Source organism: Passer montanus, unplaced genomic scaffold, assembly GCF_014805655.1.
Source record: "Passer montanus isolate IOZ18808 unplaced genomic scaffold, ASM1480565v1 scaffold81, whole genome shotgun sequence".
Classification (NCBI taxonomy): Eukaryota; Metazoa; Chordata; class Aves; order Passeriformes; family Passeridae; genus Passer; species Passer montanus.
In genome coordinates, this window is record NW_024373368.1 from 213,957 (window position 1) to 351,799 (window position 137,843).

Below are 137,843 nucleotides of genomic sequence, written 5' to 3' on the forward strand. Positions count from 1 at the left end.
GCTGCTCCAACACTCCTGGAAATCCCCCTGGCTGGCTAATGCCCAAATTACCTTTGCAAATCTTTATTTAGGAAAAATATCTGCTTGGGAGCAGTGCTTAAAAAGCTCAAGGCCACTTTCATATCCGTGTAATGCCGCATTTTCCTGATTATGTGAAAGTGAGAGGAAAAAGCAGATCAGGCTGAAGCAGGCACAGGGCCAGGCTGGTGGCTGTGCCCAGGGCTGTGCTGGCATGGAGTACCAGGGGTTATTTCAGCACCAAGCTCCCCCAGCTGCTCACCATGACTGGACCAGCATGGAAAGCAAGGAGGAGAGCAGTCCTTCCACATCACCTCAGGCAGGAGATCCAGAAGGGCTCCCAGGGCCCATGGACAGAGAGGTGTGGGTGAAGCTACTGCTAGCCTGGCAGGGAGCCGAGCTCCATTATCCCTCCTGCCTGTACAGGAAGCCACTTGGTTGAGTTGTCAATATAGAGATTTTCTTAAAAAAAAAAAAAAAAAAGCTGGGTTCATGGTGTTATTATTGATCATTTGGTATTTTTAGCTCCCTGTTCAATCCACCCTTGCTGGTGTTACAGCAATCACACAGCCCTCTGGAACACAGCTCAGTGGGGCTGCTACAAGGTAAGCAAGAGCTCAGAGAGCAGCAATACAATGCCAATGGAATTAAAAATGCAAGAGAGAAAGAGAGAGGTGGGATAAGCAACATCCTCCCCCCTTGCTGCTTCCAGCTCCTGTCAATGTTGCAAGGAGACAGGTAGATAGACCTCCCCATCCAAACCAGAGACAGATGAAACTCCTGTTTCCTACCTGGTGTGGAGGGCTGGGAACCCACAGAAAGGGTGAGACTGAGCTGAGTGGTGCCATCAATGGGCTGGAGGGAAGGGAGGGCATCCAGAGGGAGCTAGACAGGCTGGAGCAGTGGGTCCATGGAGCCTCATGAGGTTCAGTCAGGCCAACGCCAAGATCATAGACCTGGCCCAGAGCAATCCCTAGTGCCAGCACAGACTAAGGAGGTCTGCAGGGACCCCAGAGGTTCGTGATGATAAACACCCTCAGCATCTCTCTCCTCCCATGGGGCCATTTACTCCCATCAATGGGCCCTAGCATTGTCCTCTTGTCTCTACTTGTAGGCCTTCCATATTCTGGATCCACTGATTCCATAGTGATTCAGTGTATTCTGTCATCACTAATTTCATAAATGGATGGATGGATGGATGGATGGATGGATGGATGGATGGATGCGACCCTGTAGAGGACTGGGGGATTCTGGTGGGTGATAAATGGGACATGATCCAGATATGTGTGCTGACAGCCCAAAAAGCCAAGCATCTTCTGATGTCCCTCTGGAGCTGCCTGCACCTCTGGGGCCCCGGCACAAGACAATGATGTTAAACTGAACAAGGGTGGGGTAAGGTTAGAGATGGGGAAGAAATGTTCAACCATGAGGGAGGTAAAGGGCTGGCATAGGTGAATCGTGGCAGTGGGATGTAAACCTGCATGCTTAAGCTCTATGTGACAACTTGCTCATCATTGCAGATGTCTCCTGGGTCCCCTGCAGCCCCATCCTTACATGCAGGTTACCTGGGAACCCTCCCAGGAACCCCAGGCTGGCTCTTCCTTTGCACCGGCACATTGCTCTGCTGTGGTGTCACTTCCTTCTGGCCTCACACTGACACCACTGAGATGAGCCAACGCCCAGAAGAAGGAAACAGGGTCAGCAAAGAAGACAGCGGCAGTGGGAACTGGTTCGTCCTTCTGTGTCTGACCCTCGCGGCTCTCTGGGCTCACAGGGACTGGAGCTCCAATGTCACCCACCACCTTGCAAGCCCCAAAGTTTATAGGGGTCAATGCCCCCAGCAGCTCTCCCCATCCATGGGGATGTTTACCCCCAGCCATGAGTCCACTGATCCCCCCCCATCAACAACCACCAACTTTGTCCTCCTTTCTCTACTTGCAGCCCTTCCATACTTGGATCAGTGTCACCAGTGACTCAGAAGATGGTTGATAAACCATAGAATCCCAGAAGAATTTGCGTTGGAAGGGACCTTAAAGCCCATTTCATTCCACCCCTGCCATGGGCAGGGACACTTTCCACTATCCCCAGGCTGCTCCAAGCCGTGTCCAACCTGGTCTTGAACACTTCCAGGGATGGGGCAGCCACAGCTTCTCTGGGCAACCACCCTTGCAGGGAAGAATTCCTCTCTAATACCCAATCCAAACCTACTCTCTTTTAGTTTGAAGCCATAAAACACATCTCCCACTCATTTCCTTTTGAAGTTGCCAAGTTCTGCCCTGGAGGCTTCAAAAATGGGGAGCTGAGGCTTCACATGAAGCATAGGGCCAAAACACATTCAGCATCTGCCCTCGGGTGCCTTCCTCCCTCCCCCAAAGCATAGTGAGGCCCTTGTGAATCTCTGAACATTTGTCTTAGGTGATCCTTCCATTGCCTCATCAGAGGAATCACTTTTATTATTTACTTTTGCTTGCCCCTTGAATTGAGACAGCAGAGCCTGGTAATGCCAAGTGTGGCGCTCAGCTCAGTGCCCAGCCCATAACCACCTCCCAGGAGCTTCCCACACCTTCTCCTGAGCTTTATATCCCTGTGAACCTGGACAAGGGGAGCAGGAGGCTGTGTGGGTGCTCCAGTACAAGAACACACACCTCAGCACCTCCCGCAAGTCCTAAATGTGAGCAGTTTTGTTGCAGATGTGTAGCAAAGGGGGAACAAACTCGCCTGAAGTGAAACCCCTGGATGCAATAGGTTGGGAAATGCCACAGCACATGTTTTCCCTGCACCAGACCATGTCCTACAAGGCCAGCCCCTGGCCAGCTCCTGCCTGCAGCCCCCTCAGCAGTGCTGGGGCTGTGGGTGCTGTGCCTGCCTCTGGCTAATAGGCAGCAGTTGAGGTATTTATAGGAAGCATGCAACTTCCAGCCTGGGGACAGTTTCCAGCCCTGAGCTTGTTCCTATTTAAGTGCCATGTGGCTGCAGGGGGAGGTTGGAGCAGAGCAGGCAGTGCTGGCTCACAGCAATGCTGCCTCCACCTAGTGCTCCCACAGGTTTGGCTGCTTGCTTTGGTGCCAGAGGCCACTTCCCAGCTCTCTCCCCCCACCCCAGCTACCGAGACCCCATCCAACTCCCCATGTCCCGAACAGCTGCTTCCCAGAAAAGCCGTGGAGCCATGCCCTCTGGAGAGCTGCGGGTTTGCAGAGGGGCCAAGAGCTAGTCTCCCTCCCAGCAGACCCAGCAGGATCAGGGTGCCCAGTTCTGCCCAAGGGAAAAATGCTGGAGCAAATAGGTGTCCAAATGACAGCTAAAAATGACACGGTAAATTCTCTGCCTGGCATCCCCTCATATGCACCAGTGCCAAGACAAAACCTCGTGGGTGAACCTTGAGGGCTGGAGCCCCTCTGCTCTGGAGCCAGGCTGGAATACGTTGGGATGTTCACTTGGATAAGAAAAGGCTCTAGGCAGACCTTAGAGCCCCTTCCTCTGCCTAAAGGGGCTCCAAGAGGGCTGGAGAAGGACTTTGGACAAGGGCTTGGAGTGATAGGACAAGGGGGAACGGCTTCCCACTACCAGAAGGCAGGGATGGATAGGATATTGGAAAGAAATTCTTCCCTTTGAGGGTGGTGAGGCCCTGCCACTTGTTGCCCAGAGAAGCCATGTCTGCCCCATCCCTGGAAGTGTCTAAGGCCAGGCTGGGTAGAGCTTGGAGCAACCTGGTCTAGTGGAAGGTGTCCCTGCCCATGGCAAGGGGTGGAGTGAGATGGTCTTTAAGGTTCCCTTCAACCCAAACCATTCCAGGATTCTCTGCTATGCAAGTTCAAGTGTTCCTTGCGCTCTTTTAGCAGTCCCTGCTCCCACATCCAACACCTCTCCAGTGCCTGTGGCTGCTCCTGCAATAGCCCTATAACTTTGCCTGGCTGGGAGCACCTGGCAAGATGCCTGCCCCCTGGGTAGAAGGGTCAGAAGCCCGGGGAGCTGGCAGGGCTGGAGCAGGGATCTCTGCTGCAACCAGGGTGGAGCACTAGGTGGAAAAAACCCGGCACATAAAGGAAACTGTGTTTCATGTGTTATTGCTGCCTGTCTGAGATGATTGAGGACGGAATAGCAGGCACGGTTCCATGCAAAAGGCTGAAAAATCCCTTCCTGACATATAAATATTTTGTTTTCTTCATTTTCCTTGTGTGGAAATAAACACCACTGTCTGGAGCACTGCCAGCATACCCTTAGACTCACCCAGCCCAAAGAGAAGGGTTGCACTGTCCTGCTCCAGCCAGCCCCAGCACCGAGGCTGGAGAGGTACTAACAGCATGAAACCCAGCTCTGGGTGTGGAAAACTTGCCTGTGCCTACTGGAAGCATTGTGAAAAGAAAGCATTGGATGGGAGGCACTTGGAATAAGCAGAGATGATAAGAAGCAGCTCCATCGAGAGCTTTTCTGGCAGTAGGGGATGCCCTCTGCGCTGGGAGCCACTGGTTCCCCATGGCATAGGGGACAACTGCCATGTGTAATTCCACAGTGGAATGGGCTGGGCGTGCCTGCCACTCTGCTCCCTGCCTCCTCTGGCCCTATGACTAGGAACTTCCACACAACGATGAAGGTGGGAAGAGGGGTGCCTGAAGGGCTCTGCACCCCAAGGATGCTCCTGCTAGAGTTCATCAGGACAGAGGGAAGGGCAGCTCTAGGATTTCCATGTTGTTCCAGGAAAACAGGGGGTTTAATGTGGGAGGGAAATCTCTGCTCTCGAATGCAAATCACAGGAGCACACACAATACCATTAACACTTGCAGAGGGGCATATGGGACACCCAAACACGAGGAATTTGCTCTGAGAGACACTAAGCAGACCAAATTTCCTTCTTTTCCAGGAATTCAGCAGCTGTCAGCCACTGCAAAGTCAGTCCAGCCCAGCACAGAGCACCCTGGTCCTCATAACCCCATCCCACTCCCCTGCCCCGCCCCTGGCACATCCTCCTACTAGAGACATATTGCACTGGGAGGTGACAGGGTTGGGTGGAGTGACACAGAGACAATGCTCCTGGGACACAAAGCCACAGGAATCAGAGTGGCCTGGTTGAAGGTGATGGATGGCTAAGCCACACACCAGCCCGAGGACTGTGGGAACTGCACCCAGTAGTGCAGTAGTTTCTTCTGTGGAGAAAATCCTTCATGTTCCAATGATGTTCAGGAAGTCAGGACTTTTTTTTTTCACATTTCTGGATAAATAAAGAAAAACGTGCAAGGAATGTGCTGCATGATATTATCAGAAACAACCCAGAGAGCCCTGAGCACAGCTTAACCACCACGACCAGTTCCTCTGCTGTACCCTGGTGAGGCAGAGAAACAAATCCATGTGGGGACAATTGTTGGGAATTTCCAAATGTTGCTTCTTTCTGGAAGAGCATATTGAACCTAAACACTGGACCAGGAACATCTGCAGGGGAGAAGCAAACATCCAGGTCCTGAAACACCTAGGCTGAGGGACCAGCGGGGGACTGCTGTGGAATGAGCTGAGCACCATCCTTACGCTCCAGGGCTGGGAAAGATGGAAATACCCATGGGAAGAAGAAGCAGAAGACCTCAACCATGGCTACATACTCTGTTTATGAGATGCTTGCTATTTCCCCAAGCAGAAATCACAGCACTTCCTGCTGCAGCTGGAAAGAAAGAATCCCTTGGAGGTGCTGGGAATGAGTACCCAAAATTTGCTTATTATCCAATGAAAGGGCCTGACAGACTTCACTCCTCTGATAGGAATCCATAGTTCTTAGCATTCCCACCATGTGAAAAATTTCTTTTTCCTGATGATGGGAAGAGAAGTTGGATTGCAAATACTCCCAGAGTTAGTGAATGCTGCAGAAAAGGAGGGGAAAGGGTTAAAAAGATAAAAGATCTAACAGGGACACTGGCTAATTGTCATTTCTATGTGATGGCTGATTAGAAAAAAGATTGGTTCATGTTTGATCCCAGATCTATTTTTCCCCGGCATATCCCATTCCCAGCTCAGAGAGATGCTGGTGCACACACATGACACTGTGGAGGCTGATAGACAAAGGGCAGCAGGGACCCAAACTGGTTCTGTGCTAAAAAAATCTCAGAGGGGAGATTGCAGCTAGGGTGTACCCCACAGTGGTATCCAGGTATTAAGGGATTAATGGAAAAGACTAGACGTGACACAGTTAAATGTACCCTGCTCCTATGGGAGAGAGGAGCCGACCCCAGGATGCTGTGGATGCTGTGGATGCTGTGGATGCTGCACCAGGACAGCTGTGTCCACATGCCCCTGCCCCAGCATAGCACCACAGTGAAAATCCCAGATAATAATGGGCTGGAAACCACAGGTTTTGTCCAACAATTTCTCCTCTTTCCTTTTCTCTGGTTTATTTGCATCTGTGCTCCTGCCAAAGCTTTGCTTCCCTCCCCATAGGCAGAAATTGCTGGATATTTAGTCTGAGCTGTTTGCTCTCCACTCAGAAGCTTTGACTGGTACCTGATTGGTCCTCCACCCCCCCAGACACTACTAATTCCTCAGGGAGCTCTCCTGCCAAACGAGCTGTGTTGAGGGGTGAAATCTGGGGGTTACAGAAAACACAGGCAGGGATGACAGACCCCATCTGCTCAGGAAAATCATCCCGAGGGGGCTCAGTGGCTGGTATGAGGGCACTGGAAATAAGGCAAAGGAGAAAGAGGATCCAATGTGAATGGAAAAAATGTGGATGGTTCCCAGTTCTGGGCTGTGGCAATGGGACTCTTCAAATTTCAGCTTAAAAAAAAAATCTGGAATGCAGGAGCAGAGAGCAGCCTTATTTCTAGCTGCAACTCCTCCCTGTGTGCTTGGCCTCCAAGACAACTCAGAAACTCAAGGCACTTCTTCTCGAGCTATAAAAAGAGCTGGAGTGGGACTGCAAGAGCCAGGAAGACAAACAAGGGAGCAGTCTGACCTCCTGTTGAGGACATGGGTAAAGCCAGGAGAGGGTCTTGCTCAACCCACCTTCTGAGGTGCCCCCAGGGAAGGAAAGTTGTGGGGCACGGCAGAAATTCCAGGCTGGATCCCACCCACCAAAATATTGTCTGTGCCATGTCCCAAGGCACCCCACTACCTCTCACCCCTCCTGTGCGAGGAGAAGGTCTAGCACTGGCCCCATCCACCACTCCAACACAATTCTAGGCTCCTTGTGCTTGGGGAGGATCAAAGGTGCCATGGTGATCAGGGACAGAGCATGGAGTTCCTCTGGAACCACAAGGTAGAAGGAGCTCCACCAAAATGCAGGTCCCCTTTCCCCAGGCTGCTGAAAGGGTTAACAGCCTCACCTGACACCTGCTCCATGAATCCCAGCAGGACAGGATGGACTGTGTGAGTTCCAGGTGACCATAAAATTCAGCAGACTCAGGAATACCCACCTTTGCCCTCTCCAGACAAGTATTTGCCTCTGCAGAAGCAGCCAAACCTTGCAGACTGTTGGAACATTTTATTCCCATCAGTGAAGTACACAAAACATTCCTGGCTGGAAAAACACCATCAGGTCACTGACCGGGAACAACACCACCAGAAGAAATTAGTTCTTCAATGGCTTCACTGACTTAGTGCAGAAGAAGCATCTCTTCTGGCAAGCCATTCCCAGCCTACACTGACCTCTTCAACACTCAGAAAGTCCAAGTCTTCCTCTGCCCCTATTTCAGCATTCCCTTAAGACCTCAGAAGATCTCCTCACACCACTAATTGGTACTGTGGGACTTTCCTCCTGAGCAGTTCCATGGGCTGTACAGCTGGACTGGGTAGTCCATATGGAGCAACCTAAAGATGGCACACTTGGTAACCACGGTTCAGGAGGAGAGGGACAACAGGGCATCGCCTCAAGCGGAACCAGAGGAGGCTCAGGTTGGACATCAGAAGGAATTTCTTCACAAAAAGTGTTGTCCAGCATTGGAAAGGGCTTCCCAAAGAGGTGGTGGAGTACCCATCCCTGGAGGTGTCTAAGGAATCACTGGACATGGCACACAGAGCTCTGGGTGGGGTGACAAAGTGGGAATCAGTCACAGGCTGGACTCAATGACCTTGGAGGTGTTTCCCAATCCAAAGCATTCTGTGATGCACATGGATCAGCAAGGTGAGGGCCAGCACCAGTGTGACCTGCTGCCAAGCCTATGGAGATGCCAGATCCATGCTTTATTCAGTGGGATAAAGAGGTTGTATTTAGCTCATTTAGAGGTGGGATGCAGAGGTTGTGGATGAACTGTGGCTCCACCAGGATCAGGCTGGGGATCTGAGGGCCTTATCTGGCTTGTGCAGAAGATGCTGATTGCTCTTTTCAGCAGTTGAAAAGAGCCCTCCTGTGCCCAGGTGCCTGATCCTGGAGAAAGATGCCTCTTCCCACAGCAGGGCACTGGGACCAGCTATCTTTGAAGATCCTCCAGCCTAACCCCAATGCTTTAGAACAGTCTCTTAGCACATGGAGCTGCCTTTTCTAACTGCAGAATCTCAGTCTCTTCTTTGGAGGGACACTTCTCCAGCTTGCTAAACCTCACACCAATGGGGAGCATGTCCTAAGAGTTGGTTGTAGTTGTGGTTGGTGTTGTGCAATGACAATAGGATCAGCTCTGTATCTGCTGCAGAACTGGACCCTGGCCATAGCTTCCAACATCTTCAGGCCGACACAGGGTGACAGTCACCACCAGGGGCTGGGCTGGGAATGTCCATCAGCTTTGTCCTGGAGCCTGTGCCCTCCACAGTGCTCGGCACCCACTCACCGATCCCTCCTGCCCCTTGGTTGTGACAGTTTGGGGCTCCAACAAAAAGGTGCCTTTGTTCCCACCAATGCAGAAAGGACCAGTCCAGTGGCTGGAAACATTGTGGACTGAGGAATCAGGCAGCTCCAGAGTTGCTCTAGCTGTACTCAGCTCAGAGAGGTTGCCAGGCTGGTTCGATAGTTTGGCCATGAAACTCAGGTTCAAGGGGACCTGGGGCTGCCCCAATGTGCCATACTCGAGTCTTGAGGTGAAGATCCTTTGTTGCCTGGCAGCGGAGCAAACTAATAAAACCCTGCTGAGCTGTGGCTACTTTATTCCAAGACTTCCATTATTTTAGATGCTATTTTTACCTAGTCTGACTCGTAGGCAGTTTTGTGTGGTGACACTAAATCCCAGTTTAACACTATCAGCCTGTGCCCTTCCCCGGTGGGTGTTTAGTCCTGTTGTGCCAAGTGTTTGCCATGCAGGAAAGAGGAAACTTCCATCAGAGAAAGGGATCCTTTGAGAGAAGTGGCTTCTTTTGCCAGCGCCAGGCTGGAGACTTGCTGCTTATTGTTACCATTTGTCTCTTTTATTGGAATAAAAGACAGATGTGAGCAGCTCAGCACTCTCGAGAGAGCCTGTGGCATCATGCTTTATTTGAATTAGTAGATGCTGGTTGGAAAACAGTTTTTTCCAGTCGCCATGTTCTCATGGAAGTGAACAAGAATACAGGGTTTTGTAAGTGCAAACTGTGTTGCAAGGTGCTTGTACCAGAACCTCAAGGAAACCCAGAAATTGTCTCCTCTCCTCTTAAGAGCCCAGAAAACAGGGGATGGCATCAGTGGGGAGACCTAAGCAGTCATGGCCCACTAGGCCTAAAGAGCACAAGGAAAGCTTGAACTCACATAGCACAGAATACTGGAGTGATTTGGGTTGGAAAGGACCTTAAAGATCACCTAGTTCTACCCCCTGCCATGGGCAGGGACACCTACCACTAGAAGGAAGACCAGGGTGCTCCAAGCCCCATCCAACCTGGCCTTAGATACTTCCAGGGATGGGGCAGCCACAGCTTCTCTGAGCAACCTGTGCAATGCCTCACCACCCTCAGCCAGGAATTCCTCCCAGCATACCGTATCTATCCGCTTCTGTCAATCTGAAGCCATTCCCCCTTGTCCTGTCACTCCAGCCCCTTCTCCGAAGTCTCTCTCCAGCTCTTCTGGAGCTTTTTAGGCACTGGAGGGGCTCTAATGTCTCCCCAGAGCCTTTTTTTCTCCAGGTGAACACCCTCATCTGTCTCAGCCTGTCTCCAGAGCACAGGGGCTCCAGGCCCCAGCACATCTTTGTGGCCTCCTCTGGACTCACTCCAACAGCTCGACTTTAATTCCTGGAATTGTCCAAAGCCAGGCTGGACAAGGCTTGGAGCAACCTGGTCTCTCCTCTTGGAGCACCTGGTCTAGGAAGATGTCCCTGCCCATAGCAAGAAGTGGAACAAGCTGAACTTTAAAGGGTTGGCCTTCCAAGCCAACCCTCTGGGTGAGTCCATAATAAACTATTCAGTGTCTGTGTATGCCTTTGAGAGAATAGTTCACCTTTCTACTGTGGACTGGGATCATTTACTCTGCCCTGCGATTAGCCCGGAACAGCACACAATGTATAATTAGTCCAGCCGTGGGCTGGACTTGCACATCCGGGCTAAAACACCGGCTGTGCTGCCTATTTCTGCTGTCACCCAGGGAACAGGCTGTCCCCAGGAAGTTTTGTTATTTGGTGACTGCAAAATAAATCAGCCAAGCTGGTGGCAATGACGAGGGCCAGGATCCAGCCCTTCCTCCAGCCCTCACGCTGCTGTATGACTCCCAGCTGCTGACTCTCTGTGCCAGGTTCAGAGGGTAAAGAGCCAGCAGAGGGTGATGGGATGAAGATGGGCACAGAATCCAGGTGCTGGGGCTTGTGTTGCAGTGCCATGTGCCAGACAGTGCTGGAGCAGGTGATGCTCATCCTGGCTGCATGTCATGTACATGGGTTGATGCAATAGGCTGCAATGGGCACCTTCTCCCCATCCTTGCATTCTCAGTCCAAGATTGTCCCTCCTGCAGCTCCAGCCCCTGTCCAGAGGTTTTTTCTTCTGGGAGAGCAAAACTGGGAGGAGTCACCCCCTTCTCATGACAGATGCTCACATCCCACACGCCCTTCCCAACTGTTTTCGCTGGACTTGGGTCACAGCCAGGGGCAGTAGAGGGGACCACACTCAGCCCAGAGTCCTGTGATTGGGAATTTAGTGAAAACTCTGCTTTCCTGGCTGTTTCTCCTCAGTTCTGCAAATGGATGGAGTTAAACTGGATAAATTTCAGAGGGCAAGAAGCCCCCTGCACCCCTAGAACAGGACAACCTTGGTGGGGAAGTACATGTTGAGTGAGAGGGAAAGGGATTTTTGGGGCAGCAACATTCCCCAGCATCCCTGTCTTCCCACTCAGCCTCTGGTGTAATTCAGGGCAAGGTTTCCCCTTGCCACTTGGTGGTCCAAAACCATCATCATGTTTTCCCAGCTACAGAAGCTCCTGGACTCAGTGACAGTACTTTCACCACCAAATCTATTCATTCTCCTGAGGCTTAGCTGCTTCTGGAGTCCATCACCACACTAAAAAACCCATATATTTCTGCATCTAAAATATTTTTTTCTATAGCTAAAAAAAAAATCCAAAACCCCTCCATCCCTGCATGCACTAATGAGAAAAGCAGCCCCATATCTGGTACAAGGCAAACTATTTTCTTTCCCTGGGGATGGAAATAAGTTTCTAAGAGGGACTCTCTGAAAAGAGATGAGATGACTCATTACCTCACTGCTGAAGCTGCATTCAATCCCCAGCACCTCTAGTTCCTAGTAAAAGCCAGGAGACCAGAAAGCATGGGGGTTCACACAGCACTAAACCCAGGAGCTTCTTTTCCTGGAGATGAAAGGACCATGAATGAATCCCCTGTGCCACCCACTCCCCCAGGATGGGCTCAGCTGCCATCAGCCCTCGCTCCCCACAGCCAGGAGCTATTTTTTCCTGTTCTTGCTAGTGTCAATATGTTTCTTTAAATATCTTTTCAGAGAGGCTGTATATATATATAGCCCCACTCTGGTGCTTTGAAAGGAGCCTCATTTCCTGTGTAAGAGCTGAATTTCTTGGCAAAGCTGCTGGTGGTTGCAGCATCTGAACCACAAAAATTGGGGTTTTTTCAGTAGTAAATGGTATTTCCTTTGCAACTGTGAGTTGGACCAAGCCTGGGTCTGATCTAAAATCAGCTGGGTTGCTGTGTCTGGAAAGCACAGGACCATATTCCCACTTATAAGAATGACGGGAGAAAAGGATTAATTGCATGAATTAATGCTGTGATAGTGGCCCAAAGGTGGCACAGCCCATGGGAGGGACAGGATGGGCACACTGTCCCTTTTAACCTGCATTTGGCTGTGAAAAAGTTGGGTTCACATATCAAAAGCATTTATTAACTGACACTGAGGGAGAAAAAAAATCCATTTCATTTACACCTGATACTTTTTCTTTTGCATCATCTCTCTGCACCTGGTTTTAGAGAAGGCTCCTCCAGCAGCAAGGTAGGAAGCAAAACACCTTTGCAGCCCCTGAGGGAAGGCTCATGGATACTAAGGACATTAAAACCTTCCTGAGGAGATGTGGCATCAGCTGCATTGGGTTCTCCATCTCCCTGACATGAAAATGCCACACCATCCTACTGGGAAATCCTTAGCAGAAGGGTCTGATATCCCCAGCACCACCCTGGGGGCTGTGATGGCAGGAGTGGAGATGTAGCCAGCAATCACCTTCTGCTGCAAATATGTCTTTGCAGGGTAATTTCTGAGTCATAAACTGCTTTTATTGCACACAGTCCTAAGGACCCAGTGTGTAAATGTGCCAGAGGTAGTGGCAGATGTGGGAAGTCCAAGTGGTCCCTGGTTCCCCTTTGCTACTCCCTGAATTTCCCAGAAAAAAACTGCAGCCAAAGAACCTAAAATGTAAGATGTTTAGATTTTCTGCAGGAATTTTAAAGAAGTGTCTCCTCCCAACCCTCACCCTTCTCAGGATGGACTACCCTTGGAATTGTCCCTATGGCAGGGACCATGCTGTGCATGCAGCCTCATTGGTTGGTATAAAGCCCCAGCAGCCATGAGCTCTGGGAAACAAACATGGAATTTCTGTAGCTCCTCCACAGCCCCACGCACTGTCTCCACCTCATGTCCTCATACCTGGGCGCAGCACGGACTCAGGACAGGGCAGCCTGCAGTAGTGTGGGACATGATGGCTCATGATGGAGCACAGCTGGGCACTGGAGCAGTGTTCAGGATGGGAGACACAAGACAATTATTTGGTGACTTTGCAGCCCAGAAGACAACAACACACCACCCCAATATGCTACCTCCCTTCCACCCAAAACCCACAGGGCAGGAACAAGGACTACAGACCAGGGCATGTCCTGCTGCAGCTTCAAAGGCACTTCCCTCAATTTTGATGTCTGAGCATTTTTGCCCCATCCAGTGATGGGTTTACAAAAAGAAGGAATAGGTTGGTGCAGAAACAGCTGAGCTGTGTAAGGATCTTTCCACACCTCCAGCCTTCCAGGGGTCAGCTGCTGCTTTGCTTGGGAATGTCATGTACCACCTCTAGGAGTCTGCAGTTGCACCTGCACTGATGCCCTGCTGGCCATATCCCTGCTGGGAATGAAGGGAAATATCCCATGGCAGTCCAAAACATGAGCGAAGGAGCAGGAGAACCTGGGACATCACCCCTGGAGCATCATCCCTGCCCTGCTGAAGTCCTGTGTCCTTCCAGCTCTGATTTCGCCCTCAACACTTTGACTCATCCAATTGTCGAACATCCAGTCTTTGCCAACTGGCCAAGCACAAAAGGAATTTCAGTCCTTGACTCCATCATGGCACAAGGATGTCTGCTGTGGACAATTACAGCACAAAAAGAGGAAGAAGGAGGGAAGGTCCCAAAAAGGGAAGATCCCAAGCACTACCCTAAACAAAGAAGACCTTCCCTGCAGAGCTCCAGCACCAGGACATACCCCTTAATCCAACCAGGAGAACTTGGAAGGTATGCAAACATCAGACACCATGTGAAATACAAACATTTATCTTAAAATATGGCGGAATTTTCACTTTTGGTGTTTTTTCTCTTCTGTTGGTGACATTTGCTGTGCCCAAAGATTTGTGCCGAGGTTGAGGTGATGAATGGTGAATCACCACGTGAAACACCAGCAAAGGGGGAACAGTCATTGCAGCACTCATACTCCCATGGCAGGGCTGCACACAGCTCATCCTGATGGCAGCAGAACTGCAGGATTTGGTGTCCCTGTTGCACAACTTCCTATGAAAACTATCAGCATTAACAGAAAAGGAAAAGTCCTTGGCTGTGCCTTGATCTCCCTGAGCTCTTGCTCAGCAGGCAGCAAGGACAGTTTGAAGGACATGTCTGGGCATGTCTTCAGGTTTCCCACATCTGCATTCCCAGGAAAATCAAGATACTTGAACAACTGTAGGAGCAGAAGAGAGGCCACCAGGAAATTAATTCCTGTTTGTCTGCAAGCCAAGAGATGGAGGTTGTCAGGGCAGAGTTGTTGTGCAATGTAATGTACCATGGAAGCGTCCCACCACCACGGAACCATTCCAGCACCAGTGGGCCACCACCAGGGAAATATCCTACTACCAGAGGAACATCCCACCACCAGACCTCCCCACTACTAGGGTGTCCTACCACCACCACCACAGCTTCATAGGGTGCTCTTGTTCTTCAAGACTGAGCTCAGACCACAGAAACTGGGTGCTGCCAACCCAAGCAGGTGTTCCTCAGGCTCCCCAAAGACCCATTTGGACACGCTTTCTGCCTGTTTGGGCTCTTTTAACCCAAAATAGACTTTGCGATGCATGTGCTGCTGCCCTGAGACAGCCAGGATTGGAGGGGAAGGAATGTACATGCTGAAAACACAGGGAATTTTTTAATTTTAAAGGCATTTAACAGATGAAAGTTTTCTTAAAGAAGTCACTTTCAAAAAGAAAAAACCTCAAACCCACAAAGTTTTTGTAAAAAAAAAAAAACCTCAGAAAGAAGAAGTTGGACAAAAACCACCCAAATACCTAAGGGGTGCCTGGCAAGTTCTCTAAACTGGAGAGAATTATGCAAAAAAAAAAAAAAAAAAAAGGGAGGGGGGGGAAATTAGTTAGAAAGGGAATTGCATGGAGCTGAAGCATGGAAGAAGGAAAAGCCAGACAAGGCCATGCTGTGTCATTAGTCTGGGAATCAGATGAGGAAGATGAAATTCAGCTTGTAGCGATGTGGGGAGTAGCGCTGCTCCACCGCCCTCTCCACTCAGCCCTTCCCAGGAAACCACGAGTTCAGGGGGAGCCTGAGAGAGCTCCAGGCCCAGGGGTTGTTGCTGACACAAGGAGCCAGAAGGTTCCAGGAGCAAACCAGTTCCATTCCTACCTTTAGCAGCAGGAGTAAATAATTGATGTGTGAGGTAACCTGAGCAGGAAGGTGAGCAGAGCCCTGCACATGATCCTGCATCCAACTTTACAGCCTGGTGGGTTTTCTTCCCGCAAAACCCCCTCAGACATGATCCTTGGTGTTTATTTGCATCCCTAAGTCATCTCCCACATGTTGTTCCCACTCTGGGCTCATCCAAGTCTGCTCCCACTGGTCTCACTTCTATCCTTGCTTCTGCCTCAGTTTCCCTTCCTCTCCTGCAGTAGGTCTGGACAGCTCTGTTTCACTGGTACTTTCCATCCCTGGACATGGAGCAGGGCCAAGCTGTCCCCAGCTCCCTCTGCTGCCATCCCTCTCTCTTCACTCCCCCCATGCCTTGTCCAGGCATATCCCCAGCTGCTCCAAGCACACCCTTTCCCCAAATCATCAGCTTTTTCCACCAAAGCTCCCCTGCTGCCCTTCCAGCTTCCAGCTTGGCTGCCACCTTTCCTCTGCGCAGGACATCAATCCGTCACCTAAAACCTGAGAGAAGGGCCCCATCCAGATACTCTGGACGCTGCTGAGGAGTATTCTGTCTGCTTTTCAGCATATCAGTGCCTCTTCCCAGGAGCCACCTGCAGGGACAGATCCTGTCCACACCTGGGGTCCCTGAGTGACACCAGAGCAGAGTCAGTGGGGTGACTGACTCCACTGGCCAAAGAGCCATGTCCCCTCCACCCAGTGAAGACACAGGCTATGTGTGCTCAGGATGGTTCCAAGGACAGGGTGGCACTGTCCTGGGCATGATGCCCGGCTGTGGCTGGGCTCGGACACCCGGCAGCTCAGGCCAGCGGGGGAATGTTCCCTAGCCCTACTGGTGGGGAGGCCAGGCTGAGCAGACACTGCTGGGCTGGGGCACCCCGGGTGCCACCGCACCCTGATGTCCCCGGGTGTTACTCCAAGGCGAGGGTTGAGCCCCAGCCCCGGGAGCCCCATCCCGGTCCCCCCATGGCCAGCCCCGCCCCGTCCATCTCCACCTGCCTGGCCAGCCCTGCCCACAACCCAGCTCGCCCGGGCCGGCCGCGCCCAGCCCTCCACCCGCGCCCCCTGTGCCACACCAACCTGCGGGGCCTCTCGGCTGGCCCGGCCCCGGCTCACCTGCCTGGCCGCGCCCACCCAAATACCCCTCGCCTGCTTTGGCTGACCCCGCCCGCTCGGCACAGCCGCGCCCCGCTGTACCCGCTCCAGCCAGCGGGCGGGCCGCTCCCACCGCGCCGCGCCCAGCCTGGCCGCGCCCCCTCAGCTGCCACCTTGCCTTCCTCGCCCTCCGCATGCCCCGCCCGCACCTGGGCGCGCTCGAAGCTCTCCCGCTCCGCCTCCAGGCCGCCGCCGCCCGCCCGCCGGCTCAGCACCTTGGGCAGCGGGTTGGACACCTGCTTCATAGTGCTGCTCACGCGGTCCATGGCCGCCCCGGGCCCGCCGCCGCCCCGGCCGCGCCGTCCCGCGCCGGCTGGGCACGCCCCGCGGGCACCATTCTTGCACCCGCAGCTCCGCCCACCGACCCGACTTCTCTCTCCCATTGGTTCCCGGCGTCGCCCCTGGGAAGGAGCTGCCCTTGCCTGTCAACCGCCAAGCTTATTGGTTCAGCTGGACGCCAATCAACGCTAGCTCCCGCCCCCCAACCTCCCCTGCCCACTGCTCGGCCTTCAGCGGCCGCGCCCTTGGCACCGCCCGCCCCGGCGCTGCGGCCGCGCCTTCGCGCGGTTCCCGGCTGTAATTGGCCCGCGGCCCTGCCGCTCGCGCTTCGGTGCCCCCTGGCGGCGGCGGCGGTGGCCGCGCTCGGGCCTCGCCGGGGAGGGCTCGGCCGCGCTCGGGCCCCGCCGCGCAAGGGCTGTGAGCCGCAGCTGGGCCAGCCGCGTCTGCCGGCCGCGCGGGTCCTTACAGGCCGTCCGTGCGGCCTGCGAGGCTGCGGCTCCTCAGCCGAGGGCAGAGTGCGGCCACGGGGGTGACACGGCACCACTGCCACCTGTCTCAGGCCAGCGCGGCCCCTCTCGGGGCTGAGCTCCCGTGGCGCACGGGGTGTTCACGGCTTCCCAGCCCTGCCTGGGCCGGGGGTGGGGAGGCGGCTTCATCGCCTGTCGGCGCGAGCAGAGCCCGGCAGCCTGCGGAAGGGTTGTGTGAGGCTTTTCCTTTGTGGGATCCCGGCTGTGGGTGGAAGTTCTGCAGGGGGGTGCTGCCTGCGCAGCTGGCAGAGCCCAGCAGGAAGGGTGTAGCATTGGCAGAGGGGCAAAATGTGGTTACAGGTGTCTGAAAAAGAAGAGAGGACAGGTGAGAGAAAGATTTTACTTCTCCTGAACAGCTGGACTGTGTTTTACTATAACCTGATCTGAGCCTGTGGCTCTGATCCTGTCACTCTGATCAGAGGTTTTTGTAGAATTAGATTGGATATCGGGATGGAATGCTGGTCTGTGAGGGTGGCTGAAGCCCTGGCACAGGTTGCCCAGAGAAGCTGTGGCTGCCCCATTCCTGGAAGTTATCCAGGCCACACTGCATGGGGCTTGGAGCAACCTGGTCTAGTAAAAGGTGTGCCCACGGCAGGGGTGGAACAGGGCTGTTGGAAATGATACAACTTTTGAATTTTTAAACTAACTTTAGGCAGGCGTTTTGTTCATCTTTGCCCAGGAAGGGAATGGAAGTTTCTTTTCAAGAGACTGTTCCCTGGGCAAGACCTGATGAGCTTAACATCTCAAGGGACTGGGAGCTGCCAGAGGATGCGCAAGGGATCAGCGACTATTAATGAACATCAACGCCTGAACATCATTCCTTGTGTGTTGGAGACACTCGGGAAAAGATCATAAGAGAAGAAAGAGGACCTGATTAGCATCTAAGGTGAAGGGATCGATAACCAATAGGAAACCAAATTCTAAGAATTGTCTAACTTGGGACCAATAAACATTGAACCAATTAATCTCTCTGAGTTTTGACTGTAAGTGTGTGAAAAATCTAGAACATGTGTGATGGAATTATTTTCTTTGCACAACCCAATGAGTGGATGAATTACTTCTATTGCACATCCTGGCCAGAGCATCATCCTGGCCAGAATAAAATAATGCTTGAGTTTTCTAACACTAAAGTTTGTTGGAAAAGTTTTGTTTTTCCTGCTGTTTCAGTGACAGGATGAACTTTAAAGTTTCTTCCAACCTAAACCATTCCAGGATTCTCTCAACCTGGTGAATTGCTGACTCCTGTAATTTTGACCAGGACTACCATCCTATTCCAGAGGCGAATTTCTCACTTGGAACATTTCTGCAATACTGGGAGAAATTACTTTTTTTTCTTTTTTCTTTTTTTTTTTTTTTTTTTTTGGTGAAGGGACTGAAACTGAAAACTGAATCTATGGCAAATGGGCCATGCTGGGTTTGTGCCAGCTGGGTTCCTGCATCCTTAAAAGCAGATCATAACAAATCAATGACTTTGCTCCAGACGGAGAGGATCTGTGCAAAACACTGCTGGGGTGATGGGGCAATCTGGAAACAGCCCTTTAGCATGTGGGCTGTCAGGAGCTCTTGTATAAGCAATTCTCCCAGCATATCTCTTTCCTGGCTTTTCAGCTGAAATCATTGCCACACCAGGACCGTCCTGGAGCTGCCCAGCAGGTTGTGTGACAGGCTGTGTGCATCACAGGCCTTCCCAGTCCCTGAGCATTGGATATCAATTCCCAGCTGATGGGAAATGGCCTGCACGGAGCAGCAAGGCCATTCCTCCCACTGTGGCTTGTCTCAACTGCCTGTCTGCATTGTCCTTAATGTACTTTCTGGAAACCTGCCTCTTTCCTTGGGGCTGCTCCCAGGGGAGGTTTAATGGGTTTGATTCATCCACTGTTGCAGCGAGATGATTAATAATTGAATAAATTGTGTCATTCCTGAATAGAGATGGAGGAAAGGAAGAGCAAAAGAGGGCACTGGACAAAGGACAGTGGTATCCTTGTGATCTGGACCTCTCCCACCCTCCACCTCGCTCGGAACATTCTGCTTCTGGAGCCCATGTCAAGGGACCACTAGGCTGAGGCCTGGTGTAGCTGCTCCCTCCTACTGAAGAGCAGAGCAACATCCTCTTCTTCCCTAGCCAGAGCTCACTCTGGGACCTGGGCAGGAGCAGAGGAAGGTGCTTGGATATGGGACAGAACAGGCTGTTTCTACTGGCTGCTCCTGCCTCCCCCAGGAAGGGGCTGTAACAGGATAGAACTGGGATCCAGCCCATGAGTGGCTGGTCAGACCACCCTGGGCTGGCCCATTCCACACAGCCTCTCTGCTGGAATGTGCTGTAGGGCTTTGCAGGGATTTGAGAGGCTCCTTTCCAGTGGGAGAGGGTGCCTTGTTTTCTGGTAGTTGAGAGGGGAAGGCACAGAGCTGTTCTTGTGGGGCATCTGTTCCTCTGTCTCAGGTTCCATGGGGAGATGATGAGGAAGGGCTGAAACTGAGCAGGGTGGAGGTAGAAGAGGTTGGGCATTGCTTTTCCTCCCCAGCAGGTCCTTTTTGGAAACCATGGCTGGGGTTCACCTGCTCTGAGTGCTCTGTCCTCACTCCCGTCCAAGAGACTGGACTGAAGGGTGATGGCAGAGCCCCTCATGAGGGTGTCAGGCCTGTGTGGGGACAGACATTGTCTGGACATGGAGAGGACAATGTGTGCCTTCTCTTTTTTCCTGCTCAACAGTATGTGGCACCCATCAAGTGCTGCTCAGGCCAGGCAGGTGGGACTGGAGCTCATTCCTCCCCTGTTGCAGGGCTCCACATGGCAGTTCCCTCTTCCTGCTCCATACGCAGAGGCTCCTGTCCACAGCACCCTAAAGGGGGTCTGCTCCCATTCTGTCAGGACACCCTTAACCCAAAGGGGAAGGACAAGTGGCAGGAGAGGGGCCACAAGGGGCTGCAGGGGCTATGGACCCTGTCCAGGGCTCAGGGATGCTGTTTTCGCGGGGGCTGGGAGCTAGAGTCTGTTTTTACAATTCCCTCCACAGCCAGAGCTGGAGAGTCTCAGGATGCTTCTGCAACACTCATCACCCTCCCATGGCCTGGCCTGGGCTCAGGGAGAGCACAGATCCCCCCTTGTTTCAACAGGAAAACAGAATCACAGAGCTCCACAGTCCTTCCTCTGTTATCCTGCTGGCTGTGAGAGATGTGATGCTTACGGCTACAGTTAGTGGTGGCCTTGGCAGTGCTGTACTCAATGATGTTAGAGGTCTTTTCTAACCTGAATGACTCCATGATTTCTATGTTTTTCATGATCCAACATCCACCAGTACTCTTGCCAAATGTTGTTTTCAGGATTCCTGCAACTCCATGGCCTAACCTGCAGATGTCCCCTGTACCTCTAGCTGATGACAACAGGCGGCAGAGTGAGCAAGGACAATGTAGTCATTACTCTGGTGCTCGGCAGCCTCAGGTCCTGCCCATCTCACACCCAGCACCAAATGGTTTTATTTTATTTTATTGTGGCTAAACCGGTCATGCTGTGCTGCAGCTGCTGGACAAGCCCTGCTCAGCCCCAGGCCAGTTGCTGCTCAGTACTGAGGACATTGTTGGGGAAACAAAGGAGTTGTGGCAGAAGCATAATTTGGCTGTCCTGGGAAGTACCACCACATTTCTGTGAGGGCCACATTCCAACATGGCATCCAGCCACATCCTGCTCTTTTAGACTCCTGGTCACAAAGTGAGGCTTTCATTGGTGCCCCAAATTTGTCTTGGAAAATTGCATGGACTGCAGCAATTTATTTCTGCCTTGCTGTGTGCTTAGAAACTGTTGGAGTCTTTCTGCTGATATTTGCCAAAAATATTTATCTGGAAGCACATCCTGGTGTGCCTGTAGATTTCAGTCCAGGGATTTCAATGCAATTTCACAAGCTGCTCCTGATGATCCTATTGGAGCAGTTGTCCTGGAGAATCAAAGATGAACAGTCACAGAGGATGTAGACTAAGGATCCATCTACATCAGCCTTGATACCTCTAGATGTGGCCACAGCAGACCCCCTGAAGAGACAGATCAATATTTGTACTGCACCCTGGAGTGTGCTCCCAGCCTCCAACCATTCTCATTTTCCAGATCTTCTCAAGCTTATCGCCTTGAAATCCAAGCTCAGACTCAAAGAAATTTCCTTGTGCTCACCATATCCCTTGGCAAGGAGCTCCTCATGTGAAGAGCTGCCTCCCTCTGTTCCTTTTGAACCTTTCTCTTGCCCACTCCATTGAATAATCCGTGGTTCCCTCTCTGGTGCAGACAGTGAGTATTCGCTTTGTCCCTCTTTCTAGGCCACTTATCATCTTGCAGACTTCAATTCTCATGTGGAAAGTTGCAATTCTTCTTGAAAATACTTCTTCTCATCTGAGATCTTGCTTGGAGCTTCACCCTGGGATCTGTGGCCCCAGTCATTTTCTTTCTGTTTCCAACTGGTTTGCTCACAGTTAAACCCAGTTTCCCACATTAGTGATCCAGCAGCTCCCAGGAGCACTGTGATAGAGTGATCCCCCAGACATGACTCCAGCCCAGGAGGAGGTGTGGTGGAGCAGGCTACCCTCAGGGCTGAGCAGACGTTTCCTCCCACATCCCCAACCTATCCTGGTGATGGATCCAAAGATACTGTGTTTGGTTTCTATCTATAGCTGAAGCACACCATAAGGCAAAGGTTTTACAGACTCCACAAATAGCCACTATTTAGGATGTATAATATGGAGGAGGTTTTAGAAATCAAAATATTTAGAGGTTTGCATTATTTGACTTGGTAGGAAGGAGCAAGAATACAGAAGGAACAAAGTTGAGGAAAACAGTGAATAAGGGAAATAACAGAGGTGTCGAAACCTCCAGGAATTCCTTTTGGTTGACTAGAAGCAGGAAATACAGCACGGTGAATCTGAAAGGAGAGAGAATTAATTGACAATATTGAGGCACATTTATATTCCTGCTATAAAATACTGATTTTTCAAAACAAATCTTGGCATTTTGATCAAACCTGTAGTTGAATGTTGTGGAGCATCCAGAACATTCAATTAAAGCTGCTCTGAGCTGGGCTGTGTTTATGTGAGCCATCAGCGAGGAGGTTCCAACTCATTCCTCAGTCTGTTCTCCTCCTCTCAGTTTTATTCTGATCCCTGTGTGGAGATGTGTCAGAACAGTGTAGGGTTGGTCTCAATGGGAATTTGTGCAAGTTTGTTTCTGAATGTGTTGGTAGAAATAGAAGGAGCAGGAGATGGAAGGAGTAGATGTTGGTGACACCTGATCTTGCAGGACTTTTCCAACATTAATTATTCTATGGTTCTGTGATTCTGTGACTCACACTGAGCAGTTTATTAGTACTGCTCAGAGAAGACTGTGACAGGTTTAGAGGTTGCCACTGGTGATAACTGGCCACAAAAATGTTGGAGTCTCCTGACCTCCCTCCCCACTTCAGCCATATTTATATTATTTTCTTGGGAAAAGATAAAGTTACAGTTGATGTCATTTACAGGTTAGGTGGAGTTTGATTGACTTTAGTTAGTAGTATAAATAGACGTGAGAAAAGTAATATGTATTTCTGAGTTAAGCAAAGTTCAGCTTTTGATTTCCATCTAGATCACTCCTGTGACTTAGTTTCCATTAGCTGCATTGTTTTCCATGGAGTCTATCCACAACACTGCTGTGTCACTCCATCTTTTGTTTTATATTTGCTTTGATTTCAACGGAGAATTACTGCACTGCCTCTGTGTTGCTCCATCCTTTGTTCCATGTCTCCCTTGGAGTGGCACACCAAGCTCCATCAGCATTCCTGCTCCTAAGCTGTGCAGGCAGTTTGTCCCTGTCCTTGCACTCCTTCTTGCTGAGCTTTGGGTTTCAGTCTCCTCACACCTTTCTTGTCCCACTCTGTGCAGTGTGGGGGGAGTGGATCCATGATGGTGGTAGGACTTCATACTCTTGGAGGTACCAGGTTTCATCCCAGTATCTGAATGAGCTCTGGAACAGAGAACAAGGCAAGTCATGCAGCAGGAAGGATCCCAGAGGAATCCTGAGCTTGTCAGCTGTTTGGAGCAGGATATTCTGAGTCTTCTTCACAAGTAAAACCTCAGCCTTGATTCTGACTGTCTCAACTGACCCTTACTTGGGGAGTTTAACCCCTTAGCAGGAGCTGGGATTAAAGTGAGCCAATCCATGGAGAAAGAGCTTCAGAGAAGGGGACGGATGTGCCAAGGCTAAGCTGGGGACTGGGCTGTAAAGGCAGCAGAGAATCCATGGGCTGTATGGAGCCTGCCTTCCTGCTGTGGGAAGGGGCAGGTATGTCTCTGCTAAGGAAATGTCTTTCCAGAAACCCAGCAACATGCTGTGTGCTCCCAGAGCTCTGTGGACAGGTCCTCCTCAACTGCCCACTCCTCAGGCTTGTAGCTGCACCTCCCTAGCACCAAGGCATCATGTGAGGTCTCACCCAGGCTGTTTTATTCATGCTTAGTAACAGAGTGTTGTAGTGAGAGAAGAAGCTTTGTGTAAAACAAACTCCACCATGGCAGCACCCTGCACCCTTCAATGAGTCTGCCTCACTTTTCCAAGGAGTTCAGTCTCCTGAGATGTGCTGATTACCTATCACACATGCACATATGCCCTGGAGCACTTCGGAGCCCCAGGCCTGCAATCCACCCTTCCAAGCAATATCTTAATTTCCCTTTGATTTCCTCTTCTGGCTTCCTACAAGGAACCCCACTTTGTGTGGGGGATTCTATTTTGTGATCATCCTCCTCCATAGAGGAGCCAGACCCCTTTTGTTACTGGACCATCAGGAAAGGCAGCCTGCTCCTGTGGCTTTCCCATTATGGCTGTGGTTGCCCAGCACCCAGACACATTTCCTAGCACCATGGAGACTTCGCTCTTCCTCCACTCTCCTGAGGCTTTGTCCACAAACCTTTGCCTGGAAAACAGCAGAGCCCTTCTGGAGGGATGTAACATTTCCAAAAGTTTTTCTGACAGTGCAGAGACACCTTTCCTATCCCAAGCAATATGTGCTAAATCAGCCAATCTTTTCTCTGTGTGTGTTTGGCAGCTGGGACAATGACAGAGCAGTGTCAGGAGGGTGCTAGTGCTACCCTGATAAAACCAAATAACCATCTTTGTCAGCTTTCCTCTGCTAACATAGTCATCAGCTCCTAAAGTTCTCTGTGGGCAACAGTGGCCGATTCCCATGTCCATGAAGAGTTGAATACTATTTTAACTGTCACTAGTATTTGAGAAGTTGTGATGTAGCAGAAGCGGTTCCCTAAAGACTTGTTGCAAGACATACTCAAGGACCTAAGAGAAGCCCAGGTCTGGAACTGCACCAAGCTCCACCCTCTGCTCTGCACATTTATGCACCGATGGCCTTCAGAGTCCCACGGAGGAAGCCCACATTGCAAGTGGGATCCAGCATGGCTGGGTGGGCACATGGGTGGTCAGCCTGACTCTCAGACATTCCCTGCTCTAGTTGCTGTGCAGAGGTGAGGTCTCCTGCTTGTCCATGCTGTAGATGTTCTGGGAAACACAAGTGCCTGACAACCATGGTTGGCCTTCATCCACTGCTGTGACTTCTAGGCAAGAGGTCCACCTACTGATCTTCCAAATTACTAATTCTGGGTTTTCTGCAGAGCCCTTAGGTTAGGGGAAATGAAATGACAGGTCATATCCTGTTCTCTGTCCTCTCATAGTATCTTATCACCCATAGTATCGTACCCTGTGCCATGTCAGGGCGCTGCTGTCATCAGGGCTCTGGCCAGTTTCCTCTGCAGGGCTGTGTGGTATCCTTGACACTGCACTTTTTCCATTGTGTCATGGCTTTCAGCAATGTTTCCATCCTTGGTTCCTGTCTCCCTATATAAAGAGGGCTGAACCCAGGAATCCCACACCAGGCACAGTGACGGACACTGCAACAGTCCAGCTTCACTCCTACAATTCACCTCCATCCAACAAAACCATGAAAACCTTCACAGCAGCCCTTTCTGTACTTTTTGTGGTTGTCTTCTGCTACCAGGCCACCTCTTCGCCAAGTGAGTCCAATCTCTCCTCTCCAAGGAGCTGTCTCCTCTTTCTGTCTGCTGTATAAGGTCTAGTAATGCTTGGCAGCTCTCTCTTACGAGCATCTGCTGTAGGAAAGGAGAGGCCTGTCTTACCTTGGCTCCCTGATGGGAAGATGGCTGTGGTGGGAGCCCACTGTGGGAGCAGCACTTCCTCCAGTGGGAATCTTCTCATCTTCTGACCCTACTTCTCCCCGTTGGCACTTTTCCTGGTCTGATGTAACAGAAAACTTCTCTTCCAGTTTCTCTCAGCTTTGGTCCCTGCTGTGTTGCGTACATCACCAGACCATTGCCCTTGAGCCGTGTGGTAAAGTATGAGCGTACGGGCGACCACTGCTCTCTACCAGCTGTGATGTAAGTAGATGTCAAGCCCTGCTTCTGGTGACCCTGCTTGTCCTGAGAGTGTGAGGGAACCCCACATCATACCTCATCCTGACATGGAAAAGCACTGGGCAGGGCTCTCCCATGTGAGGAGAGCAGCCTGGGAACATGTCAGAGGGCAATCCCACATTCCAGGCAGCCAGTTTGTGGACCTCCTTATTAGATTTGAGCCAAAAGAGCTTTTGCTGGTCACCCCCCTCACCCCAGGTAGTGGGACCCAGCCAAGATGGTGAGATGCTGGGACAAAGTGGTTTAAGTGCAGAGAGCAGGACACCTGTAAGGACATGGAGCCACCCTCACCTCATTTCCCTGTGGTTGTTTTGCAGCCTGTAGAGGTATCTGGTGGGTGTCACTGTTGGCATGGAGCAGGTGGTCCCACTCTCCTCTCTGTCTTCCTTTCCTTCTCCTCTCCTCACTGGATTTCCTTTTCCAGATTTACCACCATCCAGGACAAGCTGGTCTGTGCCAACCCTAATGACAAGTGGGTCAAGGACATAAGGAATCAATTAAAGGACAATAAGCACAGTGGATGAGCAATACCCTGCTCTCTCCAAGCACCTCTCTTCAGCAAGGACGTGCTCTCATGGACACCTCGAAGACATATTCTATTTTCTCATTGCCTGGGAATTTGGCAGAGTATTCAACTCAGTCTTTAGCTCTTTTATGGAAGGTTGTGCAAAGGCAGTCTTAATTTATTTGACATTTTCAGTGAAACTTTTCGTTCTCCTTTGTACTGAAGATGTTAAAGTTTTTTTTTTTTATAATAAAAAGGAGCAAAATTTGCAACTTCTCCCAGTGGTTCTTGGGATTCAGAGACTGGGGTGTGTAGCAATGGCTGGAAGGGGGTCAGGGCTGACACTCGAGGGTTTATGGGTGATGGGGTGACACCTGGCTGTCCCCCAACCCCTCTGTGCATGCAAGGGAGAGCACTGATCCTGCCTGTCCCGCCTGCCTCCTGCCGCGGCACGTTCCCAAAATCCCGACTCTTTGCAGTGGGTGCGTGTCACGGGCGATGTTCTGGCACAATTGTCGGGGTGGCGAGGGGTCCTTTACCTCAGCCAACATCTCTGGGCAGCGGGCAGGTGCCTCAGGGGCTCCACGGGCTGCTGAACTCTGCCACCACCAGTCCCGCCCGGGGCTCTCTGGCCGCGGGTTATTTCTGGCGCTTCCCAATCTGTGCCGCTCTCGCCGCGGGGTTTTTCTGTGGCTTTGCCCCGCCGGGCTGGAGGCAGTCCCAGCCTTTGGGGCCGGCTGCAGCTGTCCCGGCCGGTGCCAGCTCCTCCCCCCGCAGCACGGAGGCTCCGTGCCCGGTGCTACCCGGCGGCGAGGCCGGCTCGTCCTCCAGGCTTTCATGGCGCTGCTGGTTCTTGCTCACCGTGGGGCTGTGCCAGCCATGCCTGCCTGCGAGCTCGCCTTTGCTGGTTGACGAGGGGCGAGGGAAGTGCCCGTGGAGAGCAGCGGGCCACCATGGCGCTGGCAGGTGCCCTGGAGCGGCTGCAGGAGGAGGCCATTTGCCCCATCTGCCTGGAGTACATGAGCGAGCCGGTCAGCATCGACTGCGGCCACAACTTCTGCCGAGGCTGCATCGCCAAGCACTGCCAGGACAAGGGGCTGTGGGCCGACGGGCCATTCTCCTGCCCGCAGTGCCGGGCCTCCTGCCACCGCAGCGGCTTCCGACCCAACCGGCAGCTGGCCAACATCGTGGAGAGCATCCGCCAGCTGGGGCTGCGGGGCGGCCTGGGGCCCGAGCTGGAGCCGGGGACCCCCCTGTGCCCCCAGCACGAGGAGCGGCTGAAGCTGTTCTGCGAGGAGGACGAGGAGCCCATCTGCGTGGTGTGCCGGGAGTCGCTGCAGCACCGCCCGCACACCGTGTACCCCATCGAGGAGGCGGCGCACGTCTACAAGGTAGGGGGGGGTGAGGCACCGCGGTCCCTGTCCTGCCCCGAGGCACACTGGCACCGGTGTGCGGCCACCGGCACCCCAGCACACTCAGTGGCATCGCTGGGAAAGCAGAAGGAGGGACGGTGACCTCCCCCCCGCAGCCGTCCTCGCTGCAGCGATAAGGCTGGACCCGCCTTGTCTTCCACATTGTTGGTGGATCCAGGCTCACCCTGTCCGTCCAGCTCCGGGACGCAGCCTGGCTCCCTGCCCATTCACAACCCCTGGAGAAGCTGAGCCGGTGGGTTCCAGAGGACGTTTTGCTCCGATGGAGGGATGCTGGCACCCAAATCCCACATCCCAGCTATGATCCTGGCAGTGCCACCATCCACCCTTCACCCCAGTGTTGAAAGAGGGCTGTTGCTTTGGTCTCCAGTGAGGGAAAACATAGGGGGAAGCTGCGGAGCATGGAGAGGGTTAATGCTGTGAGCAGAGTGAAAAGCACAGCTGCTTTGTTCGGGTGCCAGTGCCTGGCACTGCCTGGCACTGGGTCAGTGTCTCCCCCCAGGCAGAGGGGACCCAGCCAACCTGCAGTGCTCAGCAGGTGCTGTTTGGGTGAGTTGAGCCCATTTTTCCTCTTTCCAGGTCAAACTCCAGAAATCGCTGGAGAGTCTTTTAAAGGAAGTGGAGGAGGTGAAGAAGCGTGAGTCAGCAGAAAGGATGAAAACCCAGGAGTGTAAGGCAGGTGCCTGTCCTTAATTCTTAAAGAATGAGCTTAAGAGATATCAGGATTTTTAAAAAAGCCACCCTGAAGGATCTTGTCTGGGACACAGATTTATCATTGTCTCCAGGCTGTGTCCCTGTGTTCTGCTGTCACATGTATGAGCAATGCTGGAAGCCAGGCTCTTTAACCATGTGCGGCTCTATAAAAAGATTTGCAAGGAGCAGCATGCCAGATTCCCTGGAATCATGAGGACTTTATGCTGGTTAAACAAGTAGACATGGGCTATTTTTTATTGCCTTTTGTTTTACAACATGTGCTTGAGTTCCAAGCCAGGCGTGAGCTGTGTGATGAGCTCTGCTCCACAGCAACAGGAACCAGAAGTGTTTTCATAAGAAAAAAAAAAAAGCTGAATTACTGCAACCCTGTCTCACTCCAGACAGTTCTGGGAAGAGCAGATGCCAGAAAACAGCTGCATTTCAAGTCTCTTGGGGTGAAAGCTGGGAAGTAAAAGTAACTGCAGAAAAGGAAATGAAACTGCTGGATGAGTTATCCAGCCATGAATTTGAGCAGATGGTTAGTCAGCTCTGGCAGGGAAGACAGGTTTCTCTGAACTCCCCTAGTTTTTCGCTCAACTCCCTTGCCTGTGGCAGTCCAGACAAGTGGGGGTGGGTTTTAAGGATGTTCCTATGAGCCCTCTCTCCCCATTGTGGGAGAGGGACAGAGATTGTGAGAGCTGTGTCACTGTCCTCTCATCTGCCTGCGTCAAGGCTCAGGGTCGTGGCTCAAGTGCCTCCAGTTTCCTCTGGTAGTGCTTTTATAGCAAAAAGAGCAAAAAGTCCCATGTGAATGGTGGGGGGAAGAGGCTGCCCTGGCTTATCAAGTCTTCATGACTCAGGTCCAAGTACTTGGATGGGGAAAAAAAAGGAGTTCAATTTCCTTTCCTTTATCTTTTTCATTCTGTGGTTTCCTGGCCCAAGCTCACTGCACAGTGTCTTTCTGCAGCTCCAGTTTTCCAGTCAGCTTTTAGGGATGAGGTGAAAAGCCCTAATGCACTGGCAGACCCTGCCAATTGCTGGCTCTTCACCTTGTAGTGAAACCTGGGGAGCCTCCTGGGCTTCTGCCTTTCCATCCCTCCACAGCCCCACGGCTTCCTTTACATGGCAGATAGAGACAGGACATGAGGGAACCGTCTTGAACTAAGAGAGGAGAGATTTAGATTAGATATAAGGAAGAAATTCCTCCATCTGAAGGTGCTGAGGCCATGGCATAGGTTGCCCAAAGCAGCTTTGGCTGCCCATCCCTGAAAGTGTCCAAGGCCGGGCTAGATTTGGTTTGAAGCAACCTGATCTAGTGGAAGGTGTCCCTGCCCATGGCAGGGGGTAGAAGCAGATGGTCTTTAAGATCCCTTCCAACTGAAACCATTCCATGATTTTATGACTTTCCTACCTCTTGCTCTTATCTGGGGATTTTCCCAGCATTGTCCACCTGCTCAATCCGGTTTATTAGCCTGGATTTGGCTGGAGGTATGAGTTGTAATAAAAACCTACACCTGAGAGCATTTCCCTCCAGCCCAACACACCCCAGACCTCTGGAGTCCAGCTGAGCAGAAATGCCCCAGGCAAAGTCCTGCTGCTGGTAAACTGAGGATGTGGAGTGGGAACTACAGTGAGCTGGAAGCACAAGTTTGCCTCTGGCTGGTTTTTAAATTCATGCACTTATGACAAAAATGCAGCGTTTTCCCAGGGCCTGATGCTGGGCATGGATGCCAGAGCATCCGGCTCTGTCTTGGCTGCCTGGATAAAGTTCACCCCATGAATCTTCTTATCCCAAGGAGACAGTAAAGAAAAAGCGGGAGAGGATTGTAAGTGAGTTTGGGAAGCTGCATCGGCTGCTGGCTGATGAGGAGAAGCTACTGCTCCAGAAGCTGGAGGAGGAAGAGAAGCAGATTCTGCTGCTGATCAATGAAAACCTGGCCCGGCTGGTGGAGGAGAAGTGCTTGCTGGAGGAGCTGATCGTGGAGATAAAGGGGAAGAGCCAGCAGCCAGCTGATGGGCTGCTCAAGGTTAGGCTTTGCCACCAGCACCACTGACTCAGTCCCAGTGCCTTTGTCACCTGGGTGGGTGGCTTGGCCCAGACAAACCCAGAGTCGTTTTTGTCTTCTTCTAGGACATGAAAAGCATCCTGAGTAGGTGGGTGATTTTTCCTGGTAGGTGCCATGATTATTCCGGGTAGGTACCCATGATTATTCCTGGCAGGTACCCATAGTTATTCCTGGCAGGCACCATGCTTGTTCCTCCTATTGTCCTGGATGCCTCCAGGCTTTGAGGCAGATGTTTGCATCTGTTCCACAACAGCCACCCCATCCTCCCAGCATCTGCTTTGGTCCTCATGGGATAGACACAGGAGGGACTGAGACAATCCCTCAGAGGGTCCAGCCTCTTTTTCCAGGGGCTCAGAGCCAAGGTCTTGCCTGGCTTGTGACTTGTGAGCTGCATCCCCTCCTAAGGGATGTGCTGCCCAGTGGCTTTGTTCCTTCCTTCCCCAGGCCTGCCACTGCTGCTCCCTGTATTGTTTGACTCTGATCTCATTTGGATTGCCAATGTGCAAGTAATTATCCCTAGTGCTCTTCCCAGCCAGAGCTCCAGGGAGGCGATGGGCAACAAAAGGGCATTGACCCCCCCCACCAGCTGGAGAGGGGCCATGGTGCAGGCTCTGGATACAGCTCAAGGGCATCCTTCCCTTCTCAGGTGTGAAGGGGTAAAGTTCCAATCCCCCAGAGCTGTGTCTGTGACCCTGAAGGAAAACTACAGCATTCCTGAGCGCTGCCTGGGCATGAGGGACATGCTGAAGAAGTTCAAAGGTGAGGGGGCAGCTCCTGGCACAGTTGGGCTCTGGTTTTCCTCAGTACCCTGGGGCACAGGGAGGTTTTTCCAATAAGCTTTGTCCAGCTGCTCTAAATTTGTGTACTGATGAGTTCAGGCTGGTTTCATGGTGGGAAGACCTTTGTTGTAGTCTTGGATGGATTGTGAGGGGACCCTGAAGCCCAGGATGTCCCTCGGGGGTTTCAGGTGCCATGTTGCCCGTGACCTCTTGCTTTCAGACCTCTTTCTGAAGCTGTGGAACTGCCCTCCTTGGCTTGGCTCTGCAGTCTGACACCAAATATTTTGATGTGGCTGATTTTCTATGTTACATTTCCCTGCTGCCAGGCAGTGCTGGGAGCTGTACAAAACCACGAGCGAATAATTGTGGGATGTGGGGTGGTTTGGGAGAGCCCAGCATTCAGGTCACAGGCACCTGTTTGTGTCTGTGCCTGCAGATGCCTGAAGCCTTGTCCATCCTTCCATCCTTCTCTCTGTCCAGTGGACGTGATTCTGGACCCAGAGACGGCACACCCAGACCTCACTGTGTCTGAGGACCGCAAGAGCGTCCGGCGTGGGAGCAAGAAGCTGCTTCTGTCCCTCTTCGACAACCCCAAGAGGTTCGGCACCACCCCAGTGGTGCTGGGCAGTCCGGGCTTCTTCTCGGGCCGCCACTACTGGGAGGTGCAGGTGGGAGACAAGCCCGAGTGGGGCCTGGGGCTGTGCCGAGAGGCTGCCGGTCGGAAAGGCTCTGTCCTCTTCTCCCCCAACAATGGTTACTGGGTGCTGCGGCTGCAAAATGGGGGCACCTACGAGGCCCTGACCGTACCCGTCTCCCCCGTGACCCTGAGTGTGAGACCCCGGCGCGTTGGGATCTTCCTGGACTATGAGGCGGGAGAGATCTCCTTCTACAACGTAAGCGACCGCTCCCACATTTACACCTTCACTGACAAGTTCTCAGGCAATCTCCGGCCTCTCTTTTTCTTGGGTGCCTTTTTGGGGGGCAGAAATGCAGAACCCTTGGTGATCTCCTGGGTCAGGGACCCACAGGGGACCGGATGCATCATCTTGTGAGAATGGCTGCCGTGGTTTGTCACTGGTGGGCAGAGACCTGCGAGCCCAACCAGCTTCTCCCAGTGAGTGGGGCAGTGCTAGGGGAAAACCTCAGTGCCCTGGTGAGTGTTCTGGCAGGATTCTCACATGGTTCTGGCTGCTGGGGTGACCTGCCATGTGTGACACCCACTGTGTGCCATGTGTTAGGAAGGCACTTTGCAGCAGGAATGTGCCATAACCCTCTGTGCCACTAGTGGGGACAGGGGGGTCCCCTGATCACTGATGCCCTGATACTCATCTCACAGGCTGCTGGAGCAGGGTATATGCCCAGCCTGCCATGTAGTGCCTTGATGTGAATTGTATTGGAATAAAGCAATAAAGGCTTGATTTGAGGAACCTTGTGTGGTTAATGGTTTGGGTTTGTAGTGCTGCTACTCTGAAATATCTCAGAAGGCAAAGGGTTCTGTGGACCTGATCCTGTCCAGCCCAGAGTGTCCTTGAGAGATTCCACTGTGGCATCTGTGGGACACAGCAGCACTCTCCAGACAGGGATTTGGGAGTGGCAGCTGCCTGTGTGGTGGCTTCACCCCAGCCTTGTGGTAGTGGGGCCTGGGGTGAAGAGAGAGGACATCTGTTTGGTTGTGGCTGGTCCCTGGGCTGCTGTCTCTGGTCCCCTGGTCAAGAGATCCCTTCCAGATCTGTCAGCTCCAGCCCTTCCACCCCCACTCAAAACCCCATGGGTGGGAAAGCTCCAAGTGTGGGGAGCTGCGCATCACAAGGCAGCTCCTCACACTTGGAGGTACTTCAGGGTACTTCAGGGCTGCAAGATCCAGGGAAAGAAAAATAGCCCAAACTCTGTCTCCAGTGTTCACCTTTGGTCTGTCCATCCCCTGGGACATCCCTCCTCCAGGCTGTCTTGCTGCCCAAAGGCTCTTGCCTTGAACAGACTGCCAGTGTGTCACTGGAGGAAAAGCTCATCTAAGCCTGAGTGGGGCTGTGGTCTCTTTGCACAGGCACAGGAGGCAGGAGACACTGCCCTGAGTGCACAAAATACTGCCCCATGGCACATGGGGTGCATGCACTGCCACCAGCCCTGGACCACCAGCTGGAGTGGATATGCAGTGTGTCCTTCAGACAGAAATCAAGAAGCTGCTCAATTTGAAGTGTGATTCAATGCAAACAAAACGAGATTTGGTAAAACATAGTCTGAAATGCTCAGCACAATTTATCATAGAGTCCTGGACTGGTTTGGGTTGGAAAGGACTTTAAAGCTCATGTTGTTCCACAGCCTGCCATGGGCAGTGACACCTTCCACTGTCCCAGGTTGCTCCAAGCCCTGCCCAATCTGGCCTTGGACACTTGCAGATCTGCGGCAGCCACATCTTCACTGGGCAACCTGTGCCAGGGCCTCCCTACCCTCAGAGGGAAGAATTCTTTCCCATATCCCATCCAGCCCTGCCCTCTGGCAGTGGGCAGCCATTCCCCCTTGTCCTGTCACTCCAGGCTCTTGTAAATTGTCTCTCTCCAATTCTCTGGGGATGTCATGGATGATGCTTTAGGAGTCTTCTAGTGAATAAATTAGCTGGACTGGGAGAGCAGTTCCTCTTGGCTGAGTTTTGCTCTGTTTTGGGGAGTCCCACACTCCTTCAGGATCTTTCTTTTGGAGGCTGCAGAACAGAGAGAACAGACTAGTGAGACAAGCTCAGTCACAGCTTTGCCACATGCCAGGAAGGAGAAGGATGATAGGTCTCAGTGGGTCCTGCAGTGCATTGACACCCTGGAGATATTACATGGAGATAGTGATCTTACTTACTGTATTACTGTGATTGTGATTCACTCACTGGAGAAGGAGTCTATGGAGCCTGAGGAGATAAGAAAGGACACAAACTTCAAGGCCTTAACAAAGAGCTGAAAGCAGAGGTAGTTGGTGGAGGGAGTGGTGAGGACAGCCACAGAAACCTGTTGTGCAGGGAAGGAACCAGGGTAAATGTCACTGAACCAGGAGTGGGAGGAGCTGGTGGAATAGAAACTGTCCAAAGCAACCTGATCCTGGCAGGTGACAGACAAGTGGCATTTGTTGCAGTGCTGGGGGAGTAAAGTGTTTCCAGAAGAAGCAGAAGGAAGTGCAACAATTCGGAGATCTTGCAAGCAGGGGAAGAAATGAATGAGTAGAAAGGATGTGAGCTCACCCCAATGCAGCATCCAAAGTGTTTATAGCAACCATGAATTTGCCTCCCCCAAGAAGGACAGTGGAGGTCAAAGGTATGAGATAGTTCTGAGTAGGCTCCCACATTTTCTGTCTGGTGGACTCTGCATCACGTGCTTCTGAGAAACTGCTTGGAGCAGATACCAGTCTGCCCTCTGATGCCCAGACTATTTGGCAATGGGCAGCTGGAGAGCAGCTGGGAGCACTGGGACCTGGCTTTGGGAGCTCCCTGCTGCCCTGAAACTAATCCTGGAGTGATTTGCAAGCAGGATTTCTCTTTAAGCCACGACAAGTGGAGTTTGTCCCTGTCCTTGGTGGCAGTGCATTGATGTCTGGCTATAGCCTCCACACAAACCCTGTCCTGCAAGGACCAGATTCCTGCTCAGCCTCATCCAGAGGGAATGGCTCACAGCACAGTAGAGAATCATAGAATCATGGAATTGTTCAGGTTGGAAAACACCTCTAAGGTCACAGAGTCCATCTATTACCCCAGCAAGGACTGTTCTGCTCAAGGGGTGTGGTTTGGCTGAAGGCAGGAGTCCCTTGAGATCCAAATCCGGCAGAGGGACCATGGATTGGGTGTTGCTGTTTTTGTGAGCAATCAGTAGATTAAAGTAACACTTTAGGCATTGGCTCCTTGGGCAGTTTGTTCACTCCCAGGCACTGGCGGTGTCCCCTGTTGTGATTCAGCATAGTTAGCAGACCTGCAGCTTTGTGCTTTCTTGAAAATGTTGCATCCTTCTCTTCTAGAATCAAATGCTTCGTCATCTCAGGGGGATGTGAGTCATCATCTGCGTCTTTCTAAGAATTCAGCAGAAATGTTCTTTTGGGTCCTCATGGCCACTTCTGCCTTTTGTTTGCCATCACAGGGAAGGCAACAGCCAGGCACAATTTCTTCTGTAATACGTATGTGTCTTCCTTAGCCCTGGAAATCTGGGATATTTCACCACTTTAGGAAAACACTACTTTTGTATGCAGCATACAAAACAATCTCCTTTTTATTATATTTTTGGATTCTGGTCCCTCAGAAGTGACACACCCCCTGCTCATGGTGTCTCTGGGAAGAGCTGCTCTGGATGCAGGACTGAACCTCCCCTTCCTGTGGCAAACCAGGGCCCTGGGATGGGGAGGAAGGCACGAAATTTACACTTCTGGGTGCACAAACATTTTGCCTTCAGTGTGTCTAATTCCTCTCTGAAAAGTGGAGATGTAAAAGCTCAGACCATGAACATTGACTGGCTTCAATCCACATCCCCATCAGCACAGCCCAGCTCCTCCTCCTGTGAGATGCTGGACTCCAGCCTCCAATTCCTCTGGTATTAGATGTGCCTCAAAATGCCTACAGACACACTAGAGTGATGTAAACAGCAAATACGGAGACATGTGCACATATATTATAATAATGACGTTCTTATAATAGTAGTGATTGAATTTTTGTTCACAGCTAGGCTTGCCCAGGACTTTTGTCAAAAAAAACCCCAAAACCAAAAAACTTAACCAAACAAACCAACCCCCACAAAACAAAACAAAACAAAACAAAACCAAAAAACCAAAAAAAAAACCCCAACCAAAACCAAAAATATAATTATTTTTATATACATTGTGCAAAACATTCAGTAAATTCCACACTCTGATTTCAGGATGAGTAGTTTACAAATTCCAAAACCCCTAACAGCATTGTTCTTGTTTTGATCTGAATCTAGAGAAAATTCCCCTGAAAACCACCCTCCTCTTGGTCCCAGCCTCACTTTTCTCATCTGTTGCCTCCAGCTTAAGGACCCCTTCTAGTTCAGCATGTTCTGTGATTCTGGTGTCCACCTGCTTGAGCACCCCTTGAGACCATTTATGGGAGAGATGAGCACCACAATTAGCCCTGAGCTCTGGGCATGAACTTCCTGGGGAGAAAAAACTCTTCACCATGAGGATGGTGAGGCCCTGGCACAGGTTGCCCAGAGCAGCTCTTGCTGCCCCAGCCCTGGCAGTGTCCAAGGCCAGGCTGGATAGTGGAAGGTTGTGGCAGCAGCTCTCTGGCTACAGAGAGCAACAGGCACAACTTTCCCAGGCATTGTGCTGGGAAAGGCTGTGAGACCAGAGAAAAGAATGAGAAACAATTCTTATCTTCACTTGCTGCCCCTGTTGCTGTGAACATGTGGAATGCGTTGTGGAGATTTGTTTACCAAAGGGTGGTTTCTTGATTGGCCAGTGGTGATGGTGTTTGGATTGACAGACCAATTGGGTCCACTTGTATCATAACTGTCTATAAAAGTAATGGGTTTCTTAATAAATACAGTTTAATAAAGTGATTGATCAGCCTTCTGTGAATCATTGAGTCAATGCTAATTATTACCCAGCTGGGGACCTGAGATGACAGAAGGTGGGGTGGAACAGGATGAGCTTTGAGGCCCCTTTGAACTGAAGCCATTCCATGATTTTATGATTCCATGATTCTGTGACCCAAGGATTGCACAGTATGAGGGTCTCCTCGCATGCTTCAGCTCTAGCAGCAGAATCAGCCTCAAACAGCTGCAGCAACCACAAACACATCCAGTGCGCATGGCAGGGTGATCCCTGGGTGAGGACCTGAGCTGATGGTACCATGGGCACTGCAGCCTCTGCCTGCTCTGAGCCACTCCTCATCCTCTGCAGAAGGTGCTCAGTTCTCACCTCTCTGCTGGGGGTGTGGAGTTCCAGCTCTTTGCTGGCTCTTCTGAATTGTTACAGAGAGGTGGGTGCAAGATCAAGAATGACATGAGTAATCCTGGGCTCCCGCAGGCTCCCGGGAGAGCCGTGAGGAGCTAGCTGAGGTACCCTGGAGTCGAGGGGGAGGGCGCGGTGGTGGGAGGCTGGAATGCACCCTGGGTGCTTTAGGACACTGCACAAGAGGTTGTCTGCTGCAGGCTCCAGCAGTGCCTGGGCTGGATGGTAGTCACTGGAGGACCCTGTGCCTTTCCACAAGAAACCTGAGGCTGTGAGGCTGCTCCCAGTGACACAGAGGCAGGCAGGGCTTGTATCCAAGAACGAGTGTGGAGGTTCAAGTGATTTTGGGATAATCCTCTCACAGGTCTTCCCCCTCCTGTCTCCTGCTCGTGCTGTTCCCTGAAGTGAGGGCAGCTCTGGGCACCAGGCTTTGTGCCAATCTCAGTCCTCAGGGTGAATATACAGCAGCGCCCAGGGTGGCTGGTACTCAGTGGCCAAGATGAGTTTGCCTTCTGGAGCTGGCCCTGGGGTGTGCAGGATCTGGTGAGTCCAGGCTTTCACCAAAGCCAGCCCCTTCACATGCCGGCAGTGATGTCCATCTGAACCTCCATGGGCTCCCTCCCCTCCCAGCAGCGTCTCAGGGAAGGGAGCTCTGGTCCTGCACTCTACCTCACTTCCCTCCTCTCAGCTATTTTAAGCTGGATGCAGTCAGCACTGGGGTGGGATGACTGATGGGATCCACAGGGCCCCGTGGGCTGAGGAGCCGGGGGCTGCAGCTCCCCGAGTAAGGAGCGATGTGTTCCTTTCTCCCTCAGACACACCCACGTCCCCCTGATCCTTCCCAGCCCCACCTGATCCTCCTCTCCCTGCTCACCATCCACCCTCTGTGTCTGCTCAAGGTCACGCCTCCCCAGGGCCACCTCCTGCCTGCTGGCCCGTGTCCCACTGGTGTTTATGTTTGAAATCCCAAATCCAGTATGGAAACGCAGTGTGGTAAGCTGGGCATTCTTCCGTGGAGTGCACCAGAGGTCCAGGCAGGAGGAACCCAGATATTCCTGGCTGATCCAACAGACCCCGTCCAGAGCTGATCAGAGCACCCCAAATACCATCAGAGGTGTGGGAAATGCCATCAGGGATGTGGGAAATACCTGCACTGAGGTGGGCTTCATTTCCTTCAGCTCCAGGGGGGCACCACGGGAGATGTTTCCTTGCAGGGGCAGGTCCTGCCCTGGGCTGGGGTCTGGCATGGTCATCTCTGGACACACATCTCCAGACATGAACAGGTTTTGGAGTCAAAGCATTACCGAGAGAGAATATCTGCCAAACTTCATGTCCCAGCTAAATGAGAGCTTAATGAAATAATTCTAAAATTCTTGCAGTGAAACATATTTTTTCCACCATCGGTTATGGAAATAGCTGATCCATTCTATCTGTGGCTCTCAGAAAGCTTTCCCTAAAACAACCAATATGTTAAATTTCAGCCCCTAAAGGTAATATTTTGATTGACTATAACAGAGCCAGGAATGGAATTTTATGAGCTTCCAGTTGTCATAATGAATGGAGATTAAATACCTTTTAAAAAGCTTGAGACAAGTTACCTGAATGTAATCCCTGCCCTTCTCACAACTCCTCCTTCATGGCCTTTCTTGTTATTATTTTGCAAAACAGCATGTTCAGACACCGTAAGCTTGTAGGAGTTTTGACAGTATGGAAAAGGAAATAAAGAACCTGCTATCACGATTATAATTTCAGCTATTGTCATCCCAAAGGATTGTAACAGAGGCAAACACTGAAGATGCTTACAAAAATATTTATTTATTGACATCTGAATTGAATTTTATGTCAAAAATATAGTTACTTAAATACAGAAAATGTAACCTGAGTGTACAGGTAAAAAAAAATAAAATATATATATATACACATATTAAATAAAAATATTTTTTATCTCAGAGTTATTGCACCTGATCCCTCCCCTATAAAAAATTAAATAGCACAACATTAAACTGGGTTTTGGAATGTTTTCAGTTTCTCAGCTAGCTCTAAATGACATTGAAGCACTTCCGATGAAGCCCAGCTGGTCACGCTCATCCATCCCGGCAGCTGGGGTCATGGAGTAGCTGGATCTGTCCAGGACCTCAGTCCAGCTCCAGCTCATTTACGTACTGCTGGACCCAGTCCTCCAAGGGGTTGGCACAGACCTCCCGGCCCTTCCTGGTGATGAACCTGTGGGTGCAAGGAGGTCAGTTTTTGGTGGGAGAGCATTGAATGGAGAATCACAGAATCACAGAATTATGGAATGGTTTGCATTAGAAAACACCTTAGAGCTTATTAAGTTCCACCCCTTGCCATGGGCAGGGACATCTTCCACTAGACCAGGTTGTTTCAAGCCCCATCCAACCCAGCCTTGGATACTTCCAGGGCAGCCCAAGCCCTGCCTCTCCCAAAAATGAGCAGCTCCATGCCTTGCCCATCCTGTCCAGCAGCCACCAGTTTCATCTGCAAAGGAGTAGAGCAGGAGCAGCACATGGCTTTTGTGCTCCAAGCATCACCTTGTACTTCTTGTCTATCCCAGCCTTCCTTCCCTGCCTTTGGAAAAGGGCCTTTCCCTCCTTGGCTCCTCAGCCCAAAACCACCCCCTGCCCCAGAGGAGGGACTTACACCACAGCAGGCTGGGAGCACTGGCTGTTGGTTTCATAGTAATCCTTCACAAAGCTGCGGGGCAGCTGCCGGGAGACGTAGGAGAAGCAGCAGGAGGTTGGTGGGTCGGAGCCAACTGTGAAGAGCAAAGACAGTCATGAGCAGTGGCAAGGGATAGGGACAGGGCAAGGAACTGGGATTACCCATCCCTGGGGCTAGGGAGCAGGGATTATGTGGAGGAGGAAGAGAAAAGATGGGGTCTTTTTTCTTCTTCTTCCTTCAGTTATTTCTCTGTTGGGTTGATACAGCCCATGCCACCAGGCAACATCTCCCAGCCCAAACCTGGCCAGCCCTAGCCTTCCTCATTTGGTGCCCACATTTGATCCCTGTAGCAGGGGTGGGGGGCATGGTTGTGCTTTTATCCTAAAAAGGGTAACAAACCTTAGCTTTTATGCTAATGGTCTTTGAGCTCTTCTTGTCCCACAACCCTGGAGCACCTGCCAGAAGATGGTGGGACAGAGGGAGGGACCCGGAGTGGAATTGCTGTCAGAAGGGGCTGTGCCAGCAGCGACATCTTTCCTGTCCCCAGTTAGGGAGGCTGGAGAGACCCTGGACTTACGTGGAGCAGCAGAGGTCTGGTAGCAGAAGGCAGCAATGAGGATGGTGAGGGCAACCACAAACACCTTCATGTTGCTGGAGAAGTGGCGTCTGGAGCTGGAGCAGTCAAGGGTAGCTTGGAAGCCTCTTTGCTGTCTGGTGCTGAGACCATCAGCAGCCCCTCAATTTATGGAGCAAGAGGTGTGCACAGAGGCTTGCGTAGGCATGGTGGAATTTCCACCAGAGTCCACTTGTGGTGCAGTCTCGTGATGGAACAGAGCAGCCCCAGCTCCGGAAGGAGTGAAGCTCCCTGCTCGATTCAGTGCCTCCCCACTGACACAGGATATGAAACAGTCACTGTGGCTATTTCTGCTTCTCTCATGCCTGTCCCTTAGTAAGAAGTTCCTCCGTGGAGGTTCCTGCATTTGTTAAGTTCCCTGTTACCCAACCTTCCTGGCAGCTTGGAGGGGAGAGTGTATCCATGAAAGAGCTGTGCTGGAGGGCCCAGAAGCATCAGTGGTGTGAGGCTGGTTAGGGAAAAAGAGACTGAAGTCTCCTCCTTTATCGAGGACTTCTTCCATATTTGCAAAGCCCTTGGTGCCCCAGGAGCAGGAGTTGGGAGCTGTCACCAGTGTCCTGCATGTGTTCCCCATGGCTGGAGGTGCCTCAGGACATATCCTGCAGCTGTGACAGAACTGCAGGCACTGGCATAGGTAGTGGTGGGCATGAAAGAGGAATCTGAGAAGCTGAAACACTCAAGTGTCCTCCTCAATTTAAAGGAAAGGAGTGCTGAAATGGGCTACTTGTTGTCTCCTGGAACTGCTTGATGCACCCCAGGTCCTATAAGGAGACATTAAATTACAATTTAATTATACAGTTGGTTTTTTTTAAAATAGAGATTATACAGTTACATTTCAAGAGCTACTGGTAATCTGTGCATGGGGATGCAGAGAGCTGAAAGAAGTGTAGATATTTGTAACCCTGAAGATGAGGCAGAAGGAGTTCCAGGAACAGGGTGAGGAAGGAAACAGTGATTCTGAAAATGAGGAGCAGATTAACTGTGCAGTGAGAGCATGGGCAGAAAATGGGATGTTGGGAAGAAAAGGGTATCCTGTTCCAGCTGATGAGGGAAAATGACCACAGACTGGGGAAGCAGTACAATGTGTAGGAGAGAGTAAGAGTTCTGTGAAGGCTGGGCAAGTGATGGGTCACTGGGAAGAAGCTACCACCCTTCACACAGAGAGCCATGGAGGTCTGACAGACTTCCCGAGGAGGAGAGGGAAGGCCAGGCAGGGAGGTGATGAGCGCTTTGGGAAGAGCTGAGGGCTGTCCAGCTGTAGTGAGATGTTCTTAGAAGGATATTTGTTCTCTACAGGAAAGAAGACATTCCTGGGGAATGTCTCCATTTTGTTATCTGGAGTGGTGATGTCTTGATAGACACTGCCTAAATACCAGTGGAAGGTTTATAACGTAAACCCTAACCTCACCCTGGCCCCTCTGCACTCCCCCTGGCAGCACTGGGCACTGACTCATCCTATTTCTATTAAAGGTTTCCAGTTATTGCCCCAAGAGCCTTCTGTAAATAACTTGGTGTTTTCCCAACATCCTTTAGTCCTCCACCAGCCCGTGCTGGGTTAGCTCCATGCTCCAGGTGTGCAGCAAGGGCTCCAGAGGACAAGGCACAGGAGATACCCTAGACTTGTCCCACCCTCAGGGAGGCTCCTGCCAGGAGCTGTGGTGGTGTCTGTCACTCAGGCTGGGAAGGGTAGATCTACCCCATGGAGCAAATATGGCTATTACCAAGCTGAGCATCCCCTTCCATAGCTGATTTGGCCCATCTCCACCTTTCCCTTTGCAGAGAGGCACCTTGCAGGGTCACTCATCAGTCTATATCCCATTGCCTCACTCTGTTTGTCATCTTGCTTGTCTCCAAATATCCTGGGAAGATGAGGAGAGAGCCTGCCTCCACGTGCAGGGCGCCCAGCCAGGCAGGAGGTGGGAACCTGGTGTTCCGACGGAGGCCAGCTGGGCTGTGAGGGAGTGAACATCAGCTCTCTTGGATCCTGTCTGCTTGCTCAGGGAATATAACTTGTATGTGGATGTAGGAGTGTGGTTTGTCTCTGAGCTGTCCCCTCTGACTGTGCCTTCAAGCATCTGTGGGTTATGCCGGAGATCCGGCACCTCCAGCCAAGTGCTCCTGTCCTGCTCCCGAGGCACACAGTGCCAAAACGTGGAGAATGTTCTGCTAAAAGATGAGTTCCATGAAAACAGAAGAATTAGTTTGGGATCTGCTTTGATTATTCAAATGCTTTCAATGAGAGATTTTCCCTTCCAGGCAGCTGGACACCTCTGTGCCTTAATCCCTTTGTCAGCAAGCACATACCAAATTATTTTAGACTCTCAGAGGCTATTTTGAAATTAATAAAAGCAAAAATTTCCTGAGTCAGTTTAGGATCAGTTTAGTTTAGATAATGTGTCTTACAGGGGACTGGTATGGGCTGAAACTTTTCTACTGCTGAGAGCCAAAAATAACCCCAAAGCCAAGTTGCTTGATTTCTAGGAATCTAATTCTTCCTTAGAAATCTGATAAAAGATCCTGCTCTGCCAGCTCATGGCCAGCTGGATAGAGGTGGGAGGGTACAGTCATGCCAGTGATGCCCTGAGATGCAACATGCTCCTCAAAAAAATGTTTTCTTACCCATTTCCCACATTCCAATGATGATGAAAAGAGAAAGTCATCTTTTCCAGCTCTTCCCCCTTTTAGGAAGGAAGGTTGAGTGTGTCTCAGATGAGGAACCATCTTCCCTGGGAGTTGCCTTGAGACAAGAAGATGGCCATGGAAGAGTGGGAAAAGTGGGTTGGAGCATCTCTGGGGGGATTAATTTAATTACACAGCAAAGTGGTGGTGTAAGAAGGAAGTTTTCCCATCAGGTGGTTTTAGAACTCCTGACCCAGCAGGCAGTGCTTAGAGTCAGTGGGATTTGCCATCTGAAGGAGTCTGGTTGATGTTGCCCTGTTTTACATAGAGGGATATGATTGAGGTTTTCTACAAGTCCCCCAAAAAATCCCAGGAGAAAGTGCTAAGTAAAGCAAGTGCCCAAAATAAGTTCTGTGAGAAATAGGGAAATTCTCTGTCTTGAATGAAAGGAGAACCTAGAAAAAACTGGTGAGACTGGCTGATGTAAGTTGCTATTTATATCAGGGTTTAATGCTGAGGAATTGGGATTCATTCAGAAAAAGAAGTAATTAAAGATGTCCTGAGTTCAGAAATTGCCCCTATACGAAGATCCACCAACCCCTGCAGCAGCTCCATCCTGCCCAGCTCCAGTGCCAGCACTGATGACATTCCACCAGTGTCCAGAAATTTCACCCCCACCATTCTTGACATTGCTGGAGAAATGTTGGAATTTTTTAGATGACGTCACATCCTGGAACTGACTCCAGTAAGAAGCTGTGCCTGTGGGAGTGACTGGGGACCATCTGTCTCCAGTGTGGTGGGGCTAGGGAAGAGCACAGCCACCTTGGCTGGTCACCTCTGGCTGGCTCACAGAAAACAATTTGTGTTTCCCCAAAGTGATGTCAGGACAGGAAGTTGGTCATAGCTGATAAGAAATGTGTATCTTGCTAAAGGTCCCATCCTTCTCCAGAAAAGGCATTTTACAAAATAAAATATTCTAGGGAATACTCTTCTTTCTAATGGCTGATGCCTCCGATTTTTCCTGGCCTTTCTTGTGAACCACAGCAAACCAAAGAGGATGACCTGTACATATTTTAAAGCAAATTAAGGTGAAATAAAAAAAACTCTTTGCTCCATGCCCCTCTCCATTCTTGGCATGAAAAGAAAAGAAAGAAACAGGGAAAACCTGAGTTTTGCAATTTTTGAGCCTTAGGGAGGTGGCTGTGGGGCTGTGTCCCTGGTTCTGACTGCTGGCTCCAGGGGCTGGGACATACCCAACACACCCCATTCAGCATCCTTCAAACCCCAAATGTCTGGAAGGACCAGAAGAAGTGTCTCTGCTGGGGCTGCATCCTCTGCCCACCTTGCTCAGATCAATGTTGAGTCCCCCAGAAAGAAGCAGGGAGGACCAGCCTAAAAATTCAGAGCTCTGCTGGGATGGAAACTAGATGAGGGTAGAGTTAGAATATGAGGAAGGAATTCTTCCTTGTGAGGGTGAGCAGGCCCTGGCACAGGGTGCCCAGAGCAGCTGTGGCTGCCCCTGGATCCCTGGCAGTGCCCAAGGCCAGGCTGGATGGGGCTGGGAGCAGCCTGGGACAGTGGAAGGGATCCCTGTCGATGGTGGGGGGAGTGGAACAAGGTGCTCTTTAAGGTCCTTTCCAACTCAAACCACTCTTTGATTCTACAATTCTGTGAATACCAAACCCACTTTTAATGAACTCAGTGGGCCTTGCCTGCTTGTTATAGTCAAGAAAAAACAAAAATAAACAAGACACAAATAGTTTTCATTTTCATTGGTGCTCCTGCTGTGCATGTTCTAGGCATTTTTTGGGTGGAGATGGCCTCAGGGAGCACAGGATTTCTGGCTGATCCCCACAGCTTAGAACCACAACCTCCCCGAGAGCAGGGATAACCTTCAAACTTGTGTCTGGGCTATTGCCACACCTGGAGGACATCCCTAATCATATAATCATGGAATCATTAAAGCTGAAAAAGCCCTCTGAGGTCATTGAGTCCAACCATCCTCCAAGCGTTACCAGAGCCACCACTAATGCAAGTCCCCAAGTGCCACATCCACACATCTGTTAAACCCCTCTAGGGATGGGGACTGATGGCCCCCTGGACTCCCTTGCCCAGTGCTGGCCCCCCTCTGCAAGGTCCTGGCAGGGCTGTATCACTGTGGGGAGGTCGGGGCCCCACGGGAGGTGTGAGCCCCAGTCCCACAGTGAGGTGTGAGCTCTGCAGCTGCCAGCGAACAGCCATGCTCATGCACTGCTGTTTACTGGCCTCATGATTTATTCAAAGCTGTAAAACCACTTCCCGTGTGTGGGGCTGTTTGGAGGTCGGGGTGCTCAGCAGTGTTTCTCTGAAGTGCAGCTCCTGTCCCCCATAACGTCGAGGGTTTTTCCACCCCAGATGGGTTGTGCCCTTCAAAGGGGATATTGTCTGGCTGCCCCAGCTAGCACGGGCTGTGCCTGGCACCCACATCCCCTGGGAGAGAGGGGAGGGCTCGGGGAGCTTTGGCACTGCTCACTGATTGTGCCGCAGCTCCACAGCCTCTCCTGCATCCCTTCATGGCCCTGCAGCCTCCCCCTGTGGGCCCCTGCGTCCTTCCACAACCCCCATGGCTCTTCCTGCATCCCTCCACAGCCACAGCATCCCCATCCCTCCATAGCCCCAGGCTTCCTGCATCCCATGGGGACCATGCAGGGGTGTGCAGCCACACGTTGGGACTTGGTGGGGTCAGTTTGTGAGTGAGAGTAGAGGGACCTGCGCTCAGTCAGGGATCACCTGAGGGACAGTCCTTTGACCCCCAAAGCACCTCACCTCTGCCCCAGGTGAAGTCACCAGCATCTCCCAAATGGATCATCCCACTCCCCAGAGCTTGCATCCACTTGTGGACCTACGGAAAGAGGAGAGAAGGCTACAGGAAGTAACAGGGATGGAATAATAATCCTTCCTGTGCTCCAAGGTCCTTCAGTGCCAAGGCTGGGATAGTGCAGCCCCCACAGGTGAGCTGTGCCCCAGGGGGACACTGACAAAGTCCCCCACCAGCCTGGGGAGAGCCCTCACCATCACCCATGAGCAAAGTACCCCCATTCCCCTGCCCTGGGTTCTTGGCTTTGTGACCTGCGTCTCCAGGCAAGGGGAGGATTTCAGGGGAGCTTGAAGGAGTTTGAAAGCTTCTGGGCTAATCCTTGTCACTGTTTATGTCCCAGGGGTGAAGACTCAGCAGCCCCATAACAACATTTCCTACATGCTTCTCCTTTGAGTAATTGTAGCTTTCTATTTCTACCCTGCCTGCACCAAAACAAACCTCATACCCCAGTCGAGTGAGGCCAAAGTGGTAAAGAATGGCTTTTTTCCAGGAACAATAAAGGAAGCTTGGGAGGGGTCAGCTAATAAACACTTGAACTGCAGGAACTGCAATAGCAGAGAGCTCTGGGATTTGCCAGAGAAGCGAAAACCAGTGGACAGAAGCAGAAAACCGAAACCAGAAACCGGGCCCAGAGGTCCGCAAGGGGCTCGGAGCTCAGGAGCGGCCGGCGGTGACTCAGAGCGGGAGCCCGCGGGTCTGTGACGGGAGGAGCTGTCCCCCTTGCCCGGGGGGCTTCCCGGCATTCTGGGGGAAGCAACGTTCCAGCCGACAAAGCAGCTCTGAGGGCACCCACTGGTGACATTTGAACCAAGGGGCTGCAGCTGCAGCAGCTTTTTTGCAGCACCTCCTCCTCCTCCTCCTCCTCCTCCTCCTCCTCCTCCTCCTCACATTCAGCTGTGCTTTCTTTCCTCACACTGACCATCTCAGAGCTTCCAGGTGAAAGACAGAGCTGCAGCTCCCATCACAGCCACCACACCTCCCCACATCCCCCTGTGCCCCATGCACATGATCAGCCTCGTGGTTTGTGCCTTGCAGGCAGCAGCTGGCGAGCAGAAGGTGCGAAGTTCCCATGAGCAAAGCTGTCACCTGCTGGTGCCAGCCACAGGGTGCCTTTCTGCAGCCAAAGCCGTTGTCACTGCTCCATTCAGCGCTGGCGTTTGTCACCCTCGAATGTGAGTTACAAGAACAGAGGAACATAAAACTCCCACTGTTGGTTTCTGAATGAATTATTTCCGTGACAAAAAGCCATCATTTGGGTTTTTTTCAGCAGCAATTCAGCCGCAAGCTGGAGCCACTTCTTGTTCTGCGCTGAGCTGATCAGACTTACCAAGGGAACAAAGAGCTGATCCTGCCAGACTTGCTTCTGGCAAAATCCACCACCTTCCCTGATATCCTTGTCAGGACTTACAGAGACTTTGGTCCCTCTAAAAGCACACCCTTGGACACTGGTGAGGTCTCTGCCCAGATGAGGATGTGCCACAGCTGGCAGCACCAGGGATGTAAGGCAGGACAAGACCATAAGGGAAAGGAGGAATGCAAAACAAACCCTCCCCATAGAATAAGTGTGGGAAGGGGCAGACCAATCTAAGGAGCCTCCAACCTTCTCATTTCAGTCCCTGCCGGGGCCAGCCAGCTGGTGAAGAACAGTGCCATTGCTGTCATTGACATTGCTCACATCTGCAGCTCCAGGGTAGCCAAACAGGGGGTTTAGAATTCTGGGAGAGAAAAATCCAGGCTCAGGAACACAACCAGGGGCCTGAGCAGCCTCTCTGCAGTGAAGGGGTCTTTGACTGCGTGTCCAGAATGTGACAGGACATCAGGAAGCCCAGGTCATCCCTCTTCCTGCTCCCCAAGGAGCTGCCCTGAGCTGTTGGCCTGCTGAGCCTTGGTGTCTCCCACGTCAGGCAGGTTGTCCCTCACTTTCATCTCACCTCTTTAGCCAGAAAATCCATCTTCTACCCAAGGCATCTCTTGGAGGGAGTGGCTGAGGCTGGCAAAATGTCTCAGGTGTGGCAAACCCCTTCTACTAGTGAAAGGCCTGCTCCCAGGTGAAGTCCTGCCCTTTGGGATGCCTGTGACTGCTAAGGGCAAAGTGGTGAAGGGTGGATTAATGAAACAGCAGTGAGAGAGGCTGAGAATGGGCTCGACACCCTGCTTGGAGGGTTGTGATCTCTTGCACAAAGTCCTGCTAGAGGCCAGTTAGCAGCAGGGAAACCCAGGGATCGATAGTGGGTAGTCCTTAATATGTTGATGTCCTGGCTGATAGGACAAAGGTCACCCTCAGCGAGCTGGCAGGTGACACAAAGTTGGGAGGATGGCTTGTCACATTAAAGGGACATGCTGCCATCATAGAATCATGGAATGTATTGGGATCAAAGAGACCTTAACCCCCCCTCCCCAGGTCTGTCCCCCCTGCCATGGACAGGGACACCTTCCACTATCCCAGGCTGCTCCAAGCCCTGTTCAACCTGGACACTTCCAGGGAGGGGGCAGCCACAGCTTCCCCCTGGAAGGTGCTCCAGGACCTCACTACCCCACTACCCTCACAGAGAAGAATTTCTTGCTGATATTTAATTTTTTTTTTTTTATTATTTTTTTTTTTTTTTTTACTTTAAAGCTGTTCCCCCTTGTCTTATCACTTTTGGCCTGTGTGAAATCTGCGGAGACCTCATCAGGATGGAGAACCTCACGAAGCTCAAAAAGAAGTGCAAAGTCCTGACCCTGTGAAGGAACATCCCCAGCCACCAGTATATGGCAGTGCTGACCAGCTGGAAAGCAGTTTGGCAAAAAAGGACCTGGATGGAGCTCCTGGTGGACACCAGACTGGACATGAGCAGCAATGGGCCCTTGCCACCAAAATTCCATCAGGCTCTTGGGCTGCATGAGGAGGAATATTGACAGCAAGTTGAAGGAGGGGACCCTTCCCCTCTGCTCAGCACTGGGGAGGCTGTTCCTCAAGTGCTGGGTCCAGTTCTGAGCTCCCCAGGATTAGAGATGTATGGACATACTGAGACAGTCCAGCAAAGGGCCATAGAGATGATGAAGAGATAGGAACATTTCTCCAGGGAGGAGATGCTGGTACAGTTCAGGATGGAGAGGGCTCGGAGGATTCTTACCAATGTTTGTGGAGCAAAGTAGATGCAGCCCAACTCTCAGTGGTGACCACTAACAGGAGAAGAGGCAACAAGAAATTGTATTTAAACACCAGATAAAACGTTATTGCACTCTGAAACAGGCTGTCCAGACAGGCTGTGGAGTCTCACAGCCCACCTGGACATGGTCCTGGGCAGCATCTCCAGGGACTGGGCTGGATGAATTCCAGCCTCAGCTCCTTGCCAGCCCTGTGGGTGTGGGGAGGGCAGGCTGGGTGTTTTGGGTGGCACAGAGCCCGCAGTGCAGCTCTCCCTGAGCTCCGGGGCAGCAGCTGAGCAGTCTCTGGCAAACATCTAGCACACAATGGCACGAGAGCACTTCTGTGCTGCCTGTTGGGGTTTTTTCCAGAGCTGCATAATCCTACACAAACATTGCCTTTCCCTACACAGCCTCATAGGGAAATCCCCCTCTGGAGTCCAGCGGGACCATTGTCCTTTTTGTGGCCAGGCCACTTGGCACGTTTTAGTTTCCTTTTGATTTGAATAAAGCAAAAATGAATGCTGAGTCACTTGGCATTGTGAGGGACCATATTCCATTCTACCTATTTTTTTTCTGTTCCCTCTAATTCCCTTCAGCTATTTCACTTTCATGTCATCCTTTATCATCATCTTGGAATTTCCATTTCGGCTACTCCCAGCTGCCTCTAGGACTCCCTTTTAAAAGAGGGCTGAATCCAGCTGTTGCACACTGAGCTGCATCTTCCAGAGCTTCTGCTCCTGCTCTGACCGCCCTCACCTGACTGAAAGATGAAGGCCTCTGCAGCTGGATTGGCTCTCCTCCTCATTTCAGCCTCCTTTTCCCAAACTTTCTGTGGCCCAGGTGAGTCCTGCTTTTTCATTTGTGAAGGGAGAACAGATCTGAACCTTCCATACTATTTCTCCATTGAGCTCCCATGACAGATAACTGGGAATTTATCAGCATTTGTGCCATTCTCCACTCTGCCCGGAGATCAGCTACACGTAGGAGCCCTGGAATCAGAAAATCATCTATTTATCCATCCATTTATCCATCCATTTATCCATCCATTTATCCATCCATTTATCCATCCATTTTGTGCCATTCTCCACTCTGCCCAGAGGTCAGCTGCACATAGGAGCCCTGGAATCAGAAAATCATCCATTTATCCATCCATTTATCCATCCATCCATCCATCCATCCATCCATCCATCCATCCATCCATCCATCCTCCATGCATCCATCCACCCACCCATCCAGCCTGGGCTCGAAGTACTTATTCCTGGTTAGAGTTGAGAGACTTCCACCTCTGTTCTGGGGCTGGAGGAGTGGAGGAAGTGAAGCTCTGAGCAGTGGCAGAGTGAGAATCTCACAGTACCTTGATACTGCTTGGGGTATTGGACCAGATGATCCCCAATGTCCATTTCAACCTTAATTATTCTCTACTTTCTCACTGCCTTCCCTGCCAGCACCCCACTGCTCACATTGTTTTCCTTTTCCTCTTCTAGCTGGACCCAACATCCCAATCTGCTGTGTCACATATAGCCGGCACAAACTCCCATGGAAGCTCATCCAGCGTCATTACAGCACCAGCAGCAGCTGTCCTCAGCCAGCCATCGTGTGAGTGCCAGCGCGTGGGACAGGGCAGGGCCAGCCGTGGTGGGGGGTGGGCCAGTGACCAGCTCTGCACAGCAAGGGGGCTGTAGGAACAGAGCAGGGAGAGGGGAATACCAAGGAGAAAGGGCTTGCACAGGGATTGCTGGGGATGCTCGTGTGGGGATTCCAGGGATGCCCCTGCAGGAGTGGAGGAAGCAGTGTAGGGGAAGGGATGGGAGTGGGGAGCATCACAGCCAGCTGCTGCTTTCCGCATCTGCACACGGGAAAACTTCTTGCAATGCTAAGAGCTGGGATCCAGGCTCTCCTGGGAAGCAGGTGTGAGCAGAGATCTAACAGGTCCCATCCCCGTTCCACAGGTTTGTCACAAAGGAAGGCCGCCAGGTCTGTGCCAATCCTGAAAACACCTGGGTCCAAAGCTACCTGAAAATTTTGGAGCAGAACTGAGCCATGCAGTGTGACAAGAGTAGCTGCTGTCATGGACAAGTCACGTTATCCTGAGCTCCCTCCGTGGAGTGGGACCCTGGGACAACAGGAGCCACAGGAGCATCTGCAGGTGTCCCCAAAGGACTGCTGGAAGGGCAGCTTGTGTTCATGGCTGCTGCTCATCCTTGACTTGCACAGACTAGGCTTCTGCCTCATCCCTCTGCCCCATCCCTCTGTCCCATGGGTGTAGGCCCATGGGACTGCACCTTGGATTATTTGAAGTTATTTAAGAAATTATCATATGGGACAGTCAGTCTTTTTTTTTTTTTTTTTTTTGGTGGATGATGATATTATTTATAGGGGGGTGACAGGGAGGGTATTTCTAGAAGGGTGACTCAGTGTTGGATGACGGGGGACCCTGGTTTATACGTGTCAACTCTTCATTCTGGAGAATAAAGAATTTGGAGAAAACCTTTGCTTTTTTCCCATTTATGTGCCTCTGTGTGGTGCTCACCAGCACACACAGAACATCCCTCTGAGCCATCTGAGCCTCTATAGGAGACATGAAGATGGAAAATGCTTTGAGGCAAACCCATAAAGTTTCCATACTGCAGACTCAGAAACATCCTCCAAAACCTCATTCCCCCACAGCACACACCCGCCAGTCCCCACATCCTCTACAGAATTAGAAGTGTTTGTACACACATGGGGGACTTTTACATTCATGAGTCTGCTCTCAATACTCCCAGGCACATCCCACACATTTGCTGCTCCCAGTCCCACACACCCCACATCAAACTGATCCTTGGGTGTGCGATGTCATGTTGAGACCAGCAGTGCTGGAGAGGGACAGGGACCCCATCTTTCATTCTGACCACCCCAGTGGGGGTTGTTCCTCACTTTCCCACCCGTAGAACAAAGGGAAAGGTCCAGCTCTTGCTGGAAAAAAACCTGCTGCAGTTGTTCTCAGGATGCAGCTTTCCATGGGAATATTAATGGGAAGGAGCAGGTCCCAAAGGCGCAGTGCTGGGAACACCTTGTCCATGGAGGTCATGCTCAGGGTTCTTTGACATCTGCACTCTGTGAAGAAATCCAAAAAGGATTTGGGTTGTACAGGAATTTAAAGCTTATCTCATTCCACCCCTGCTGTGGGCAGGGGCACCTTCTACTGGACCCTGTCCTAGCCTTGGACACTTCCAGAGCTGGGGCAGCCACAGCATCTTTGGGCAACCTGTGCCAGGGCCTCACCCCCTTACAGGAAGAATTTCTTCCCAATGTCCATTCTAAACTGACCTCCTTCAGTGTAATACCATTCCCTTTTGATCTACACCGATAGGCCCTGCTAAAACTTTTGTTCCCATCTTTCTTGCTGTCCTCTATTGTCAAGCAAATTGTATTCTATTTGCCATCTATATGACAGTCGTCTTCTGTTCAGTGGGCAGATTTCCTTATCTCTTCCACACCCACTCTCCCCTCCAGGGAGACATCTGCTGGTAACAGGCTACTGAATGTCACTGCATGGCTGATAAGAACTACAGCATCCCACTGGGAGATACTCCAGAGGGAGGAGTCAAACATTCCTTCCTGGATATAATCTGAGATTCTGGAACACCAGAATGGCTTCTCCACTGGATTTCCCAGAGGAACAGCTGCCTCTTGCACTGGATCTTCAGAGGAAGACTACACCTTTCTAAAGGACCCCTGCTCCAACAGAACCACACCTGACACTCCAGGAGGAGTGCAGCCACCATTCCAATTGGATGCTACCAACACCCTGACCAACAGGGTGTCAGGTTGTGTTCTGACTCTGTCAGTGTTGTTTTAATTTACTGCATTGTTTATTTTATCTTTTTATTTTCTTCCCTAGTAAAAAAACTGTGATTCCTGCTTTCCTGCTCCCTTTTTTTTTTTTTTTTTTTTTTTTTTTTTTTTTTTTTTTTGCCTGAGAGACCCCTTAATTTCAAATTTCTAATAATTTGGAGGGAGGGGGGTTGCATTTTCCATTTTAGGGGAGGCTCCTGCCTTCCTTAGCAAACACCTGTCTTTCCAAACCAAGACACTTACAGACCCCCTTCAAGTGCCCCCACACCATAGTCCAGAGCTGGCCTAGCTTTGCCCATGTGCTGCTCTTCCTAAAGCAAAAAAAAGCTTTCTCTTGTGTTTTTTTGTTTTTTTTGTCCCTGGCAGCTATAGGTCAGATTTGGCAACTCTGAGGCTAGGAAAGCACTTCTGTATTGTCTTGTGATTTCTCTCTAGTCTTGTGTTTTCTGGGCAAGAAAACTGGCTGTAGTCAAAAAGGTCATAAACACCAAGGAGCAGCATCCCAGCCAAGGGCAGCCCAGCCCAGCACCATTCTGTGTCCCAGGAGATGGTGCTGGGGCCATACATGGAGAGATGAAAATCTGCAGGGGGTGTATCCTGAGTGTTGCCACCTCACTGTGCTGTGAAACCATGGAGCAGAGTGGTCGGTGGATGTACAGAAGCAGGTGAAGATCCCAAGAATTGGGTGCTGGATGTCTCCTCTGCCCCTGAGGACATCCTAACCCTAAGTTTGGCACTGCAGAGGAACTAGGGGAGCCCCAAATTGTCCCTGCTCTGGGACTCTGAGCTGAGAGGTGATGGAAGATGGATGCTTTGGAGAAAGGAAAGTCGAGGGGAGTACTGGGGTTTATCGCAAGCCCAGGATGCAGGGACAGGCTGGTGAAACTGGATCATCCAGTGCTGCAACTACCTCCCCTCAGGACAGTCCCTGGCTGTGTGCCCAGGCACTTGTGGGAATTTCCCTCTCAAGCCTTTCTGGTTTCCGTTTCCAGTTGCTGGACATAGGGAATATTTCCTTCCCTGCCTGCAGTGGCAGAAAGTGTCAGGAGATCAGAAGATCTTCATGGTTCCATGGGCAAAACACTGGATAGCCTGGTTTTCTCGGGTCTTTTTGAGAGCATGAACCCTGTGGCTGTTCCCTCTCTCCCAGCTTCACTTGAAGAAGCCCTGGGAGGAGAGAGGTGCCATGGAGACCCTCAGTCCCAGTGTCCACATTGTCTCCCTGCTGGTCACTGCTCCTAACCCCATAATGAACATCCTGACATGGCCTCTCACTGCCACTTCTGGAGAACTGAAGGTTTGATCTTGGCCTCACACCTCAGCCTCTTCAATTTCTGTCTTTTCAACCTACATTGGCCACTTCATCCAAGAATCCTTTCTCCTAAACCCACCCATTTATACATCCCATCACTGGTGCTACCCTGTGGCAAGTGGAAGCTGGATGGATCAGGCTAAGCACAAACATGGTCTGTATATCTGCCCAAGCCCTGATGGCAACTTGAAGATCACTCTGCTTGAGCCTTGTTTCTTTCCTTGTTTCTGCTTTTCTTTCCCAATCCTGCTCTCCTCCCCAGCCAGAACCATAGAATCACTAAGGTTGGAAGTGACCTCTAGGATGGTGGCTCCAGCCATTCCCCCAGCACTGCCAAGACCACCCCTAACCCATGTCCCCAAGTGCCACATCCACGCATCTGTTAAATGCCTCCAGGGAGGGAGACTCCACCCCTGCCCTGGGCAGAGGTGATGATGAGCAAGGGGAGGTCAGGAGACAACCTGAGCATCTGCAGACCACTGTGGCACCAATGGGGCTTGGGACAGTTTGTCTCACACTGGTTTTCTTGGCCCTAATAAGCAGGTCTGACAGACACAGCCTCAATTGTTCCCATCCCCTGTAGAGCTCCAGCAGGGAGGTGGGACCAGCAGTCTCGTTTTCTACCCGCAAAGTTATCAGCCAGTTTTAAATGTCAACCGCAGGGTGATAAAGTACTTTGTTGGTTTTACTTTGTGCTTTTTTAAACAGAAGTCTTGTTTCCTGCCGCAGGAAGCTGCGGAACAACAGTGAATTGGTGCTTGTCTTGCAATAAACACTAACAGAGCATCCCAAGAGCTAAGCCTGGCTCAGGCTGCATTCCAGAGGAGCCTGTGCCAGGGATGTAGTCCTGACCATCCCCCTTTTCTCTCACCATAGGGACACGCCTGAATTCCCACCCTGAGATTTCCAGGCATTCCTTTGCCAAATCTGCAGTGGCAAAGCCCCACTAGCTCCCAGCCTTGGCTATGATATGATGCGGGAAAGGGCTGGGGAGAAGTTCTGGCTCCACATCAGCGCAGGGACTGGGAGCTGCTGGGAGGTGCTGGGGCTGCTGCTGCTGTGGTGCTGAGATCAGGGAAGCCAAGCAGAAGGGAAGGCTTTTAGACCTAAGAAGGCTGGGGCACTTCCAGCTGAAAAGTTGGGTTTTTCCCCTACATCTCTGAAAATAGTTGTAGTGGGGTCCCCATTTTCCAAACAGGAGGGGAACAACCAGTGATGACACACAGAGAAAAAAGCTTTATTCATTGGCACCAGCAGAAAAGAGCAGTTTGAGAATAAGGCTGAACACTGTGGTTCCCCAACAAGCATCCTGTAAGTAACTAGGGTACCACTTAGCTAGGGACAGATCTTACTCACAGCATCTACTGCACCGTTACAAAATTCAGTGGGAAAACTCATCCTGGGCTTATAAAACAGCACTCAGACCTAATTCCAACTCACAAATAGCTCTGGGATGAAGTCCCCCTCCCATTCTATCAGTGGAGGCACAAGGCAGGGCTCAATTTGGCCACATCACACAGCAGGGCACCCCAAGATGGGTCTGCAAGGCCAGGAGGTCTTCAGCATCATGGCTGCCCTATGTGTAGCTGAATTATTGTGGATAAATGACACCTTTGCAAGGCAAAACAAACTTCCAGGGTCCCAAGGTGGCTCAGCAGGTCCTGGTGCTTGGCAATAGCATTTCTAGGTCTGTGCCAAGCTCTCACAGGTGGTCTGGCAGGACTTCTCAGCTTCCAGTGCTCACTGCAGCTCCAGGCTGTTCACATATTCCTTCACCCACCTGGCATCAGGGTTAGCACAGACCTCCCGCTTCTTCCTGGTCACGAACCTGGCAAGTCAAGAGTTCAGGGGTTACAGTCCCCAGGGGGAAAAGGGGGATGAGGGACTGGGGTCATGTTATCCCACAAACCCTCAAGCATCCTGGAGCTGCAGAGTGTGCTAAAACTCAGGGGGAGATCAGGGTCCCTTGGGAGAGCCTGCCATGCTCAGATATTCGTCTCCTTGTCCTACGGCAGAGGTGAGCCTGGGTGCAGTGTGGAATGTTGTGTGGATTGAGTTCGTCAAGCTCTGGAAGACCCTGCTGCCTCCTGACCTCCTTCCCATGCCTTATTTCCAGCATTAGGACAGTCCAAGGAGACCAAGGGACCACTTATTTCTCAGCTGAGGAGGGTGAGGGCTTACACACTGCACATGGAACCTGCGTGGCTGCTCCCTTCCCCCAGGTATGATGCCTCACAGCATCCTGCTCCTGGCCCTGTTAGATGTGAAGCCAGGAGCCCAAAGGCTGGCAGAGTGTTCCCTCAGGGCCCAAAGCTGGTACTTACACAACTGCTGGCTGGGAGCACTTGCTGCTGGTGTAGAAATACTCCTGCACATGACTCTGAGGCAGCTTTCGTGAGATGTAGCTGAAGCAGCATAAAGCCATGTCAGACCCCACTGGAAGAGATCGGGAAACTCAGCCTGAGACCAATACTCAATAAATTGTACATTCCTGGCTGAGAGCACAGGCAACCACCTCCTCAATCAGCTGAACCATCCCTTCTCCTGTTTTCCCTAAAAATTGGCAAGAAATTGCTGTGAACACAGAAGCTTGATTAAAAATATTGCTAGGATTGTTTGTTAAATGTTTTACATTAATGTCCAGAGTAAAAATCTCTATTGTTACCCTGTGTCCACTCCTAAGGGCCAGCAAGAAAATGAGGGGAGAGGAAACCTGAAAACTTTGATACCAGTAAAATTCATCCCTAAGATAAAAGGATATTAGAAAGAAAGACCAGTCCAAATAAATCAAGAGAAGTTATTCAAACAGGTTCCCAACATCTTCAGATGACTTTTATGAGTTCTGCTACAAATTACAGGCAGTCAGAGCAAAAGTCCACCCAGGAGAACAGAGGGATGCTGTACTCACATGGAGCAGGAAGGGCCTGAGAAAAGAGGTCAGCAACCAGGATGATGGAGAGGCAGAGTGTGGAGATGTTCATCCTGGACAGGGATAAGCAGAGGCAGGATCAGAGCAGGTTCCTCCTGTGCTTTTTGTGAGCTGCTGGCTCAGTCCTTTTTGTAGGGACAGTGGCCAGTCAGTCAGATTTGAAGGCAAATGTGGAATTTCCAAAACACAGTGGAGCTGATGTCGTGGCACATTTGCCTCAGAAATACTAAAAAATAAAAAAAAAGAAACAGCTGGTTGAGGAAGTAGCAGAATAGCCTTTGTGTGAAGGGAGGTAAGTGTGAGCAAATCAGCCTCCAGTGACCAAGACAGGATATGAAACCATCCTTGAGCAGCAGGTTCACAATTGCATCATCTGAAATGACTCTGCTTATCAAAGTCACCTCAGCATCCCCACCAAAGCACCAGGAGGACCCAGCTCAGTCTCGTCTTCATGGAACCAGGTCTGGGGCTCAGGGGTGCTCAGAACCTCAAATGGAAGGTGCAGGTCCTGCTAAGGGGTCCCTTCTCCAGTGGTGGGTCTGGGAAATGTCCAGGGTGGATACAGGGGGTCAGTGAGGGCAGCACGGGCAGCAGGAACACTCAGTCTGGAAACTGGCTGTAGATCCAGGCTGGCAGCCTTGGCACCATCAAGCACAAAATTCTCAGTGCTGTGCTTCCAGTGTGGAGCTGTGCCCTCCAAACTCCTCCCAACAATCCCAGCAGGGGCTGGGCTTGATTGGGAATCCTGCCTGGATGGGCTAACTCTACAAAGTGCATCTTCTCCAAGTGCCAGTGGGTTTCATTCAAGGTGGGATGCAAAGGGCAGAGCAGGAGCCTCCCCAGCCCAGGGAGCTGAGAGGGGCCAAGAGACTCCAATCCCTGGTGCCCCCCTATAGTCACAGACAGTCATGGTGCCAGGGAGCATTTCCCCTTTTTCCACCTCTCTACTTTGTGACCGGCCCCTATTTTGCCAGCTCACTCCCTGTGGTTCCTCTGGGTGTTTTCCAGCCCAGCTGCTGCTCACAAGGTGCCACGTGCTCGTGTTTCCCAGATTTCCTCACTGACCCTTGGCCCTAGTGCTGCGACAGGGCTGCTGCAGAGAAGAGCTGCTCTGCTGCCACTCTCCTTCTCCCCCACTGGCCTCATGGGTCTGTGGGAGCACTCAGAACCTTCCCAGTGTACCTTCCACTATGATGTCCCCATCGGTGGGGACCAGGGCTGCAGGAGGGTCTCCAGGACTGTGCCAGGGACATTGATGGGTGGGCAGGAGCCCATGGTTTTTCCAAATCATCCTCCCAGGAGGCATCCAGGTGGTGTCCTGAGGACCCTGAGGACTCTTCATGAGCAGGAGCTGGAGCTGAACCAAGTGGCTGATATGATGGGGTTGTCACAGACACATAGTGGTGGCATTTTGGAGCAGCACTGCAATGTGCTGCAGGTATTCAGGCTTTGCAAAGGACAAAACTTTGGAATTTGCCAAAGGACACTCCCTGTCAGAGACGGGGAGACGGATTATTTACTGCTATTGCCATATTGTACTCCAGAATTCTGATTAGTCTGTTGGATGTGAGCATTGCTTATGCCTCAGATCCATGTAGGGTGTAAAGTAAGGCAGTGGGACTCATCCTCATCTTCTCAGCACAACAGCAACAACTGCATTTGTGCTGAGCCTCATCCCCACTGCCCCAAGGGTGATCCTGGAGCTGGGATTTCTCTTTCCAAGGAGCAGTGCCTGTAGAAAAAGGTCTATTTTTATGTCCTCCATCTGCCTTGCCACATGGCCCTACAAAATGCTCCAAAAAGCAGCTGCCGTGCTGTGTCACCTCCCAGTCACCTGTGGTGAGTGGCAGAGATGGAGACTGTCCTGCCTTGGGACATACAAATGAACCTGTTTGGTGTTCCCAGATCTGCTGGCAGATGAAGGAACTGTTACTGCCTGTGACATAATGTGTGACAGGGCCAGATCAAGATCTTAGAAACCACAGAAAGATTCTGATGCTCCCCCAACCGCAAGACAGCCAGATCTCACACTCTGTCATGACTGGTAAAGGCAACCGAAACCATGACATCTGATTATTGCTCTCACAACACAGGGTGACTTCTCCTCAGCCCTGCACAGCCTCCCCTTTCCCTGTCCCAGACAGGCCCAAGGACTGGCACAATCCTGTAGGATCATCACACGGCCCAACCTTGCCCCTCGCTTGGGGGTTTTGCCCTTTGCAGGGTTTTTGAAGATGCATTCTGCAGCCCTGGCCCTCACAGCAGAAATGCCAGAGATTTGGAAAGATGCCAGGTCATCTGTCATAGCTCCATCCTTTCTCCAGGCCACATTCCCCAAGGCTGCCTTCCTTTGCCTTCTCCTTCTCCTTACAGGGCAGCTCTCCAAGGAAAGGTGTTGGCAAAGGCGGCAGCTGGGATCCACCAGGCACTGCAGAGGAACCAGGGAAGAGATCGTGGCACCACAGGGACCCAGGGGGTGGGGGATGCCCAAAGTCCCACTGGGACCCGACCAGGTCATGGAAGGGGGACCATGGTGGGGTTTGGCCTCAGATGGAGATGGGAGCTGCACTGCCCATTTTTTTGAGTTGCATGGGACAAGACAAAGCACAGGGAGGTTTCTGCAAACTGTGTGCCTCAATCCCTGAAAACCAGGGAGGTTTTCTCTCTGTCCATTTACTTCTCCTCCCACCCACATACAAGCATCCAAGGAGCACCGGGCCCTCTGCTGCCCTCCATGGGAAGTGTTCCTGGAGCCCTCCCACTCCCCTCACCTCAGCCACGGGTCATCCATCTGCTGAGGAGCCCTGGAGACACCCCCGTGCTCCCCTCTGTGTCAGTGCTCCTTCCCATTGAATCAGAAGCTCCCTATGCTGGGATCTGCAGGGACAGGTGACACTTGTACTGACCCCTTGAGACTGTGTGCTTTTTGTCCTGGGCAGGGGTCTGCAGCTCTGCAATGCCCTGTCTTGCTGCCCATGCTGGTAGCAAATCCTTGGGGAGTGGGGGGACCATTTCTATCCCCTCTCCATCTCCCTGTTCATCAGGAAGCCACTTTTTGTTCCCCTTCTGTGGGGCAAAGGAAGACAGAAATGTCTACTCCCCTAAGAACTCTCTGTAAAAAAGAATCACCTAGTGGTTACCTGCTCTTCACAGCTCCAGATTAGGTTCCAAAAGCTGGCCCCAGCCAGCTCTTTTCTCACAGACAAACAAGACGACCAGGTTACTGTAAAACTGGCAGGAATGGGGCTCCAGACACACTCCCTGCCCAGCACCAGGGCTCAGTTCAGTTCCTCTTGCCCAGGAAAGGCTCTGCTAACAGTCAGCCCGTACCTGCACTTCTGTTGTTCTCCCCAGGTGACTCTGGGGAACCTCAGGCTGTGCACTGGGGGTCAGTGTTGTGTCCATGACACTGTGCCCAGTGTGGTGTGTGTCACACGAGCCTGGCAGTGCACAGCAGCCCCAAAGGGAGCACGACCCAGCAGCAGCAGGAAAACTTCCCTAGTGAACCTCCAGAGGATACTACACCTTTTCCTGAACCATTTGCTTTCACTGCCTTCCCCAAACCTGCCTTCAGTGGTGGTCAGAGTCATAGCACTACCATCTCCTGCTTCCCTGGCCTACAGAGGTGGGGTGTCCTTGCATAGAGGGATTTCCCAATGCCACAGGCATCCCTGCCAATTCCCCCAGAAAGGCTGTGGCATCCATGCTCTCTGGTCCTCTCCCTGAACTGCGGGGAGCAAGCATCCCTGTCCCTTCAGGGCTTGGTTGATGCTAGCAGCAGCTCATTCTGGTGTTGGCCACTCTACACTGGTGCTCACCACTCATCCCTGGTGGTCACTACTCATCCCTGGTGGTCTAGTGGTCAGGTTTTGTCACTCTCACTGCTGTGGCCTGGGCTCAGTTCCCAGCCAGGGAAGGGGTTCCTGCAGCCACCACAGGTCCCAGTCTTTTCCTGTGTGGCTGTGCTGTCCTGAAGCAGCTCCTGGGGTTCAGTTCAGGGTTCAGAAGCTCCCAGAGTGTGGGGCTGGGTGAGGGTGGGATGAATTTTGGGCGGTGGCAGCAGCCTCCTGTCCTCCCACTGCCATCAGGCAGCAGCCAGAGGGGTAATACTCGTGTGGTGGGGTGTAGGGAGCAGGGTGTGACAGGGATGTAGGGGGCTCACGAGCCAATGCCCTGATACCTACCCCAGAGGGGTTTTACACTGATGCAATACTGGGGACTGTGATGGTTTATGTCCCCTTCTAATGCCATGGCCACAGTTTGGCCCCATTTCTCCCAAATGCTTTGTTGTGCCAGTCAGGAGTCGTTGGAAAGGAGGGAATTGGCATGATAAAAAACATTACCCTGCCTCCACAGGATCTGCTTCTTATCAGCCTTTGCCCTTCTCTCTTTAAAACATTCCAGGCATTAGTCTCTGGGTATCAGTGACACAATAAATCACAGGGCTCTACCAGTTTAAACAAAATTCAGTCTATCACTACAGAGTGAAGGCTGTAGGGAGCAGGGTGACACTGGTGCAGAGAGCTGGGTGAAGGGTTGCAGAAGGCAGGGTGACACATTTATAGAAAGCAAGGTGACACCTCTGTAAGGAGCAGGGTGACAGGAGGCAGAAGCAGGGTGACACATCCACAGGCAACAGTATCACACAGCTGTAGAGAACAGGGTGACAGGGCTGTATAGGGAGGGGACAGGCTAATGGCAAGATTTCTTCCTGTGGTAGGAAGTGCAGGGCTGCTCCTCTGAACCACCTCCTAAAGGTAAAGAGTCCCTGGCGACCAAGGCCAGAGCCAGGATGGGAACACAGGGTCCCCTCAAGGGAGTGTGACTGCCCCATGTCTGCCCCTCCTGGGGCAAGGGGGACAGGGACTGACAGTGAAACTCCTGCTGTGAGCAGGACTTGAACCTGCACAGGTAAACCCAATAGGATTGCAAGTCCAACACCTTCACCACTCAGCCACCACAGCAGCTTGCCCAGGCTTGGTCCACAGGAGTCCCTGGCTGTAACCCTGCCCAGGGACACAGCAGGACCTGGTCCTATCCCATCCTGGACATGGATGCTGCTATCCCTGCTTCACACCCAGCTCAGGGACTGCTGTCTGTGCTGCCACCTGCCCTGCACAGAGCATCCCAGCAGTGCTGGGAATGGGAGCTAGGCACTGGCCACAACATCAGTGGAGATGACATGGGGGATGGACATGGTGGGAGGTCTGTGTCTTGTCTTATCTCCTTTTATTCAACAGGAAACTTGTCCCAGGACAACTGTCCCCAATCTCTTTTTCTAGCCTGGAAATATCCCAGCCTACTCCATCCCCTCTTCCCACAATATCCCTATTTTTGCCTCTGTGACAGCATGACCAGATATGACTCTTGGAGGCAGCTTGAACCATGGATTTGGCAGGTTCTGTGCTGCATCTGGGAGGAGATGTTCCAGGCTTGTGTGGTTCTCACCAGGTTTCTGCCTGCATTTAGGCTTTTGGAACAGGGGATTTGGAGAAAGGAGGAAAAGATGGCTGTCAAGAGGAAATCCTTGCTGAGCAAGGTCTGGTAGTGACTTGGCCTCTCCTTTGGAGCATAAATCCAATTTGGAGGGCAGTGCTAGAAGCACTATCCTTGGTTCGGATGGGAGCTGGTTTTGGGGACTCATCCTGAGATGTCCAAAGTCCTCCCTGGGTTCCTGGAGTTGTGTCCAAGAGCTGTACAAGAGCTTTCCTGTCACTGGCACTCCATGCCCCTCCCATGGGGATTTATCAGCAGGGACTTGCACATCACCAGACCCCAGAATGGAGTCTGGAGTGGTCCACCATGATATCAAAAGGATGGGAGGGTCCAGACCACAGTGGAAGGACCTGAAGATAACCGGAGTGGGAGCAGAGGGACCGGGAGAGCAGTGACACCCTATCAGAGGAAACTGAAGGGGACTAGACCTGAAAAAAAGAGGTCTGAGTGGGTTAAGGAGGTTGAAAGGTGTATCTGGAGAGCTCTAGCAGAAACATCTGGAGGAGACTGGAGGGCACCATGTTGCCCAACTGTTTTTGCAACCTGGTTGGACTCACACTTTCACTGCACTGTTCGGAATTGCCTCAACATTCCTCTGAATCTTTCATCATATTGACTTTTTCCCTTATCTAATCTTGTGTTGTTGGCAGTGAACAGCTATTTTGATCTATAATTCTTGTCATATTTACAGACAAAACAATCTTGCCTGGTTAAAAGAACAGGATGTTTTTACAGAAAAGTCTGAGTACAACAGAGAGCTGACAGCTCTTCTCTTGTAACAAATGGCACTTTGCAGTACTATGCAATAGAGAAAACCACAAGGTGTGTCATGAGGCAGAGCTTCTAAATCAAGGAAATGTTCAGACTCTCGTTTTCACCCTTTATTCTTCCAAGTTTCAGAAAACAGTGACAGCCCTGCCTGAGCATCAATTTTGCTGGACCCAGCACATAGCTCTCACCATTCCTGAGGACAGAGAATGGCCTCAAGTTGTGCCAGGGGAGGTTTAGGTTGGATATTAAGAAAAGTTTCTTCACTGAAAGGGTGGTCATTCACTGGAGCTAGTTTCCCAGTGCAGTGGTGGAATCACCGTCCCTGGAACTGCTCAAAAAACATGTGTCACTTGTTAGTGGAGGTCTTGGCAGTGGTGGAGGAATGGTTGGATTCAATTCCCTCAAAGGGCTTTTCCAATCTAAATGATTTTGTGATTCCTTGATTCACTGTTCCATCCCATCACTTGATGCAATGTTAAAGACACTGCTCTCACCATAAACCAGAGTGCACTGGTTGCAATGTGAGGGCATAGGATAATCCAGAGGAGCCTTGGAATACCAGGGAACCCCTGCAAGCTCTGTCCATACAGACATTCCTCCACAGGGTTAAGCATTGAATCAAGCCACAAAATCTGTGATCCTTTTATTGCTTCTATTCACATATTCAGCCTCTTAAGAATTTAAGCTGCAGTCCAGGAAAAATCATCCATGACTGTGGATGACTCCCATATCTCCCAGATGTGGGGTAAAATGAAAACTGCAGTGGGATCTAAAGCTTCTTCTACTCTCTTTGCTTAAATAAATCTCTGGAGTGTTTGAACCCATGTGTTCTCCCATTGGCTTCCCAGGGGCCTGACAACTGCTTCTACTGCGTCCCGTATTTCCAGATAAGGTGAGAACTGATTCCAGAGCAGGAAGATACATGGAAAATGGAGAAACCATCCTCCTGCATTCTGTCTTTACTCCTGCCAGCACCATCTCCAGAGAAGCCATCTCCCACTTTCCTGCCTGAGCATGGCATCACAGTCTGGAAGAGAAGTGGAAGGGATGGAAGAAAGGTTTACTAAAGGATGGGGCAGGAAGAAGTTTGGTTTCTGAGTGGGAGCTGAAGGTTTTATTCAGGGAGTTTGGTCCATGGGAAGGGAAATAAAGCTTCAGCCCCTAGGGAAGGATTGTTGCTCTTATGGAAGAAATGTTCTAGCTGCTGCTCAGGACTGGAGTCCCATTTAGGCCTTGCAAGATGAGCATTTTTCTGTGGATGGATGTGCAGTAGCTTGTCCTGGTGTGCGTGGTGGGTCCTACCACTGTTCTGGAAAGTCACAGATGCCTCTCCATGGCTTTCCAGCCCTGGGCACTGCACCTCCTGCTTGAGGGAGGTCTGGAAGGAGCCCCCAAGCAGCCTGTCCTCACTAGTATCTCCCCAGACTCTTGGGCTCACCTGGAGCACCTCCCATGGCTATGAAGAATCTCCATGGCAGGTGGGGACATGCACCAAGGAGGCTTCATAGCCTTGGGTGTTGAGTCTTTAAAGGAGAGCTTCCAGAAGAGGTGATAATGTCACCCCTGGGCATTACACAGCTGAAGACACCCCTGAACACCTCTGTGATTCTGTGGTGCCACCTCTTGAACATCCCTGGCTGTTGCTGTCACTTATTCATAAAGAGTTAAAGCTTTCTTTTAGTGTTGCAGCCTTTCTATTTTTAAAGCTGGACAATCTGGTTTTATTAAAGGTCACCCCAGTACTGCTGGGAAGTTTTCCTCCTCTAGTTGCCCTACAATTTCTGTGTTGTAATCTATTGCTTCTCACTTTTATATGTTTCATCCTGCTCACTCCATCCCTTTATAAGCTCTGCCCTTCATCTATCAGATCACAAGATGCACTGGATACAGTTGTGTAAGCTTGTGCCCTGGACAAGGACAGATTGGCTTGTACAGGCTATTGGCTCTCAGTTTGTAAATAAACCCACGGTTTGAAATATAGGAAAAATACACCATTGGTGGGTGAGGAGGAAACTTTGTATGTTTGAAGTTGTACCCAAATTAAGTCCACAATCGTTATTAAACATGAGGCATCATGGTTCACACTTGGGATTTAAATGTGTCTCTGTCACCTAAGGCCAGGTCAAATGGGGTTTGGAGCAATGTGATTCAGTAGAAAGTGCACCTGCACATGGGATGCGGTGGAATGAGATGACCTTTAAGGTTCCTTCCAACCCAAACCAGTCTGGGATTCTGTGATTCTAAGATTTTTATGAAAACAAAGCTGAAGGAGCTTGCAGGAATATCAGAGGTGTCAAATGAGGAAGGGGAGGATGTTGCCTTTTGCTGTTAAAATGGGGAATAGGAATGCAATAATAAGCTCTTTCTTTTGTTTGTGTTGCTGGAGTTTAATGAACAATTGTTCCTACAGCTACTTTTTAGCAAACACCATCAGTGGTTTAGACAGCTCTGGGTTTATACTGGGATTTAGGGGTGAAGATCTGCAGCCTGAACAGGACTAAGAAGTAATGCTAGCAATACTAAGAGCCTGAGAGAAGAAATCTGCATCTTCTCAAGACAGAGGAGATCTGCTGCTTGGTCAGGTGAGTAAAGGATAATTATTGCTCTGGTTGCCTGGACATCTTGTAAACTGCTGAAGGTACATTGATCTTGGTGAGCAGGATACCCTGGTTTTCTGGAGGCTCCAAAGATTGCACTGGAACACCACAAATCCCAGCTGGATGTTGTGGTTCGTTTGTGGGGCGGGCTCCCTGGGCAGTCCCCGGAGGGCCCCTTGGGCTGTGAGCTCACTGGCAGCAGCAGCAAGGAGACTCCACACGGCTTCTGAGGGTGCTGATTAGATGAGGGTTTATTGGGGGTCCCACCCCCGGGAACAGCATGGTTTCTGAGGGAAAAAGGGGAAAGGGGGATTGGGGGGAGAAGAGGGAGAGCCTAGGGGAGAGCAGGGCCAAGAGAGGATCTCCTCTCCCTCGCACACCTTAAGAGGGAGATTCAAAGTGGGTGCAGAATAAGACTTGGGCCAATGGGATTACAGATACATGATCCTTCAGGGGAGGATCACAGCCTTGGAATAAATCGTACATTTTTGAGGGGTGAGACAGAGCATAGCATTTAACTAAAATGCAGCACCACATATTACCCTTTTTTTTGTTAGAGAAAAAAGAGAAATATGACATAAAAGAGAAATATGACATTTCTCTTTCTCATAAACAGAAATATGACAATTAACAATTTAAAAAATGAAGCAGTAATTATATAGTTTTGTAGCATGAAAATAAATACCACTGCAGTGAGGATTATGTTTTAAACAGTCCATTTGACTTGATGGTGGTAGGCAGTTGATTTTGGTGGTAGGCAGCAAAGATAAAATGAGCATTTAATTGTAATAAATGGGTTATGTGGGTCCATATTGCAGATTTAAATGAATTTAAAGCATGGGCAAGTGCTTAAAGACTTCAGCCTTTGGCACTAAGCTCATATAAGAGTTTTGGGATTGGCCTTTTCAACGTGACTGGCCCAATGGTGTCTAACCTTTCCCAACTGGCTTTTTGGACCACCACAGCCCCCAGTTTAGGCTGAGGTGACGACTTTGCTCCCTGAGAGAGGGACAGGGAATCACCTGGAGCCCCCGGGAGTCCAGGCAGGTTTGCGGCCTCGGATTCTCACTCTTGGATCTGAGCTTTACCGCTGCTTTCACCTTTCAACCAGTTTAACCCAGATGATCCCCGGTTTTAGGTTGTTAAAAGAAAAACAAAAAGACAAAAAAGAAATTTGGCTTCAGCTAATACCTATACTCAGGGAGCATTCGCCACAAAAACTGTCAAAATACTTTCCCAGACACCATTTTAGGTTATCAGTCACCCTCAGAACCTACTGAGGACAGCATAAACCCAACAGCTATTATGATTCAGCAGTCTAATACTGTCTGAACTGTTGCTATTAAAGAAACAATCAAAACTGCTTCTCGTCGGATCTACCCTTGTGACCTGACAGGCCCCTGCTTTCTAAAACTGAAAACAGGACAATCTGCAATATGAACACACATTTAAACTAGAAAAGCATAATTATAAAAACTACTTCATGGGGATGGGTGGGAAATGGAGAGAGGACTGGTATTGGATAAGAATGATAAAAAGGTTAGAGGGTTTTAGGATAAAAGTTCTAGCTGATGAGCTCTTTTCAGCTAGAACAAGTGGATAGGGATTGGGAATTGGAGAGGTTACAGGGAGCCAGGGACTCTGCGAAAGAAAAACCTTTTTGGGGTACCCTGCGCCTTCAAGTGGTCTGCTCCCGGTTAACTACCCAAAATAAGGAAAACAGGGGTATGGATTGCAGAGAAGGATGTCATCCTGCTCTTGGGGTAACAGGGGAAGGAGATAATGAAGTAGAATTTTCAATTCAATGAAATGCTGAGGCTTAGCTGTGTGGCTGATGTGCCTGGTTTAGCAGGACGGAGTGGAGTGCCGGGCGATTGTTAAGGGGACGGCGGGTTAGGGAGAAGGAGTGGCAAGGGGAGAGAGAGTAGGACTGAGGAAGGAGGTGACAGAACTGACGAAAGCAGTTTTGGGGGATGCGGGGCTCAGGTAAAGCTGAAAACTGTTTCTTGCTGGTCTGGTGGATCCCCCATGGAAACTGGTGGGCTTTGGTTCCTTCTTTCGCCGCTGCTGTGGTCCAGGGCATCGGCTGCTGGGGCTCGGCGATCCGCACGGCCCGCCCGCTCTGCAGGGCCCCCCGCCGCCTTCCCGGGGGGGCGGCGGGCTCGGCCCCGCCGCGGCTCCCGGCTCCGTGCTCCCGGCTCCGTGCTCCCGGCTCCCGGCTCCCGGCTCCGGGCTCCCGGCTCCCGGCTCCCGGCTCCCGGCTCCGTGCTCCCGGCTCCGGGCTCCGGGCTCCCGGCTCCGGGCTCCGGGCTCCGGGCTCCCGGCTCCCGGCTCCGGGCTCCCGGCTCCGGGCTCCGGGCTCCGTGCTCCGTGCTCCCGGCTCCGGGCTCCGGGCTCCGGGCTCCGGGCTCCCGGTTCCGGGCTCCGGGCTCCGGGCTCCGGGCTCCGGGCTCCCGGCTCCCGGCTCCCGGCTCCGTGCTCCCGGCTCCGGGCTCCGGGCTCCGAGCAGGCGCGTGGCGGCCACGTGGCGAAGGTGCTTCGAGCGGTGGGCTCGCTGCTGGCCTGACATGTGAAAGCCTTGGGAACTGCACTTAGACCCAGTAATGGACATGATATGTAGTGTGAATGCAGCTTTTGCCTGCCAGGGGACTGGAGCCATGGGAGCAGCATGGGGCTATTTGCCCACAAGGACGTGTGTCCTTGAGGGTGGACAGTGTTCCTGTCCAAGGGCAGTGGGGGTCACCAGCCTGCCAGTGAGATGTAAAGGAAGAGTCCTTGTCTGACCTGGCAATTCCTTGCCTTCAGCCTGGCAGTCTCAGTGGCATCACCTGATCTGGGGCTGAGGTCCCTTCTCAGCAGTGACCCCACTAGACTCCCCACACCCCTCACACTCCCCAGTGAGACCAAGTTTCCTTATCAGCTCGACCCCAGGTTCCCCACAGCAGAGTCACAAATGTCTGGATTCTCAAGATAATTGAATCTTGATATAACAACAGAATAACAGCTTGAATTGGTGCCTCTGAGCAGGGATCCAAAAAAGGAAGCCCTGGCTTTTATACTCCCACAGTCCAAGCACAGGAAAGTCTGGAGTCACTGGCTCCAGCCGTGTCTCTGGGTGTCCTTCACCTGGCTGTGCACAGGTCCCTGTTGCCCCTGCTGGGACAAGGCCTTGGTCCCAGCTCTGGTGGTGCCACTGGGACTGCCAAGGTGGCTCCTGGATAGACGGGGAAGTTTCCTTAAGAGTCACTAATGGCAAAGATACTTGTCACAAACACCAAAATAGGAGCAAAGCCACCCAGAAGGTACCTGGACTTCTGCCTATGCACATTTTGCAAGGAAATCTGGATAGATAAGCGGAGCACCTGGTAGGATGATCAGAGTCCCTCAAGTGTTGGGGGCCCCCTGCTTTGGATTCAAACTTCTCTTTAGGGGAGAAATATTGGCTTTGCATTTTCAGTTTCTGAAAACCTGGCCTTCACACATCCTTTTTTTTTTTCCCCCCCGACAGATTTAAAACAACATATTTTTTGGTAGCAGTTTCCTTTATCATATAGGCTTTTCTTTTATTTATTTTGGTTTAATAAGAGCTGTGAAAATATTTGAACAGCAGGAAGGTTTGGCTCCCTAATCCTGGGAGGTTTAAAAGGCTGATTGATGGCAAGAAAATTCACTATTGTGTTTTGTTATCAGTGTTATCAATGTTCAAAGGATTAATTTATTTCTACAGCCTTGGTCCACTGAAGTTCTGTCCTTTTCCCTCCTGCATATCATGGAATCATGGAATGATTTCTGTTGGAAGCAACCCTAAAGTTCCTCCCATTCTACCCCCTGCCATGGCAGGGACATCTTCTGCTATCTCAGGCTGCTCCAAGCCCATCCAGCCTGGCCTTGGGCACTGCCAGGGATCCAGGGGCAGCCCCAGCTGCTCTGGGCACCCTGTGCCAGGGCCTCACCACCCTCACAGGGAAGAATTTCCTCCTAACCCTCTGTCATAATTCATACTGAAATTAATTATATCACTTCGCCCAAAACTTTGTTCCTTTCTAGGTATTGACACAGCTATAACATTGGGGTTGTACATATTTCTGTCCATGTGATTTTGCTGGAGACAGCTTGACCCTGCTCTGTACTACTACCTCATTCCTTGTCCAGTCTGTGTCATCCCAAATAATCAGCAATTATTTTATAGGAATTTCCAAATCCCTGATGGGACACAGCTTTGTTTTGACTGGACACAAATAGTGGCAGACCCACCATTCACACATGCTGTATATGGACCTCAGGACACTCCACAAATGCATTGGCAAAATGATCCATTTCTGGCTTCCCAAACCTTCACAGATGTCAACCAACCAGGAAAGAGAAGCCAAATTCCACCATGATCTGTAACCATCATAGAGTTAAGCTGACCTCTTTCACTTGCAGGAAAGAAATATGTGTCTTCATTCCTTTTTAAACCGATTTTTCAAGAAGGAAGTCAGAAGGAATGGAGAAGTGTACACTTTCTAGATCATTCCAGGAAAGCAAACCAGCAGATATTTCCTCTTGGCTCAGTCTGGTCCCAGTTTTTTGGCCACACCCATTTTAGACCGGGCGAATTTCTGCCCTGGTGCAGGTGTATAAAGAACTGACTTCTCTCCCAGCCCTGCCAGTGCTGCAGAGATGGCAGGTAAGATCCATGAATTTTCATTCTCTATCTGCATTTGATATTTCTGGTGTGGATATTGGTGCATTCCACAGGTGAACCCAAGGAAATGGGAGGCAGAGCAGAGTGCTGGGACCTGGTGGTGCTTCCTTCCTCCTTCTCCCCTGATGTGTATTTAATTTATTGTGAGAAGTGAGCAAAGACTGCCTGATTTATTTCTCATGCAGAAAATTCTTGCAATATATGATTGCTAGGAATAAACAGCTTTCAATCCCCAGGAGCGTGGTCCAAGAATTTTCATGGATTGCAAATGTAAGGTAACCTCTCCCACTGTGAGAAATCTGTTAGTTCTTCCAAATTTTGTCTCTGTCCTTCTCTAAACAATTTAAAAGTTGACTAAATTACTTAAAATAAATCTAGTTACAACCTTTGGGCTAAAAATCTCCATTCAGGGAAGGGAAGGTGTCGTGCCACAGTGGGAGATATGGGTGGAACAGATCATACACATTTCTGCTGTTAATGTGAAACAGGAATAAAGCCAAATTTCATGGAGCAGCAGGAGGACTGGCAGGGGTGGTTGGAAGTGATGATAGACCGGGCAGCTTGTTTTGTTCAGCATCAAGACGGAGGGGGCAGAGAGGGATGTGTGGGGTCAGGCTCCTTTCCACCAGCTGCTTGCGGACATTGCCAAAGGCAGGACCCCAGGACACCTCCCTCTTCCAACTCACCTTCCCAACATCCTCCACCATTGAGGCTGGACTGTACCTGACTGCCTATTCCTTGGCAGCTACTCAGCCCAGTTTGCTGAGGGTTCCACATCTCAGAGGTGTCCCTGTGTCCTGCCAACACCTAGAGCCACGACCCCATCTTGAATCCCACTGACAGACCTGGACAGAGGGCAGCTCGATTTTATTCCTGCATCCTGGAAGAGATATTGAAACCAAACAAGTCAATCTGTTCTGACCCCTCAGTGAAGCCCTGCTCATTGAGGATTTATGTTGCATTTCTCCCTAGGCAAAAATCCAAGGATGACTCTCCTGGGATCCCTCATCACTCTCTGCGCAGTTGGAGCAATGGGCTCCTCAGGGAATAGTAGGTTCCTGTTCATCCTTTGGCTGCTGCTGTACTGGAAAGGGTGTGAATCAAAAGTCAGACAGAGTTCCTAATTAGACACATCTCCAATAAAAAATTGAAATATCCTGTAGATTGATCCACTAAAAATGAAGTTGATACCTGAGAGATTTGCCTAAGGAAACTCCCTATTTAACCAACAGCCCATCTGAGCAAATCATCCTTTTATGACAGGAAACTTGGGGCAGAGACTATCTTTGACTTCTTCTGTGCACTTTCCCTGGGGAAAGGTCCCAGGAGCAGCTGAGGGGGCTGAGAAAGCTCCTTTTCTCAGCCTGGAGAAAAGGCTCTGTGGCTCTGCACAACTCCTGACAGGAGGGGACAGCCGGGGGGTCAGGCTGTGCTCCCAGGGAACAGGAACAAGAGGAGAGGAAATGGTATCAAATTGTGCCAGAGGTTTAGATTGGATATTGGGGAAATTTTTTCATGGAAAGGATTGGGAAGCATTGAAACAGGCTTCCCACAGCAGTGATGGAGTCACCATCCTTGAAAATATAAAAAAAATAAAGTGTATGTGGCAGCTTGGGGACATGGTTTAGTTGAGAACAAAGCTTTTAGTGTATAATTGAGTATCCTAAATTTCTGCTTTTTCTTCTTTTATTTTGTTGAGCAGAGGTCTCAGAGGTGCTGTCAGATTCATCTCTCCTAAGCATCATTACTGAGGCCAGGCAGTTGGTAGACACTGCATATTTACAGGCCCGAAAAAGGTGAGTTCTTCCTGCATGACAGCCCCAATATTTTAAGATAATAAGATTAAATATATGTGTGTTTTTTTCTGTTTTTCAATGCATATTGATTATGGAGAAGACTTAGCACCAGGGCTCTTTTTGTCATGGCTGGAGGGATCATTTTGCCCAGTTTGGCTGGATTCTGGTCCCAGAACCACCAACCATGACCTCCAAGTATTGTTTCCTCACCTACACTGCTGTGAGCACCTCTCACTGATCCATAATGGTCCACACATGCTGGACACGTGTGAGTCCTCTCCTGGCAGCAGGAGTTCTGCCCCTCTCCAGAAGGACTGGAGTTGTGCAGATGGACATCCTGTCCCAGATCGGTGTCAGTGGAAGTCAAACCCCAGGTATTCTCTGTGATTGTCGCAAAAGGCTGGTTCCAGGCAGTGGGATGACTTGGGAAGGAGTCTTTCTCCACTCATCCTACAGAAGTAGCAAGACAGAGCCTTGAGACCAGAAAGAGATGGAACAGGAGTGAGGTTTTCCCTCTGTTCACAGAATACACCTTGTAACATAATACATGTAAAATTTTATCCAGTCACAGTTCATTGATCTGGATTTCCACATGATAGAACAAAGTTTATTGTGACAAGGAAGTGTGACTGAAAACTTGAAGCAGGGGATTACAGTGCTTTATTTGCCAAAACCATTCTGAGCTGACATGCTAATGTGCAGATAGCTGGTCCTACTGGGCAGGGCCTGAGTGTGACCCTGCAGTGGTGTCACAGCTAATTACACCCAGTCCAGCATGACAGAGGAGCTCTGATTTCAGAGAAGGTGCTTCATGGAACTCTTCTTTCAGCTTAAAGAGAAAATTGGAGGAAAAGATTGTTAACCCGATGGATTTCCTGAAGCACCTAAAGGACCCCATAGGAAGAACCAGATCTGCAGTCCGTGCTGCTGATTACTTGGAAACTACTTTGAAACTCCTCAAAAGGAAGCTGCATCTCTCTGGGGAACAGAGTTTCAATGTCACAGGTAATGTGATTTAGACCAAAATGTCTTACAAAGAGCAAAGAGCAGGAAATGTGCCACAGCAGGTGGCAGAGATCAGCTCTGCCATGACCCAAATAACCAGGGATAAAACCCTTCCGCCAACAGGGGAATAGATTGGAAGGTTTCTCAGAGACAGACCTGAAGACTCCCAGGTGTTTTATTCATCTTTGAGAGTGCATCTCTCCCATTATTGTAAAAACAGCTAAACAATACCTGTGACAAACCTGGGGCAAAGCCCACTGGAGTCTGTGATCATTGAAAACCCTCCATCTTCCACTTCTGCTCTGCACACCTGGGTTGTACCAGTCTGCAACCTCATCATTTTGTTCCCAGGTGGGGAAAACCTTCCTGGTGATGATGCTCTCCACATTCCTCTGGAAAATTGCTTTATGCCCACCCAGTTTCCTTAGTCCAGAGGGGAAGGCTGATCCACAAAAGGGTTTAGGCACCAAATTAACAATTCCAATCCAGATGTTTTATATCCACAGCTCCAATTCAGTTGGCTGAAATGTTGACCTAGAACACCGAGAAGCTAAAACAACAAAAGAAGAGTAGGATCGGATGTTACTTTACAGGGTTTCTCTTGCAGACCTGCTAAGCAGGAGACAGAAGGAGATGATTTCCAAGGGCACTGGCTGTGACTATCAGACTCGTTCCATTAAATGCCCAGAGAGGGACTTTTACCGGACCATTACTGGGGAGTGCAACAACAGGTAGGATGTGTGTGTGGACAAGGCGAGTCTCTTTATTCTGACCCAGGGTAGATGATTGTGAAAGTGCCTTTCAAAAGGGCAAGAAGAGTGAAATACTCAATTTAATGAGCCCATAACAGAGGATTGATTTCTACCTGTGCCTGTCAGGAAAAAGATGTAACTTCTTAAAAATCTCAGATTTGCGCCCACTGGCCTTTATGTGCTGCTTTGGATGAAGGAAAGGATCTTGGGGTGGGGGTAGGTAAGAAGTTGAGGAAATTTTGAGGCTGTGACTCAGCCTCTCATTTTGCTGGAGGCTACAGGAAATCATGCCTCCACTCTTCCACAGGGAAAATACTAATTTCCCCGGGTGATTCAGATGATAATATTCAGCTGTTGATATATCTCTGTTATGAGTAAGGGTGGGAATTAAATAAGACTTTAATTCTTGGTTCTTCCAACTTTGTGTATTGTACATCCTTTATCTGAGAAAATTTGTTCTTCAAGTTTTTTTGCACATAGTTTCCCTCCAAGTTCAAGGCTCACACCAAACATTTATTTCCTTTTGTGCTTTTAATTTTATTTTTTTTTACCAGAAAATAACCAAATTCCTATGCTGACAGTGACAGTCAAGGCTCCTTGTCCTGCTGTGTCAGTGCCAGACCTGAAATCTGAATGGGACTTGCATCCAATGTGCACCTGGCATGAAACAGATGTGCCAGCTGTGATGACATAGCACAGCTCTGCAGCAGTGTGCAGGGAGCTCACACTCACTGGGGTTTTCCAGTCTGTTCCCCTGGACTCCAGGGCCTCCAGCCCCACAAGGACAGCACTGTCTGTCTGCCCAGGAAGGGTGTGGAGTCTCTTTCACTGGGGATATTCCAGAACTATCTGAACACAGTCCTATGCCATGAGGGCTGAGATGACCCTACCTGAGCAGGGACATGGGACCAGGTGGCTCCAGTGTGGTCTGTTCCAGCCTGACCTGTTGTGGGATTTTGTGTCCATGCTGATTTGAGGCTCAGGGTAGGGTTGTCCTTGACCTTGTTGGGCTGTCAGAGAGATGGAGGGAGGCTTGAGAGATCCCTGTGGTGTTAATATTTTCCCAAGGATCTTACTCAGCTTGAGGTGCACACCACGAGAATAGTTTGCCTGCAAGGACAGTAATGACAATCAGAACAAGACCCTGGTGGTTCTGAGTCCTTAATATTTGATGGAATTGCTTCGGCTCTGGCACAGTGATTTTCCTAGGACATGCTCTTATTTCACAGCACACTGCTGTGAGCACTGGGTACTTCTCTCCTTTTCCAGTGCAGAATCACAGAATCATTTAAGTTGGAAAAGACCTCCAAGACCATCAAGTCTAACCTTTGACTCATCCCCACTTTATCAACCAGACCAGAACCCTGAGTGCCACATCACTCAGACATTGCCTGAGTTTTGTGGCCACAGGGCCACAGATCATTGGCTCAATCAGAATTATTTTCCCTCTGAACCAAAATGCTGACTTCAGCAATTAAAACATTTTGGAGCGGTGCAAGGCCACACCACAGGCTGAGAGGGTCTGTGTAAAAACTTCCCCAAGGGGCAGCCTCGGCACAGATCCCCACACAGATGGAGAATCTTCATCCTTGGAAGCTACCAGCCCCCAGCTGGACAAGACATGGCCACCCTCAACATGCTAATTGCCCTGCCGTGAGTTGGATTTTGAGACGGAAGTAAAGACAGAGGTGATAGAGAGATTTAAATGTGAAATAAAATTAATGTAGGTTTAATTGACAGGTAAAATTAATAGAGTGACACAAGATACCTTTTTTAAAAATGTTAATTTTTCTCCATAGTTATAACCTTGGTATAATTCGCTTCTTGTGTTTTTCCAGTCTCATCCCTGTTACCAGAGTGTTCAGACATGGAATAAAGGGCTGTGAAATGTTGGTCTGTACAAGGCTGCTGATGTTTGAAAAAATAACAGAGGTTGTTTTTCTGGTGATGCTGCAGAAATCACTCCCACCTGGGGTCGTCTAACCATGCCTTCACACGCTGGCTCCCAGCTGTATATGAAGATGGAATGTCTGTTCCCAGAGGAGCAAGTGAAGGAAAGCGCTACAATGGATTCCCACTCCCACTGGTGAGAGTTGTTATCCTAATCCAGCCATGAGTAAGGACACTGCCCTCAATGCACCCATCAGGAAGGAAGCAGTGGCAACATCTAAAGTGTAAATTGCTTGATCTTTGATCTCAGGCTACTTTTCCACAACTGAGTTATTTCTCAGGTTAATATTTTTTGTTGGAGAAAGACAGGAGAAAAATGTTGTAGAGGCTTTCCTAAGCAGTTTTCAAAGTGTACATCCCAAGGATTGCTGCAGTCAGTGCTCAAGGACACCAGGAGCTTTGTACAAGCCACAAGGCTTGTGAGTTCCTCAGCCATGTTCTTGACTTTCTGGTGTTCACAAACAAGTTTCAGCTGGAACAGGCTTTCCATGAAGCCAGGTTTGGCTGAAGGACTGTGTAGTCTACTTCTACACCTGATTGGATGGAGCTGAGAAATGACATGGAGCTGTGTAATGCCATAACTCTTAGTAATTTGTCTAAGATAACCTTGTGCATGATCTACAGCTACCTGAAAGGAGTAGGTAGGGGTTGGCCTCTTTTCCGAGGGAACAAATGACAGGACAAGAGGAAATAGCTTCAAATTGTATTAGAGGAGGTTTAGGATATTAGGAAAAATATCTTCAATGACATAGTGGTTAAGAATTGGAGCAGGATTTCCAGAGCAACAGAGAAGTCAATCCCTGAAAGTGTTCAAAAATAGGTAGATGTGGCAATTCTCAATATGGTTTATAGGGAATGAGGATACTCGGTTGAAGGTTGATGATCTCGGAGGTCTTTTCTAACTTTCATGATTCTGTGATTCCAAGATGTCGCAGTGGGAGTTCAAGTGAGAGGCAACCGCTCCACCGTGGCAGAGACAGTCGCATTTTCATTTTGGTTTTCTGCAGGTTCGAAAAGTATCCAATGAAATTGCTCACACAGCCAACAAGAATGTCACTGCAGATCAGCAGCTCTCGCTGGTCTTCATGCACTGGGGCCAGTGGGTGAACCACGACATAGACTTGGCCCCTGCCAGTGGGGAAGGAGCCAGCCTGGAGCTCCAGTGCCACACCAGCTGTGCCTTCAAGCCCCCCTGCTTCCCTATTAAGGTACCCTGACTCTCGCCCACGCCACACTCTCTTACAGCAGCAAAATAAAACCACGGGGCTTTCTGAGGCATCACTTGGCTCATTTGCTTTAGTTCCCCCCTGACGACCCGCGGGTGCGGAACTCCGACACCTGCATGCCGTTCGTGCAGTCAGCCTCGGCGTGCAGCCCCGGGACCTTCCGGCGGGAGCAGCTCAACGCCGCCACGTCCTTCATCGACGCCAGCACCGTGTACGGCAGCGACCGCGCCCTGGCCAGGAGCCTGAGAAACCTCACCAGCCAGCTGGGCTTGATGGCCGTGAACCAGGACTTCTTGGACGCGGGGCTGGAATTGCTGCCCTTCGAGAACACGACACACAGTGTTTGTGTTCTCACCAACAGGAGTGCCAACATCCCCTGTTTTAAAGCAGGTAAGGTGCAGCTGGGGGGTTTTCAGTGGGTTGTAAAGTCAAAAAGGGACAAATATCTCTGTATAGGATCCTTGTAGGTCTCTTCCACAGAGGATATTCAGTGATTTCGTGATATTTGAATGAGGCACTTCAAGACCTGACTACGTAAGGTGAAAGACAGGGAATCCTCCCTCCAGTTAGAAAATAAAAATAATCAAGCAATAATCGATTAATAAACATAAAAATTATTTTAACTTCCAAAAAAATTACAGCAAATTGTTCTTCCTTTATAAAGTCTTTTTGAAAACATGAGAAATTTTCAATAGAATAGCCACCAATGCTTAAAACTTCTCTGGAGCTTATTTTCTTCTATCTAGAATTCACCATTCATTACTTGAATGCCAGTTGTCAGATTGAGAAAGTTGAGGCTGTTCAGCCTGGAGAAGAATGGGTTGTGTGGAGACCTCACAGCACCTGCCAGGATCTGGAGGGACTACAGGGAGCCTGGAGAGCGACTGCATTAGTAACTGTCGTGGGAGAACAAGGGGGAATGGCTTCACATTGAAAGAGAGTAGATTAAACTAGATACACAGAAGAAATTCTTCCCTGTGAGAGTGGTGAAGCCTTGGCAAAGGTTGCCCAGAGAAGCTGTGGCTGCCCCATCCCTGGAAGTGTCCAGGGTGAAGCTGAATGGGGCTTGGAGCAACCTGGGATAGTAGAAGGTTGAAATGGGATGGGCTTTAAAGTCCCTTACATTCTGTGATTCTATGATTCAGTTTTCAACCCAATCAAGACTAACAGTTAAGTGCTCTTAAGAAATCTAGTTAATTGATTAATTAACTAACCCACCCTACCTCAGAAGAAAAGTCTAGACATTTGTATGAAATTTAAACAAACTGAAGACAAACACAGAACTTATTCAATTTTGAAGTGATCCATCACAGGCATAACATTAAAAAAAACCATTATGAATGCGAAACTTGCAAAATCAATCATAAGGGTACAGAGTGCTCTCATTTCCTCATTCTCTGCCTGTGAGAAGGGCTCCTTACTGAGTGAGGAGATGCTTAGTGCTTCTTCCATCGTCTCACAGAGAGTTTTCAGTGGGTGCCCTCCAGTTTTCATAGAATCACAGAAGGGTTTGGCTTGAAGAGAATTTAAAAATCATCCTGTTCCACACCCTGTCATGGGCAGAGACACCTTCCACTAGACCAGGTTGCTCCAAGCCCCATCCAGCCGGGCCTTGTGCACTTCCAGGGATGGGGTAGCCACAGCATTATTGCCAGGAGCATCTCCACTTGTTACTTGTCTGTCCTAACACAAAAACCTGCCTCTGAAATTGAAAGCAATGTACTAAATTCATAAAATATTTTCATTTTAGGTGACAAACGGGTGACAGAAAACCTGGGACTCTCTGCAATGCACACTCTCTTTGTCCGAGAGCACAATCGCCTGGCTACTGAGCTGAGGAAATTAAATCCCCACTGGGATGGGGAAAAGCTTTACCAGGAGAGTCGAAAGATTGTGATTGCCATAAACCAGGTACTGATTACTGTTCACTGTTTATCGCTATATTATCATTATATTACACTTAGAAATGTTTTTTCCTTCAGGCAAAAGGAGGAAAATGTTTTGCCAAATCAGTGGAGTTATTTGTGGGAGTAGGAAATTATGAATGAGGATAGAGACAGCATGGATATCCAGATCTTTTTTATGCATCATGCTACTAATTCATCAATTATTTATTATATTCATATATAAATTAATTATTAGATAAAATAATTTAACCTTTTAAAATAATTTAAATCTATTATGCCAAACTTATTCCATTGCTACAGCTCTTTTTTTCTGAAGATTTTAATGAATTCTGCTGCACAGAGTCCACGTTCATTCTCTGCACTTGACTTCTGATGCCATTTCTGTTGCAGCTGCTGGTAAATTCCTGTGCTCTTGTGCTTTTTCAGATCATAACATACAGAGATTACCTCCCACTCCTGCTGGCTGAGGAGACCAGCAAGTGGATCCCTTTGTACAGTGGTTACAATGAAAAGGTGGATCCAAGGGCCTCAAATGTTTTCTCCCTGGCTTTCCGATTCGGCCACACATCAGTGCAGCCTTTTGTGTCCCGTTTGAATGAGAGCTTTCAGCCTTTGTGTTCCTCCTCTCATGTCCCTCTGCATCTGACCTTTTGTGCTCCATGGAGAATTATAATGGAAGGTAAGAATATGGAGCAGAGATCCTGGTCTGGTCCTGGGGTGGAGATCAGCTGGTCAGGCACATGGAATTACAGAATCCCAGAATCATTTAGGCTGGAAAAGATTCACAGGACCATCAAGTCCAACCTGTGACCCCCACCTTATCACACAGGCCAGAGCACTGAGCAGCATGTTCAGTCATTCCTTGGACACCTCCCAGCTCAGCAAGACTTGACAGTGGGGTGTTCCACATCCACTCAGCTGGTGCAGTTGCTCCTGCTGCTCCAGGAGGCAGGAGACTCCCTGTGCCTAATGTCAATCCACCAAAGTCTATGTCAAACAAAGCTCTTGTATCCCCCTATACTCAGGGGACATGGACACACGGTGATGCATCCAGTTTAACTGAGCTAAAGCAGCATCATTCCTTCCTAGAGGTGCCCATCCCTCTTCCTAACTCTAACTGGAGTTATGGGGTCCTGCTATTACACAGCTGAGATCTCAGATAGGTCTTTCTGAGGAAGACAAATATCTCTTCCAAAATGGATTAACTACTTATGAGAAATATAATTACAGTTGTGCAGCCAATTTTCCTGTGTTTTGCTCATACTGTCTCCTTAATTGCTGTGAAAAAGATGTGGACAGTCAGACATGAATTAATGCTATCACCACATTAATGTTTTAATAACTGTCTGTCAATTAATAGTGAATTATAAGCAAAATCCATTGCAAAACCTAAAACCTTGGACAGATCCCCAAGCACCAGGACATAATGGAGCCTGGCAGGCTGAGGAGCAGACTTGGAAAGGGACTGGTGGACAGCAAGTGGATTTAGGGGTTCCACAGCAAGTGGAAGGAAAAGCTAAGGGATGGGGAGGGATAAGGAACTTAGTTACTATGTGAGGCTTTATTTACTGGCACCTGCAGACATGTACAGTTTCATACAGGCACCACTGTGAGGGTGGGCAGGCCCCAGCACAGGGTGCCCAGAGCAGCTGTGGCTGTCCCAGCCCTGGAAGTGTCCAGGGCCAGACTGGACGGGGCTTGGAGCAACCTCAGACAGTGGAAGATGTCCCTGCCCATGGCAAGGGGTGGTATGAGAGGGGCTTTAAGGTCCTTTCCAACCCAAAACGCTCTGTGATTCTATGATTCCATACACACATGGTGAAATGAAAACATGAAGATGAAAACCCCACCCAGCCCACAGTAGACTGCTTCAGCTGCATGAAAGGGACCATCAAAGCTGCACCTTGGCACAAAAAATCTTCCCTTGATTTTCAATGGCTGCAGGAGGCATCGACCCCCTGATCCGGGGCATGATTGTGGATCATGCAAAACTCATGAAACAGAACCAGCTGCTCATTGAGGAGCTCCAGAACCACCTCTTTGAACAGACAGAGGTGATGGGTCTGGATCTAGGAGCCATGAACATGCAACGAGGAAGAGACCATGGCCTTCCAGGTAAGGAGACACAAGTCCACACCTCCTGTGAATAAGGTATTTTTTTCTTTCTGCTGCTTAGTCCATGTGCTTTTTCTATACTAATGGGAAGAACCAGTACCGTGGTTTGAGGGTGAAGGATGGACAGACAGTCAAGCTCAGGGAATAAGAGGTTTCTGTATGGTAAAAATCTTTTTGTGAGACATGTATGACAAGAACAAAAGGCTTAGAAATTAAAGATGATATTTGGGATAATGTAAGAAAGTGGGTGAGAGACAGTGGTGTATTGTAAAGAGAGAGGATGTGTGGTACAGAAGGTAGAGACACAAGTGACCAAATTAAGCTTTCACATGGGCTTGGCCACATCCCCTGGGCTTTGTTATTTGCCCATCAATCTTGTCTTGTGTCCCAGACAAGCCAGAGTAGATAGCAGAAGTGACTTGCACCCACAGGTGGGACTGCCCTAGGTGCTAGAAAAAAATGGGTGCTCTTGGATTAAACACAAACAAATTTTCTTTTTTCTAAGAATTTGATCCTAGAAATTTTGCCTCCCAAAGCTGCAAGGACTGATGCATTCACCCACAGCAGTAGAAAAGCAGTAGAAAGATTTAACCAACACGATAAGGTGTAGTCACAAAGACAACCCAAACTGTTTGTTTAGTGTACATATGAGAAGGACCTTGGAAAAAGTGACATTTGTTGGGACTGCCCAGACAATAGTGCCTTCCAGATCCTTTAATACCATGAGAAGAAGCAGGCAGTTCTCATGGGCCAAGAAAGACGCTGTGGAGATGGGGTAGTGGGTCCTGGTCATCTGCTGCTCCTGCTTTTGCAGGTTACAATGCCTGGAGGGGCTTCTGTGGGCTCTCCCAACCCCAGACTGTAGAAGAATTATCTGATGTGCTGGGCAATCCCAAACTGGCCAAGAAGTTCATGAATGTGTATGGGACACCGTACAATATTGACCTCTGGATTGGGGCAGTTGCAGAGCCTGTGGTTCCCCAGGGCAGAGTTGGGCCCCTCCTGTCCTGCATTATTGGCACCCAGTTCAGGAACCTGCGTGATGGGGACAGGTGAGAGATACATTCCCTGTGGCATTTTTCAGGGGGGAAATGCTGACATTTCCTGTGACACACTAAGCCAACCCATTTACAGCACTCCAGTGAGTGCTCCCAGCAAGGCTCATCCCTTCATTTTAGCCCATGGCCAAAGGACTGTTTTTTTCAGCCTGTTCCTCTAGATTAATGTGGTTGAGGAGTACCACCTCCAGATCATGGGAGATCTGCTGTGGCGTCTGCCTGAGGTGACTTTTGCTCTCAGGGCATAAATCCCTGCATCCCAGCAGTCTGCTGATGCTGTGTGGAAGAGACAGGCCCTCAGCACTGTCAGAATGCAGATCTGGCCACACCGGAGACACTTTCTAAAGAGGTGTTCCTAGGGAAGGTGGATTAAGCACCATTCAGACTCACCTTAGTCAGGTTCCCATCTCAGCAAGTAACTAGAGATTATAAACTGCTTCTGAAAATTTCATTGCAGATTCTGGTGGGAAAACCCGGGAGTTTTCACTCCACAACAGTTGCAAGCATTGAGAAAAATCTCAGTGTCAAGGGTGATCTGTGACAATACTCATATCAAAAAGATACCCAGGGATGTGTTCAAGATCAACACTTATCCTGAGGACTTCACTGATTGCCAAGACATTGACTTGCTTGACCTCTCATCCTGGAAAGATGAGCCTGAGAGTGCCACAAAAGGTACCAGTGGTTTAAGATCTGTCAAAAATAATAAATGCACTATAAAGTCTCTTCTACACCTAAAGGCTTCCACAGTGATTCTGTGGAAAGAGATGATGACTGTCCATTTAGCTACACTCAGACAGCACTTGAGGCAGAGGTGCTGTTAACTGGGTTTCCAGGCAATCCATCACTTTCATCATACCTTATTCCCTGCCTCTTCCTTTCAAGCAGATGGGAAATCCATCAAAATCCAGCCTGTTTTGGACCTTGGGAATGTGTCCTCTAAAGACCTTATTCCATAGTCTTTTCTGACAGGAAAGTTGTTGATGAAAAAGCAACTAGAATTAGCCAACCTGCTCCAAAGTCTTACTGTGCTGCTCCAAGTCCCTGCTCTCTCCTCATCTTCCCCAAAGCTTTAAATCAGTTTAAGATATATCTGGAGTAGTTTTGACACTGTATGTCCTCACACACCCATAGGTTATGATGTGTCACAGTAAAACAATGTCTTTGTCAGAGACATGGACACTCAGTGTCCTACTGAAACACTTTTGACTAGGGGTCTCCCAACTGAAATTATGTGGGAGAAGAGAGACTTGAAGAATGGACTGGACTGGTTTATTTTTCCTTCTGACAACCCATTTATAGATGATCACAATACCTGGGGATCACCTACACTGTCCTTCTGCAAGGCACAGACCACAAAGCATCTCCATTCAGTTCCTGTATGGAGTTTGAGTAACTATTTGAGGGAAACACTGTTGTTTAAGACAGATATTTGCACTTAAAGGCTAAATTATGGTGGCTTCACCCCATTCTTTATGACCTGAGCCCAACTTACCTGCTCTCTATACAACAGAGTTTTTTTTCATTTATTTTTTTATCATATTCTTATGGTCACTAAAATGTGTGGAGCTTCTTCCTGTGGCTCTTTTCTCACCAGGCTTGAGGGAAGTCAAAATGTTTGTGTAACCCAGAGAGAGTTAAATTCCAGGGCTAAAAGCAGTTAATAAATGTTTAACCTTTTGAAATGTCAAGAAATTTTCCCCAAACCACTCATTCTAAGGCTGGAAGCACCACGGTGTCTCAGAGGTGCGGGGACATAGGGATGAGAAAAAGGTGGACAAAAATGGTGTGTTCAGGAAAGACTTTGTGCCTCTCAGCAGCTTTTTCTTGCTTTATTGACAGTTTCTAATCCTACTCATCAGACCAGCGTTGGAAACCCCTAATGGTAACACTGAGCTGCTCCTGGGAAACTCCTGCCTGGACATCAGGCTCCACTGGCTGCTGTTTACTGAACATCAGCACATGGTTTACCAGAGGGGAGCTCAAGACTATGTAATCTGTTTTATTTCCTGTAATGAGATTTTTTTAAAGATATAATTTCTTTCACAAAACTTCCAGTAATGTAAGTCTTCAGATGAAAGGGCAATGATATTTTATTTTCTGTTGCCCTAAAGAATTGATCAGAGGCTTTCTGACTCTCTAAAAGTGTAATTATGACAATTTTTTTGACTTCCCATCCTGAATGGGTGTCAAACCTGCCGGCTGGCATGCTTGCATTGCAAAATCAAACTCCTTATTCTTTTACCTGCTCAGAAATTAGCACATTCATGTAATCTTCACCAAAACTTTCCCAATCTCCTGGTTTTGCACAAGAGAAGGAGCTCTTTAGGCTGCTTCTAATCAGCAGTGAGATTTCAGCCTTTGAAGTCACTGAAGCATGGCAGCTGCATCTTGAAGCCTTGAAAAAGTTTTATTTAAATCCTACAGTGAATCTGTGTGGTTTGGGTATTCTGGGCAGTAATAAAACACATCCTTGTGCACTCATCTACAGTTGGCATTAATGACAGGCTGGGGGAAGAGAGGTTGGAAATCTTTCCATCAGAAAAGGGCCTGGGGGAGCTGGTTGACAGTGGCTGAACAAGAGCCCAAGTGTGCCCAGGTGGGCAAAAGTCCAATGGCCCTGGGCTGTGCCAGACACACTGACCAGCATGACCAGGGCAGTGCCTGTCCCCATGTGCTGGCACAGCTGAGGCCCCACCTCAAATTCTGCATTCAGTCTGGGGTTTCTCACTGCAAGAAAGATATTGAAAGGCTGGAGCATGTCCAGAGAAGGTGATGGAGCTGGGGAAGGGTCTGGAGCCCCAGGAGCAGCTGAGGAAGCTGGGAAGGGGCTCAGCCTGGAGAAAAGGAGGCTCAGGGGGCCCTTGTGGCTCTGCACAGCTCCTGACAGGAGGGGACAGCCGGGGGGTTGGGCTGTGCTCCAGGGAACAGGGACAGGAGGAGAGGGAACGGCCTCCAGCTGGGCCAGGGGAGGTTCAGGGTGGACATCAGGAGGAAATTCTTTTTGGAAAGGGTGGTCAAACCCTGGAAGGGACACAGGGAGGTGGTACAGTCCCCATCCCTCGAGGTGCCCAAGGAAGGACTGGATGTGGCACTCAGTGCTCTGGGCTGGTTGAGAAGGTTAGGGTCATTCACAGGTTGGACTTGATGATCCTAGAGGATTTCCAACCTAAATGATTCTGTGAATCTATGTGTGATTCTGTGTAAGTCAGGCCTGTGTCCAAAACAGTCTTTGGCTACGGTTCATAGCTGAACATACCAGTACAAAAAAGCAAATCACATCGTGGCTGGTGGGCATCCTCTGATAGAGAAGACAGAAGGCTGGACTCAGAAATCAGGAGCTGCAGCTCCTAGAGTGTGTCTGAGTTGAAAGATATAAAGGTTGTGCTAAAAATCATGAGGTTATCATAGAATCATCACACAACTGCAGAATCAGTAAGGTTGAAAAAGCACTCCAAGATCATCAAGTCCATTAACCTAGCACAGCCAGGCCAACCACTAAACCATGTCCCTAAGCACCAGATACACACATCTTTTCAACAGTTCCAGGGATGAGGATTCCATCTGGGCATAGCAAGGATATTAGGCAGCATACTCCTGCGATTTGCCTCTGGTTTCTGAGCCCCCAGACATGTCCCTCTTGCACTTTGAAGATGTGCTCAGCCATGAAAGTAAAATCTTCCACAGCTTAAAAGGAAGGCTAAATATGCCAAAGAAACCACCAAGCCCTGTAGACACATGTAAGGTCTTTAATTCTCCTCTCCCAAAGCTGCCTTGGTTTCTGTCTCTCATGGCAGAGGTACCTCCCAAATCCTACCCATGGAAGAGGAAGAAAACAGCACCTTCTCCTGAGTGTATTCCAGGGAAATGTGGCAACCCTCAAACCCCAAGGCAGCCACTTCCTAGGCAGCATGGTCACAGGCTTGGGATCAATGTCTCTGCCTTGTTGGATCTGAACAGGGAAAGGTGGTTATAAACAGGCAGCGATGATCACAGGAAGGGCCCAGCTCTGCCTGGGATCCAGCTGATGGGACATTCTCAGCAATATGATTACACAGAAATGTCCAGCTGTCCATTGTGTGTCTGTCTCACTGGGTGGCACAGTTCTCTAGGAGGAACACAAGAACATTCCTGTTGGAAGCTTCTCTTCTTGGTGGATGTTTTGCCTGTCTCTGGTTTGTCAGCGTTGCAATCCACAGTTGTCTCTGCTGCCAGACCTTCCTGTGGTTGTCATGGCCTCCCCTCCACTGTGGCACACACAGCTGGAGCTGGAAGATGGGATCACTAATGGGAAGCTCCATTTGTCATTCCTGATATCCTCTGGTAGGTGGAGAGCATGGAGTCACGGACCTGCTCTGTCAGCTTGGCAACATCTTCTGGGCCCAGGCCCAGCGTATCCACTTCTGGCAGGATCTGGATGATCATCTTTCCTGGAAGAAGGTGAGACAGGGAAAAAAGCCTCATGAGTGGTATAGAAGAGCCGGAGGTGGTACAGCAGGAGGGTTCGTGCCAACCAAGGAAATGCTCTCATTCCCACACCAGTGGGGTGGGAGTCCAGCCACATCCTAAATGTACACAGCAAAAACCCAACCTGAGCTTTTCCAGTCCACTGAGAGCACACGAATCATAAATATGGAAAGAGGGGAATCTCTCCTCCAACACAATGCAATATAGGATGAGTTTCATATAGTTTCATACAGGATGTTTTTTCACAGTGGAAAGGTCACAGGGTCTGTCTAGGTCACGGGCAAAGAGAAGATGTTTAATACAACACATCCAAACTGGCGGTGCTCTGTCTATGTATACCAAATGTAGCATGGTCCCCACTTCGAAACACACTTTGGGATGAGAGAAATTGTGGCCAGGTTTCCCTGGTGGGTTAGATTTCTCTGGGGAAGCACCTATGCAATGGACTGGTGTAAACTGGAAGAACATACTGGGGAGCTGCCATCATGCACTTCTGTTCTGGCACCAAGAGTTCCCTATTTTGGGCCAGTGGAGACAAGACAGTGCCTGCACAGATAGGAACCTGGCGATCTGGGGAGAGTCTGTGATGTGTTATAATGTTCTTGCATGACTTAACACGTGTCCCTGGAATGAGATCCAGCAGTGTCGGCGGCAGAGCTGTGGGAAGGAGGCAAAACAAGCATAGAGAAGAACTTCACAAAAGAAAAAGGTCTGTCATGTTGGATGGGGCTTGGAGCAATCTGGTCTAATAGAAGATGTCCTTGCCCATGGTAAAGGGTGGAATGAAATGAGCTTCAAGTCCCTTCCAACCTAAACCCTTCGGTGATTCCATGATACTGTGTTACCTGCCTGCACATCTTACACCCAAAGCCAGGCTGTTACCTCATTTCACTTGTTCCTACTGAAAGAGCAGGGTGATTACAAGGCTGTGCTGAAAATTCAGGTCTCTTGGGAACAGACTTCCAGCAAGCACCGGACACGTTCCATGAGTGACAGTGTCCAACACCAGGCACAGAATTGGGCTTCCGAGAGGCTCCTCAGCACACCCAGAACCACGGCGGACACAGGGAGCTGTCCTGACCCATGGACCTGCTCGGTGTGTAGCAATCTTGACCACCATCTTCAGAATCAGCTCTGGCAAAACTTCTAGATGGGGAAAGTGGGAAAGTACAAGGAAAGCTAACTAGGGTTCTCTCTTCAGCAGTTCAGGTCCTGATGGTTTAACAGCCATTTGGAAAATGGCTCAGAGATCTGCTGAGCATGGAATTAACCATGAATTTTCAGGGTGACTGGAGTTGTATAGAGGCAAATATACATGTAATTGCAAAAAGTCTTTCCTAAATAGCTCAGAGAATTCTTGGAATCTCCATCTTTGGAGTTAATACAACATTTTCTGGACTGGTCACAAAGCTAACTCATCTGTCTTTAGACCAGGCCTTGTTTAAAGCAAAATGTACAGCTTCTTTCAAGATCCCTCCCCAGGAGGTTATTCTCTGATTTCCCAGAGCACAAATGTGAAGGGAAGGGAACAGTCTGGCAGAATCCCTGGTCATGGTCCTATTGATGCTCAAGTGGGGAGACACTTCCAGATCCAAAAGACTTTTGTGTGTGAACAGGGAGAGAATAAACCCAGCAGGCGAAAGATGACTGGAAACAGGCAATTCCATATTTATCATTTGCACCACTTTCTCTTTCCAGGTGTCTGCCTGCAAGGGAATTACTACACCCAGGCACAACAATGGGAGGAATGAGAATTTCAGATGCAGATCCCCTCCTCAGGGAACGCCAGGGCTGGCCTGGGAAAGAGTGGCAAGTGGCAGAACTCCATTTTAAGGTGGAGTCCATTTTAAGTCCACTTAGGTGGCAGCTAAGGGAGAAGAAGCATGATGGATTACTTTTTTTCTATTGGCATTTGTACCATTTTTTCCTGCATTTTCCTTCTGAAGTCCAAGACCTGTGTTATTTTTTCCCCTAAAATTTTATCAGTGGCCAGTAGAAATTTTTGTTACCATAAATGTTTCCTAACTCTCCATGCACCTGTAGATCCAAGGACAGTTGGGAGGGGTGGTTAGGGGCAGAACCTTCCCCAGGACTCTGCTGCTTCTCCAAGTTCACTTGGACAGGTATTTGACAAGCAGTGAGAAATCCAAGGGGAGAGGAAAAAGTGATGCCTGAAATATCCCATTTCTTCCCAAGAAGACAGAAGCGGCTGTTTTCTGGGTGCCATCTGCATACTACATGTGGTCCCCTGTCCACTCCTGTCATGGCTTCAAAGACTGAGCTTGCACCACCACCCAGACCATTCTTTGCCCCAGGTCCTCCTCACCTGGTGTAAATTTCTTCTCCTTCTGGTTGCAGAAGTTGTTGTAGGAAGACAACACTACAGGAATAATGGGGACCTGGAGGGGAGACAGTCTACAGTGAATATGTGCATCTCCTTATCCTTTCTCCAAAATTCAACCAATGTTTTTAGGTGAATTCTGCACCTTGTTGATAATTATCACCATCAGTGTCACAGCAGACACTCAGAGGATTATTTGAATATTTAGATCATTTAACTGCATCACCCCATGTTTTCGCCATTGGATTTTGTATTTTGATCTCTGTTTTTAGGCCAACAAAAATGGATTGTCAAATTACTATCTACAGAGGCCAGCTCAGCAGAAACTTCCCTGTGGAGATCCAGGGCTCTTGTCAAGGTCCCCCCACTTTTATCCCAAGCTGTAAGAAAGGTTTTCTACTTGTCTCTCTGTTTCTGAAACAGACCCCTCCTGTGCCACCTGCAAGCCTCAAGTGCTCCTGAAGATACATGCAATTCATAGGGAAGCCAGGGACTAGTACCCTGGTTTGCTGGTGGACCACAGGAGGCAAATTGCACTCCAGGGGCAGAAGAAAGGTGGGTCTCACCTGTGCTTTCACAGCCAGCTGGAAGGCCCCACGTTTGAAGGGCAACATGGAGCCACCATGGTTGCGAGTTCCTTCAGGGAAGATCAAGACACGCAACTGCAGGAGGGAGAAGACATTAGGGTGGAAGGACCTCCAGGCACAATTCTAAGCCAGTGCAGAGGGATGGTGCCCTTGGGCTCATCTCTGTACCCCTGACCTCCATTCATGGGCACAGAACACAGTGATGCTCTCACTCTGTTCTGCTCAGTGCCCAGCTCACAGACAAAGATCTTTTTCCACCCACATTCAGATTCCTGTTTTCCAGCAGCTCCTCATTGGACTCCTCCCCACTCACGTTGTCCCTGTGCAGGGAGTGTGCCACCTCTGTCAGGGTGCCAATGGACTCTTCCCTCCTCTTGCGGTCGATGAAGATGACCCCTGCGAGCCAGCAGGCCAGGCCGAATGTGCCCATGTACAGGATCTCCTTCTTTGCAACGGGCACGCAGCGCCTTGGCAATATCTCCATCATCACTGCAAGGGGACAGCAAGGGCAGAACAAATCATCATCTGCACTCAGGGTCCCTCTAGATTCTGGGCAACAGCCCTGTGCTCTAGGGGGTGCCATGCCTGAAGCTTCATAGAATCCCTTGGGAATTTTGGGGGTCTCCCGACCTTCCACTCAGGACTGGCACTTAAGAAGAGCAGCATGAGAGGGCTGTGGTCAGCTGAGAGCCTTGTCCCCATTCCCTTGGTGAGGTTGAAGCTGATGTAGCTTGAAAATGCCTCTGATACCCTGGAGACCAGCCCTGGCTTGGGGCTGGCTGGTGAAGGGCTCTGTAGCAGCCACCCCTGCCTTTCTGCCTGCCTGGAGCAGGAGGCAGGATCACCACATACCCATGATGTCAAGGGAGGTCTGGTGATTCAGCACCAGAACAAAAGGTTTCTTGGTCCTGAGGTTCTCCTTGCCCTTCACCACTATCTGAATGCCAAAGATGTATTTGAGTGGTATGGTCAATATGCGCAAAAATCTGGAAAAGAGGAGTGGAGATTAGCCAAAGAGATGTTGAAATTTGGGACCAAAATTTGCATCCAAACCAGCCCACCTCACACTCTGCTTCTGCTGGTTTCCCACTGACACAGCTTTGCCCATGACTTGAAGAACAATTAGTGTCCCTCTGCAGCTAATTATTTAATTACAGAAGACAAATACACCTTGCAGGTTTCCCTCAAGCCATACATGACCAATGACCCAGCAACTACACCTTCAGAAGTTCCACAGATCAACCAAATATTAGATAATATTCAGATTCACAGCACACCTTTGTACTCTGCTTCCCTCCCCACCTTGCTGAGTTGGGAATACGGGCTGCAGTAAACCTGTGCCTGACCCTACTGGCTGTGGAAAAAGAGGGATTTGCATTTAGGTGACATTAGGCTGCAATGCTGGGAGTCCTATTTGAAGAGATATTGCTAAAATAACACAAAAAAAAAAAAATCAGGCAGCAAAGTTAAGAGGTGAACAAAATTTCTCAAAGCAAAAGGCTGATGCTCAGTTAGGAGATATGAATTCCCACTAAAGCATGAAATGGAATAGTAAATCCTGCTTCTGCAGCACTTCAGGAGGGTTCAGGCAGTGTGGTGCCATGTAGCAGAGTCATCTTTTCATCCCGCTCAGCCCAGGTTCCTGATTGCCACTACTGATCACTCCTGAACAGCCCATGCAGCCTCCAGGTGAGACCACATCTTGGAGAGTCTGCATAAAATCTGGAGAGACAGGATGGGCAGCTATGGGATGGGCAGGGGGACTGCCAGACCTGGGACACCAGGCTGTCACTGAGCTGATGGGAACCAGTGCCCATGCAGGGGCCAGCACTGCACCATGGTGATGTCTCAGGTGTGCACTGGCTCAGAGTAGAGAATGGGAAGAGCCTGGAGTGGCTTTCTCAACACAAGTTAGTAATAGAGTGCTCAGCCATGGGGAAGAGGGAAATACAGCTCCAAACATCAGATGAAAGAGCTCTAGTAAAAATAGCAATATGTATTTCTTCCAGGTTTTTTGCATTACCTTCTTTAGAACCTTTTACATCCTTTCTTTCCATAATTTGTTATTCTTTTTATCAACCCCGAGCTACTATTAAAACCCACACCCCTTCTCTGAATTACAGAGTCTATCATCTCCCCAGATCAATATAAAACCGATCCCTCCCCACCACAGCACACCCCCAGGGCCCTCCAAATCAAAGCACTGGAGTGGGCTCTATCAATGCTCAGGGCAGAAGGGAGCCACAGACAACTTACATCATGTTGTCCACGTTACGTCCACGAGGAATACTGAGGATGGCAACCCCAATGCTTATGGTGAAGAGCCACAACTTATAGAAGGTCATCTTGCAGAAGAATCTGAATGCAGGTTTCACCTGATAGAGGACTAGAAAGGCAATGAGCAGACAGGTAAAGGGGTAGTGAAGGAGGAAAAGCTCCATCCTTCCAGCCCAGAGTGTGTTGAGCAGAGCAGTGAACGAGTCACAAGCAGCTGGTGATGTAGAGCAGAGGTGAGACTCCCTCCATCAGCTATGCGTGGGTGGTGCAAAGCTGGAATGAGGTTTGGGAGTGAGGCTTCAGACAGGCTGTGCTCCCTGCTGGGAGCTGTGCTCACTGTGGGAAGCCAGTTTAGCAAGTGCACTGCAAGAGCTTCAGGAGGGCTGGATGGCAACAGGGCAAACACAGCACCGTATGTGTGTAGGGGCTGTGGGGCTGGCAGTGCTTGGAGAGCCCATTCAGGGGGCTCTGGGAAGAGGAACCCTGAGGAATTTTAAGACAATCTTTAGTGGGGAAGAGCAGGCTGCATTGGACAGCACAAACCCTGCCCAGAGAAGCTGTGGCTGCCTTATCTCTGGAAGTGTCCAGTACCAGGTTGGGCCGTGGAGCAACCTGGGATAGTGGAAGATGTCCCTGCCCATCTGGCAGGGGTGGAACTGGATGATATTTAAGTCCATTCCAGCCCAAACCATTCCCTGATACCATGATTCTAAGACCCCAGGCTGTCTCACTTTGTGCAAACATTGATCTTCACCAAGTGAGCTAGCTGCAAGATGTCCAGGAAATCAGAAATCAGTATTTTGAGGGGAGAAAGAGAAAAACAGTGATCTGATCAGTCAGACCCTGCGCTACACATCCAGGTACTGGAGGGACCAAGCTGAGCAGCTGGACGTTCTGCATGCACAGTGGGAAAAGTGGGAAAAGTGCCACAAGTCTAGACAAAAAGATAAAGCAAGAACAGTGACTCCCAATGTTTTTCTGGCAAGAGGCAGGTGCATGTTCAGACAGCATCTGCATAAGCAAGGAGTAAATCAGGAAAATGCAGGTATAACCTGGAACTGCTCCAACTGCATTTCATCTCCTAAAACAACTGCGTGAAAAGGAACTTGCAGCAGCCAGAATAACTGGGCTGAAAAACAAATGTTTCATGATTCATCATCTGCCCACCAGGCCTTGCTGTAGCAGCTGGCACTTCAAAAGAGCAATGACTCTCAATTCCAGCCAGGTCTGAGAGCTGCAGATTATCAAAAGGGAATAGCCCAAGGACCCATAAAACCACAATGATCATCATCTAAAACCTAAAGACCAAAGTCAAATCCTTAAGAACAGTAAAATGGGCAAGACTCAATGATACCTCCTGAAGAAACTGAGGAAAGACATAATTATATAGAATGGCATTGCTTGTTCTCCCTGGTCCTCTGGCTTAGCCACAAACCCTTCTCCTGATTTTCATTGGAAAACTGAAGAGATGTGACTGCAGCCTCACCTCTCAGCTCTCCCAAGGCTTCTCTGCAACCACAGGAGAGGCAATTAAAGCAAAGAGCTTCTCCACAGTATCTGAACTGTCCCTGCACCAGCACATGGACACTACAAGAGCCCCATGTGTGCACACTGGGACCCTCTGAACTGGTGCTTGTAGAGACCAGGTCCCTGGGGAGCCAGTGCTTAGAGAAAAACCATGGCTTCATTCTGCTTCTCCAGGATTTGATCCAGCAAACAGCTCCTTTTCTATGTCTGCCAACCTTTCCTCTACCTCATCTGTACAAAATTGTGGCCTTTTGCAACTGGGAGAAGGTTAATTTGATTCACAACTGGTTCATCCTGACGTACCAGAAAGAGGTTCCTAAAATGTAATGCCAGTGAAAGGAGTGGAATGGCTGTCCTGCACTAATAGCAGTGGTTTCCAAACCAGGGTGCTGTTGTGAGTCTCCTGCTGTAGAAGAAACCTTTGACACAACTCTGCACATAGAAACCCACCCAGAATATCCGGTACAAGGAAGTCTGCAGGTTCCCAAGTGTCGCGGTGAGGACTATGTCCTGGCTAGGTGACAGTGGGGTGTGACACACCCCCTTGCAAGCTCCGCTGAAGCCCAGCCACCAGCGGTGGTTCGGCACAGGAACAAAGGCAGCAGCACGGGCCTTGGGGTGAAATGGGGGTGGCTTTATTTCATGATTAGCACCCAAGACCAAGACTTGGGGCTAGCAAGAGCTTTGATACCTCACTCGGGAGGAGGGGTTTAGGGTAGCAAACCAATAGGGGTATGGTTTGTGGGGGGTTGAAGGCGGGGTATTTTTCACTAGAACCAATAAAGGAGCACTAGGGAGACAAATAACTTGGATAAACTAATAGGGTTCCAAAGGACACAAAATAGACAGGGGATTCTCCAGAAGAGAGGGCAGGTTGAGGGGACAATTTACATCCAGTAGGAGTGGGGAGCAAGGGGGATTCGGGGGAAAAAGGGCAGGAATGGGAGGGATTAACAACTGGGAAGGTGGGGGCTTAAAACTTGGGAGTGGCATAAGGGGATTGCAAAATCACAAATCGAACAGTAAGCATTACCTATAAAACTAAGAAAACACACTGCAACACCCAACAGCTCACAAACCACTGAAAAGGATTCTTTTAAGTCACTGTCAGCAATTTTCAATGACTTCACAGAAACATTGAGGTTGGAAAATACCTCCAGGATCATTGAGTCCAACCTGTGACTGGTCCCCCTACCTTGTCACCAGCCCAGGGCACTGAGTGCCATGTCCAGTCCTTCTTTGGACACCTCCAGGTGATGGGGACTCCACCACTGTCCTGGGCAGCCCCTTCCAGTGTCTGACAACTCTTTCCAAGAAGAAATTCCTCCTGATGTCCAACCTGAACCTCCCCTGGTGTAAGTTGAGGCCATTCCCTCTCCTCCTGTCCCTGTTCCCTGGGATCAGAGCCCACATTCCCCCTGGCTGCCCCCTTCTGTCAGGGAGTTGTGCAGAGTAAGGAGGTCTTTGATTCCAACAGCTGATTAGTGTCTCTGATGAATATGGAGAAAGCCAAGGACATTCCCAATTCACCATGGACAGACAGGCAGCTCAGATCTAGCGCAACATTCAGGCTCCAAACCCACAGATACCAAAGTCCACAGCTGTAATTTTCTCCTGTTGCAAGGATCCCCAGCACCTGGATCCATCCTGCTCCCATTTCAGAAGCAGTTGGCTCTTGCCTAACCTGCAAGGTGTTTTCAGAAAATCCAGCTCTAATAAAGATCCTAGTCTCCAGACCAAGTGTGTCCATGCCCAGTTGACTCCCTTCTGCCCCTGGGTCTTTGCACCTTTTCCAGGACCTGAATCAATTTAAGTGAGTCTGAGATAGGGAGACAAGGGACTTGGTCACACCATGAGCTTTTGTCACCAAGTTTTACTTACTCCCCCACTCCCCAGATCTGCTCAGCCATATATTGGCCAGAAGAGAGAGAGGGGAGGCAGGGAAAGTGATCCTTTGAGAAAATGTGGTGGGAAAAGGCCAAGAAAATTGTCTTATTCACCACATGAAGGCTCAGAAGAGGATGGACTGTTGTCAGCACAGCAATGTGTGAGAGAGGTGTTGGTGAAGCTGAAGATCACAACTGACTTCCAAATGCAAAGCAATGGTTCCAACACAAAATATGAGACTGGATTTTGAAATGGGAGTGATTCCCACTGAAAATTGCTGGCATAAATATCCACTCTGAAATGGATTGGAACAAGCAGAGGGACAGACACCAATCTCTTCTCTCTGGCAATCAGGAACAGGACCCAAAGGAACAACTGGAGCTGTGTTGGGGTGTTTGGTTGGATATCAGGAAAGGTTCTTCCCCCAGAGGGTGCTGGGGCACTGAACAGGCTCCTCAGGAAATGGACATGGCCCCAAGGCTGCCAGAGTTCCCGGAGTGTTTGGGCAATGCTCTCAGGCACAGGGTGGGATTGCTGGGGAGTCTCTGCAGGGCCAGAAGTTGGACTTTCCAACTCAGGATATTCCATGTTTCTATGATAAGTTATCAAAGGGCAGTGCTGGGTCTGGCCAAGGACAGCATCAGTCACCAGCCTCCAAAATGTGAACAGGTCAAAAGGGAGTTTATCCCTTATTCTCACTTAAAGGCATTAACATTGATATTAAAACTTTCAGAGGGATTCCAGAATAAATATACTAGACAAAGGTCATCTAGACTGAGGAAACTGTTTATGATGCTCTGGCTGCAGCTCCATGATGAATCTATATAACCCTCAGTTTTACAAGGCACAGATTCACTTCAGAGACCAATTTATGAGCTAAGGCATGGCTGGAAGTGCTTGTAATGACAAGAGAAGAGTTTTTACAAGAAAAGGTGTTCTGGCTCATCAAGATTCTGTGGTATCAAGACAGGCCTGACAGAAAAGAATGCAACAGCATGGAACAGCCTGAGCTGCAAGACTTGCATACATGGGATAGCTTAGAGCCCAGCCAGATGAACTCTGGCTAGGAAGTACAACAGTTTATCACTGTAAATCACAGGAAAATTGAAGTGGAGAAGGACACCAGGAGGTTTGATCAACCAGCTGCTCACAGCAGGGTTAACTGAAAATCCAGAGAGCTTGCTCTAGGCCTAGACAGTTTGGAAGAATACCCAAGATTTCTCTCATCCCTGTGTCTGCATCACAGCACTATCACAGGGAATAATGTTTGTCTTTGTCTAAAGGTTACTTCCTTTGTTGTAACCTGCATCTGTTACCTCTGGTCATTTCCCTGTGAGCCTCTGGGAACTGTCCACCTTCACAGCTACTCCTCAGAGAGACACAAATGGCTCCCACTCTCATTCTCCAGACGGAGCAGATACAGCTTTCTCAGCCTGTCTCTGCACCCCATGTGCTGCAGCCCACTGACCACCTTGGTGGGCATCCACTGAGGAAAAATGTAGCTGACACCGGGAGAAGAACCTGACAGGATGAACTTGGGACGGACATCCAGGTCTGACTGAAACGGCTGGGGGAGGCTGCTGGTGGGAAAGAAAGGGAATGAGGCCTCAACAGAGCTGGGAGAGAGAGCTACCCTTCTGAAACCAGCAGCAGAGGCTGATCAGAGCAAACCATCCCATCCTAGCTGCTGCAGGAGGCAGCCCCCACTTCAGGAGCTCCACTGGCCAAGGCAGGCACACACCAAGCACCCTGTGGACAGTCCCCATGTTGCTGTACCAACATTGTATATGTTTGATCAAGTTGATAAAGTAAGTCAAATTATCCAAATTTCAGCTTGGCTAAAAAGAAAAAAAAAAAAAAATCAGCTCAGTGATTTTTTTGTGCTCAGTGCACACAGAGGGGTTGTGGGTGATTTTGAGCCAGTCATATCCTCCCCCAGAGGAGAACTGCTGAAGTCAACAGGTAATGAATGATACTCTGTCCCAGATGGGCTGAGCAGACACAGGGCTATGTCACAATTAGACAACCAGGAGTGGCAAACCAGAGCTGGAGAGACTGGGACACCCCAGTCAATACCTCCCACCCATCAGTGCTGACTTTCATAGCTCTGCACCACACAGGAGTTGGGGTCAGAGGCTTCAGCAAGAAATACCTTCTTTCATTAACAACAGACAACTTCTGGAACTGCCCTTTCCCAATATTCCCACAGAAAACCTACCACCATCCTCCACTCATGTGTGGTTGCTGTACCTTTTATGAAATGTAAAGAACATTTTGGCCTCAGCCCAAAATTGCAATTTATTAAGCAATAACAGGAATATAGCAGGCTACAGAGGGAGGAGAAAGTGGGTTTGATCCCTTTCAGGAAAAGGGAAAAAGCTGGATTGAGAGCAGAGTAGTTATTACTTTCTTGTATGTTCAGATTGTTTTTATCTTTGCCAGGCCACATCCCACCAGCTCTACAGGCCAGTGCTGAGTCACTCTGGCTCATGCCAGGCCTCAGGAATAACTTGTCATAGGTTACTGTCACATCAGAGGATGTTTTGGGCATTCTGGACTATGGGAAAGAATAGTGAGAAAACTCTCATCCATGTGGCAGATTTCTTCCTTCCATGTTGGAGCAAAACCCGACACAGAGCATTTTAGGACAGTGTGTTTGGGGTTGCAGGACAACTATTTCTTCTTCTCTCAGAGGCATCCTGCATTTTCTCTGGAAATTGATGGATTTGTTTATGAAAAAAAAAATTGAGAACAAAAATCTACTGTTATTCCAATGCCTTGATCATTCTTTGGGGGTTGAAAAATTTAAAAGGAAGGTCCAAAACATGTGTTTGACAGTAAATCCTGGTGAAGCATTGTGTGGTTCCATGGCCTAAGCCAGCAGCTGGTGAGATTTGGGACTAGCCTCTGGACAATTTATTTCACTTGGCTTTGTGATCCTGAGTGATTTCCCAGATCTGGGCTATCTCTTCATTAAGTTCTTTTATTCCTGGGTTGCATCCCACTGATCCCACTGTAAAGGCTCCATTCAAATCAAGCTGAGCAAATGGCAGAACCATGCCCAAACATTGCAGGCAGTGAAAGCATAAACACAGTAAAAATTAATAATCCACCTCAGCAGCTTCCCAAGTCTGGACATCTGGGAAATCCTCAACATTCAGCATTTAAAGTCACCAGAATCTTTTTCTAGAAGAGATAAAAAGCATTGTGTTAACAGAAAAGCACCTGCCATATCCCCCTGATACATTGTGGGATTTGTTTCCACGGGTTAGACTGAAAAGGAGGGATCAAAACCTGGTATTATGAGAGTGTGCCAGGACCTGACTGTTAGGGGAAAGGAAGGATGTTTTGTTTGGAAAAGACACTGGAACAGCTTGCCCTTCTCCAGGGAGAGCCACTCTTCCCTACATCTACTTCCCAAGGATTTCAGGGACATTTTGGAAGGAGTTAGACCTCAAGAATTTTACAAATCTTGAAGGCAGGTGAGAGAAATAGTGTAAAAATAGGTGACAATGGTACAAGCAGAGATCAAAACCAGAAACCCTTCCATAGACTGGGAATTAATTTTCAAATGCTGAGTTACTTTTGGCCTTACAAGGATGTGCTGACAAACAACATCTTGGCAGATAGAGAAAGCAGCCTTCCCAGTCTGGGCATTGTTTCCCATGGAGGAAACCCTGGCATCAATAGTGAAGAACTAAATGGAAAGTCTATTAATCAGAAAAAAATCCTAGAATTCCAGAATGGTTCAGGCAGGAGGGGACCACAGAGGGTCCCTGGTGCCAGCTCCCAGCTCAGGCAGGGCCATCCCAGAGCACAGGGCACAGCATTGTGCCCAGAGGGCTCTGCAGGATCCCCGCTGAGGAGACTCCAGCCCCTCCCTGGGCAGCCTGTTCAGGGCTGGGCAGTGCCCAGGGCAGAAGTTCTGCCTCCTGGGCAGGGGCAGCTCCTGGGCTCCGGCCCTGCCCGTGGCTCTGGTGCCACTGCTGGGCCTGGAGCAGAGCCTGGGCCCTGCTCTGCCCTCCCTGCACACAGGGACAGCCAGGGCTGAGGGCCCCTCTCAGCTGGGGCTCCTCTCCAGCCTGAGCAGCCCCAGCTCCCTCAGCCTTTCCTTGTTAGAAAAAATTCCCAGAACAGGGCACTTGGCTTGGTCTGCCAGAAAATCTGCATTTTGTAGGAGACACTCTAAATACACCTAGTGAACTGGAGCATCTAAAGCTGTACCTGGCACACAGGTCCAGCCCCGTGTTAGGCAGCTCAGGTTTAAGCCCTAGGGTCTGGCTTTCTCAGGGGTCTGCAGGCAGGACCTGCTGCAGATTGCAGACCGTACCTTGCTCCTCGGTGCTCTTTGACTTCCAGGGTCTGAGGTCCAGCTTTGGGATCTGACTGCAGCTCACAAAGCCATGGGGGTATCTGTTAGCCTGGAAGATATTCCTTGATACTTTAGTGATGTGGGTATTGTCACATATTATTCGTGACAAGGAGATTTTGGCCAGTGAACAGCGCTGGCGAGGAGTGAAAACCCCAGAGTTCTGCCACCAAAACCTGAAGGAGAAAGAAGAAACAGCAGATTTTCGCCTTCTGCCTTCTTCATATTGATGACTCCCACCACGTTAATTCCCATTAACACAAATTTCTTCTGCCAAGAACAAATTAGAATGTCTATTATTTAAATCAAGAGCCCTGACTTGACAATTGGATAATTGTCAGTCTCATAATCTGAAGACTGTGGGCTCAATCCTCACACTGAGCACCATTTATCAGCAGTCAGGGTCTCTGTACAAATCACAAATGGGATGGGACTGCTGGGGAAGGAGTCTCAAGCTGTTTATTTTCCAGCATCAGCCTCATTACATGGTTATGACAATGGGAAGATGCCAGCAGCTCACCTTCCCAGCAGCAGACAAAGAACTTAATGTTACAACTTACTTTATAAGTTTTTTGACCAATCACACAGAGCAAAAGCATATTGACAGTAGTTCCATCCAACTGCTATAAGCACATGTACCTTTGGTTAAACTATACTTGCTTGTTTGGAATACAATACCTGCTTGTAAGCCTTAAAACACAGTGCACAGAGCTCCATTATTAAGCTTAGAACTCCCTAATATCTCACAAGATAGAATCTTCTGCAGCTTAGGGAGTTACTCTAGACATGTGTTAATAGACAGACCATTGTTCTATTTGTCCTTACTTTTCTACTTCTTATATAATTATTCTGCTGAGAAATCTTACGACTACTGCTTAGCTCCAATCACAGTTCTGCTGTCTCTGAGGCCTGCCTTCTGCAGCTTTCCCAAACCCTCTGATTTTAAGGATTTCCACAATTACCTTGCTTTTCATCTGGCCATGGACAGGTAACAAAGCTGCAATTGAATTAATTGTCCTCAGATGAGGCACAGGTACCCTCTTTCAAATAGGAAAGGCTGCACAGACTGTGCACAGGCTGTGGTTACAGCCAAATGAGTGCCGTGTTGGAACAAGCCCTGTAATTACTCAACTTTTTAGAAAAGGGTTTGATTCCTGCCATAAAAAGAGGATTTCTAGATGTGCAACAGACTGACCCTAAGCTCCACATCCTGGAGTTTGAGCTCGTCCTAAGTCTTTCTCAGCAGAACTGTTTCCCAGAAACATGGGTTGTGATCCCATTTTCAGGCAATATTGTTGGCAGGTACAGGGATCTTGCTTTAGAAATCCAGCTTAAAATGGGGAATGTAACTCACTGCTGCACTTGAAGCCCCTGAGCAACCTCAAGGAGGAGGTGGAAGAATTCAGGTGTGCTGAAACCTCATCACTGCTGAAGTGATTTTGGCTGATGAGAAAATCCCAACCCACCACATCCATCACAAGCAAAGATCAAACCCTGCCACATGTAAGAGCAGAGGGTTCCAGTTCAGAACTGGAGGAGGGAAGAAGAAATTTGAGATATCACTTTGCTGGGAAGGGATCTCAGCCCAGGATCTCAACCATCAGACAGGGAATAAGAATGTGACTACAAAGAGAATGAAACTTTTGAAGGAGTACTGCCAAAAAAAAAAAAAAAAAAAAAAGGCAATAAACAACTGGAGCAGTTTTCAGATCTGTGTGAAGAAATCTGCATAAACTCCACACTCCCTGTACTCTGGGGTTGGGATATCCAGCTCCCCTCTTACCTGTCTCCATCACGAATGTTCCTGAACTGGGTGCCAATGAGACAGGCCATGAGAGGCCCCACTCGGCCTCCTGTCACAAAGGGCTCTGCAAGGGCCCCAATCCAGATGTCAATATTCTTCGGTGTCCCATAGAGCTTCAGGAATTTCCTTGCCAGGTTCCGATTCCTCAACACACGCCCAAGTGACTTCACTCCAGAGGGCTGCGAGAGCCCACAGAATTTTCTCCAGGAGTTGTAACCTGCAAGTAGTTGAATGTCAGAGCAGATAGAGCAGTGATGCGCTACCCCCTCCTGGAAAGATTTTTCCTTCTCTTTCCCAAACCTGGGACACCAGTAGGGCACAAAAATGTTTAAAACATTTTTCTATATTTCTGTTAGTGCTACTGACTTTCCACTCCTCCACAGCCAACTCCCCCTGCCTGTTTTTGAAGAGTCATATCTTTGCAGGTGGGAGTTGTACCACCAGCAATGTTCTGCTCCACTCGGCAGGGATGCAACTGATGTTGCCTTCACTGAAAGTGAACCTGGACAAGATGTTGGCAGCCCCTCTCTCTGTACAACAGGAGAATGACCAAGTGCTTCTCCACAGCTGGTCCCTGTCCAGCCATGGGGACAAGCCACCCACTCCACACAGCTCAAGTTACTTCAGCCACCAGACTTGGCCAGCTGGACTAATTTTTCTGGACTGCAAACGGCCAAAAATCCACTGTGCCACAACTGGTCATAATTCTGCATCTTAGTGGAGGAGATGAGATGATGCAGCAGCAAACACCTCTGCTGTAAGCAAGATGTCATGGAATCATGGAACAATTTGGATTGGAAGGGATAACCAAGTTCATCCCGTTCCACCCACTGCCATGGCAGGGACACCTTCCACTATCCCAGAGTGCTCCAAGCCCCCTTCAGCCTGGTCTTGAGCACTTGAGTGATGGGGCAGCCACAGCTTCTCTGGGCAACCTGTGCCAGGGCCTCACCAACCTCACAGGAATTTTTTTTTCCTGATATCCATTCCAAACCTACTGTCTTATGTCTAAAAAACAGGGAGCATTGGAAGAAAAAGACACAGCATATGGTGCCTAGATGACACCATTATCAAACAATTCCAGGACACTGAGAATTTGCTTAATCAGAAAATTAATTAGGGAGGGTTTTTTACCTTGCTAAGCCATCACCACCTTCATGGATATCTAATATAAGGGAGTACAGCACTCATAGGTGGGTTGAGACCTAAAGCTAAACCCAAATCCACTAGAAATACATGCCACTCCCATCATGTCAGGTCTGGAAAACCAGGATTTGTGGATCTGATCAGGTCTGCATAATGGTGGTCCTCAATAAAGCATGGAAAAATCACAACCTTATGTTGTGGCTAAGGCAGAACAATCTCTGCCAAAGTGAGCTGATGATTCCCCTGGATGTACTGCAAAGCCTCTGACTGGGCTTAAAACCCATGGATCCATCTCAGTTTTCATTCCAGTTTCAAACAGGAGCCCTATTGCATCTCTTGGGATGTTGCTGACACAGCAGCTCTGGGCTCTTACCTCATCATAATGACACTGTTGGGCAAGGACACACTCAGGAGCCAGCTCTGAAGTGCTATCAACAATCTATTTCTCAAGACTATCTTGCAATGCCATTACAGTGGTTTGGCACCTTGCAGAGCTTTGAGAGTGGTGCTGACATGCTTGGTTGTTTTTTTTTCTCTGGGACACAGATTTAGTAGAGAAATTATGATGAGATATTCTTAACATATTGGAATCTGCTCTTCCAGTCGTGTGTGGCTGGGCTGGACCACTACAGATGGTTGCAGAGAAGTCACAGGGGACTTACAGCCCTAATTCCACTCCTGCAAACTTGTTGCTGAACTATTTTACCATTTTTTTCACTTGGACAATAGAAATGAGTCAGTCACTGAACACCAAGCTCTGGTCTGTGCAATGCCTCGTGTTCTTCTGCCTCCACATCTCTCATGCAGCTTCAGCCAGGCTTTGCCTTCAGTGCTCAACCTCCACCCACTTACCCGTGGTTGTTCAGAAACAAGGAAAAAGTTTGGGAAAGAGCATCATAGAATCACTGAATATCCTGTATTGGGAGAGTTGTATAAGGATCACTGAATCCATCTCCTGAGTAATTTCAGCCAAGCATGGGCTGGAGAAACTTCTAAATATTTAATCACAAAAATGCCTGATTTCTACTTGTTTTTCTTTGTAAGCTCTGCTCCCACAACTGACTTACCTGGAAGGCCATGATCTCGGCTGCGCTGCATGTTGAGTGCAGCTAAATCAAACCCAATCCTTTCAACCTGCTCAAAGAGCCGGTCCCGGAGCTCCCCCACCACCATTTGCTGCTGCGTCATCAGCTTGGCCTGGTTGGCCATGAGGCTCCGGAGATAGGGATCAATCCCACCTGCAGAGGTGGCACAGGGAAACTGGGATCAATTCCACCTGAAGCAGGGACATATGAGCAGGGCACAGAGGACAGTGTGTGGCTAAGAGGCCCCAGAGAGGTGAGCACAGCTCATATTTAATTATGAGCTTCTACTACATGAGAATCAATTTCCCTGCACTCAAAGAATTAAGAAGAAAATGCTTTGAATAATGTTCTTGGAGGCCACAGCAATTAAGTGATCAGACCATTTTGGAACAAGATGGGCTGCCCTTGTCTACAGGGGACAGCTCTGTTGGGACAACTCTGGCTGGTAGTAAAGGCCATTTAGTACATTGAACACAAAATGCTTTTAAATTTGGCTGAAGCAGGAGTTCATCCAGAGAGGGCAGAAAGGATGAATGAAATAAGCCCACACTGCAGAAAAGGATTTACCTTCTTGAATGATTCTCCAGACAGCAAAGAAGGAGGTTCTGAGCTGAATTTCAGGAGTTATGGGTCTGTAATATTCATCTAAGCGGCCAACGGTTGGAGGGACTGAGGCATGAGCAAAGCGAAAAGCCAAGGTGAAGACATTGGATATCCGGGAATCCACAGACTCGTTGTAGCCCCGGTAGCGAGGAATGAGCCTGTGGAACCTGCATCCCAACAGGAGAGGCAGGTAGTCCCTGTAGGTTATGATCTATGGGGAAACAAGGAAAGGGTGAACTGTTAATGTCTTGGCCATCAGTTGCTGTGGAAGCAAAGTTGATTTTCATGCTCTCTCTGCCACAACACTCTGGCAGGTCAGAGCAACATAATAATAGGTTGGACTCAATGATCTCAGGAGTCTTTTCTAATCTAATTGGTTCTGTGATTTTGTGAAGATAAAAGCCTGCCAAATCCTCCCAAATATTGGCTCCTTGTCACCACACCACTCCCATCAGACAGGCAGAACTGCACCCTTCGTGCCTCAGATAGCAAAGATAACATCAGCAGATAATGGGGGTAGCTCCACCCACGGGCAGCTCCCTGCGTCCTCCCACAGAAGAGATTTCCAGGCCTGCTCTCATGTCTCTCTGGGATATTGAGGAGGCAGCACAATATATTTTAAAAAAGAAAAATCAAATTCTGTGTCAGTAGGAGAAAATGGATTAATTGTCTGAATACTGCATGAAACCATTAATGTAAACACAATGATGGAGATGCTGCTTTTTCTGTAATCTTTTGAGTGTTTGCCTTGCCCAGCATGTTTTTTCAACAATACAATAACATTTAAATTGACAACATAAAAACATAAACATTTTGATATTCCTGCTTTTTATTTTTGTTAAACCAGCTCAGAAGACAGGCTTCAAAGGAGGTGCAGTGCCTTTGGGAACCCCATGTCCCTTTCTCTCATAGGATCCAGGCTTTTCTGCCAACTGTAAAACCTCATCTGGCTTTGAGGCCATTCCTACTCCAAATTGGAGGCTGGACAAGAGACTTTGGGAGGTCCCTCCCAATCACAGAGGTGCTTGTGTGACCCCAGGATCCCATTCAGTGTCAAGTCTGGGGTAGTGTGTCAAGCTAGTCAAGCTTGTGTGGGGTGGCCAAAGGGTGCAGCCCCATCCCAAGGAGACACCATGATTGGCTCCACCAGCACCTGGGGCTTCTTCATAGAATCTAAGAATGGTGTGGGTTGGAAGGGACCTTTAAGATCAATCCCTGCCATGGGCAGGGAATCATTGAGAGGAGGGGATTCATAACCCAAGGAATTTTAATCCAAATTTCCAGTACCATTTTTATCAGGTACAAAACACCAGTTAGAAAAGCTTTTCCTCTAACTTTTCTGTCTGTTTCTGAAACAAAAATGTGCCATTAAAAACCTCATCAAACACTTTGTAAATTTAACAGTAGAGGTACATTCAGGGGGACCCCTCTGTGCTCGTCATTTCAGGTATCTCTGTGTGATTTTGCTTTGATCAAAAGGGGCTGGAGGAAAGAATTTGGTCCTTTCACCCCAGGATCCTGCACCCTTTAGCCATCCTGCACTAGTAAAATCCAACATATGAACCCTGTGAGACTGCACGCAGAGCCAGGACAGGTGGGATGGTGGCTGGTACCTGGATCATGGCTCCCAGGATCTTTCGTGCCTCCTGGTAGAGCCTCTCATCATTCCAGTGGGGATTGAGGCTCCTCAGCTTTCCAGCCAGGCGGTTGTGCTCCCGCACAAAGAGTGTGTGCATGCAGGCCAGCTCCAGCATCTCACTGGCACGGGTGTCACCTGGGAGGGGCACATACGACACTGGAGTGGGAAAGTCACATTGGGAAGCACACACAGAGGAATTTTTAGATGTCTCAATATTTGTGTTGTGAAGAAAGTGGGTAAGAAACACAGAGGAGAAGAGGGAAACGAAGGATTGGACAGCACCAGGCAAAAGCTCACTTTCTGCTGGGTCAGCAAAAGCCAGGTGCTGTCCCAGCTCTGCTGAGACTCACAGAGAGGTGGGGAAAGTTTCAGTGAAGGGCTGGGAGCATTAACTTAAAAAGTTAAATACAACTAGGTGTTCTCCAGCCTCCCATATCAGAGATGTTTGGTGTCACAGCTTGAGAGAAAAATGCAAATGGGCAAAGGGAAGTCAAGATGGCTAAGGAAGCTCTGAAACTCAGCAGGTCTCCTTCAAACAAGTCGAAACTGTGGCCAAAGCAAGGTGACAGTCACAAACAGGCTCTCTGGGGAGTAAAAGGAAAATAAAAATGAGTCAACTTGGAGGAATAAATAACAAACAGCATCACAATAAAATAGCAAATCCTTCTTCAAACATCTGGGGCAGGAAACGCAAGAGCAAGCAGGTGATGAGAGCATAGGCAAGCACTCAGACAAAAGTAAATATGTTGTATTTAGTCCCCTTGTCCCACAGCAAATAGAGGGATTTGCTCCTGCACTTGGCACAGAGCCCTTTTCATCCACTCTCAAAGGCTGCCTGTGAGGGACTGCGGAAGGAGGAACAAATGCAGCACTGTGAGCTTTCCCTGAGCAGAATGCATCCAGCCAGAGCTTCCAACAGAACTCTGGGAGGAAATGTTGAACCCTGGGAGGCAACTGCACATGTGAAACTCCCCCAGTTCACAGGGACCGGAAAAGTCACAAATAAGACACTGAATTTTCAAAGGCGCTTCCGAAGCAGCCTGAACTGATGACTATAAAAGAATTGATGGTCTGTTCCAGCCATGGAACAGGAACTGCTCCTTGCTGAGAGTCCACAGGGGCCAGAGGCCCCTCCTGGGAAGTTATCTGATACTCCTGCCCGCTCTGCTTCTCACAGGGCACCTGCCTTTGGCCACAGAGCCCGCATGGTCCTCACCAAGGAGAGACCTGCACAGAACTGGGGGAGCAGGTGAAGACCTGGAGTAACACATGGGACAGGTGGAATGCTGTGAGAGCCTGGAGAGAGTTTGAGACACCATGAGCTTTAAAGGAGAGAGCTGATGGATTCCAAGGACTATGGGGATGTTCAGAGGAACTTCAGCCACATATGAAACCAGTCAAGGGAATAGAAAGCAGCTCCACAGCTGATGAGATCTGTTGTGCCCTTAAGCTTTCTCCAGCACTTCCACAAGCAGCCTGGTACCAGCAGGAGCCAGCTGGGAAGTCCTGCTCTCCAAAAGAAATAGGCCAGGGAGACTCTAATTCATGAGGTATATCAGAAGTATCCATCTCTGGGGTCCCACAGGTTTGTGGAAAGTACTCCCAGTACTCCCTCAGCCTTCACAGTGGTGGGAACACACCTTAAAAGGCCACCTTGGTCTGGTATTGGCCTCATCCTCATTCCAGCTGGGATCTGAGCTCCTCTCACAGTGCAGCAGGGACATGCAAACATTTCCTGCTGTGACCCAGCACAGTAGTTACACATCTGTTCCCATCCCGCTGGGATGGAGATAGCCATGGAAGGACAAGTACAGACCAGCCATTGCCTCCAGGCCAGGCTGCCATTGCTGTGCCTGCTTGACTCTACCATGGCACCGGTTCCTAAGTCACTCTGGGCCCTGCTCCAGAGTTGCTGAGCATGGACGAGACACCTTCACTCCAGGTTTATCCTCACAAACAAAACTTGGAGAGGGTGAAGACCTTCCTCCTACCTACCACAACCTGTCTCAGTCTTTCATGGTTTGCCCCATTCAATTTTCTCTTTAAATAAGGAAAACAAACAACTAAAGAAGTGAGCTGCAGCTGGTGGAATTGTCTGCTCCAGATTACGGGTTTGGGGTGCAAGCACCCAACTCACCCGCAAGAAAACAAGGGATTCGAGCTGCCCCGCTGGCCTTGAGGCAGGGCTCCTTCCTCATGGGACCAAAAGGCATGTACGCCCTGCCCCTGTCCGTGAAGTTGTGGTTGACAGCCAGGAGGCCCCTCTGGCTGCTCCGGTCCCGCAGCCGCTCGGCCACGGCCACCTCGCTGCCGTACACGACGCTGCCGTCCAGGAACGAGGTCAGCGCGTTGATCTGCTCCCGCACCACCCTGCCCCGCGCGCAGGCGGCAGCTGAGCGGAAGAAAGGGAGGCAATCCCTCCTGTTGGTGATTCGGGGGTCGTTGGGTGGGATCTGCAGATAGAGAAAAGGAAAATTCATCAATGGCTCAGAGGATGGAGTTAGGCAGGAGGCCTCTCACAGGGCATAAGCCTCCAGCGTAAATCTTGAGATGAAGAGTCAGATTGACAGCAGAGATGCTGCTTTAGGAGTCCAAGTCCCAAACAGCTTGGAGCCTAAAGTCCTATGGATTCCTAAAGTATTTCTCCTGAAAATAAATATATTTGATTACATCTTGAACGCTCAGTTTTCTTATCTCCATATCTACACCACAGAGAATTGTCATCCAGAATTTGTGACCTTTCCTTCCAGCACTCTCAAATGTATGTCAGGGAAACACTCAGTGATGTTCTATCCCATCATAATTTTTCTTGAGAAGATTTAGGAGGACATGTAGGAGCCAGAGCTGCAGCAGAATTTCAAAGGTGAGAGAGCAGGGCTGCAGTAGGGAGAGGGACATGATTTGGCTCAGGGGGAACCTTCTTGCTCTGCACAACTCCCAGGGAGATGGACATGATTTGGAGAAAAGGAGGCTCAGGGGGAACCTTCTTGCTCTGCACAACTCCTGACAGGAGGGGACAGCCAGGGGGGTCGAGCTCTGCTCCCAGAGAACAGGGACAGAAAGAGAGGGAATGACCTCAGGCTGGGCCAGGGGAGGCTAAGGGTGGACATCAGGAGGAATTTCCCCATAGAAAAGGTGCTCAGGCATTTCCAGGGGCTGCCCAGGGAGGTTAGGAATCCCCATCCCTGGAGGAGTCCAAGGAAGGCCTGGACGTGGCACTCATTGCTCTGGGCTAGGGACAAGGTGGGGACCGGGCACAGCTTGGACTGGATGATCCTGGAGGGCTTTTCCAACCCAATGATTCTGTGATTCTGTCATCTCCTGGAGCAGGGACCAGGATCTAACTCCTGATAATGTCGCAGGCAAACCTGAGAGATCTCAGCACTCCCTTGTCCCGTGCAAAGAGCACTTATGTCCTATGGATTTTCCTTCTCCCCAGTGCCTGTCCATGCCATTTCCCGTTTTCCAGGCAACACTCGTGCTCCTTTGCACAACAGCCCCAAAGAAAAAACACATTGCTGAGGGAGATGGCCAAATGCCTGGAAACCTGGCAAAGTCTGTGCCTGTGCCTGAACCCAGGGACTGCTCCTGGAACACAGCACTGCCACCACACAGAGTGCTCTGACCTCCTTGGCCTGTTCTGGGAGGATATTCCTACATGGCCAAGGACTGTGAGAGCCACCCACATCTCCTGGTCAGAAAGCAGATGCCCTCTTCCTTCCTCCCCTGGAAGCAGGAGGCTGCCTGTACCTGGATGGGAAAGCAGGGAGGCTTCTTGGCACAGCTGGTGTCACAGTCTGTCCCACCACCAAAGGGGACTCTGGCTGGGGTTTCTGGGCTGAAATCCAGGTCGTGGTCAATAAACTGGCCCCACTGCATGAACATGAGGGATCTCTGCTGATCCATCCGCAGCTGCTCTGGGGGGAAGCGGACGATCTCGTTGGACACTTGTCGGACCTGCAGGGGTGGAAGCAAAACACATTGGTGGGAAATGACATATGTGAATGGGTGCACCCGGTTGCAGGGTCACCAGCAAAAATTCCCCAGGCACTTTTTGTGCTTTGCCAACAAAAAAAACCCAAAACCCAAATCTGTCTGTGCAGGAAGGTGTCACCATCCCCAAGTGCCCTTTGCTGAGCACAGTGCTGCTCTGGCTCTAGGCAGGATTCTGAGCCTCCAGGCCAAGACTGTCCCTTGATGGACTTAGGGAAATAGCTAAGCAAGCCTGGGAAAGGGAGACAAAACAAATTCTAAAAGATCTTTTTTTAAATAGAACTGTAGAAAAAATAGCCACAGGTAATTTCTGAAAATTATCTTGAAGTCCTCCTCCCGTCTCATCCCTTCCTCAGCAATCATAGTTCCCCCACCTCCATATATTACTACCGAAAAAGTGGACACAGTGCTGTGGAGGAAGGTTAGGAAGTACAAGAAATCCATGAACACAACCCCAGCTTCTCATCAGAGCTGTTATTGCACCACGCTCAAGTGACCAGAAGCCACCTCACAGTGTCCCTGCTCACATCCAGGTGCCACGAGAGCCACAACCCTGCACTTCACCCACCCAGGGTCCCCCACATAGCACATATAGCATTTCTGGTCATACACTTTTTGTTCTGAGATTCCCTCTGGGGAATATGGCTCACTTTATCCCCTGGCATAATTGCTTTTCAGAAAACAACTGCCACAGACAAAATAAAAAAAGGTAAGTAAAGTAATTTGCAATCAATGCATTCAATTTAAAATAACACATTGTGTCATTCTGTATTCTTCCTGTGATTCTGCAGCAATCAGATTAATTTTCCTTTGCTTTTCCTGAAGGCAGGGGACTTAGAAAACATTCCTAATAGATCCCCCTGGATATTCTCAGACCATCAACCTGCAGCTGGTGAATTTAAGCCCCTCCAACTTGATCTACAATTCCAACTAGTGGATGAGCCCTTTGATGCCTGCAGTCTGTACTAGAACTGACAATCCCTAGACCTGACACTGTGTTCTGAGACTGTTACAAACTTTACCAGTGGAAGGGGAAATCCAGAGAAACGCTTTCCTTCTGTCCACCCGCGGGGCACGGACACACCATCCTCATACTCTGCTGGCAGCCACCTGGCCAGGGCTCTGTTGGAAGCTCCTAGGGATGGATTCCTCCTGTTAGAGGCAATGGAAAAACAGCAAACAGTTGGAGCCAAGAGCTTGTGGATATGGAGAAACATGGACCTTGGAATGGGAGCACACCATGGTTGGGGAACTGCTGCAGCTCCATAGGTTTGGTGCTATCAGTAAACCTCAGGATTAATAACAACAACAACGATAATAACAGAATTGTTAAGGTTGGAAAAGATATTTAATAATCTGCCCCAACTCTCAGCTTCTCCCAGGCAAGAACACAGGTGCCCCTGATGCCATCCAGCCTGAAAAAAGGCCCTCAGACTGTGGCTGGAAAACAAAGTTGGAAGCTGAACACCATGGAAAAGCCTTGGAATGGAATTACCTATGGTCTTGAACATAAATTGGGGGATTTGGACTTGAGGTTACTGTGCTGGGTGATTTTTTTGAAGGTCATTAATGAAGACGTCCCTGCCCATTGCAGGGGGTTGGACTAGATGACCTTTAAACCTTTTCAAAATCACTTCCAATGCAAACAATTCTGTGACTCTATGATTGTAGTTTGATTAGATATCCTAGAGTGACTTTATGGTGCTCATATCCCCATTAATCTGTTTAGCCCAGAAATAAATTGTGCACCTTTAAGATCGGTTCTGAGAGTGAAGTGGGGGGAGGAAGAAGCGCGGTTTGTTTTCAGTCTGCAGCATGGAGAGACAGCAAGACAGAGCTCTCCTTCGCTTTTTAGTTAGTTTTTAGCTAGCTGAGGCAGAGAAGTTCCCTGGACTGTGGTTTTTCTTTTCCTTGGAGCTGTTCAAACCTGCTCTGGCCTGAACACCGGCAGAGCACGGGCAGCTCGGCCTGTGGCCGCCGGGCCGGGCCTGGGCCGCGGCATTTCCAGGCCGGAGGGGCCGATCAGAGCCTGAGAGAGCCGAGCTGCACTGCAGAGGGACTGCTCTGAGTTTGTCATCTCCTTTGGAGCAGCAAGAGATTTTATTGTTTAATATTGTTCATCTTTTGTGCTGGTGAATGCTTTGCCTGTTAAATAAAGTTTTTTTCCAGTTTTCTCCAAGGAAATATTTTCCCGAACTGGTTGGGGGAGGGGCCGCTTGAATCTCCTTTCCAGAGGAAACTCCTTTGGAGGTTCTCTCCCAAATTTGCCCTAAAGCAGGACAAATGCACCATTAAAACCTTAATCAGAGTACTAACATTCTTTCTTTGGAGTGCATGTCCACAGTGTTTTCTGTGGTGGCCTCACCCACAGAGGGTGTAGCTCTGCCCCAGGCAGTGGAGAAACAGAGCAGAGCTGAGCCCACCTTCCCCAGGGCCTCGGGTCTGGATCAGGTAATGGACCTGTCCTTATCCCAGAGCCCACATCCTCCCCTGAAGTGGAAGAAGGCAGGAAGGTCTCTCTCCTTTGTTCTTATACAATCCCCTGAAGGCTAAAGCATCCTGGAGCAGGAAGAGCTGTCTGAGCTCCTTCCTCTGCCTCAGCTGCTCCCAGGAGCTTCCCAGCTCTGCTTTTACAGCCAATGTTTCTGAACTGTCCCTATGAAACACCCCATGCTCAGCAATTTCCCTTGTCTCCCACATGCCCCATTCCAGCCCATTGGACGTGCAGGAGGTGCTCTCACAGCCTATATGCTCAGATTTCCTCCCACACAGTGTGGGGCAAGGCTAGATCATGCCCAGTATGGATTTATGTCAGGAAACCCTTGGAGACCCTGCCAAGGGGCAGGGCCAGACAAAAAGTCTGTCCCCAACATGGAGCTCCTCCTGTTGTGGCAAAGAGCTGGTTCAGGTACAACACCAGGAACCTTCCAAACAGGATTGGAATTAACAGCTCCACGCATTACTAGGAAATACTTGGAGTGTGAAACTCTAAAACAAAGTTCCTGTGTGAATCATCCCTGTGGAAGTGGGTCTAGTTCTACTTATGGAGGATGCTCAACATCCATCCATAGAATAACTTAGGTTAACCTACCAGCCCAGATGACTGAGTGCCACATGCAGTCCTTCCTTGGACACCTCCAGGAATGGGGACTCCACTGGCCCCTTGGGAAATTCCAATTCCTGACCACCCTTTCCAGGAAGAAATTCCTCTTGATGTCCAACCTAAGCCTTCCCTGGTGCAACTTGAGTTCATTTCTTCTCCTCCTCTCCCATCCGTCACATCCTGTCCCATCCATCCATCCATCCATCCATCCATCCATCCATCCATCCATCCATCCATCCTCCTGCTGACATAGCCCCTCACCTGTTGTTGCACTCTCCAGTAATGGTTCTGTAGCTAGAAGATGGACAATTTATTTTCTTATCCTGCTGGTCACATCCAGTGGCCTTGAAAATCACCTCCACCTGAGCTGGAGTCAGCAAGTCTGGCAGGGAATAAGGGAGAAAAAAAGCCATGTAGGAACACACTGGCCCTGCTGGGTTTGCTCAGGTTTTCCTGTACCTAGCATCATCTGCACAACCACAATGTGCTGTCATTTAACTCTTCCTGCTCAAAGACATACTGAAGACGCTCTTTGAGCAGCAGATGCTTTTGCTGGTTTGGAAAGCATCAAACTCAGCAAAGCTATGGTCAGATCTTATTTATAATCACATTATAAATAATGTGATTATAAATGCAGCAGCAGAATGGTTTTCTAGTATTGGCACTTCCTCTCCTCTCCCTTTTATCTCCACCATAAAATGCAGTCACAGCTATCCTAGGGGCTGTTACAAGTTTTTCCCCTTGGAAGAAGCTCCCAGTGTGCGTCGCCCCTGCTGGGACCTGCCTGGAAAAGAACCATCCTGTGGCTGGGCTCACCAAGGGCATTGTGTTTTGCTGTGCACATTTCCCTTCGTAGGGAAGCTAAGTGGCAGAGTTTAACAAGAAAAGTCTAACAGAATCACAGAATCATGGAATGGTTTGGGTTGGAGAGACCTTAAAGACCATCTTGCTCCAACCCCCCTGCCAAGGGTAGGGACACCTTCCCAAGTTGCTCCAGCCTGGCCTTGGACACTTCCAAGGGGCAGCCACAGCTTCTCTGGACAACCTGTGCCAAGGCCTCAGCACACTCCCAGCCAGCAATTTCCTCCTAACATATAATCCAAATCTCTCCTCTTTTACTTTAAAACCATTCCCTCTTTTCCTGTCACTATCTATCCATGTAAAAAGTCCCTCCCTATTTTTTATAAGCCCTTTTAGCCACTGGAAGGGGCTCTGATGTCTCCCTAGAGCTTTCTCTTCTCCAGGCTGACCCCCAGCTCTCCCAGTCTGTCTCCACAGGAAAGATGCTCCTTCTTGGCTCTTACTGCTCAATCTACATCCCAGCCCTGTGAGGTTTCCTGGTCACTGCTGCCACCAACAGTCCGGGTCACAGCATCGTTTAAAAAGCCACTGGGCTTTTTAAGGTAGGCGAGAGGTGGCAGCCAGGTGGCCTTTGCAAGGCTCTGTAATGGTACTGGAGCATCAGTCCTGGAGGGAGAGGCTGGAGCTCTGCACAGCCAGTTCTGCCATCACCTTCCAACTCATCCTGTCCCGGAGCAAAGCCAGAGCACCCCATGATGTGCCTTATCCTGCCAGTGCTTTACTGTAATGTTGGTAAAGTGTTTGAGGCCAGGCTGGATGAGGCTTGGAGCAGCCTGGGACAGTGGAAGGTGTCCCTGCCCATGGCAGGGGTGGCACTGGATGGGCTTTAAGGTCCCTTCCCACCCCAACCATTCCATGATCCCCCTGAGTTCATATGTATAGGGCAGGAGTCCTACCTGTGTGTCCCTGAGCTGTTCCTTTCACTGGCCCTGATTTGCCTCCTCTCAGCAGCCTGGCCTTGCCTGACTCCATCTCAGAGGACATTGCTCCTCCAGACACATGCTGAAATGTCCTCTCACATCTCCCCATTCTCTGTTTGGACAGTGTTGTGTTTGTGATGTGACTTCAGTGCTGAAAAACTGCCCTCCTTGGGGCCAAGCTGCTGGGAGTCATCTCTGGGTTTGCTCATTCCCTACTCAAGCAGCAGAATATCTACCAAAGCTCTCCAAGCTTTGACCCATTGGAACATGAACCTCCATACAGCAGAAGGAACCAGGGAAGTGCACAAAACAGTCACTAACTGAAAAACCCCCAAATAATATTTAAGATGGAAAAAGAGCACAGAAAAATAACTCAGCTTTGCTTCACTGCAGCCACACAGGAAAGATTTGTCACAGCCCAACACAACCCCCTTTCCTTTGCTCCTCCCAAGCCCCAGTGACCAAGCCCTGTGTCTTCCTCCTCTGCCTTCCTCCCAGGAGATGGGGATCCTACCTGTGACGTTGAAGTCCCCCCTCACAGCCCATTGCAGCTTCTCTTTGAGCAGGCTCAGAGTGGTCTGCAGATAATCTGCTGCCCGGACAGCCACTCGTGTCCCCCCCACTGGCTGCTTGAAATACCTCAGGAGTTCTGCTGGGGTCAAGGCATTGTTCTGCAGGTTCTTCTTTATGCTGCAAGGGACAGGAAACCAAAATCTGAAATGGAGCAGGGGCAGGGATGCTGCAGTTGTACACCTGAACATCAGGCATGGCATGTCCTAAGTCTGAACTGCTGAAGAGAGTCACTGGGAGAGGCCAGGGCTGCTCCTAGCACCCTCCACAGAGCAGCAGAGAGATTTGCAGGAAGGGAGTCCCTGAAACTGCCCAGCTCCACCTGCCAGCAAGCAAATAACATCTATGAGGCAAACCTTGCTCAGCTGTTATCCAGATCATCAGTATCTCTCGCTGTCCGGAGGCCTCAAATGTCTCCAGGCCACCCTGTCCTAAAGCTGCTGGAGCCTCCTCTCTGCTGGAGGAGTCCCCATGCCAGGGAGGGGATTCAGATTGTGGCTGCTGGCAGAGGACAGGTATGGGCTGGTAGGAAGCTGGACACTCCCAAAGCATGGCTGGGAGTCCCACAAAATGTCCGCACTGCAGCATCCAGCTGTTTGCTGCATCCACAGGAGGGAATCACTGGAAATAAGCAGGAGCCTGTGCTGGTCTCAACTCAGGGCTCCTGCTCAGAGCAGCCTGAGGGGTGCAACGGAGCCCAGCAATAGCATCAGGTGCAGCTTGAAGGTGGGATGCCCTGGCACAGGGTGCCAAGAGGAGCTGGAAGTGTCCAAGGCCAGGCTGGATGGGGCTTGGAGCACCCTGAGATAGTGGAAGGTGTCCCTGTCCATGGCAGGGGCTGGAACAAGATGAGCTTTCCAACCCAAACCAGTCCAAGATTCTGTGATTCTTTGAAAACCGAGATGGAGGAAGTCATAGCTCCCAGTGACCCGACAGACTGGTGTAAAATCAGAGTGAGCAGACAAAAGCTGAATGACAGCCCGCTGTGCTCCCGGAGTCCCCCGCCCCGCTGTCCCTGTGCTGAGGGGAGAAGGAGACGCGGGGGAAGACAGAGGACAGGGACAGGGGACAGGGACAGGGGACAAGGTACCGGGACAGGGGACGTGCCACACCCAGCCCGGCTCTCACCGCTCCCGTGTGCGCTTGTAGGCGGCATCCACCAGCTGCCGGGCCTCGGCCACGCTGCTCAGCAGGGACGTGTCCGACAGCTCCAGCGGCACATCTGAGCAGGGAAAGGGAGGAGCAGAGGTGAGAGTGCCGGCAGGGAGCATCCCTGCACCTCCTCCACCTGGGAACTGGACACAGAAGTGCTGGAGGCAAGTGCTGCTCACTCTCCAGAGATCTGCATATAAATATATTCCTCAGGGGAGTTTGAGAGTCTCTCCTGAGCATGAAGAGAATCCCTCCATCAGTGGAGGCTTCAAACAGCCCCAAACAGTGAGAGGTGCAGGCACCATCTGTGCTGCCGTTTCACAGCAGAGCATTTGAACAGGTTGTCCAGAGAAGCTGTGGCTGTCCCATCCGTGGCAGTGTCCAAGGCCAGGTCAGATGGGGCTTGGAGCACCCTGGAATAGTGGAAAGTGTCCCTGCCCATGGCAGGGGGTGGATTGGGATGAACTCTAAGCTCCCTTCCAGCCCAAACTATTCTGGGATTCTCTGATTCTATAAGCAGCCCATTTCTCCGTGTCTTTCCCCAGTCCTTCCTGCAACCTCCTGCCATTTTCACTGCTCTCCTTCCTGCCCTGGAGGGAGCTCCCAAAATGAATTTCATCTCCATCACCTGCTGGCTGTGGGTCACAGAAAGGAAGGGGACAGGCTCTGAGGGCTTCTCTGAGTGACAGCACTTTCCTACAGTTTCTGGGAAAGAGGAAAACTTCAGAAAATAGCACAAAGGAATAAATATCTCCCAAATCTCCCCAGTTTCTTTTAAATATCTTCCCAGCTCAGCTCTTAGACAAACCTGATGAGAAAAATTATTGCCTGGACCACCATTTGAGACAAATGAAAAGCCAGGCATGTGCTTTTCATAAGGATTTGACATTGTAAATTGTAAATTAACATCTGTTAATTTACAAGGTCAATTGACATTTGACATTGTAAATTAACAGATGGAGATCTCTATATGTTTTGGAGCAGTGATTCAGGGCTAGAAGAAGGGAAGTGACTGCCCCATCTCTACATGCCACAGGCCTTGGTAGCTCTCTCAGGTGCTGGCACAGGGAGGGAGACCATGGCATGGTCCAGTGCTGGGAACTTATCTCCTTTACCTCATTTTAAGGAATCAGGCAGGATGTGAACTGGTAAAAAACTGAAAGAGCAAAGATCGGTGCCACAGGAGGTACAAACTGTGCCCCTTCTGGCACCTTTTCAGGGCTGTGTTGCTGAATGACAGTCTCTTGTAGACATAGCTTGATCTTTTCCCCTCAGAAAATCCCCTGATCTGCAAAGCCTGAGGGAAGTACAGTACCGTAGGAAGAGGACACAGATGCCTGGAACAGGCTGAGGATCACCAGCAACCCCAGGAAGGTTTCTGCCTTCATCCCTGCAAAGAAGTGTAAATGAAGATGACCAAGAACATATCAGGAAGGTCTGTGCCAAGGTGGAGGATGGCACATGTCAAGAGAGCTCATGGAGCATCCCCTGCCCAATGCAACGCTTCCAGGAGGGAGTGCACTGCCTCAGAGGTTCTGTCAGTGCCATGTGGAAAAGGAGCAGCCTCCTGTCTCAGGGAATGCCAGCACTGGTGGGAACGTGCTGCTTGGGACTTCGGGGGCCAGGACAAAGGGACCAGCATCTGCTGCCAGCACAGCACACAGAGTGTGCAAGGGAGAGCTGGTGGGGGAGAGGGAAGAGCCAGGATAGCACGGCAGGTCCTCTACACCTCTGCTTCTCTGCCTTTAAGTTCCAAGACCTTGCAAGTAGTCACGTCACATAAAAACATATAAGGACTGTATTCTCCTTATTCCTGATTAGCCTGGGATTGAGGATATTCAGATTAAAAGTTACACCAGAAATTTGGAGGAAATAATACTTCAATATTTAGAATGTTGCTACAAAAATCACTATGAGTGAACTGTTTGTGTTCCTCAATAGCGCCAGAGTGAAGCCAACCATGACTGGGTATCACTCTATCCCCATAATTAGAAAATACGGCATTTATATTTGTGTTTTAATGGGAATTTATTCAGTTATTACCTAGCTGTTCCTTTAACATGGGCTGCAGAAGGAGTGGGAAGTATTTAATAGCCATTTAAATAGATGTTTGGAATGTTTTTCCCAAAGCTGACCCACTCACCTCCCAAGGCTGGTCCAAGCAATCAGCTCCCAGAATGAGCCCAGAGCTGTGGGTTGAGCACCCCGTGAGTCTGCCTCAAAGGCACCCTGAAATGCCCGGCTAAGCCCCGTCCTGTGGAGGAGCCCCTGGCCACAGCAGCACCGCGCTGCAGGCGCTTCCTTGCTGCGCTCCGGCCGCGCCCGGTGCCAGGCGAGGGTGGAAGCAGCGGGAACCACAGAGGTCAGCCCCAGGCTCAGCCCCAGCTCCCCAGCCCCACCCCCGGCAGAGAAACAAACTCTCCACAAGAGAAAGCGCCTGTGCCCGGGCCAGGCTCTCACCTGCGATCCGCCGCCTCTTCCCGGCCCGCGGTCCCTCCCTCTTTTATCTGCCCGGCGTTATCAGCCGGGGCTGCCGCGGGCACTCCCCTGGCGTGGGCGGCCAGGCCAGCTCAGCCCTCGCCTCACCTCCCACCCTGTGCCCGCCGGGGGGGCTCCTTTGCTCGCACCTGGATACACAGCCTGATGCTCCACCGGAGCTTTCCCGGGACTTTTGAAGGTGGAGATGTGACCACTGCATGGTGGTTTGAGAGTCTTGAGCCCTTCTGGGGGTGTCTTCCAGGGACAAGGTTCCTTCCCCCAAGGTGCTCTTCATCCTCTGCTGCTTTTAAAGGTCAAAGCAACGCTTTCACATCTACCCTCGGAGACACCTGCAGTGCCCAGCACTCCCCATCCCTCCTCCTGACATGCTCTGCCCCACATTCCCTGGGGATCCACGAGAGCTGCTCCCTCTTCCTGCACAGGAGAAGGCACTGGGATGATGGTTTGAACAGGCACCACCCTCCAGCTGCTGGTCTGGAGCATCTGGTCTGCCCAAAGTGCTGCTGCACCAGGAACTCAGCTGGCAAAGCATCTCCTCTGCCACGGGCCAAAGCCCCTCTCCCTGTCCCAGTGCAAAAGCATCTGATGGACAAATGCTGACAGAACAGAGGGGTACTGCTGGATCAGTGAGGGATGTGTTTGAGCATGGAAGTGCACGGGGAGACAGAGGAGCTGCTCCTCAGCTCCTCCTCACTACACATAGCAGTTGTGTTTGCCCTCATGGATCAGAACTCCTTAGATCAGCAGCACAGACTGGAGCAACCGAGCTCCTGCCAGGGCTCCCCAGGGCTGGTTGGATGAAGGTCTTCACCTCGACTCTGTCCTGCATGAATACCCCAGGACACACAGTGGCTGTAGAATGGTACAGATGGTGCAATGCCTCTGGCAGTGACTCTGCAGGTGTGTCTATCTCCAAAGCTGGGATCCAGCATCTCCATCCCCAAAGCTGCCTCCTTGTAGGTGGAGCCATGAACTGATGATGGTCCTGGTCCTTTAATATTTTAAAGAAAACCGGCAAAGTAAATTACAAATGTTGCAGTGAGGCCCAAGTGAAGCTGGTCCTTGTCAAAACCAAGACTGGTTTTGACAACCTGGAGAGAATCCACCTGAGCCCAGGAGAATGCTGGGTTTGGTCATCCTGGAGGGAAGAAGGCTCTGGAAGCCTTACTCTTGACTTTGACTGTCTCATGGAAGCGCTGCAGAGCAGACAGAGCTGTTCAGAGTGCCCAGGGATGGGACAAGAGGCAATGGCAAGTGGTACTGCCAAGAAAATTGCCAACAGACGTACAAAAACACCCAGGATAGTGGTGAAGTGCTGGGACAGGACCCAGAGCAGAGGTGGGGCCAGCATCCCTGGGGATAATGCTTCCTTGAATGAGATCCTGAGCAACCTCCCCTGGCCTTCAGGGTGACCCTAGCCCAAGAGACTCAGGAGGTCTCCAGCCCACCCCTTTCAGTGTGAGACAGAAGCAGAATGTCTGCCTGAGGTCCAGACTTCAGCACCAACTCCAGCTTTAGCTCCAGCTCCAGCACCAGAACCAGCTCCAGTACCAGAAACAGATCCAGCATCAGCTCCAGAACCAGCAGTTTGCACAACAGAGACCACAGCATGGCTCTTGTGCAAAGGGGCAGAGCTGGTGGATTTGCAAAGCTCTGAGTCCCTCCCCTGCTGCATCAGCACCAGATAGAGGAGGAGGATGAGGACATTTCAAAGGCTATGGACAGTTAGTGCAAGTGAGTGCTCAGAAATGTGTTTCACAATGAGGAACTTAATTCAGAGAATCACAGAAGGGTTGGACCTTACCTCTGTTGGGATGGACCTTATAGACCATCTTGTTCTACTCCCTGCCTTTGGTAGGGAAACCTTGCACCATCCCAGGCTGCTCCAAGCCCTGTCAAACCTCGCCCTGGGCACTGCCAGGGCTGGGGCAGCCAAAGCTTCTCTGGACACCCTGTGCCAGGGAAGCAATTTCTTCCTCACAGGGAACAATTCCTTCCCAATATCCTATCCATCCCTGCCCTCTGGGAAGATATTCCCCCTTCTCCTGTCACTCCACACCCCTATGCAAAGTCCTTCTCCAGCTCTCCTGGAGCCCCTTCAGGCCCTGGAAGGGGCTTGAGCTCTCCTTGGAGCATTCTCTTCTCCAGGTGGACACCCCCAGATCTCCCAGCCTGGCTCTAAAGCAGAAGGCCAGGGGCTCTCCCTGCCCTCGAGCAGCTCCATGGCCTTCTATAAACTCGTTCCAGAAGCTCCAGGTCCTTCTACTGTTGGCTGCAGGGCTGGGGAAGTTCTGCAGGTGGGGTCCCACCTGAGTAAGGTAGAGGGGCAGAATTTCCCCCTCTCCTTCTGCCCGTAGTGGGGTATCAGCCCAGAGCATGGGTGGTTTCTGACACACATGGCTGGGGCACATCCATAGCAGGAGTTTGGAACCAGATGACCTTAATGTCCTTCCCAGCCCTGGCCATTCTATGATTCTGTGTTGAGCTTCTCATCCACCAGCATGTCCAAGTCTTTCTCAAGGCAGCTTGCAATCCATCCATCCATCCATCCATCCATCCATCCATCCATCCATCCATCCATCCATCCATCCTCTTCCCAGTCTGTACCTGGGCTTGAGATTGCCCCAACACCATGTAGGACCTTTTACTTGGCTTGGTTCAGTGTCATGAGTTTTGCACAGCTCCACCTCTCCAGGCAGTCCAGGTCGTTTTCATGGATGCCCCATCCCTGCCCTCCAGTGTGTGACCCCCAAGACACAGCTTGGTGTCACCAGGACACTGCCCAGGCTGCCCATGAGCACCTTTGTCAGTGGGAAAGATATTAAACACACAAACTCCTACATCAACCCCTGAGAAACACCACACCAAACTGCTCTCAAAAAAAAAAAAAAAATTGTTCTCTAACAAACAATTAGAAACCATGGAAGTGGGGGGTTGCGAGATGCTTTGTCTCTTGAATGTCTTCCTTCGAGACTGGGACCCTGCTCCCAGAGCAGGGAGAATGGGAAAGGCCATGGGCCTGGCTAAGCCTTCCGGTGAGCACCAACACAAGCACAAAACCCTTGCACTCAGAGGTCACATGTTGCTCATCTGGAGAATGAAAACAGGAATATATTGATGCCACCAGCAGCTCCTCCAAGCGGAGAGGTGCCATCTACACCTGGGCTGTGGCACAGCGATTAGAAGCAGAGGATGCAAAGCAGAACATCTGGATTATATCTTTATTTTGCCCCTTTTTTTGTTTCTTGTAACTTTTCATGTTTATCTATAACAGCTTTAAGCTGTTAATCTTAAATCTTTTTCATGGAGACTTCCCTGAGCTTTGCTGTGCAGTCTGTCTGGTGTTGGGGAACCAGCTGAACTAGGGAGACTTTGCTGAATAACGGGTCTGGGTCTATCCCAGCAAAATTTACAGGAGGTAGAGACACAACACACACCTTGTGGTCCCAGGGGCTCAGCTGGGCAGGGAGGATGGAAGCACCAGGATCAAGGGAGCCAGGCAGGCACTGGCTTCACAGGGCCTCTGGCTCTGGGCACACTCCAGACTGTTCCAGCAGCTGCTTTTTGTCCTAAAAGTTTTGCTCTTCAATTCATCCCCTGAGGAACTGATAAAAGCAATGACAGTTTCTTTCAAAAGACCTTCAACAACTCACTTAAGAAACTCCAGTTGGTAAATTCAGTTAGAACAGCAACGACTTCCTGCACGGGAGGACAGGCTGCAGATAAAGCTCTGGGTTGCTGATGAGTTTCATCACTGAGGCTGCTCCAGAAGCCATGGAAACTCCAGCAGAGCTGCAGCACTTCATCCTTTCAAAGCCTCTGGTCTGTCCTTGCCCTGACTCCCATCCACCACAGGACACTGTGGCTTACTGTGGTATCAATATCCTCATGGAGTATTTCTCTCTAGGGAGCAGCAGCTTCCCAAACAAGTCCTTCCTGTCAGGGGAATCCTGCAGAATCCCCCCAAAATCCCAGAGTGACTTCTGGCACCTTGGCTGGATTCCCAGAGGCTCCAGGTGCAGGACCACATCCCTGACCCAACCCTCACACAGCAGTGGAGCTGGGAGTGCAGGGGTCCAGCCCAGGCACTCTAGGCAGCCTCATGCCCACAGCCCTCCCTGGTGTCTGCATCCCCAGGGCTGCCACCTCAGCCCCTGCCCTCACCTCACACCTGGAGCATCCACAGCCACATCTGTCCCTCTGAGAAAGGGACACAGAAGGTGTAGAACACCCTCAAAATGTATGTGGTTGTTATAATTTCCCCACCCATCGCCTTGAAGAAGCATCACTGAATCTTTGGCTTTTTTAAGGAAAATGTATTTTTGTGAAAATAGACTTTATTATAATAAAATTTGATATTAAATAAAAACATACCATACCACCACCACTCATGGCCGCTGTGCTGGCACCACTCACGGAGCTCATGGAATTGCCCTGCTCAGAACAAGGACCCACTGGAACATGCAAAGAAAGAAACACGGGGAGGGACAGAAACCATGGCATACAAAACCCTCCATGCTTGGACAGGGCTGCGTCTCAACTGCAGGAACACATCATCTCCTACACAAACAGTGCAAGCTGCCCAGCCCCAGCACTGCTCTCCCAACACTCTGGCTTGGGAGCAGCTCACAGACACAGCTGAACAGAACCGTGAAGAGAGGCAGACGGACAAATAAATAAATAAATAGGTAGATAAATAAATAAATTGATAAATAAATAGATAAATAAATCATAAGGCGGAGTCCCCAGCCAGTGCGTGGTCAAGGTGAACCAGGCAAGAGCAGCTGATAGCAGCCCACCCCCACGCTGAAGAACCGACCCTGCCAGGGCTCCTTCCTCCCCGGGGATCCTCGTGCTGGAAGCTGACTGAGGCAGTGTGGGATGCTCCGAGGCACAGCTGCATATTTACAGGGTTACAGTACAAATAAGAACTCACTCATCAGCCCAGAGACAGCAAAGGGAAGTCACAGAAAACAAAAAAGTGCAAATTTTCTTTGCAGGAAGTGAAGGAGTTGACACAACCTCCTTTGGAGCAGAGAAATATCAAGGTGTGGAGTACATGGGATCTCTCCTAAGGGGCTGGGGCTTTGCTGGGAAAAGCCAGTTAGCTAACTTACAGCCAGAATATAATCGTTAAATTAAAATATTTACAGGGAACCAGTGCACCGAGGGCTGCATGGAGCAGGACATGCTGGATCCCGGAGCTGAGCTCTCACACTTTTTCCCCGGGGGCTCTCAGCCCCCACACCCTCCAGTTTTCTCTATTCAACACATACTTCTTTCCTATGAAAATAATCAGCTTATTGCAGAGGGCTTCTCCTGAACTCTCAGTCTCTAGGGCTGTGTGGGCAGCCCGGATGGAATAAACAAACCCCTTGTTAGTTTTTCTTATTGGACCCAAGTCTTTTGAAGAGGTTTTTCCCCTTGAAGAAGAAGCCTCTCTTCTTTTTACTCTGCCCAGGTGCATCACTGCAGGTGAGGAGGGCCAGTGATGCCTGCTCTGGACTCTGCTCGCCTGGGACAAGGCAGGAAGGTGCTGGCAGAGGAGGAGATGGAGAGGAGTTGCTCTGATCAACAGATCCATCTGGATTTAGCTGGGTGGGAAAGAGAGAAAACAAATAAAACAGCACAAGTTAGAGCTGCTGAAGGAGATCACACCAATATAAACCTCAGCCAGAGAACCTGGCCTTTTCCCCTCTATGCAGGAGGAACTCCCTCTATGCAGTTCCACTTAGGAAGTTTCCAGTGGATTTAAGTTTTGTACTTACAAGCCACACCCTTCCTTAGCTAAGAATTCCTAAAATTCCTGAACTTTGGGCTAACAATAGGACAGCACATAAGAACCACTAAGGACATGGTGAAAGATGCTGCTCCACAGCTAAGTAAGTGAAGCAGGCTCCTGAGAGCATGGACACCTCAGCCATGGAGCCTGCTGGGCTCCCAGCATGCTCTGGGACAGAAGCCAGGACATCAACAAAACCAAATTTCATAAGAACAAGTGCACTGTAAGACCTCCAGAAGATCAAAGAGACTGGCTTCTCAACAGTGGCCATGGTAGGAAGAGGAACTGGGGGTCCTACTGCTCAGCATCCAGCAGATCCAGAAGCAGGAGGGGCAGAAAGCCAAGTCTGGTGCTCTGCAGTGGCACCAGTGGAGCAGGACATGGAGAGGTCTTAGAATCAAGTGGCACACAGAAATGTTCCTGAGCCCCTGAGTGTTTGAGATGGTTAATTGGGACCCACCAGTCTCAAAGAGTGCTGTTCCCTTTGGAATTCACAGTGTGCCCTAGTCCTGGGCTCAGTTTCCTCTTCGCAAAGCACTGAGAGGTCGGTTCCTATCAGCAGTCTTTCTTCCACAACCTTCTCTCATAAGGCTCAGCTGGCCAGACAGTGACAATTACCAATCTGGCACATCAAGCTTTCCCAACAGGCTGCAAAGCTCCCCAGGGAAGAGGCTGTGGGTTTCTGAGGCCTAGGAGAGCCTTAGTCTCACTGCCTTCTCTTCCACACAGCTTTCACAAACCAAGCTCCAGCTGTACATCCTATCTTGGCATTACCCACAACACAAGGTGAGAGTGGCTGGAGCTGTGCCAGGGAAGAGTCCTTTGACACTGGAACATCACCCCCTCAGTATCCCTCTACCTGGGCCCCACTGAGTCCCTCACAGGTCTGCAGGAGCCAAAGCCCCCAGCGAGAATGTGAGATGGTGACAGTGCCAGCAGGACTCTCTGCCTGAGTGGAAGCACTCCTGAAGACCAGACTCCAGCGGGGAACTGTGTGAAGATCTCAGCAGCAGCCCCTGGGCAGGACTGGATGGGCCTGGTCCTGGTCCCGCTCTGTGTCCAGGGCAAGCAGCTGAATAAGGCAGGAGCAGAGCCCAGAGCATTGCTGCCACACTCCAGCACAGCCATGCTCATACCCTGTGGGAACTTTATTTTAAGTCTCCTGGGATGGAAAGTCAGAACAACCCTGCTCTGCCACCCTACTGCTGGTTCAGCACCCACCTCCTTTGGGACCAGGAGCACCCAGTGGCTGTGACCTCTCCTCCCCTCACAGGTGGAAGATGTGCCGGTCCAGGCTGCTGCAGGAGTGAAGCACTTCTGGCCCAGGATAAGCACAAACCTCTGCTCTGGGTCAGACTCAGCACCTACAACACCCATGGAGTCAGTCCTGAGTGGGCAGAAGCACAGGGAGCTCCGTCTTGGAGTGAATTTGTGACACCTCCCAACTCCACAAAGCTGAGAGTAAATTTCTGCCTCACAGCAATCACTGAGCTGTGCCAGTACCATCGGTCTATCTCTTACCTGAACTACAGGACAGAGCTGGAACTCCTCTCTGCCTCTCTCCATTATAGTAACCAATCCCACAGCTGACTTTTCCTGAGCTCACACTCCCTTGTTCACCTGAAAATGTTGCTTTCCAAGGCACTCCTGCAACACTCCAAGTGTGCAGCACTGTGCCCTAAGCCAGCTGCTGCCCAGGACATGCTGCAGGATGTCACACATGCTGATGGATGGCCCAGGCTGGCCCTTGGGAAAGCTGCACTCTGCCTGCAAGGTCCACTCCAACCAGTGCTGCAGCAACAGCTGCAACCTCTGTCTATCCTGGCAGCTCAGCTCCAGTGTGCAAAGAGCAGCACTTGGTGCTGATAAGCCCAGTGTTAGTCAGGTCTGAGGAGTCCGGGAGTAACCCAAATAAATCCAGATGAACCACCTGCAGCCAGAAATGCAAGATTTATGGTGGCAAAGAGAAAAAGAAAGCCAGGGGAGGGTTAGATTGGAGCCCACTTTCTTAGCTGGGAGCAAAAGAAAGAATCCCCAGGTTCTGCTCCAGAAACTATGATTTTTGCAACAAAGAATCCTTGGATAAAATGTCCAAAAGCACTGGGCTAACACCAGAAGGGGCTCACCAACACCCAGGGAATAATGTAGGAAGGATGTAAAGGCCCCTGAGCAGCCAGGGCAGTGGAGGCTCTATCCATGCACCATTGGAAAACACTTTTCGGTAAAGGTGGAACAGCTTCAGGACAGACCTGAAATGGCCCCACAAACAATTGCTCCTCTTCTCAAAGGTCTCTATGTGGCAGGAAAGCAACAGAACCAGCTCACAGGTTCATGTGGTAAGAGAAAAATCATATGAAAATTGGGGGTTCTTCTCTAAGAGAAAAAAAGGGAAAAACTACTCTGTCAAAATCCTCATACAAGTTATGAGAGTAATAAACAAAAGAGTGATGTCAGTTTTCAGGGGTGGTTTTAGTACTCTTTCAGGTGTTACTGATTAACACAATTTTTGAAAAGCAAACATTTGAAACTAAGGAAAACAAAGACTGCTCCCGCTGGCCCACAAAACCAGGGGTCTCACCCACCCAGCCCCAGAACAATTATCCACATGAGGTTGGTTTTAGGGCCTAAATGTTACTATTTTCTTAAATGAATGGTGGGCAGGGGTTTTTCAGGACTATTCTCAGGAAGCGCACCTTCCTGAGTAAAATACAGAAGGAAAAAACCCCAGGCTGAACATGAAGTGTGCTCAGACTGAGGAGGACCTTGCAAACACCAAACGACGCTTTGGCTGTTGATGCAAACAGAAGGGCCAAGCTGAATTACAAAGCAGGTCCTTCCCAAATCTCAATATCCAGCACAGTCCCATGCTGGTCCCCAAAACCACCAGATAATTGTTCCAGCCAACTGCACTTCATGTGCTGAACGGTTTGTCTTTACCACAGAACCCAGGTGGCAGTGAAAGGTCTGACTTCAGACCTGAAGGTGGATCTGCCACCACAGCCCCAAACCAGCCTGTCAAACTACAAGCAAGATTAGGAGCCAACTCCAGGTGCAGGAGCCTTTGAGGTGCTGGGCTGGGTGGGAGGTTGAAGGTCTCACACACTTACATGGTTGCTCTCTCTATGTATCATTCATATCTATCACTGGACTCTTCTCTTCCTCATTCTCTGAAGAAAAGAACCATCCCGGGTGCATAACACAGGCAGAAATAAATACATGAAATCAATTAGAATCAAACACTTTCTGAAGGTGCTTTATAATCAGTCTTTGATAGAAACTGCATTATACTAATGGAAAAATATTCCATCAACAGGAACAGTGTTAAAGCAGCTGCTCTGAGCTGGTAAGCATGAGTGTTTTGGGCCCTGGCTGTGACCAGAACTTCTTGGATTCTCCCCTTTATGCTGTTTTTGTTTGTTTATTCCAATCCCCAAATGTTGTCAGTTTTTAAATTCAATTGCTTCATCTTTTCAGTTGCCAGCACTTTAAGATTTACTCAGAAATACCTAAAAATTATCCACCTTCCCCAGTTCAATTTGGAAATAAATTGTCCTTATTCTCAGGCCTTTGGTAAGGCAGCAGGGAGAAGGGAAGTGTGAAGAACAAATAAGATAAGAACATCACATCCAAGAAATTACAAGTGATTTAAAAAACACTCATGGAGAAGCTTCTGTTGCAACTGGAACAAGCTGTAACCAAGTCCAAAGCTCTGCCATGGTACACACACATCCCACCCTGAGGTGCCAGGGCTTAAGCTGGGACTGGGAATTTGCAGGGAGCCTGCTCTGCTAACAGCAAGATGAACAAGCAAGTTTTCCTTAACTCAGTGGGGTTAAAGTCCTACAGGAATTTGGAAAGCCTCAGGCATGACTGTATCGCTGAAAGAGTTCATTCCAGCTCAGGGACAGATAAGGAATATGTCTGTTTTACAGGAGGTATTTCTTTCTTCTGCCTTTCCCACGAGGTTTTCTGCCCACAGGTTGGGATGCTGTGATTGCTGTGGCAGACAAAACCACTGTGGGGTGAGGTTCTTTTTCTTCAGGAATCATTAAACACACTTAAATGCAGTTAATTAATACCAGTTTGGCTCTGAGCAGGGTAAGTACATCACTTTAACAGGGGACAAATGTACCCTTCCTGTTTGGAAGCTGTTTAGACAGGTCTGGATTGTAAAGCATAAGTGGGAGGAGTGCTGGGGGTGCTGAGCCAGAATCCCCTGGGACAGGTGTCCAGGAGAAGCAGGAAGGCAGCAGGACAGGAGCTAGGCTGGCATGATGCAGAATCAGCCACAGTCATGCCTATGGAGTTCAAACTGATTCCCACTGAAATAAAACTGGTTTAGTCACCTCATCATCTGAATTTTCCAGTCCTCCAGCTACAGGCAGTTTATGGATCAGGACAGTACCAGAAGTACCAAACCCAACAGGTTCCTGCTCTGTGCACCCAAAAGCCAGAGCCAGTGTAAGGGGAAGCTCCCTTGGATCTCAGGAACAGAGGACTAGAGACAAATGGAAAGGTCTGAAGGGCAGGCAAACCTGAAACGTGTCAATTTTATATGGGTTGTTCTTAACATACCTGAAAGGCACTTGTGTTTAAAAAAAATGTCACGAAACATAGGAAAAGAGCTTCCAACCTTCAGCAAGCAGGGATATGTGAGCCAAAGTGCTGCACAGGGTATCAGTCACCCACTGAACTCAGCAGCAGAGACCAGTGAGGAAAGTGGGTTTGGCTTTGCAAACCCTTCACACCTGCCAGTGGCAGACAAGATGACCTGAACTCCCCCTGGTCCCTGGAAGGATGTGGGCTGGGGCTAGAACAACAACCCCTGGAATCTGAAACAGGCCCTGTGGCTGCTAGTTGATGCCAGAGGGAAGGGGAAGATCTGCACTAAATTACATTTAGAATTCCACTGGGTTGCTTTTTTTTTTTTATTTTACTGGTTGAGGTCTCCTTTGGCACCCTCTATTTCAACAGATGAGTCATTTGGTAAGGGTAAATAATTTTGAGAGGGAAACTGAAGAAAGAACCCCACTCTGCATCCTTGTTAACCCCCAGGGAGGTTAGACTTGGGTGACCTCTGGGCTCTTAAACCCTGGCAGTAACAGCTGACTAACCTGTGATTCCCCAGCAAGGACCAGTATCCCCAACAGGGAAGTACAAGGACCTCAGAGAGTTGCTGAGGTCAGCAGATGATCCAACAAACTGCCCACAAACCTCATTATCTAAGCTAGGCTGCTCTGCCTGAGAAGGCATCAAGGCTGGAGAGCAAATCCTGCACCCACAAAGCCTGGAATGCCTGGAAGCAAGGGATGGGGCTGAGGTGAAGGAGGACCAGGCAGGATTTGAAGATAGAGATACAGATACAGAGAACAGGAAGAACTAAGCATGAAAAAAAGGCCAAGAAATGCTGCAGAGAGCAGAAAGCTGGGATGACACCAGTGGGGAGTTCAACAGAGCAGGATTCAGGGCCACCTACCTCCCTAAGGATGGCTCAGAGCCAACCTGCTCTGACTCATGTGGGTCTGACACCACATGACGGTGCCAACAACCTCCCAGGAAGGACTGAAGGTTGAGCCCATGTGAGCTGGGACCAAGCTGGGTCCCTCCTGCCTCCCACTCCACGGTGAGACAGCACTGGGGGTCCAGGAATGACAGAGGAGCTGCTACACTTTTAGCATCAGACTCTGACATGACCCCAGTGTCCCACTTAAGCCTTTATTCCAAGAGTCTCAGCAACACAATTACAAGGAGTTAATTTAACCTTCAAATTCCTTGACTCTGGGGAATGCTTTTGAAACCAAAGGATCCATCCCCCAGATCTGTTTGGCAAACTCCTCAGTGTGTTTTGAATTTATCCAGAAGCACCTCAGCCTGGATTAAGAGATATCTAACTTGGGGTGGATGGAAGAACATTGGTGTTTGGGTGTTGCTAATTCCAGAACTTCTTGGCATGGATATAATAATATTTAAGGAATTTCATGTGCCTGGGGAGCTGTTTGAACCTTTCCTTCCAGTAGGATTTTCCTACTGACCTTTCAGTGGATCTAAACAATTTGCTGGTAGGATTTGAATACTCCTTGCCTACCTGACCACACTGAGGCCCCAGCCGGTGTTGCTTTGTGCCACCTTCTGCACTACAAGTAAGGCTTTGGGAAGAGCTCCTGGCACTCCCTTGGGATGAACGGGCTGCATGCAGTAAGTTCAGTGACCCATGGGTGCTGCGTGCCATGCAATGCCCAGGCTCCAGATACATCCCAGCCTGGTTGGCAGTGCCATGCAGTCACACATCTCACCTGGCTCTCTGCACTCAGCGGAGAAGCTTCTTTATCTTTTGAATGGAATTCCTTGGCTGTGTCACCATCCAAAGGGGCAGCTTCCAGGAAGTTGGATGGGACAAGCCCTCTCTGTTGGTTCAGTTCTCCCTGCAAGATCAACATTCAATTCTCACATCAGCTTTCCTGGAGACATAAGTAACAACTTGAGGTGCAGTGCCCTGCAGAGAAGGTTGGGCTGTAGGCTGAGACAAGTCCAGAACACACCCACATAGGGAGGATCCTCAGAAAATTGCAGAACTCACATCCTTGCTTAGTTGTGGAAAAATTCAGAGCACAGAAACATAGAAGAGAGTAATGGAAAAAGAGATGACAGCAAGTTCTGACAAAGGTGATTTCTACAAACTCAAAATCTCCACTACCATAGTGGAATATGACTGTGTCAGAGGTGCCCTAAGAGACCTTTGATTTTCCCTGGTATTTACTGATGTCTTTAAAGAATGAAGCAGTACTGGCACAATGTCCTGTAGGCATTGCATCCATGATCAGAGAGGCCCAGAGCTGCACTATTATACTCCTACAAATATCCAGCTCAACAGGAGGTGGTTGGCTGAGACAAAACCCACCCCAGCAATGCTGTTTGTCCAACACTATAAAACAATCAAACAAAACATTCTTGGTGATGCCCTCAGACTTAACCTGGAGCTCAACTGCAAGTCAGATGTGTGAAGGCACACTGCTTCCCATGCAGGAAAAGGTGGACGATCCAAGGGCCAAAGCTCAAGTGGGGCACACAGCTGGAGGGCAGGCACAGCCCCAGGAATGTGTCTGCTTACTTGGATCACCATTCCAGCCTCTGACCCAAGTGTCCAAGTGCCTGGTGAAATGCTAGGTCAGAGCAGGTGCTGGTTCAGCTGGTGTATGCATGGAAAAATGCAGGCAAGGCTTTGGGAAACCTGCAGGCAATTGATACCAAAAAATAAACTCAGAACCACTGGGATGTTTAAAGACCACAGAGATGCTCCCAGGGCTGGAGCCCCTCTGCTCTGGAGCCAGGCTGGCATACCCCAGGGTTCACCCAGAGACAAGGCTCCAACACAGACCTCAGAGCCCCTTCCAGGGCCTAAAGGGGCTCCAGGAGGGCTGGAGAGGAACTGGGGACATGGGATGGATAGACAGGACAAGGGACAATGGCTTCCCATTGCCAGAGGGCAGGGATAGATGGGATATTGGGAAGGAATTCCTGGCTGTGAGTGTGGTGAGGCCCTGGCACAGGCTGCCCAGAGAAGCTGTGGCTACCCCAGGATCCCTGGAAGCATCCAAGGCCAGGTTGGACAGGGCTTGGAGCAGCCTGGGACAGTGGGAGGTGTCCCTGGCCATGGCAGGGGGTGGAACAGGATGAGCTTTAAGGTCCCTTCCCCAAACCATTCCAAGATTATGTAATATTGGATTTACAGCGGGAGAAATGAGCGCCAGAAACAGGATGCCCTGCACTAAGTAGAGAGGGGTTTACATTTTTCCCAAAAGCAGGATACATTGTTCCCTGATTGCTGCTTCCCTGCTACTTCATGAACTCCAACAATTTCCAGCATAACCATAGGACCTTCCCAAGCCCTTGACTTACATAGTAGAATCCATCATCATCCATGGACCCAAAGACAGTGATAACGTCCCCGGCACTGAAGGTCAGTTCAGCCTGCAAAGAGCCAGAGAACAGAGGTCACAGGAAAAGCACTGCCTGAAATTTCTCACCAGGAACACAGGCTCCCCTTGGCTTCTTGCCCAATCTCACTCCAGGGGAGGGAGCCCACTGTGTTTGTTCTTGCAGGACCAGGATGCAGGAGGGAAACTGAAGTGGATAACTCTGGAATTCACTGCTAGAGAAGCATTTCAGAATTTAAGACAAGAGCAAAGCCCATTTTAAACCCAATTTTAATAAGGTTTCAAAATAGTACCTACCACCTGCTCTGGAAAGGTACACTGAGGACAAGCTCAGCAACCATCAGAAATACCTTCCATTTCTTTAAACATAATTACAAATCCTGCTCCCTTGGATGAGGCTTTTCTGTATGCAGCACTTAGGGATTAGTCACTAGCAGGAAGGCATACAAACAGGGTGTTTTAACCTGGACACAGAACAGGAGCACAGCACACGGTGACCCTTCACTGTCACACCCTCTGTCGTGTCAGACACCCCAGCACATGCTCATGGGGCACAAGGCTAAAGACAAAGGTGTCACCAGCCTCTTTTAATGGAAAAAGCTGCCCAGTGGAAGCTCCAAACAGGCTGAGTCCCACTTAAGACACTCTGGCACTTCACAGGTGTCAGCTGGAAGGGATCTACTTCCAATATATCCACCATATTATATTCCTAGTCCTCAATTTAATCTCTTGAGGATGCAGGTCACTCCTGTGGAGCATCTCCCACAGAACTCTACCAGCTTGTTTCAGTAATTTGAACTCTTGTCCAAAAAAGTTCTACAAGAGCAGATCACAGCAAAAAGCACAGTCATCTCCTCAGTGACAAGGGTTCTAAAGTGTTTGATGGCTGGATACACGCACACATTGTGTCTCTCCCAAGATATTCCACCATCCCTAAAACACTCTGTCCTCAGCTGTGTCTCTCTGGGCAGGAGACATAGCTTGGGAGGCAAGCATCCTCTGAACTGTGCCCTCTGTTGGCCAGACACTCCTTCATGGACGAAGAGAAAAGATGGGAATGCAAACCCCATGCTTATGTTTGCTCAGAGAGCTAACACTGCTTGGAGGAACAGAGAACAGAGCATGTGCTCATCTCTTTTTGCAGAAAGGATTCTGCAATTCCACCTTTCTACCTGGAACAGACTTATCCACAAAATTACTGTTTGGATTGAATCCTTCCCTGTTTAGATTACACCCCTTCCCATCCCTGGAAGTGTCCAAGGCCAGGCTGGAAGGAGCAACACTAGTGGAAGGTGTCTCTGCTCATGGCAGGGGGTGGGATGAGATGATGGGCTTTAAGATCTCTTCCAACCCATCCCATTCCATGATTCTGTGATTCTATATATAGGAATTGCTTGAAAACAATAACTTTGCAAACTAGTACATTAAACTGGAGCTAAATCTTTTTGTTTGACCTACACAGATACTTAACATAAAAGTCATGTTCAAATTAAGTGTCAGAAGTGCTTTCAAATACTTAAGCAGGTTTTTCCTTTTCCCAGAGTGTTTCCTGGATTGGTGGCTACCAGTAGGAGCTGCTTCCTCCTGCCCCAGATCTGCTCAGTCCTGTCTGATCATTAAAGGATGCAATGAATACTCACACAGTTTCACTGAAACTCTGGTTGGAGCAAAGTGGTGAATGTCTTGAGAGAGAAGGAAAAAATAGATAGGAAGAAGAAACCTCTGAAAAGGGGGGAGCAGCTGGTGGTTACCTCCACATCTGTGTTTGGAGAGCTCTCCTTCGGGTTGTAGTCAAAGGCAGCCACCATCCTGCGAGGAGTCAGCAGCTCTGTTTCTATGTCTTTATGTTTCTGCCCTGCAACAGAAAAATAAAATATTCTTAGATGGAAATACTAGGGCAAAATCCCAAATCACAGCAACTCCTTCACCATTCTTGTAGTGGTCTGAGCAAAAAGAATACTGGGGGGAACTGAGTGGAGAGAGACTTCAGAGGCATTTGGTAAAGCAGTTTTCTGATCTTCTTCGTCATCATTGCCTCATAAGCACAAAAGTGGGGACATTCCCCAATCCCCTCATCCTGGTGCTCTGTTTATATGTATAGGAGTGCTTTATTTTGTGTTTACTCTCACACACATACTATATATATATATAAAATATGTGTATATATACATACACACACAGAGAACAGCTGTCTCTTTACAGTGTCTTGAAAGGACATTTCTCCTCCCACTACACAATGTTCTGCTATTAAGCTACAAAATCTATCCTCCAAGGGCCAGGGACCAGCACACAGGGAAGTCCAGGCCTTGCCATCCACAATCTCCTGCCTGCTCATACCCATCACCTACAGACCTGCCCTGAGCCTACAAAAGCCAAGTCTGGTGCTACAGAAAACACACATTCATGGATTTAAACCCTCCTTTGGGTCAGCACCGGATGCACTGGCAAAGCGTTTGCACACTTGTCCTCTCTGGATAGCAACAGATGAAGCACCTCAGCAGAGGGAGCACCCTCTCAGTGTCCCTTGGATCATAGGGATGTGATGAGTGAGAGACTGCCCTGCTCCTCCCACAGCAAAACACCTGGTGCACTCCCCCTGCAAGCAGCCCCTGCTCACCCAAACCATTCTGCACCCACCACTAAACAAAAAGAACTAAAACCTGTTGTTATAGTGCTTAGAAGCAACACCACAGGGTGTCACACTGGCCCTCGACCACAAAACACATCTGTAATTTGATCATGCCATATCTACTCCCCAGTAAAAGCACTTCTCACCTGGCTGAGACTTACATTCCTGTTTGTCCAGCCCTGCTGGGGGAAGAAAATGCCTCATCAGTAAGAGCTCATCATCAACATGACACAACTGATAAACAGTAAAAAGAACACCAAGACAGCAAACAACAGAAGCAAACTGTTCATGCAACTCAAAGTCTACACCAGTGACCAGGACTCAGGAATGTAACAAGAAGCAGAGGTCAAGCTCCAAAATATAAAAGACATCACTATTGTTAAAAACTTAACACCAGCATAGGATGGGCTCTCTTTCCACTTCCTAGCAGTCGTACAAACATCTGAGGTCCTGAAAGCAAGTAGTAAAAATTCAATGCAGTCTGTAATCCTATAGCAAAAACCAAAGAGGAAGCAGCAGGTGACACAGACCTTTCTTGGAGCGTCTGGGTTTTGGAGGAGGGACGGTTTGGCGGCGTGGAGGTGGAGAAAATGTGCCATTTCCTTAATAAAAACACCAAAAAAGCAAATAAATAGACAAGAGAAACAGACAGTGAATGGAAAGTGAGAAGCATCTTGAATAGTGAACAGGGGACAGAGATGACATGCCTCCCCTGGGAGGCTGACAACAGGATTTCTGTGGGCAGGGCCCTCTGGGCCTCATATGTGGACTCAGATGAGCTGTGATCCACATCCCAAATACACAGAGAAATCCACACTGTACTTACACCTTTTAGGCACTCCACAGCTCAGAGCAGGCAGACTTTGCTGCTCCTTAGCTTTCAGAAGCAGCACCATAAGGACAAAATAAAACCTTGTACCATTAACACCTGAAAAATGCCATATCTCTAGCTAGACCTTCTGCACTGAGCAAGGTCAGGACTGGATGAAATCCCAAATGAACCTAAGGAGTGCCCAGACCAACCCCTCCAAGGCATTTCCTTAGTTACAAGGCTGTGACAGGGGCTTATGGCAGCAGGAAAACAGCAGAGGTACAGCCAGCCTGACTGCTGAGGAATCAAAGAATCACTATGGTTAGAAAAAGACCATCAGGTCCAACCTGCACCCACTGTCCCCTCCTGTCAGAAGTTGTGCAGAGCCAGTCTCTTTTTCCCCAGGCTGAGTCCCTTCCCCAGCTCCCTCACTGCTCCTGGGGCTCTCTGTTCCCTTCCCTGGACATGCTCCAGCCCCTCAGTGTCCTTACCATGAGGGGTCCAGAACTGCCCCTAGGATTTGAGGTGTGTCCCCACCAGTGCCAAACCTACAGTCCCACCCTGCACACACACCTTATTGACTACCACCACCTTCCTCAAAAGTTTCAAACCTGTCATATTTAATGAAGTCTCAGAGCTATTAAAATCCTTTACTCTTCCAAGACTATACAGTGGGGCAGGGCAGAGTATCCCTTGTGTATCCACTGAGGGACACAGGCCACCACAGGCATCCAGCTGTCTCTGGCATACACACAAGAGAAAGAGCATGGATGTGAAAAACACCTTACTCAAATCTCCTCTCCTCAGACACGTTTGTCCTTATTACATATTCAAGAAATCACACAGTGAAAACATCAGGCTCCTTCAGACCCTGTGCTCCTCAGGATCAGCTTCCCAGGGACCAACATTTAGGAAACGGGCACTGTCAGTCTCTCAGAATCATAGAATGGCTTGGGTGAGAAGGGACCTTAAAGGTCTGTTAGAGCTGGATACTGGGTCTCCCTCCACAGAAATAGGAACAAATTCGATTTTTCCTTTTTTTTTTTTTTTTTTTTTTTTTTTAATTTTCTTATTTTTAAGTTGATGTGGGCTTTTTTCCCAGCTCAGGCAATGTCAGGGCTTACCTTTGCCATGACCAACACTTGCGCTATTTTTCATTGCTGAACTGGCAGGGAAACGGGGACCAGCCAGAACAGGAATACCCTGGTGTTTTAATAAGTGGAGCAGATCCAGCAATTGGCACTGGCAATAGAGGAGTGAGGTGGGAGCCATGAGGGAGAGGCACAGGGACACCAGTATTCACAGCAGGGGTAGCTCACAGCCACTGAGCCCGACTCAGCCTGAGCTGCGCTGGCTGCACGTGCCAGGGCTGCTCCCTCTCCTCTCTGAGTACATGAGAGAGAAAGAACAGGAAAGACTCTCCAGTGCACAAGGCACTGAC

At 49.8% G+C, this 137,843-nt stretch overlaps 10 protein-coding genes and 1 non-coding gene across 21 annotated transcripts in view; 4 read left to right on the top strand and 7 right to left on the bottom strand.

The window, feature by feature from the left end:
* The window catches only part of HIP1 (huntingtin interacting protein 1), a 43,522-nt gene extending 26,819 nt beyond the window's left edge, over positions 1-16,703 (bottom strand). For both annotated transcript variants that reach the window (XM_039732861.1, XM_039732859.1), the window contains exon 1: positions 16,549-16,703. In XM_039732861.1, the coding sequence (XP_039588795.1) occupies positions 16,549-16,665 (117 nt within the window). In that variant the 5' untranslated portion in view covers positions 16,666-16,703. The remainder of the gene's footprint in view (positions 1-16,548) is intronic.
* Positions 16,704-25,107: 8,404 nt separating this feature from the next.
* On the top strand, positions 25,108-26,388 carry LOC120513473 (C-C motif chemokine 5-like). The gene is made up of 3 exons (XM_039732958.1): positions 25,108-25,233; positions 25,503-25,614; positions 26,075-26,388. Exons 1-3 carry the CDS (start codon positions 25,161-25,163, stop codon positions 26,172-26,174), a joined length of 285 nt encoding a protein of 94 aa, XP_039588892.1. The 5' UTR covers positions 25,108-25,160; the 3' UTR covers positions 26,175-26,388.
* A 511-nt stretch (positions 26,389-26,899) lies between these two features.
* Positions 26,900-32,564, top strand: LOC120513455 (E3 ubiquitin-protein ligase TRIM39-like). Of its 2 annotated transcripts, none has more exons than XM_039732918.1 (6): positions 26,900-27,546; positions 28,165-28,260; positions 30,078-30,305; positions 30,410-30,432; positions 30,991-31,103; positions 31,604-32,564. In XM_039732918.1, exons 1-6 carry the CDS (start codon positions 27,109-27,111, stop codon positions 32,173-32,175), a joined length of 1,470 nt encoding a protein of 489 aa, XP_039588852.1. In that variant the 5' UTR covers positions 26,900-27,108; the 3' UTR covers positions 32,176-32,564. The 2 variants fall into 2 exon arrangements, with proteins under 2 accessions (XP_039588852.1, XP_039588851.1); XM_039732917.1 differs by having other exon boundaries at positions 26,902-27,546; positions 30,075-30,305.
* Positions 32,565-38,853: 6,289 nt separating this feature from the next.
* Positions 38,854-40,577, bottom strand: LOC120513452 (C-C motif chemokine 4 homolog). The gene is made up of 3 exons (XM_039732916.1): positions 40,314-40,577; positions 39,716-39,830; positions 38,854-39,280 (listed from the first exon to the last, which is right to left on the bottom strand). Exons 1-3 carry the CDS (start codon positions 40,381-40,383, stop codon positions 39,193-39,195), a joined length of 273 nt encoding a protein of 90 aa, XP_039588850.1. The 5' UTR covers positions 40,384-40,577; the 3' UTR covers positions 38,854-39,192.
* Positions 40,578-49,613: 9,036 nt separating this feature from the next.
* On the top strand, positions 49,614-51,308 carry LOC120513463 (C-C motif chemokine 4 homolog). Its single transcript, XM_039732932.1, has 3 exons — positions 49,614-49,818; positions 50,463-50,574; positions 50,928-51,308. Exons 1-3 carry the CDS (start codon positions 49,746-49,748, stop codon positions 51,013-51,015), a joined length of 273 nt encoding a protein of 90 aa, XP_039588866.1. The 5' UTR covers positions 49,614-49,745; the 3' UTR covers positions 51,016-51,308.
* Positions 51,309-55,353: 4,045 nt separating this feature from the next.
* On the bottom strand, positions 55,354-57,353 carry LOC120513451 (C-C motif chemokine 5-like). The gene is made up of 3 exons (XM_039732915.1): positions 57,036-57,353; positions 56,452-56,563; positions 55,354-55,955 (listed from the first exon to the last, which is right to left on the bottom strand). The coding sequence occupies exons 1-3, from the start codon at positions 57,106-57,108 to the stop codon at positions 55,868-55,870; spliced, it is 273 nt and encodes a 90-aa protein (XP_039588849.1). The 5' UTR covers positions 57,109-57,353; the 3' UTR covers positions 55,354-55,867.
* Positions 57,354-61,938: 4,585 nt separating this feature from the next.
* TRNAA-UGC lies at positions 61,939-62,020 on the bottom strand. The gene has a single exon. It is a non-coding gene; the product is annotated as a tRNA-Ala (tRNA).
* An 8,341-nt stretch (positions 62,021-70,361) lies between these two features.
* Positions 70,362-84,778, top strand: LOC120513449 (myeloperoxidase-like). Of its 2 annotated transcripts, XM_039732913.1 has the most exons (14): positions 70,362-70,589; positions 71,580-71,657; positions 72,310-72,403; positions 73,233-73,408; positions 74,016-74,139; positions 76,117-76,246; positions 77,118-77,318; positions 77,411-77,726; positions 79,087-79,247; positions 79,670-79,922; positions 81,188-81,358; positions 82,173-82,410; positions 82,874-83,091; positions 84,259-84,778. In XM_039732913.1, the coding sequence occupies exons 1-14, from the start codon at positions 70,583-70,585 to the stop codon at positions 84,297-84,299; spliced, it is 2,208 nt and encodes a 735-aa protein (XP_039588847.1). In that variant the 5' UTR covers positions 70,362-70,582; the 3' UTR covers positions 84,300-84,778. The 2 variants fall into 2 exon arrangements, with proteins under 2 accessions (XP_039588847.1, XP_039588846.1); XM_039732912.1 differs by lacking the exon at positions 70,362-70,589 and having other exon boundaries at positions 71,103-71,657.
* A 1,922-nt stretch (positions 84,779-86,700) lies between these two features.
* On the bottom strand, positions 86,701-92,337 carry LOC120513461 (1-acyl-sn-glycerol-3-phosphate acyltransferase alpha-like). The gene is given in 7 exon segments (XM_039732930.1): positions 86,701-86,846; positions 89,210-89,282; positions 89,791-89,886; positions 90,125-90,300; positions 90,664-90,797; positions 92,068-92,297; positions 92,299-92,337. Coding segments are annotated over 7 exon segments (894 nt in total).
* Positions 92,338-98,313: 5,976 nt separating this feature from the next.
* On the bottom strand, positions 98,314-119,211 carry LOC120513448 (eosinophil peroxidase-like). 2 transcript variants are annotated; one of them, XM_039732910.1, is made up of 14 exons: positions 119,208-119,211; positions 118,063-118,137; positions 116,724-116,817; positions 115,540-115,715; positions 113,506-113,626; positions 111,164-111,293; positions 109,899-110,105; positions 108,286-108,601; positions 106,123-106,283; positions 104,474-104,720; positions 103,889-104,059; positions 101,655-101,892; positions 99,833-100,047; positions 98,314-98,688 (listed from the first exon to the last, which is right to left on the bottom strand). In XM_039732910.1, the coding sequence occupies exons 2-14, from the start codon at positions 118,133-118,135 to the stop codon at positions 98,660-98,662; spliced, it is 2,178 nt and encodes a 725-aa protein (XP_039588844.1). In that variant the 5' UTR covers positions 118,136-118,137; positions 119,208-119,211; the 3' UTR covers positions 98,314-98,659. The 2 variants fall into 2 exon arrangements, with proteins under 2 accessions (XP_039588844.1, XP_039588845.1); XM_039732911.1 differs by lacking the exons at positions 115,540-115,715; positions 119,208-119,211 and having other exon boundaries at positions 118,063-118,128.
* A 4,336-nt stretch (positions 119,212-123,547) lies between these two features.
* TSPOAP1 (TSPO associated protein 1) overlaps positions 123,548-137,843 on the bottom strand; it is a 67,463-nt gene continuing 53,167 nt past the window's right edge. For 3 of the 7 annotated variants that reach the window (XM_039732883.1, XM_039732877.1, XM_039732882.1), the window contains 6 exons: positions 136,122-136,193; positions 135,738-135,773; positions 134,714-134,817; positions 132,925-132,996; positions 131,322-131,450; positions 123,548-124,840 (listed from right to left, as the gene is read on the bottom strand). In XM_039732883.1, the coding sequence (XP_039588817.1) occupies positions 124,625-124,840; positions 131,322-131,450; positions 132,925-132,996; positions 134,714-134,817; positions 135,738-135,773; positions 136,122-136,193 (629 nt within the window). In that variant the 3' untranslated portion in view covers positions 123,548-124,624. Of the gene's footprint in view, positions 124,841-128,135; positions 128,196-131,321; positions 131,451-132,924; positions 132,997-134,713; positions 134,818-135,737; positions 135,774-136,121; positions 136,194-137,843 lie in introns of all 7 variants that reach the window. The other 4 variants (XM_039732881.1, XM_039732878.1, XM_039732880.1 and 1 more) reach the window with 4 other exon arrangements.

Coding starts and splice junctions, on each gene's coding strand:
- LOC120513473 (XM_039732958.1), top strand. CDS start 25,161: ATGAAAACCTTCACAGCAGCCCTTTCTGTACTTTTTGTGGTTGTCTTC. Junction 25,234..25,502: donor CCAGGCCACCTCTTCGCCAA/GTGAGTCCAATC, acceptor CTTCTCTTCCAG/TTTCTCTCAGCTTTGGTCCC. Junction 25,615..26,074: donor TGCTCTCTACCAGCTGTGAT/GTAAGTAGATGT, acceptor TTCCTTTTCCAG/ATTTACCACCATCCAGGACA.
- LOC120513455 (XM_039732917.1), top strand. CDS start 27,109: ATGGCGCTGGCAGGTGCCCTGGAGCGGCTGCAGGAGGAGGCCATTTGC. Junction 27,547..28,164: donor AGGCGGCGCACGTCTACAAG/GTAGGGGGGGGT, acceptor TCCTCTTTCCAG/GTCAAACTCCAGAAATCGCT. Junction 31,104..31,603: donor CATGCTGAAGAAGTTCAAAG/GTGAGGGGGCAG, acceptor CTCTCTGTCCAG/TGGACGTGATTCTGGACCCA.
- LOC120513452 (XM_039732916.1), bottom strand. CDS start 40,383: ATGAAGGTGTTTGTGGTTGCCCTCACCATCCTCATTGCTGCCTTCTGC. Junction 39,831..40,313: donor CCAGACCTCTGCTGCTCCAC/GTAAGTCCAGGG, acceptor TGCTCTTCACAG/TTGGCTCCGACCCACCAACC. Junction 39,281..39,715: donor TGCTCCCAGCCTGCTGTGGT/GTAAGTCCCTCC, acceptor TTGCACCCACAG/GTTCATCACCAGGAAGGGCC.
- LOC120513463 (XM_039732932.1), top strand. CDS start 49,746: ATGAAGGCCTCTGCAGCTGGATTGGCTCTCCTCCTCATTTCAGCCTCC. Junction 49,819..50,462: donor CCAAACTTTCTGTGGCCCAG/GTGAGTCCTGCT, acceptor TTCCTCTTCTAG/CTGGACCCAACATCCCAATC. Junction 50,575..50,927: donor TGTCCTCAGCCAGCCATCGT/GTGAGTGCCAGC, acceptor CCCGTTCCACAG/GTTTGTCACAAAGGAAGGCC.
- LOC120513451 (XM_039732915.1), bottom strand. CDS start 57,108: ATGAACATCTCCACACTCTGCCTCTCCATCATCCTGGTTGCTGACCTC. Junction 56,564..57,035: donor TCAGGCCCTTCCTGCTCCAT/GTGAGTACAGCA, acceptor GATCTCTTCCAG/TGGGGTCTGACATGGCTTTA. Junction 55,956..56,451: donor TGCTCCCAGCCAGCAGTTGT/GTAAGTACCAGC, acceptor TTGACTTGCCAG/GTTCGTGACCAGGAAGAAGC.
- LOC120513449 (XM_039732912.1), top strand. CDS start 71,561: ATGTTGCATTTCTCCCTAGGCAAAAATCCAAGGATGACTCTCCTGGGA. Junction 77,319..77,410: donor CCCCCTGCTTCCCTATTAAG/GTACCCTGACTC, acceptor CATTTGCTTTAG/TTCCCCCCTGACGACCCGCG. Junction 83,092..84,258: donor GCCTGAGAGTGCCACAAAAG/GTACCAGTGGTT, acceptor CTTTATTGACAG/TTTCTAATCCTACTCATCAG.
- LOC120513448 (XM_039732910.1), bottom strand. CDS start 118,135: ATGAAGGCAGAAACCTTCCTGGGGTTGCTGGTGATCCTCAGCCTGTTC. Junction 113,627..115,539: donor GGGGGACTTCAACGTCACAG/GTAGGATCCCCA, acceptor ATTCCCTGCCAG/ACTTGCTGACTCCAGCTCAG. Junction 100,048..101,654: donor AACATTCGTGATGGAGACAG/GTAAGAGGGGAG, acceptor TTTCTCCTTCAG/GTTTTGGTGGCAGAACTCTG.